Below are 122,766 nucleotides of genomic sequence, written 5' to 3' on the forward strand. Positions count from 1 at the left end.
CACTCTTCCAGGCATAACATATCCTTTATTCAGTTATAGAATTCTGTAGACACCTTGGTGCTCTGGCATTAGACTGGTGCCCGAGTGAACATTTTATCTCAGATGATAAAGCAGAACAAATATATTTGATTTTATCTATCCTCCAATTTCCATCTATGGGAGGACAGGGGCAAATCCAGAGCCTGCCCTCTGTAGGGGCACTCACACTAACACACACCCAGACAGTTGCACTAACACACAGTAAGCAGTAGCACACAGCAAGCACTAACACAAACAGAGACACTCACACAAACATACCCAGACACTTAGACTAACACTACTAGATACCAACTTACACATACTAAACTACCCAAAAGACACATGTTCACACGATAACATACCCAGACAAACATACTAACATACCCAAAAGACATGTTCACACACTAAAATACACACACTCACAAACATACCCAGACACACCCACACTTACATACCCAGACACTCACACTTACATACCCAGACAAGCACACATGTTCACACACTTACATATCAGAAAACATACTAACATACCCATACACACACACTTTCAGTAAAATACCCAGAAACACAGTTTCAGTAACATATCCAGACACAGACACTTATCTGGACACACAGCTTAACATATGGGGATAACTAACCTTAAATGGGTGGGTTTTTTGAATGGTATTCTCTAGGTATGTGCTGAATTCTTGCTTTGTTTTGTGTACTTATTGGTCATTATTATTCTAGCAGCAACCCAGGAATGTGAATGTTTATGCCTTTTAGGTTTTGTGCTCCCCGAGTTTGTATATTTTTGTGTTACATATTTGCAGGTTCTGACCAAATCTTGGAGTTGAGTGGGCCCTCCTGCCACACAGGTGCTTCATTAAAGGTGTCCAGAAAAGGTATGAAATTGCTTGAGAGTCTCTTTTGGGTTAAAATGCAGAGCAGTCCCATTGATTTATCTCCATCTCAAAATGTGTGCCACGACGTTACTATTTGAATAAAAATGTATAGTGTCTTAACATTTTTGAAAATCTATTACAAAATGGCGTCAAGAGTATATTCACATAAATGGCATTTTTACATAAAGATTTAACAAAGACATAAAAATTGATTTGTCTCAATGTTGAATAATGTATTCCTGAATAATATGTATTATTATTACAATATTTTACTACTGTTTAATAAATGATCAAATAAAGCCAGTGGGTGATGGTGGACTTATGGACCCTATTGTACATATAAAGTGATATTCTTTTTTTTAACTGGGTTTTATTTTGTAAATGTTAATATTATATTAGAAAATTATGTATATTCTTCACATAGCAATTGTATAATAAATTAAACAGATTCAGTACTGTGCACTTTAATTCACACATTTTTATGTACAACGCATTTTACACAAGGCTAGGAAGATATTTATGTGTTGTTGTTAAAGTAACCTTGGATTCACTTATATAGACATTTTTACCTGTATTTCAGCAAGGTGAAAATGCTGTAAGGATAAAATCTAAAATATTTTCTATGGTCTTCCATCTAAAATAACTTTTTCAGACTAATCCTATTTCCACAAAAGTTGCATCCTATCCACGACACTTGAGTTTGTCCTTCAAACTTTGTGGTTAATAAAAACATAAAATTCTCTTCTTCCTCTAAGATACATTAATAACATATATTGTATCAAAATTGAATAACAAAAAACCTGATGAATATCAAAACTAAACAATATTTTTTTGTTCAAAATTATGTTGCTTCTTTTCGTGCAAGAGTTTTTACTTTAAAGGGATACTTCCGCCATTGTATGCACTTTAATGCATATGATAGCTGCGTGGTCCCTTTAAATTGTCGTGGCGTTCCACCTTGTAAATGACCCCCAGCTGTTTGGCCACATGCATACGCTGAGGGAAATGCAAGTAGCCAATCAGCGGCAATAATAGTCAGACTGTGGAAGAGGAAGGAACTGCAGCAGCAGAGCTGCAGCTTCTGGGTCAGGGAAGCACTGTAACAATAGTTAAATATGCATTTGTCTATAGTAGGGAAGCCAGGGACATTAATCTGTCCCTCTAAGAATTGGGTAGGTACCTTTTACTTATATAGCTTTCTTTCTTTACTGCAACTTGTGGGTTAGGAGGTGGGTAGAAAGCATATGTAGGGAGCAAATAATCCCGTTGCCAATACTTGAAATTTTTCCTGCTGCAGAGCACTTCTGAAATGGAGTAGTTATTTTTTTCTTACAGCTTTAATAATAAGGAAAGTGTATTTAGATGTATTGGTCCAAGAGAAGGAGCTTTTAATTGACCTTTTATTGGGTGAACATAGAAATATATTTAGAGTCACATAAGCTTTTGGGACCTTAGAAGTCTCTTCTTGAAATGGCAAATTTATTGTATCTTTGTTGAGAAATGTATATTTTGCAAGGTTTCATCTGTTTTATACACTTTGCATGCTTCCTATTTTGAAATATTAGTGTTTCCAATTGTTACTGAGACAGTATGTGATTGAGAGGGTGCGTGACCATTTTCCTTTAGGGTGTGTGTGTTACTTTCAAATCTGATCCCGTTATGTTATTATACAAACTCATAATAAGCATATTTTAATAATTATGATATTCATGGAAATATTAATAATTTGGCAGATTTATTTACTATATGTATATATTTATATTACTTACTTATCCAATTTGTATTGATATAGTGGGTCCAGCTATGGTTGTTTTTATTGGTATATACATTTTTTATACCATATGAGCCCCATAAAATCCATAATGGGCTAAAAAAAAACTGATACCATTATTATTTTCAGATTATTGCACTTTAATTAGGTAGTAACATCTTAATTAGGCTAATTGGTGTTGGATGATAGGCAACAAAAGGGTTAGTCTTTCCATTTATTTAAACCTGTGTGCGATATCTCTTCGTTACCCTGAAGAAGTCAGGGACGCTGTAGTTTGGTCTGATCCCTGTAGTCGGAGCCCTCTGAAGACATTGCATTGAGGTAATAAACGCATTGTTACCACCGTGTGTCTGTGGTATTGTATTGCGTTCAGTAATTAACCCCTTCAGTCCCAGCGGTTTTTGGTACCGCAATTTTGCCATTTTTGTCGGCGATTATTCTCTTTTCCTGTGAATAGTGTATCCATGTAAACTATATATTGGGTTTTTTTTAAGGAGAGAGAGAGAACTTTCTTTTGATACCATAGCTAGATGATTAGCTAAAAATTTAGAATGAGAAATTTAGTAAAAACTATTTTTTTATAAATGTTCCCTCTGAATCCTCACAACATTAGGTAAAGTGATGGAAAATCACCTCCAAGTTTATCAATTCAGGTGTCCTGATTTCAGAAATACCTAATTTATATAGATTTTCCATACTTTCCCAGAACTTCCGTACTTTCACATAATATAAGGTGTACATTATTTGTAGAATTTTTTTGCTTATGGCTTAACGGGTTTGGGGGTTGTGAGGGGGGCAGGAGATTTATACTGGGTAGATCTTTTGTTAGGGCAATGGGATGTAAGGCTTTTTTTTATTATTATTATCTTTTTTTATCCCCACAGACTTGCATAGAGATCGCAGCATCTGTGCCTCATCGGAGGACAGGATATCCCCTTCCGGGTGATGTCAGCAGTGATGTGACCCGGAAGGGAATGCCCGATCGGTGTTTAAAAATATAACGGTTTTCTGGCTTCTGCTGTCAGGGGGAGTCAAGGCTGTCAAACAGCGTGATCTCCTGTGCAAGAAGGGTAGGACGTACCGGTATGTCCATAGGGGATTCTTGGGATGCATTTTTTGGACGTACCAGTACGTCCATATGGGATTGAAGGGATTAAAATTGATTTACTCTTGCATCCAGAGTTGTCTGTCGCTTATAGGACCTGGTGGTCCAATCTACACGTTTATACGCAGCTCAGTTTAAATGCAGATACCTGTCATTCTCGCAGCAGGATTTCTTTTTGTCTACTTGGCCATTTGTTTTTAGTATTACCTATACAACATGAAAGACATTGAGTGTAATCATCCCTTATAGTAAAACTTAACTTTAATCCTTAATATAAAAAAAAACAGTGTTTTGCACAAAATGCGTCAGAAATTTTTTGTCCAGTGTCATACAATGTAATTTTGCTTTTTTATATATAGGATTAAAAGTTATGTTTAACTATAATGGATGATTCCACTCACAGCCTTTCATGTGGTATAGGTAATACTAAAAACAAAAGGAATAAGAAGTGGCCAAGTAGAGAAAATGAAACCGCGCTGCGGGAGTGACAATAGAACACACACTCTATAAAGAAGAAAGTGGAAAAAAAACAAATAACAATCACCTGCGCAGAATGACACTTTTATGGCATAAAAAAGCCATAAAAACACATAAAAAGGCTAGAACATGCACTTACAAAAAATATACAGCTGGAAAAAAGGTAAATATCCACGGTGTACCCCAAAAAAAGCTGTAAATAAACAAAAATCAACACATAGTATGAAACTATAAAAAAACAATAACTGTAGTGAACGAGTAAATGGTTAAACTCATAAAATGAGCTTCATAGGTTGTTTGGAGCTGCGCATAAAAATGGTTTATGTTCATTATTACATAAATCTAATGATTTATATTGTCTCTCTTAAAAACACCATCATTTGTGTCATGGGGTCATGAGCCACAAACATAGAGCACCAATAAACAGTAATCCAGCATTCTTTCTAATTGTACTTGGCTAAAATGACAGAATTTCAATTTGATGAAAATATAAAAAAATGTAGTCTCTCCCCAATTTACTTTTACAAACAGGTAGAACAAACAGTCTCTATTGGCAGGTAGTAGTCCTCTTCGGCAGCCTGTGTCCAGTTCTCAATCTCTCTTCTCCGTACTTCATACAATTTAAGGTTTGCCAATTTAGCCAAAGTATGGTTAAATACAAAGACAAATCAATCACTATAATAATTGCTGCAAATGTGAATAGAGGTTCAGATCAAGCATTCTAGACTACAAAAGTTTATACTAAAATTCCAGACACAACTATATCCATCACATTGGCTCTAATTATCCAACAGGTCTGTTAACATCAATTAAAAACGCTCTTACATTTAAGATGAAAAGTAGACAATTTTAAGTGTTATTATGTTGAATATCGTTATTTTTTGCACTATAAATTCTTCTGCTCACAGTCTCCAAAGCTGCTCCCTTTCTTTTCAAATAATCCTCTTAATATGTTGGGAAATGAATGCAAAAATAAAGAATAATCTGCAGCAGACGTTGTTTGTTCATAGAGCAGAGCTGCCTGACCTCAGATTGACTTCACAGATACAGCCTACGGGATTCAAAAATGTTCTGGAAAACAGATGAAAATCTAGGCTATACCATGAAAAGCCATTTAGTTCCCGTGCACGTATTGCTGACAGATTTTTACATTGCCCCAAAAAAGAGAAGCGCAAGTATTTCAAGCTCTGCTTGATACGTTCGGAACAGTGTCAGGATTTTCATCCACATGCCTTTGATAATGTAAGATGCTAAATTAAAATATCAGCCGTTGCTTACCTAGGGGACCATCAGAAATAGATTTTAATTCATGTGTCAATGTAGTTTTTTGTGCCATATCAGGGTTGTTCAATGTTAAATACTATAAGAGGGTTCTATTTATCGACTCAAATAGTCCAATTGATTGTTTTATTAGTTCACGTTAGTGCACAGAAGTGAATATCAACCAAAATTTCTTACAAAATCATTTTTCGTATTAAATGATCTTGTCTGAGGATTTTCAATCAATGAATTTACTTGTAAAACCATCTACTTATTCCTTAGTGGAGAATATTTATCTAAAACATGTTTGTGGGTTATCACTACACAGGTCATAGTGGTAACACTACCAATAAAGCCCCCAGTACTATGTAGTGTAGCTGCTCTACATATCACTAAACCCGTCATCTGGTGTTTACCATGACTGCTTAGGCCTATAGCATCCATACAGATAATAGTAAAATAATAAATTACTCTTCCCCAATAAGACCCCAGACACAAATATGTTGGCATGGGCTCGGCCAAAGCTTTTTTGAACACATATTCACCGCCAGGCCAACTTGAGGACATTCAGTTGCGGATACCATATAGTCTTCTTAGGCGCTGGCAAGGTGACCACAAACCGCAGCTGTGGCTAAACAGAATATTAATCCATGTTAATCACCAGAGAAATTGAGGAATAAACCACTGCCAGCTGGCGACCATGTTACCACGTCAGGGAGATACACCCATCATATTCACCAAGAGCTTCAAACCAGTTGTATTGGCCACCACTGCCTTTGTTGCGGAAATACCAATATTAGTCTTCTTAGCAATCCATTCTTCAAAGTTCCAGATCTTCTTCTCCCTGCCTGATGCTGATTGAGAAGGAAGTAAGAAAGTGTCACCTCTGTTTATATACCTGGTTGATACAAAGTTGTAAACATGACCAATGAATGAGAGGGACAGAAAGCATTCCTGCATAGGCCAGCTGTCATATCTCCTTCCCCATTGGGTCAAGGGGGGGGCCAGGTGAGTAGAAGAAGCCAGATCTATGTTTATAGATATCTATATATCTAGTCCTGGTGGAAGACATTTATGTAGTTTTATATATATATATATATATATATATATATATATATATATATATATATATATATATATATATAATTTGGCAATTAAGTATCCCCAGCAAGAACTTTGCACAATAAAATATTTATTTCTAGAGAAGACTTGAGTATGTGGTACTTCACCTTTAAAACATTTTATACATATTGAAGGATACATAATTGGCGTTCATGTTTTAGAATGTCGTCTGTAGTTCTTGTGGTTAGGATCGACTGGGACAATAGGATAGAAGGTAACAAGTTTGGTCTTTAGGAAACTGAATTGTGATCGAGAGATCCTTCTAAGGCTAGGAGAAAATATTGGGCCAATCGCACTTTATTTGCAATAGAAAATATAAGTTATTTTCCTGAAATGTTCGTTTCTGAGCTTCTTGTTATTTAATTTACTCCGGAACTGGGTGTTATCTGTGCATCCGCGTACTATACCAGTAAGCAAATGTTTGCAATACATGTCACTTTCAAAGATATTACCCTGACAATCTACGCACCATAGTGAGAAAAGATAAGACGGAGGCATTACAGTTAAATGTCAAAATTGGGAGAATACTGTAATAGCCAAAGTCAACTATGTTCACTGCTGATCTGGTTTTTTTTGTTGTTGTTGTTGTTTTTGGTTTGTTTTTTCTGAGACATCAAAATTTTATTTACAAGTCACGTTAGATAAAACGGTCTGTGATTTTTGTAGACTTATTTAGAATTAACCAGTAATAAGGTGAAAACCTTATCTTTTACTGTTGTAAAAGGTATTTATGTTTAGCTGTGCATTATGTTTAGCTGTGCATTTTTCAAACAATGTATTCACTTTACTGCATGTTTGTCTGGAATCCCAAGAGCACATTTTTTCAGAAGTTGTAATCAAATGAGAATACCTGGTATTATCAAACCAAAAATGATTGCTCTCCTTGACTGTAGATTAAATATGGTAACCACATGCATTAGTGATGAGGTCTACACCAAGAGTCCATGGATTAATCTGGCCCATATGTTAAAAGCTCCCTCTAGAAACTTTAATGTACAATACTTCATCAGAGTAAAGTATAAAAGAAAAATGGAGGATCACAGTTAAATTTAAGTTAGAAGGCATGGGAGCCATACTTACCTTGCCCAATGTGAATACTGCAAAACAGTGCAGGTGTAGGCATATATCTTGTCTGATATATGGAGAAATCCAGTCCTTCCTGCATTAGGTCCTGCTTTAAGTTCCAGCAACTTACTTACATAGATTGCAGCGTGGCGTGATCAGCTGCTAAGCCATTCAGCAGTGTTTCCGTACTTTCCCCAGCAAAGTATCCTGCGGATAAGCACACACACACACGAGCAGTGGTGTATCTAGCACATCTGACACACAGGGCTGATTATTTCTTAACACCCACCACCTCTAGGCGGCGTTCACACTGTAATTCAATACACTTACACGTACATACACACACTCCCTCTTTCCTTTTCCTCCCCACTAACTCTAGGTTTACCCCTGACACTAGACTTGCGCATTCGTCTTCGGGCGAACATGAAAACGAGCACGAAGAGGCCGTTTTTTTGTTCGTTCCGAAGACACGCCGAAGAGAATACAGTGCCGGCAAAACGTAGGAGAAGACGAAGACTCACAACCACGAAGAATCGAAGATTCTTCGTGATCGTCTTCGTTTTTGCCGCGCAGCCGCCAAAATTTCAAACAGGAGTGAGCTGATCTCGTCTGTCCAATCAGCTCACTCTTGTGACGTCACGCTAAGGGTCTCGTCCAATGCCTGTGCTGCTGTATTTTGAATTCTGAAGGCGCCTTTATAAGACCAGAGCTTGCCTGAGAGATCCATTCATTTTTCGCTGTGACTGCTTTGGCAACACTGCTGTGCTGCATCCGAGCGTTACAGAGAGAGATTGTTCTGTTCTGTGTGAGACTGGTAAGCCTTAGCCTGCCATTTCTCACAGTGTACTTCATCCTCACTTCAGTGCTACTTAATATAATTAATAATAATAATTTGATTAATTTAATTTTTTTTATTTAATTTGTCATCAACTGTAGTGTAAGTGCTGTTGAGTTGACAGTGCACCCAGTGCCTCAGTGGCACTGGGGTGCCCTTGCCCTGGGCTGGCACTAGTGCCTATTGCCTGTCCTGCTTAAATAAATTAAATAGAATTTATAAATAATAATTTAATAGAATCTATAATTTAATAGTTCATTATTATATATATATATATTTGTCAGTCATATATATATATATATTCTATAGTATACTAGTGTAGAGTGTACTGTAGACATTCATCTACTAGTGTCTAATTTAAAATCAGTAATATTAATTAATATAATTAATAATTGAATTCATTATAAAATTATATATATATTTGTCAGTTATAGTTAGTAATAGTATACTAGTGTAGAGTGTACTGTAGACATTCAAGACATCTACTAGTGTCTAATCTAAAATCAGTAATATCAATAATTCTATAATTCTTTCTTGTCTTAATAGTTAATTAAATTAGCTATAAATAAAAGTAATAATATTAAATAATTACTACTAGCGTATAGTTCAGCTAATCTTATTAGTACTGGTGCTGCAGCTCTATAGTTTGTGCTTTGTTTTAGCAACAGCAAGAGACCAAGTCAATTTTTCTTAATTAATCTTTCATTTTATTTCATTTGTTTTGCTCACCTCAGTCCATCAGTGAAGTGAACTTGTTGGGCTAGTGAGTGCAGCCGCATAAGTGCTGTGTTTTTTTTTGATCAGCAAGCAGTGACGTTAACTGTTTTGCAAAGATTTAATCATTTATTTTACATTTTATTTAAATTTTATTAAAAGTACCCTTAGTGTTTTGCTCACCTCAGTCCATCAGTGAAGTGAACTTGTTGGGCTAGTGAGTGCAGCCAGCAGTGAAGCTAACTGTTTTGCTGTGACATTTTATTTTATTTCTAATTCTTTTCAAGAAAAATTGACTGTGACGAGCTGTACTAAGCAAAGCTTCAAGCTACTAGCTGTAGTACTAAAATAATTCTAATCTTCTTTAATCTTAATCTATAATATATTATAAATAATATATAACAATATAAATTCTAATTCATAATCTATAATATAAGTAATTCTAATTCTAAATTCTAATTCATAATCTATATTCTTCTATCTATAATACATAATATATAAGTAAATTATTTCTAATCTATTAATATTATATAACTTAATATTAATTAATAAATCATATACTGAATCTGATTTAACCTCACTTTAGCTTAGTGGGTTTGAGAGCGTCTGCCTAGAGGTAGACTTATAGTAAGGAAATATAGCTTTAGGCTAGCATAGTAGTAGGCTAAGCTCTTAGGCCCGTGTAAATTCAAATTAAAAATAAAATACTGCTAGTTATTAAATAGTTAATCTTGAGTTAATTTAAATAACTTTAGCACTTTGGCAGATTGCACACAGCACAGTGCAGTAGTGCATAGTTTTACTTTTTAAGCAGTAGCACTGAAGAGAACTTCCTCTAATTTTTTGTCTTTAATTCGTTTTTCCTTTTTTTTTATTTTTATTTATTTATTTATTTTTATAGTTTTTTAAACACTACACTACACTACACACACAACACAAAATTTGAAATGGATCCTCCTTTTGGGACTAAGGAGGGACAAGCTCCATCTACCACCGCCACCACCAGCACCACCACCAGCACCACCACCAGTTCTAAGATGCAGCCTTTGCGTCAGTCTAGTCGGCCAAGTAGGCCAAGCTCTCGCTTATCATTTGGGGAAGCATTGCTTGAAGGATCATCAAGTAAAGGAAAGGCACCAAAAGCAGGCAGTAGTAGTGCGGCTAGGCCCACAAGCTCTATGGTTTTTTACGGAAAGCCTAAAGCACCAGAAGCACGTTCAAAGTTAAAGGGTAGCACAAGTAGTACCAGCCCAGTGACTAAAAAGAAGTGCCTTTTGCCCCAAGCAGCATCTTCCCCATCCACCAGCAGCATGCAAGGTACCAAGCAGAGCCAAATTAGCAGCAAGACTCAGAGGGGTCCCAAACCAAAGCGATCTCATTCCTTTGTAGGGAAAACCACCACCACCACCACCCCCACCTCTACCGCCTCTACCACCACTAGTGCTGCGCCTACTGTTCCCACTGGTACCGCCACGCCATGTCCTCCTAGTACCTCTAGCAAGCCACCAAGTCCTTACAAAATTTTTGTAAAGACAGTTAGAGAGAGGGCTACACATAGTGGAACTCCACCTAGCGAGGTAGCAGAGGAGCCTGAGACTGAGAGGCCAAGTGCAGAGTCTATTCTTCCTGCTCGCACTACTACTAGTCACGAGTCTCACGACGATATCAGTCTTAGCTCCAGCCTAGCAGGAATTCCATTCGATCTGGCTAATGAAGAGCTAGACTATGAGCCAGAGGAAGTAGAGGAGATGAGTGGTCAGGAATCAGATTCCTCAGGGAGCAGTGTCCAAATGACTAGTGCACAATTTTCCCCTGAGCCTCCACCTTCTCCAGCATAGCTGGTGGCCGTGGAAAAACCCCAACAGCTTCTTCTTCTGAGCCAATAGCAGCAGCAGCAGCAGCAGCAGCAGCAACTAGTGCTGGCAGCCAGAGACCAAGGCAGGTTGGAGCATTGCATGTCCAGCCCACCCTGGAACAATTTGTGGCATTCCAATCCAAAAGGTCAATGCCCAAACAGCAGGCCAATAAAGTAACGCGACTGATTGGTCAGTTCATTGCTGTTGGAGGGGCATCCTTCTCTATGATCGAAGGGGAGCCTTTCAAACAATTGATGGCGGCTGTGGCTCCACAATATACAGTTCCGTCACGTTCCACTTTCAGCAGGAACATTGTCCCCTCATTGTATCGGTCCTGTGTTGCAGCAGTGAAAGAGGAGCTTTCCAAGGCTGCTGGTCAGTCTGTTCATTTCACTACAGATTTGTGGAGTGCACCTAGCGGCCAGCATGCCTTTCTTTCTTTGACAGCACACTGGTGGCAGCCCGGTGCGTCTAAGGAAGCTGCTGCAGCAGGCTACCGATCTTTCCTTCTCCATGCAGAAGTGATGGATGAAAAGCACACTTCCCAAAACATTCTGCATGCGATGAGGAAAATGTTTAGCCTTTGGGTGGGAGCAGAGGCGGGCACCAATGTTGAAGTTGGTTTTGTGGTAACTGACGGAGGTGCCAATATGGTGAAAGCGCTGCGAGATGGTCATATTGTTGGTGTGCGCTGTGCAGCCCACATCATCCATCTTGTAGTGAAGGCAGCAATGTCAGAAGGAACTAATGTGGCAGCAGTAGTTCTGTCCCGCTGCAGAAAGATCGCTGGGCACTTTCACCATAGTGTTAAGGCTAGCCAACTTTTGAGGGAAGAGCAAGAGAGGTCAGGTCTTCCCGTACACTGCCTACGTCAGGATGTCAGTACACGGTGGAACTCCACGTTAGACATGCTCGAGAGGATTTTGGAGCAGCAGAGGGCAATCCATAATCTTGCCTCAGAGCACAATATTGGGATTACCTCTCCATTGAATAGGGAGGATTGGACAGTGATCGCCCAGCTAGTGGCAGTCCTTAAACCATTCAGGGATGCCACAGAAAATTTAAGTTCAAACACTGCCAGTCTGGCCCAGGTAATCCCAGTGTTCTCCCATCTAGGCAGCAAGATGGATGTGTTCCTTGGAAACCGTGAGGCTGTTCAAGGTGGCACTCTACATCCTGACATAGCAGCCATAGTCAGGAAGCTGAAGGATCTGCTAAAAGTACACCTTCGCAAACGAATGGAAGAGAGTCCCGAAATGATGCTAGCGTGCCTTTGCGATCCAAGAATTAAGGGAAAGCTAGCTTTGAAATTTAATGTTCTCAGTAGCTACCGGGAGCAATTGGTCAACAAGGTGCGTCACTGGCAGCGTAAAATGGGAATGCTGTCCGAGGAGGGAGAGGTGCAGGAGGAGGAAGAGATGATGTGGTCTGCTACTCCTAGCAGCAGCATCAGCAGCAGTGCCACAAGCAGCACAACACAGCTGAGTGGAGCAGCTGCGTTTTGGGAAGAGGCACTTGGGAGTATAGTTGGACCATCTGACAGAGCTAGCAGCAGAAAGGAGAGTAGTGCTGCTGAAATGGTCAAACTTTACCTCTGTGAAGTTCCTTCTGCGCCTAATGTTGATCCTCTTAGCTACTGGGATGAAAAGAAGAGTGTGTGGCCTGCACTCTCATGGGTTGCGCAGCAGCTACTATCATGTCCGCCAACCACTGTTCAAAGTGAGCGCGTGTTTTCTATGACTGGAAACATACTGAGTCCACAGCGCTCATGCATGGCACCTCATCTGATGGAGCAGATTGCCTTCCTTAAATTCAATCTGCCCAAGTTGGGTTACCCAGCTCTTAGCTTGGAAAGTTAATTTTTTTTATCTGTAATGTTTAAGGTAGTTTCTCCCCCTGGTTGCACGTGTTTGCGGTGTGGCAACGTCTGCTACCTCCGCCGGTGTAGCCAATTTACGCTAGGGCCTAGTGTCTGAGTTCTGGAAGTCCGCTCCCAAACGCCATGGACTGACAGACTTTCATGCTTTGCCCTGGGGTGAAACAGGTGAGCGGGTCGTCAATTGCCCACTCATTCACCTTTTTCCTTTTCCAACGGTGCTGCTGGTGGTGGTGCCAGCATCTTTTGCCAGTTCGCTTCCTGGCTGAAATCATGCCTCAAATGTCCCTAATGGAGAGGGTAGTTTCTCCCCCTGGTTGCACTTGCTGCGGTGTGGCAATGCCTGCTACCTCCGCCGGTGTAGCCAATTTACGCTAGAGCCTAGTGTCTGAGTTCTGGAAGTCTGCTCCCAAACGCCAAGGACTGACAGTCTTTGGATGCTTTGCCCTGGGGTGAAACAGGTGAGCGGGTCGTCAATTGCCCACTCATTCGCCTTTTCCAATGCTGCTGCTGCTGCTGCTGCTGGTGGTGGTGCCAGCGTCTCTTCTCTGCCAGTTCGCTTCCTGGCTAGTGTCATGCCTTAAATGTCCCTAATGGTAAGGGCAGTTTCTCCCCCCTGGCTGCGTCTGTTTGCGGTGTGGCAACGCCTGCTACCTCCGCCGGAGTGGCCAGCTTACGCTAGGGCCTAGTGTCTGAGCTCTGGAAGTCTGCTGCCAAACGTCTAGGACTGACAGTGTTTGGATGCTTTGCTCTGGGGTGGAACAGGTGAGCGGGTCGCCAATTGCCCACTCATTCGCCTTACCCAATTCTGCTGCTGCTGCTGCTGCTGGTGGTGGTGCCAGCGTCTCTTCTCTGCCAGTTCGCTTCCTGGCTAGTGTCATGCCTTAAATGTCCCTAATGGTAAGGGCAGTTTCTCCCCCCTGGCTGCGTCTGTTTGCGGTGTGGCAACGCCTACTACCTCCGCCGGAGTGGCCAGCTTACGCTAGGGCCTAGTGTCTGAGCTCTGGAAGTCTGCTGCCAAACGTCTAGGACTGACAGTGTTTGGGTGCTTTCCCCTGGGGTGAAACAGGTGAGTGGGTCGCCAATTGCCCACTCATTCGCCTTTCCCAATTCTGCTGCTGCTGCTGCTGCTGCTGGTGGTGGTGCCAGCGTCTCTTCGATGCCAGTTCGCTTCCTGGCTAGTGTCATGCCTCAAATGTCCCTAATGGTAAGGGCAGTTTCTCCCCCCTGGCTGCCTCTGTCTGCGGTGTGGCAACGCCTGCTACCTCCGCCGGAGTGGCCAGCTTACGCTAGGGCCTTGTGTCTGAGCTCTGGAAGTCCGCTGCCAAACGTCTAGGACAGACAGTGTTTGGATGCTTTGCCCTGGGGTGAAACAGGTGAGTGGGTCGCCAATTGCCCACTCATTCACCTTTCCCATTTTTCAATGCTGCTGCTGGTGGTGGTGGTGCCAGCATCTCTTCTCTGCCAGTTCGCTTCCTGGCTAGAGTCATGCCCAAAATGTCCCTAGTGGTAAGGGCAGTTTCTCCCCTCTGGCTGCGTCTGTTTGCGGTGTGGCAACGCCTGCTACCTCCGCCGGAGTGGCCAGCTTACGCTAGGGCCTTGTGTCTGAGCTCTGGAAGTCCGCTGCCAAACGTGTAGGACTGACAGTGTTTGGATGCTTTGCTCTGGGGTGAAACAGGTGAGTGGGTCGCCAATTGCCCACTCATTCGCCTTTCCCATTTCCTTTTCCATTTCCATTTCATTATTTTCCTTCTGATACACAACCAACCAAACATAACACACACAATAACACAAATAACACAGTGACATAACACATAACACACATAACACATATAACACAGTGACAAGTGACAACACACATAACACACATAACACATACACGTACAATGCAAAAATCACAAGGACCTTTCCTCTTGTTATTTGTCCTGGCCTTCATTTCTACACTCACTAGCATTAACGCTATAACTCACACTTCATACTATAACATTTTTCCATCCACATACCTGCCAACAGACCCAACTTTTTCAGGGACAGTCCTGCTTTTTTCCAGTCCTGTCCCATCTAATTTAGCTAAACTAGGTATGCAAATACACGTTGGTAGTTATAGCTCGGTAGGTAGCACTAGTATAAACATTAAATAAATATAATAAAGTACTAAATAATAAATCTAACTTTAAAATACATTTAAATAAACCCCTAATTTTTTTTTAAAACCCATTAAAATGAAATTATTATTTAGACATAATACATCTTTAACCAAAGCAGTGCACTGCTACTAATCTTAAACATAACCGTACATTAACCCTAAGCTATTTTTTAGTTCTTGTCCAACATTTTTCCATCCGCATACCTGCCAACACACCCAAGATTTTGGTGGACAGTCCTGCTTTTTTCCAGTCCTGTCCAGTAAAAGTTGGGTTGTTGCAAAGTATGCCATTGTAAATAGGTAGCAAATGTTAGGCATGTATTACAAGTGGTCCAAAATCAATTTAAAAATGTAAAATAATCCCTATTTTTTTATTAAACATCTATGGATGTGTGATTGTGTATGATAAACGGAGGCCAAGTTCCTTGGAGCATTTGTCTCTAGGTCATTTTGTGTACAGTACACCTCAGTACGTGTGTGCAACTCTATTGGTCGTTTCGGCAGGGGGCTGGCCTGCCATCAACGAATGAAGTTCCTTCACGGCAGCTGCTGCTGCTCCGATGTGTTGTTAACCCCGTATTAACCCCTGCAAGGCAACCGGGAAGGAAACGAAGATTAAACGAGCACGAAGAATGTCCGCGAATATTCGCCCGAAGAGAAGACAGGAACGGGCGAATATTCGCGGAATACGAAGGTTTTTTCCCCCCCGAAGACGAGCACGAAGACGAACACGAAGAGCCCCCTGGTGCCCAAGTCTACCTGACACCATACACTGACACACACAAATGCTAACACTATATGCTCACACACACATACTATAAGACCATATACTTATAGACACACATTCTAACCCCATACACTTATATTAACTCACTCACTATATTAACCTCTTCCTTCCTCTCTCACTCCATTCTCCTCCTTTTCTTCTCCCTCTTATACCTTCTCTTCCTCCTCTCTTACACCCTCTCTTCCTCCTCTTACTTTCTCTCCCACCTTCGCTTCCTCTTCTTCACTCTCTCAGACCTTCTCCTCTTCTTTGCTAACAAGGATTAGTAATTATGCCATCACAGGTGATCCCCAATTGTAAAATCAATTCCACCATAGAAATGTAAAAAATAGACATGCATAGGCACATAAAATATTTATCTTTTTTTTTATTTAAAAAAAAGGGATTGATGAGCTTTTGTGGACTACACCATCACATGATGATGGTGAGCTATAAAGGTTATAGCCCTTGATGCACTAGATGTTGTTAAAATGTATATTTTCTATCTGTAAAAGGCATTGCCTGAATCTGTGCGAGGGATTGGAAGTGTATTTAAACCCCTATAATCTTCTACCCCCCAAGACATTACGTCATTCTGCCAGAGATCTGTGCAAATTGGTTTAAACGTCAATGACCATAGCTATCAGCTATCAGCATACAGAGGAAGCCATGAATCCTCTCGTACAGACACCATCGGTATTTATATTGGTTTTTGTAGGTCTGTGCTATCATGCTTCACTGTCTCCCACTACCTTCAGCCTAAATATCATATTATTATCGGCATCTTTCTTCAATGATTGCTCCCCAGGCAGCTCTTTTCTTTAACCCTGTCTGCTTCCTCCAGCTAGGCTACTAGCTACACTCAGCAGTTCATCAATCCTTGCCTACTGGGTTCTTGAGCTATGCAGATTTATCTCCTAGTAGTTTGGGCTTCAGACCTCTATCCCAGTTGTTATTTAGCCCCTCCAGCTTCCATGACTCTCTCTGAATTTTCTTAGTTGTCAAGATGTGAAATCATTAAATAATCATGTTAAAAATATTTATTTTCTTACTCCCTTCCACCTTAGCCTGTGTCTTCATCTATAGGCATATATACTGTTATAAATATGTTAATAGCACATTTATTTCCACAGTTCCTTACAGAACACTTATTTCCTTTCACTTTCTTCTCCAGTTTTTGCCAATTTGGAAATCTGCCCATCTTCCCTACCACATGCCAGTGACGATTATTTTCCTGTCCCAGGTCAGAGCATCTCCAAAACGGTTGCTCTTGTAGGGTGTTCCCGGTCTGCAGTGGTCAGTTCCTATCTAAATTGGTCCAAGGAAGGAAAATCTGTGAACCTGCGACAGGGTCGTGGGTGGACAAGGCTCATGCCAATATGGCCAATACCTCCCTCTCCCTTCAAAAAGTTAAGTTACATAGTTATATAGTTACATAGTCACATAGGCTGAAAAAAGACATGCGTCCATCAAGTTCAGCCTTTCCAAAGTGAATTAAAAAAAACCTTTTACAAAAAACCATGTATCTTCCTGCACACCACCAGCCCCAAGTGTTAGGAGGCTCTATTGCTTGGGACATGTTTCCAAAAGTACTCTTTTTGTGTTGTTGTATTTCTTTTTTAAAGTTTAAAAGGTGTTCTTTAGGACAATATTTACCTTCCCAAAAAACAATGTTCAGTGAATGTGGCTTTCTATTTGCTGGTGGTGCGAATGATAAATGCCTGCAAGCAAGAATCCCCGATTGGCTTACTTCTGTTTGACAAAACCAGTGGGGATGGTGGTCTGGGTCTCTTGGACATCAGCGGGCTGCTCATTTAATCCGAATTATAGAATAGCCCATTCCCCCAGAGAAACACTGGGTCTGCATGTAGGTCCCTAGCCATGTTTTACCTAAGCTCCCCAAGTCGTATAGGTATAGAATGAATAGTACCCAGCAAACTATCCCATTCATTATTAGGTTGTGAAATAACACGGTCCAGGGGGGCCTCCCTAACACCATTCACTTGCTCTCCTGTTCGCCGTTCAATTACGTCACTTTCAAATCCAACACTATATTGCTGCTATTAAGAACCATTAAGAGTACATGGAAAGAACTAACCCATTTTGAGACTCTGTGCATGGATTGCGACACCCCTCTTATACCCTATCACACATTTATTGTTTACTTGTCTCTGTAAATACTGATAAAGAACATTATTTCATCAAACTGTGAGAGAGGGACTCTAACATTACTGTCATTCAAGGTCAATGGCAAAACATTATGTTATTGACACAGAAATTCACAATTTCAAGCAAAGTACAAGAAAGTTCATATAAGTTGTTGGCCCGTTGGTACATGGCCCCCTCAGACATTCAGAGATTTGCAAGAGGGCAACAGGAGAATACCCCCACGTCTGGTGGAGCTGCCCATCAATCAGAGCATTCTGGGAAGAGATCATAAAAATGGTTAGTGCCCAGATCCAACCCCTGCTGCCATTCTACTCCTCGAACTCGCACTACTCTTCTCATAAATGTTTATAGGAAATCTATTACGAAAAAATAAATGCCCCTTATATGTGGATTGGCTGCATAGAGTGGAAGATAAGAGAGGAATGGAGGATCTGGACACAGATGGTACTATATCTGGCTAACCTACATAGGGAATCCTGGGCTAGGTGAGCCCTGGGAGGTTCCTACCAAACTCTCCCATTCACATATTCTGCCCTCTTCGGTATGTCTAGATCTGTCATAAATATACCTTATTTCGCTGGGTCCAGCTCCTCTATTTTCTCCCTCATGTATGGTTTGGTTTATCTTCTCCTTTTATCTCCATATGGTTGGGGATCGCTTGACTTGTACCCATTATTACTCTGTATCATGCTCTGGAGTTGAGTAATCTGCATTATGTTGTATTTAAGAACATTCTGAATGCTGTATGCTGCTCAGAAATATTCTAAACAACATTATTTTGGGCAAGAGTGCCACCTGTAACATTCTAAATGATATGTTTTTATTTCTGTGTTAATATGCAAAATGTAATAAACGCAAAGTATAAAAAAAAAAAAAAATACCAGCTGTCTGCACAGCACCTGCCACAATGGGTGAATGGGGTGTTTGCTCATGATCTGTGCATTTTGAGCTAAGTTCAGCTTTTGCCCTATATTTTGCCCTCAGCTATAAAATAATGTAGTAATAACTGCATGGAACTTTTAATTAGTATTGCTTACATATTATATATTGCTAAAATAGCCCTAAAAATAAACATTTCAGCTGTATCCACAGTTTCCATGGAAACCAAACCAGTATATACACTTTGATAATATATAAAGATTACGTAACCCACTGACTATAGAGAAAGCTTTATATGGTCATTGGAGAGAATGAATGAATGAATGAATAATAATTAATATTTAACATGCTTCTTTAAGCAGCCTATTTCACAACCTTTGCCACCTTTGCATGTTGCCTGTTTTCACAGGTGGTGCACATTTAAAAATAAGTGTGTATAGGGTACGATCATAACTCACATGGGACTAAATCTTACGATTTATATCGATGTTTGCCAATTAAACACAGAAATCAGCACAATCCTGAACAATGCCTTCACTGCTTGCATTTATAAGTCCACTACATCATTTATGAACAAGGGTATGCAAACAAGCATTTCAGTAAATGACCCATAGGCACCAAAGTGTGACAAGGGCAATTTATCAATCACTCTCCAAATGCTTACCATTAATGATCCACTACACACATACCCTCAATAACAAATCGGGACACGTGTGCTAGGGGAAGTGAGCGGATGCAAGGTATTGCCATTCACCTGCCTTACCCAAATAGACACCTGTGTTGGCCGTTGTGAACAGCACAGACCTTCAATGATTTTTCACCTCTCTGGGCTGGCCAGGGCCGATCAAATGAATTTCCCAACCAGCCCATGCCTCATACCGCCTGCAAAAGTGGGACGGTGGGGCAGCTGCTAGGGACATCAGGACAGTGCCCAAAAATTCAGCAAGCAAACACCTGCCTTGGTGTGGCAACCAAAAGCATGTTAAAGAACATGAATGTGATGGAATATGGCAACAGAGAAGAGAAACAAGTTCTTGCCATGTACCCGTCCCCTTATATTACTCCTGTATCCCATGACACTTCTTCCCAGATAGACTGGATCTCTCCATACAGTCATGCTACGTATCACCAAAGGGCTAACTCAATACTTGCGAATCACAAGCACTACACAAGGTGAATACAGCTCTGCGGTCTAAATATAATAGACTGTAGTTTATTTACATTAATATGGAATATATTTCAGACTAAAAATACATTGTAAAAAATTGCAATGCTTTAATAACCATGACTTGTTTAACTATCCATAGCCATCTGATGCAGCTCATTATGCCATAACTTAATTATCATTATTGACAGATAAAAACCCAGATGATTTTATCAAAATAAACCAACTCGGTAAGCAGTATTGAAGCAGTCTATTATTCCCTTGTTTTACAATCATTTTGTTGAATAAAAAAAAGCAAACAAGACATTTTCACAGAGGTGACATAGAGCATCTGTTGAAATGAATGGCACAGTTTAGTGACAGCTGATCACGGGATATTTTAAGAAAAGTACACGTTGTAATGATATCACTGGTCAAATGTCTTACTGTTGCCATGGTTGGCAACAAATGTAACAAATGTATGGGTTAAGAAAAGGACAAATTGGTCAACGTTATTGCTAATCATCATTTGGAGCAATCATGCCTAGCCACCCCCTGCGTCTTCATATGTTACCATGTGTCATACGCATGTTAACATATATGTGTCTAGCTGTGTTTGTGTGTATGCCTCGGTATGTTAGCATGTCTGTGTGTCTGGGTATATAAGTGTCTCTGCGCGTCTGTTAATGTGAGTGTCTTGGGTGTTTTAGTGTGAGCAGTCTGAGTGTGTATGAGTGTTGGGGTGTACGTGTGAGTGTCTGGGTGTTTTAGTGTGAGCAGTCTGAGTGTGTATGAGTGTTGGGGTGTACGTGTCTTGCTCTGGATCTGCCACTGAATTAGACCCTGAGCAGTCAAGACCACAGCTTCTAAGTCTTCTTAAATAGGTTCATTTGTTAGAAAAAGTAGTATACGTAGTATCTAATTAATAAACAGATGGTATTGAGACAATGGTTGTAGGTACTGTAGGCTCTGTATTCTTGACAAGATGGAGGAGAAAGAGATCTTGCCCTTATAAGCATGAGTTTTTACCCCTTTACATTAACGGGTTAAGGTGTAAGCTCTTACTATATATGGGCAATATGTGAATTTTAGGAATCCTATTGGACCAGTCATATGATACACTGGCATTCCACAGAGGACCCTCTAATAGCTACGTCATGTGATGGAGAACACATGTTCTTTGCACTCTGGTTGCATTCAGGCCTAATGCGTGTGTATAGGAAAGAATAAACGCACGAGAATGATTTCTTACATACCCCTAGAATACTCTTGTGAGCCACCTCTGGAACTGACTGATGGTGAGTATACTGTACAGGTTCTTTTGTAAGCAAATGGTGTGTTCAGGTAAAAGCTTCACCTGCAAGTTAAAGAGCCGGAGGAACAGTGGCAGATGTATAGACCGGATTCTGCTGAATCCCTCCTTGCACTGGGATCCAACATGTGTGTCCACAGCTATTACCACACATACCAAATTCATATACACGCACCACACTCTAGATAAATATATATATATATATATATATATATATATATATATATATATATATACCGTATTTTTCGCTCTATAAGACGCACCTGCTGATAAGACGCACCTAGATTTTAGAGGAGAAAAAAAAGGAAAAAATATTTTGAGCTAAAAAATGGGCTAAAATATTTATTACAATAACTGAATAAGCTATGAACACAGTAAGACACACACAGTAAGACACACACAGACACAGTAAGACACACACAGACACAGTGAGACAGTGAGACACACACACAGTAAGACACACACAGTAAGACCTCCCTCCCTAACCCCCCTTCTCAGTATCTCCCCTCTAACTCCCTAACCCCCCCTTCTCAGGATCTCCCCTCTAACTCCCTAACCCCCCCTTCTCAGGATCTCCCCTCTAACTCCCTAACCCCCCCTTCTCAGGATCTCCCCCCCCCGCCCCGGTCACTTACCTTAAACTCCTGTGTTGGAAGCGTGAGGCGTTTGTCTCGGGTGCCGGCGCTTCACTGCTGAGCGCCGGCGTCTGACGTCATATGCCGGCGCCCAGCGTAAAGCGCCGGCACCCGAGACAAACGCTTCCAACACAGGAGTTGAAGCGCTGAGGCAGGCGGCGGTGGCGGCCGCCGCCAGCAAAGGATTCCTGTATATCTGTCAGGCAGGGGGGCCCGAGAGTTGCCGAGCGGTTGTCTTCAGCAACCGCTCGGCACCCCTTGGGCCCCCCTGACTGGCAGAAATCCAGGACTCCTCTGCTGGCGGCCGCCGCCGCCTGCCTCAGTTGCGACCCCGGATTTATCGGCGTATAACACGCAGGTAGGGTTTAAGCTCCGGATTTTAGTTAAAAAAGTGCGTGTTATACGCCGATAAATACGGTATATCGTTGCCCCCCCCTCCCTGCCTGCCTGCCTGCATCTTTGCTCCATAAGACGCGGCTGATTTTTCATCCTACTTTGGGAGGAAAAAAACTGCGTCTTATGGAGCGAAAAATACGGTATATATATATATATATATATATATATATGTAACCCCTCAAGGGGTTTTAGTGATTGCTGCTGTGTCACTGACTCACCTGCAGTTCTTATGGAGTGACCAGCAGATGGCGAACTGCAAAGCACATGGGTGAGGTAAAAAGGGGCCATTGGAGTTGGGAGAGGGGAGTTGAGAGTTGTATGCCAGAGGTGAAGGACCCTTGCTGAGAGAGAGAAGGAGAGTGAGAGAGGCCTAGGACCAGAGGCCTGCTTGAAATCCATGCTCAGAGGAGAGTTGCAGCATCCTGGCAGAATCTTCCAGCAGACAGAGATACAGAGCTGTTTGCAGCAGAGTTGGCAGTGAAGAAGTTAAAGGCTGAACTGCCCTGATTGCAGGTGGTGGAGTGGTAAGCCTAAAACCTCTCCCCCTGTCTCCACAACAGGGCACCCTGAATTCAGCCACACACCAATAAAAGCTTTTGATCTCCAGTCCCACTGACATACTGAAGTTTCCAATACAATTCAACCCATACTGTGGAGTAAGTTACTCATGGGCCCCAACTGTGTTATGTGCACCAACTAAAGGTACCCAGCAGCCACTAGGGTGAAGATTAGGGTGGGCCGCAGTGATTTTTGTGGGTGGCTGAACCTTGTATTGTATATTTCATTTCTGTATATTTTATTATACTATATTTCATGTTTTTTCTGTTGCATTTATGCATAGTGTTTTGCTGTGCAATACAAAGTTAATTTTAAGTTAGCCCTGTGTCAGTTTTATTAATCACTCGGCTATGTTCCCAGCGGGAGCTCATATCCATACCCTGGATGCTCCGTTGGGTGGAGGCACTGCCACAGTTATGTATCCCAACTCCCAGGTAGCGGAGGCTCAGGATTGACCTGCAGAGCACAAAGAGGTAACTGGGATAAATGACCACAGAGATATTGGTGGGTCTACCCAAAAACCCGTTACATATATATATATATATCTCCGACCCATACTGGCCGTAAGTACAATTTGCAGTGCAATCTGCCAAGATCTACTGCTTCTGTCTTTTTTGATCTTTATGTTTTAGGTTTACTTACTGATGCGCAAGGGGAAAAAATGTCAGAAAATTGAGAAATGGCTCCACATCTTCTGAAATCACAAGATTTGAGAATAACTCAATCATTTAAGCTGTCTGAGTACAACTTCAATACCACAAACTCAATCTGTCTTAGGTTAGACAAATCTATTTTTGTCATTTCTGGTTTTTGTAAAGTTACCCTTTACTTTAGAATCTTAGGTGCTTATTTAAACACTTTGCAGCATATACACCTTTAAATACAAGTGCATGCTTTACATGTTTCACTTTATTTCACATGTAATTTGGTTATCTATCACATATGTAGTAATAGATTTATGAAACCAAGATGCCACATCAGGATGACCATGAGAAGACCTCTGGTCTTCAGGTGGACATGTGAGGTCCCAAAAGCTAATTTTTAATGTTCCATATTGCCTTGGACCAATATGGCTTTATCCATTTTCCTTACCACACTGAGTCTATATAGTTAGCTTCCAGTGTATTAAACGGACTACCCTGCTTATAATCAGAGTCTGCAAAATACCAGGTTAATTTTACAACAGATGTTTCAAATAAATTATTCAAGTGAAAACTACACCTTTTTATAACATTTGTGAATTTTCAGCATTGTGATTAGATAGAAGACAATTAACTATGATAATCCATTTTCCCCTTGTATGATTACAGGATGCCAGCTGATATATATTTTAAGGTATTGAGGGCACAGGTTAACCCGATGCATTATCTGTTAAATAGCTTTACTAATGTAAGTCATGGAATATGATCCATGAGGTGTGAAGTCCTATGTAAATATAAAAATATTGAATTTATGGTTCTTCCATCCTAATTATTGCTTTTGTGTAAAGACAAATTACTCTCTATTGCCATGGATAAGCTCAAAGCGCTGATGGCTAATCTCACCAATTGCGATCAGAAATGCAGGACTATGGACATCATTGGGGTCCACAACATACCATAGAGATTTCCGGGAGTATTTCTGGGCATGCTGTACTGGGAATAGTGCAAAATAATGAAAATATATTTTTAAGCTTTAAAAAAAATCTAAGATATATATATTACCCATTACTTTATCACTAGAGGTATAAAATTACACAAATATATTAAAATAAAAAAATATAGAGTACTACTTAAGTGAGTCCCTCTACTACAGCTATCTACACCTACTTAAGATGACTTATCTTACTTGCGTGTTTTAATACCAGGGTGGTTACATTAGCATAGCAATCAACAAAGTTAGAGAAGCCCTTTAAAGACGTAAATAGCCAATTTATGTTAAAAAGGAAGCTAATTGGCTCTTGAAGCTTAGTTTTTGTTTAATTTTAAATTAAATGCTAAAAATGTAATTTTGGAAAACCTTTTCACATTCACTTTTTTTTTTTTTTACTTTCCAGAGTTTAGACTCCAACAACTATTAGTAGTTTATATTGTAAAGAAAGCAAAATAAATCAAGGAACATAACTGTCTTTTTAAAACCTCAACAGCTTCGTGTTACTAAATTTTTAGAAACTGGACATCAATCTTCAGGACAGTGATGCTAGAAACCTGGAAGAAAACAACACAGAAAATTCGCAAAATGAATGGCAAATCTGATTTATCTTCCCCGCTTCTCCTTTGCTGTATACACTCCCAGATACTCTAGATCCCGGCAGGCATTTGAAACGTCAAGGCAAATCCAAAACTAGCTTTGTTCACAAACTCAAAGCATCTCGTGATAGAATCCATCAAGTTAAAACAGGCAACCAAAGTAACGAACATAATTCTTGTCTTAATGTCCGCTTATTCGGTTATGTGTCTCTATGCATAGGAATAGGTACGTGTGTATATATTTTATATATATATATATATATTATATATCTATTTAGCCCTAACAGATGTCCTTCTGTGTATTTACATTTTAATGAAGGGAAGGTACAATAGTTGCAGCTGGATAATAAGTATTTCAAAAGTCATACAAAGATTGGGGTCAGGCCCGGACTGGGACAAAAAATAGGCCCGGGCATTTAAGCCAGAGCAGCCCATTTTTATTTATTTATTAATTTATTTATTTATTGTTAAAGCCCACCCTTCATGTACCATCTTTGCATTTACTCACTCATTCATACAAATCATTAACACATTAATTAATGCAGTCTCACAAATCATTCAAGTAATTCATCCACACATTAATTCATTAATTGTCATACGCATTCACACAATTCATCCACACATTTATTCATTCATTCATTCTCATACGCATTCACACTACCCCTTCTCCCCATCTTATCTGCCCCTTCTATGTTCCCCCTTTTCACTATGTACCCCCTCTCCCCATTTCTCACTATCTAACCCCCCCACTGCCCCTTCTCACTGCACCCCCCTCCCTCACCCTACTTACCTTGTTGCCAGAGCAAGCAGCAACTGCGAACGGGCCCGCGGCAGGGCCGGATTGACTTAGGGGCTGATGGAGCTGCAGCTCCAGGCCTCTACCTTAAAATAGGCCCAGTCAGGACTTAAGCCCGCCGCAACTGCGACCGGGTCCGCCACTCTAAGGGGCCGGGAAGCCCCCACCAGGGGCGGCCTTAGGGGTCTGCGGCCGCACAGGGCTTAAATTAAAGTTAACAAAAACTTTATTTAACATGGAGGATGTTAAATAAAGTAAAAAAAAAAACCCCGGTGTTTTAACTTAAACCCTGTGCGGCCGCACACCCGTAAGGCCGGCCCTGGTGGGGGCTTTCCGGCCCCTTAGAGTGGCGGACACGGTCGCAGTTGCGGCAGGCTTAAGGGGCAGGTGCCCCTTATGCCCTGCGTTAATGCGACCGTAGAGGCCGCATAGGCCCAGTCAGTCCGGTCCTGACTGGGCCTATTTTAAGGTAGGAGCCTGGAGCTGCAGCTCCATCAGCCCCTGTGCCCGATGGCCAGTCTGGGGCTGATTGGGGTACAATAGGTGTGAATACACTGGGACAGAAGGTCCATGCTGTCTAAGTATACAAAGATATTGTATTTAAGGATATCTAGAATATAATTCATACATAAGGCCAGGGATTACGGTAATTTATGCTTGGAATTTATTTTAGGACTAACCCCGATCCAAGGCTGGTCTTCGACTTGGCTACCTCCATATTAGCGATTACAGGCAATCCTGAGGTTCTGCAAATTCCTGAGAGATTGGTGGTCTACTGATGCCGTGGCTCCACTGGATTTCTGAGGCTTCCAGAGATATTAAACCCTAAGAAAGTAAAGTTATAAACAATAAGGCAGACATCTTGTTTTAAACTAAACATATATTGTATCAGAGTATCCTTCATGCATTATTATAACAGCAATAACTAAACTATGCAAGAGAACAAATACAATTGTTAAGGTTGTTCACACACTGCAATAGCAGCACTTAGACAATATTTCCCACTTACACAGTCTGTCCTCTCAAAGCGTAACCTGTTCCCAATTGCAGAGAAGCAGTCTCCAGGAGAATGGCGATGCACTGTAGGGCAGCTTGTGCTGGTGTCTCGTCCAGGTGTTGAAACTTGCATCAGGTCTCACCACTTCTTCTAACAGATAGCTAACTTAGGTAGATGCTTAGGGTGCTGAACTGGTAAGGACAGCTACGGGATGTTAATTTCTAGTTTATTGAGGAAGTTCATCTAGGGCACTATAAACTTGAATGTAATGTCTGGGTGCCTATGGAGTGCAAATCCTGCCCTGATATGGGGGTCATCAGAAATTTTTCTAGTGGGGGACAAAATATTTATAATATAAACCCTCTTCAACAGATATGGCATCAGCACAGTAGGCCATCCTTGCCCATGATTTTCTGGGAGGTGGTTGGGGTGAGTGCTCCATTCTGCCATCTCCTGTTTCAAGAGATATGAAATATCATTATATAAGTTATGGTGGGTAAAAGGTGATGGAAACCCTTCCACTTAAATTTAAGGGGTAGTAGAAGTATTATTAAACACTCATCTACAGACACCAGACATCACAACCTCATGCTGACGAGTCCCATGAAGGACGAAACAGCTGTCCATGAGTGGTGATCTGGCTATTGTACCTCTTCCTGAGTTTTGTCTAAAGGCTGTCTTGTACAGCGAGCAATTACTTTCAAGGGATCCACGTATAAAGTGGATATAGAGGCAAAGGTGATAATTGTTAACCTTATTTGCATGTACCTACCCAGAATCCCTTGTGGTTGTGAAAGCACCATGAGATTTCTGAGGGAAAAGCAAGCCTTCTGGCTTGTCTGGTGTCTGTAGATGAGTGTTTAATAATACTTCTACTAAGAGATATGAACCAATTCGTTATCATCATTAATGTATTCACACATTTCAATGGAAAGTGCCCTGACATCAAAAAGGTACAGTCATAAACAAAAAAGCTTCATTTTTTTTAAGTTTTCTTTAATTCTTGCCTTCACTGTAGTGAAGTCCAAGCCTGATTATTATCATTGCAACAATCCAGTCAGACTATCACTAGGATTATATTTGATATAGAAGAAATTAGATAAATTATGCATCCAGCTATTGCTTTTACTACGTTAAACAGAATGGCTCCCGACAAGGTCCTCCAGGAGACACTGCGGTCTGGGATGGAGAGAGGGACTAAATTGGTCCTATCAGAGAACAGAGCACTAAGAATGACTTTAATCTTGATTTAATAGTGAATGCCATATCCTGATAGAGATATCTCAATAGATCTTGATGGAGATTTTGCACAAAGACATATACCGTATATATATGCAATCTAGAAACCAAAAACCTATGGCCAGAGTTCTATGATCCCATAATTCTTGCAGAGAAAAATATCTCTGATTTCTTTCACCCAGACCTTTATAATGCTTTGCTATGTCACAGCTAATTTAAGGTGTGGAGGGATTGAGTGATCTCAGAGCATGTCCTTCTGTACATCATGAAAAAAACAAAGAGCAATACTAGCCAGTCGCCAATCATGATTTAAAGCCCGTACTGGCGGGTAGAAACATTACAATATATTTCTAGGATTGGGCTTTGTCCTCCAAGGGATCAATAAGGCACTGATGTATTTTTGTGCATTCCAAGCAATGCTTTAGTATTTGCATGTAACTCAAGAATCCCGACTGTTTTCACCTTCCCCAAGGCTTAGCAAATAATGTTTCTGTTCACATCCATAAAATTGCTTCAGCTGTGCAGGGAAAGGCAAGAAATATTGGCTTTCTCATATCTTTTATCATTATAGCTATGACAAGCAGCCTTCTCTGTGATGCATTAGAAGAAGCACAGTCAATGTCTTCTCAGTAGTGATTAACGCTTAAGAAACAGTTGTACTGCTTAAGGCCTTGTTCCTACCGCATTTGGCCAGCACCTCATAGCCTTCTTATTTACCAGTGGGATAAATTTAAAATAAGATAATTATATCATAGTAAATAATTGTATCATTTCAGAAACTAATACAAAATTTTGATTGTACACCCCATAAGGTGCTAAATGTATACCAAATCAGAAAAATATTGACTCCTTCACATACACAGCGAGGTTGTAGGAGAATAAGTTACGATGCCTGTGAACCTATTCTGCAGGGATGATTAAACCAGTCCTGTCTAATGTATAGTTAATGTCTGATATGTCTTATAACCTTTGAACTAACCATTATACAGGGTCAGCTTAGACCTTCTTGCAGGAGAAGATCCTTCGAGTTCTTATAATGCATACGACAATGTACTGGCATAGTTATAGGACACTCCAGCTGTCATATGCACTTTAATGCATATGCTAGCTGAGCATGCCTTCTAAATCAACATTTTCCCCCAAACGCATGGAGGCATTAGTCAGAATCCCCTTTATGCATTTGCACTCCTTTCTTGCCATCTCCTTGGATGGAACGAGATGCGTTTGGACTTGCATGCAGTATACCGCCACCCAGCTCCAGTGCTAGATCATGTGGGATTTCCAGGGGGTCTAATTGAACAAAAAGTGCTTCTATTGATATCAGTGGTAGTATTTTGCTGCCAGTGATTAGCGGCTTCAAGCTGCCAAAACCGGTGTCAAATGTGGATAGTATAGTGTCACGAACAGGGTAAACAGGTCGGGTAGGAGCCCAGTCGCAGGCAGAATACTAGGATATAGTCTGTATTGAGGAAACTGGCAGGACAAATAAGTAAAGGTAATAAGTCTCTTGGCAGGAAGCCCACTGGCAGGGCACACGGCAGGAAGCCCACTGGAGGGGCACACGGCAGGAATATCCTAGTATTCTGCCTGTGGTGTATTTCTTTGAACCTGTCTGTACCATCCCACAGTTATTATGCATCATGGGGTACAGACAGAACCCCAAGTATCCCCTGCAGGAAACCCCCGATGTCAGCGGGAATGCCCCCAACATCAATGGAAACGCCCCCGGTGTCAGTGGGAACTCCCATTAACGTCAGCAGGACCGCCTACCGACATCACGGGACCGCCTGCTGACGTCACGGGACCGCCTGCTGACGTCAGTGTGCAGTCATGGCCGCGTCCTGCAAGGGAAGGCTCCTGGTAGCCGGAGCTCAGAAGTTCCCAGGTATGATCATCAGAATTACATACAATTGTCATATAAAAGCAAATTCTCCCCATTACCCCTATATGTAAATATACTGCATCAATGGAGAGTAACTAAAGAAGGTGGAGCATAAAGAACTACATCTTTTCTTGTGACAGATGACATAATTTAAAATACAATAATTGCAAAAAAATTATAAATTATAATAATATCCATCCCAAGAACCAGCAGATAATTTTTCTCATAGACACTGAAAAATTGCTCTATATTTCTTAATTCAAATTTTGACTGTTTCGGGGTTTTTAGTGAATTGGATTATATTTTTTTTCCGTATCTTGTAGGAATGCCAAGAGCTAAAGTAATTTTCGCATTATATAAACTATATTCCTTTTTAGAAATTTAAATATTTAATTAATTCCTGCCCCTAGGTTCCATTATTAAATAGATATAACAGGACACTCTTAAAGGAAAATGATTACGTGTATTTGTGAATATTACAAAATGTTTTTTTCGCATAGAAGCTGCTCGAATGTAGTTACGTTTCCAGAAATATTTGGCAACGTAGCTGTGAACTGAATCTTAGATATTTACACAAGCATCAAAGCACATACTGTAAGCCCCTGAAGTGTGGGGGATACCCAGTTTGGAACTCCTGAAGGCTTTTTCATAAACAGGTTGGCAATTTGAGGCTGACACTAATAGTATGTGCCGCTAATGGCATCTGTGTCTATTAGCAGACATCCAAAAGGTCTTTGTCATCATATAACAAATATACCCTAACCGCCCTCTTCATTCCCCTCATGACTTGCGTCTCTCTTCTGCCGTCATTCCCTCTTCTCACTCCCGTATTCAGGATTTTACCAGTGCTGAACCCCTTCAATGGAATCCCCTTCCTCGCTCCATCAGACTTTCTCCCTCATACATGACTTTCAGAAAACCCACCTTTTTCGAGAAGTGTACAAACCTTCCTCCTAACACTCATCAGCCATCATCATAATCAAGCCATCTGAACAACCAACAACCTCTACAACTCATCCCCATCCACGTCCTCTCCTACTATTTCACTTCCCCATCAACCACCGACTAAATTGTAAGCTCACATGGTCCTCTTCTCCTTTGTACCAGTTTATTATTTTGTGACTTTAAATTATCCCACTGATCTTAACAGTGCTACGGGACTTGCTGGTACTATATAAATAAATGTAATGTAACATTAATGCCATACCTAATGTACAGAATCAGAGCCTTGCATTCATTTAGTACATTATATAACTGAATTTTATAGATTCTATTTTATATATATATATATAGATCTAAAACAGCATACATACAAAGAGCGGGCCCCCAACACAGCTTCTGGGGAGGCTTTAACATTAAAATGCTGGTTAATTAAATGTCACTACCTTTTAAAGCCATGTGACTGCTAATGATGCATATCACTCATTGATAATGGTGGCACCAAAATACTTAAATCATTTGGTCCATCCAACCCAATATAGGGATCATTTGATATCTCCAATTGACTTTTCCAGTTTAACGCAGTAACTGTTTTCTAACACAGGAAGGTTAAAACACTACAAATACTTTGGTTACCAACACTTGGTTAGACCACTTTGTGCATAAGTAAACACTAACATAATTATAACAATGGCTACATGCCATAGATAATTTGTCCAAAACCTTGGATCCAATGGGGTTAAGGAGCTTTGGAGTCTTCTATTTAAAAAGCGGATCAATTAATGGATAGTAGTTTAACAATTAGTGACTAGTGCTACATTTTGCTACATGGGGCGTGGAACAAACTTTGAAACTCTAAAACACAACTTAAAAAGAAGCATGATTTAGAGGCAGTTTTAAGATGTATTTCTATGTGAGGGCATGCAACCTCAGTCTGGTCAGTCGAGTTAACCTTTAACTCCACTTCTTAGTAAGCAGACTCATTAGTGCCTCTGGGAAGCTAGGACTGAACAATGGTTATGGATTGTTTGTCTCACACTGTAACTAGGGCCAGATGCTGCTAGGTATGTAACAAAGATAGTATAAAGATGCTCTAGAGAAGCAGCAACTTTCCCTCTTCATAGTAAAAATCATGAGATAACCAGATATCAGGCTGTGGGGTTATAATTTTATATCGTGTAGTCACAGACTGTAAATTACCTGCTATTAGGATTATGAAAATACAGCACTGAGGGTTACCCATGAGATAGAGGGAATGAACATCTAACTCTTCTTTGAGTCATATATTTCAATACCCATAGACATATAAACTTGAATACATTATTGTTCTGTCTTTCCCTGGGTATCCGACACCATACCGTATCTTGCTTCCTCATCCAATTTTTGTGTGCGGACGGGTCACACGCATGAGTGGCACCCATGAGCACTAAATGCACTCATTACAGGTTCCGCAACACACGACAATACATGCATCAATGGAAGCGAACAATACAATATTTTGTTAATGTATTATGCATATACACAACAACACACCATTCGAAACACAGACGCACACAGCCGTTCAGCTCCCGACAGCTTGCTGAACCCAATGGGCATTCCTATGAAGTAGCACTAAGCAAGAGCATCAGTGCTTGGTTACTCCAGTGCCCCAGTGGTAGTTTCTGTCTATACAGTATCCTACCTATTATTTCTGGCTTGTTTACTGACGTCAATAATTGCTGCCTCCCTCGACCCATACCTGTCTAACGTTTATGACCGTGATCTGACTGTCTGAGCCCTATCTTGCCTCTTCCTTGTTACCACGTATCTGGCTATGGGCCCCCTGTGCTCACAATTCAGTCTGGGTTGTTATGTTCTCCATCAGACTGCACGGGTCAGCTGTGTCCTTCAAGGGGTTTTGGTTCCTGCATCAGTATCCAAATTCCCACAACACATTTCAATTGTTAAATTCGCTGTACATTCAAATTAGATCTTATTTCGCTGGTAGTATCCCTTTAAATCGGCACCGACAATTGAATATCTGAATTTATGAGACAGACTGGCAGCCTGATATAATTATCTTAATAATGAGGCTCATTTTGTCTGATCATTTAATTTGCAACCACAGGTGCATAGTACACTTTTGTAGAAATGTTGGTGGTGTATAATTTAGTTGTAAGTTTCTAGTTTTAATTGTTTTGAATGCTTAACGCAATTGTTGTATCTCATCATGAAAAGCATATTAATAGAATGGACTCCAAAAACCTCCTGGCCGGTCACCATGTCATCAAGTTTGTATCTACATCAAGTCGGACTGCAGAATGGAGTCATAACAGGATCGCTAGAACAGCCCGAGTTACATTTATTAATAAACTGTCCACATAGGGTTAAACACATCTTCTCGTTATTATATTCAGGTATCACAGGCTGTGATTTATCAGTAATTGAAACTAAGGGTTCCAGCTGCATTAACCTCTTAGAAACCAAGGTTGTTTTACGTGTTTTTTTTATACTTAAGCACCAAAGCATTTTTAGAGCTTATATTATTTTTTTCCCACTAACTTATTTAGTTTACCCTCACAAATTATATTTTTTTTCAGGCCATGTAGACTTGTGCATTTTGTTTGGTGGACATTTTTTATGTTGTTTTGCATTTAGTTGTTTTTTTCACTCTCACACTTACTCTCACACTCTCATTCACACACTCTCGCCCTCTCTCTCAGTAAGGGGAATAGGGGGAGAGACTGTCTAGGGAGTTCCACCCTTTCGATGTATGCAGATAGAGTAGCAGAGAAAGAGAGGTGCATAAACACTCTTCTTCCTTTACAAAACCATCTTCATTATTCTGGCCTTTAGAAGAACACAAGTATTTTATGTCTTTCATGAAGCACGGTAGAGGTCCCATATTTTAATTTATTTATTTATTTATTTCTTCCCCAAAAGCACTGCTTTTAGGAGAACAGGGGGACACAGAAGTTTTAGGTTTTTGGGCTACCTGGAACAAGAAATAAAACCCTGAGCACATAGATATCACATATATGTGTTATGTCAATATTATGCAGTCACAATTATACAATCTTAAGAGCCCAAAGTGGTTTCGCCAACAGATTCCTCAGCGCTGTTACAATCAGTAGAACAATTTCACATACAAAAAGACATACAATAACAAACTGGTGCAAAGGAGAAGAGGGCCCTGCTCTTGTGAGCTTACAATCTAGTCGATTGTTGAGGGGGAAGTGATACAATAGGAGAGGACTGCTTTAATGGGGTTGTGTTGATCTGGTTCCGATGATGTGTTGTAGCTGCTGTCTGCAGTGGTACTTGGTATGTCGTTTCCCTCCAGTTTAACTCCAATGTAACTCTTAAATATCCGCACACCTGATAAAGTACATGCGCAGATCACTGTACTACATTCTGCATATGCTCCATGCTTCGTTACGCAATATTCTGCATCTTTTCTACCTGAGAAGCAGGTTGACAGGACTCTGGTTTCAACATTATGCATTGACAAGTATGTGTCATAGAAACACTTGGGTCTTCTCAACCTATCAGATTCACCCTTTTTAAGATTCCTCAATTACATTAATTCAGATGAAAGCAAACAAAAACTCCTCTTAACCAATGACAGTTTTGTCCAGAAAGTGGAAAAAAGGACAGCGAGAATATTCCTGTAATCACACCCTGTGGAAGTTAAAACTTGTCAAATCCAGTCCAATCCTAAAAGCCTCAGTCCTGTTGGTTACCACATCCTTAGGCGGCGGATCCCAGAGCTTTACTACCCTTACTGCTAGAAGGTTTGTATAGTAGTCAGCAGTAGCTTTTCATGTCTACAAGAAGATACATAGGTACCTGAAATAATGCAGGTATTTTTTGTGATGATGTCCTCTGGATGGTGAGCTTCCAAATATGACATCATATCATGATATCACAGCCCCCTGCTACTCCACAACATGTAGGAATGCAAAAGAGTTGAAGGATACTCAAATTTAACTACCATGTTGGATGTTCTTGCAGGAAAGAGTCTCAGAAGAATTAAGAGTTGATGATGGAGAATATGATATGACTATTAGCCTTTCTTTATTCCATAAAATGCAGTTTACCTTGACAACACAATTGTTTATATTTTTCAAAGGACTGATAAATCATTCGATAATATTATAAATAATAGAATCTGAATAATATAAATAATAAAAATATATAGCAAGCATATATTTGGTTTTCACTCAGATGCCTCCCTCAGGATTCCACATTTAAGCTGTAATCGCACAAATGGGATCATAAAGGAAATAAAAAAGAGGTATCCAATTGCATTAAGAGATAACCAATGGCAGAGATTAATAATACTAATAAGCATAGTGTATACCCATAGACCATGAAATATATAAAGAATATCAATGCTATATATTCCATAGCAATTCAGTAGATAAAGGTATAGTAATGTGGAGTATTAGTATTTTCTACAAGAGGGTAGAATATATCCAAATAAAAAGGTTGTATTTGGGAAACATGCCGAATGATGTTAGATGTGTCTTTTTGAACACACAGACTGTGAAAGCACACAGGAATCATTTGATAAGGTTCAATTATACTTGTGATGCCTACAGTGTGTTCATCATTCAGGCAAAATGTAATAAATTAGGGATGAAATAATTCACTGAAATGGAAAAGAACAAGGGACATGTCCCTAATGGTAGCTAATATTATAGGTTCACCACCTTCAAACAAGCAGAATAAAAGAGGAATGATTCATCTGATTAAATCTATGCTTTACATGCTTTATCATCAATTAAATAAACGTTAGGGCATTTGGAGCACAGCTATGTACAGAATATCAAGGGACAGCAGCCCATTGTTCCAGGTTTTCCATTCCGGGACAACTGCCTATATTTTGATTTAATTGTTGAAAATAAAGTAAGCCCTCTTTTTCTATTGCCTATGGCTGGCAAAGGATGCAGAGTGGGAATTGCCCCCTGCATTGTTCTGATTTGAAGGGTTTCAGCCACTACCTGAAATATATGTGTGTTTTACTTGTATTTCTGCATATAGACACTGGGGGTTCAAGTGTAAGCAGGACCCTAGGCAGAATGTTCATGTCCACTGGCACCTTACTGGCTCCTTTATAGATCGTCTGTGATATTCTTCTTGGGGATTGTGCTTGGAAAAGGTCCATGTGGTCCACTGAATGTACAGGGTGGGGAAATATTGCAGATACACAGGAGGGATTTGGCTGAATCCCTCCATGCATTTGGAAGTAAAATGATAATTTTAAAAGGACACTCATATCAAATGCATATGATGGCTGGAGCATCCCCCTAAACGTCTTACACTCATCTGTCCACAAAACTCTGGATTCAGCAAACTTTATCTCACGTTTCACATTTCCCAACAAAATTGCAGCACAAGGGGAGAGTACAAAAAAAACAAAAAAAAAAAAAACCATGAAAAAACATGAAATGGATCTTGGTCATTAGGCCTTTTGGAGTACTGCTTTCCACACTTCACCAGCAAATACTTCTGAGCAGGTTAACCTGGTAAAACTCTATCCATCGTTCTTAGTCACCTGTATCAGCAACTTTTTGTGGCTGGAAAACGTGGCCTCTTTAATCCTTGAACCTAATCCCCCTGGTCCAGGTGCCAAAATGAGAACTGGACTGGGTACCAAACCTACTCATGTTATTACCGTACATACATAAACATGACATAGGATATATTATTTAAACCAGACACCATGAATTTCTTTACCAGTTATAATCCATTCTTTCTGCATATTATCTTCATATAGATGTGACATATATTGCCTCTTTCTTGGAAATACTTCTTATCATTATGAACTACAGGGACCTAAACAGGTCAGGATTTTTGGATAAAGCACTTCCAGCACAGACAGAGCTACCAAAAAAGTTGAAAATGATTATATAAAAAAAAAAAAATACCCGGTCTATAACATAAATCAGAATAGAACAATGACAGAAAATGCTGTCACAGCTTACGTCTTTGTGAACAATTTGTCCTCAACTTCATGAGAAGTAACCGTGTTCAGTGCAGTTGGCGTGTGAGATATGGCATATACATAAATACAATGTCACAGTCTTTAACCCTATAGAAAAGTTAACCGAGTCTCAATGCCAGATAGTACAAAGACCTCAGAGAACTGCAAGTATCTATAAGCCATCCTTACACTGCTCTACATACACAGAAACCAGAAGGCTGTAAGGTTTGTTCTACTTAGTAAAACCGCCGTCACGTGCTTGCTTTAGAGGCATGTCTGTGAGGGACGTGCGTTGCTTTTAGGAAGCCAAGCTGGGATTTCAACAGTTTTATACCTCATGTACCAGATGGTCTGTTCTCAAATTAATTTGTTCTCAGGGTTTATTGATTTCTGCAGTCTCAAACCCATAATTTCACACTCCAGCAAGGTCATCTCTCCTACTTTTGGTTCTTGTGATAAAATGCATACTGTGTAAAATCAAACCAAATGCGCATTTCAACTAAGTAGCAATGAATATCCACTTGTAACAGATTTCCTTGGGTAAAATGAGCAGAGATATAGAGAATGGATTTTCACCTATAAATAAATATGCATCTTATCCTTTCCGTACCTATTACAAGACGTCAAAGGGTATTGGATTGGCTGGATCTTCTGTTCATTAATGACTTGTTTTTCACTCACTAGTGGTCCGATTTAAAAGGCTACTTAGTTACATTAGTTAGAAAAAACATGTAAATCTACCAAATTCAAGCTTTCCAAGAATTCCCAAAATACATTGATTGAGATGAAGGCACAAATAAATAACATGTTCAACACTTGCCAAATGACCTTGGTGACATTATGGACAGTTTAGATCCATTTTAAATTACTAGGTTTCTCCCTTAACGCTTTTACTTAGAAGTTTTCCACAATAAGTTCAGTCTAACTTTTGTATAAGTGCTCAGGTGTAAAACTCAAGTGAAGGTCCCCAAAATCAAAATCCTACCTTATCTGTCTTCTTCTTCCTCCTTTTATGCGCAAATGATCCCAACTCTGCTTTCCCCAAATCTACCTGCTCCAGTCTTCTTATAAGAAACTAAACAACTCCAATGTCTCCAACCTCAAACGTGTTTACTGTAGACCACTATGCATTTCCTTGTGCCTATACTTAAGCCACATCGGCAGATTTGGAGAGGGATATGGTATCCCTCTTCCTCTGCTGCTTCCAAACAGTCATCCCTCATCATCTCTTTTGGTTGGTCTTTCACAGTGGATCATCTTCCCAACACTATATACTCGCTATATATATTCAGGCCCCGTTCCTATACTACAACACCAGCCACATTTTGCTTCCAGTTGAGTCTGTGGCTGGACCAAGCAGCTGAGCATTGAGGTGAAATATATTACCCAACATTCTAGAACATACAATCTACTATATACAATCATTCCACATTATAAACCCGACCATATAAATTAAGATTTTCCTACTATTTACAATACTTTTTATTTACCTAGTCTTCAAACACTTCAAATGATGCTATATAAATAAACAATTGATAATTCTCTTGATCGTTATAAAGATCATGTTTATTCCTTAAGATAAAATCCTATAATTCTGTAAAATAGCAAGACCTTGGGTAAAGAGTACCAGAAAAGAAATCAGAGAGGGTCAGACGTGGTCTTACATCGGGTCATTTAGTTTAATGGTCATAATAAACAAATATAATAACATATTTCATATTTCAAGTCTGTAGACACCAGTAAATTGTTTGGTAGAGACATCACTTTCACACAAGCAAGCACACAAATTACAACAATATGTTATATTTGAGTGCTCTTGGAACTCTGTTAATAACAAGCCTTCCATCATAACTTAGAGAAGCAAAGAGCCAGGGGTCGGCAGAGGACCATTCCACTGCATACACACTGTCTTCGTGTTCTTCATAGGTGGCGATTATACTGTCCTGAAGAGGCTCTTTTGTTCTAAAAGAATGGGGAGGGAAAACAATTAACTGGGGAAACAATGTCATTTATTTATCAGACACTGTAATTGTTAGAAAGGAACACAAATAACAGGCACAGTGAAAGACTTTGATAAAATGTCTAGTGGTCATAGATCATCCCAAAACCACCACCCTTGTGTCTGGATGTCAATAATTACATTTGCTGTTGGTATAAATATGTCATGGCAATGCTATCCAATGGTCTATGACAATGGTAAGTATGCCGTGCATTGCAACTAACTTTTTTCTCTTAAACAGAGCTAGTCCAGCTTGTAAGTAAGGGAGGTGTACAAGACTGAGCCAGCCACAAACGAAGAAAGAATATCTTGGATGGTCCTGTATAAAGCACATTTGGCCAGGGACGGCTCTTTCTAATACATAGTGAATTCAAGGAACCCAAACATCTCATGCCAACTCACACTTTAGTGAATAAACCTAATCGCTGATTCCGAAGTATGATTATCCCCCGTAACAGCTAGTGCCTTGCTACAACCCTTATGATTCAAAGCTACAATATCTCTAGGTTGGCTAGACAGAAAATACTACCCCAATTCCCGATCTATAATACTTCCATTATGAAATAAACAAATTCACATAATGATATGGCACAGCTCCCACCGTTGATCTCTGAATTCTGGTTAAATGCACGTTTAATATGGCATGAAATAGTTTCCAGTAGAAATATTTGCAACATTCAAACAAACATTCTGAAATTTTAGAATAGTGATACACAAGCAGCAATGTGTATGATTCCAATCCTGGAGGCCTGATATGTGCCATCCCACGTAATGCCATATGCTGGCAGGTCAATTAATAAATCTCATGTTTCAGCCTAACATACACGCTGAAATATTTAGGCTTCCTGCCCACACAGGTAATCTAAATCTGAAACTCACACCTGCCACAAGGGATGTCAGATTCCTTTCTGATTAACACGGTTTCAAAAGCAGTGTTGCCAACACAGCCAACTTGCTATATCGCTCCCATGTATAACATAGTGACCCCTGCTGTGTGTCTGCTACACAACCATAGCGACCCCTGCTGTGTGTCCGCTACACAACCCCTCAGTGGGTTCCATCACAGTGAGTATTAGACACCAGCACGTCCGATATTAACGTATGCTGATGTGTTTCCAGGTTACAAAAAAGGTGATCTGATGCCCTCCACTGCAATGGAAAACATGGGCTGTACGCCCCCAAAAAGCCCTCTATACATTAGACTGGTGGTAAGTATATTGTTCATGCATTTGGAATGGAAACCAAGTGAAAATTTAAAGAGATCATGTGGCTATCATATGCATTAAAGTTCACGTGAAGACTGAAGTGTCCCTTAGTGCTGGAATGTAACATGGGATGAAAAACGGCCAATTCATAAAACGTGAGTAGAAAAAAGGGAACTATAGAGAAATTATGAAAACAGTTTTGTGTTTTTTAAAACCCAGAGCATAAACATACTTCTCCTCCTGTTGGCCTTCCTCTTGATCACTCAAATCTTCATCATCGACCAGGTGCCCGAATGGTTCAGAGGAAATAGATACCATGTTGGAAAGGATAACTCTGCTGTCACTGCTTCCGGTCAGGACCAACTGGTCATGGGAATGGTTGTATCGGACACTCCACACCCTGAAATATTAGATGGAATAATTTCCATATTTATTATTCCATCATTATTGGCAATCAAAGACTTAGCAGCTAGATAATGAGCAATATGGTCAAATGTCAAACATGTAAGGATTACAGCTAAATGTGTCACCAGATTGGGCAGTCCAAGAAGGTGATAATTCATCTACCACCATGTCTCAAGACTACGGCTCTATGAACTGTGTGAGCACACTAATACTATCTAATACTAAGAACAGATATTTCAATAATATCTTAACAAGTCACTGCATTGCTACACACAAATATACAGAACCTTTCCATGGAAATTGTTAATTTCACAAATTGAACACATGAGAATGAAAGAAAAAGTTTTAAAAGGTAGAGCAGTAATGTTATGTTGTACCTGGAGAGGTAGAAACTACCTACAGGGTTCATCCAAAACATAGTAGCCAATAAATCCTCCATTTGAGTTTAGTGAACAGGGCTTTTCTGTGCAGTATAATGGGAAAGTCTTTGAAGTACCAGGAGTATGCCAAAGAAGAGAAGAGGCTACTAACTATTATTAAAGGACAATCCCAACTGGGCTTTCCTACAAGAACCCCGGAGCAACCTCAGACTGGCCCTGCATAATGCATTGGTATATCAGGAAGTTGAAACATTCGAAAGACTCCGAGAATATTAAATATTCCCCTATGTATTTTTAGCATGCAAACTATGTCATTACATAAACCAACTGCATTGAGGTCCCGCGGCGTGGCTAGAGCCATGTGATATCTGGGATGCGGTCAATATATTTAATAATAATGATAATATAATAACATGTGGATAACTTATGTTATAAAGTGCAAATTTCTCCTGTTTATGTTGACTTGTTACCTGCTTCAACAGCGGGCATATGATTTGGGAGTGTAGTTGACTCCATGCTTTGTAATGAATTCTACACAAAGAAGCTGACATTTCTCTCTAAGGGCACATGGAAGAGTTTAGCAGGATAGTGCATGCAGTCATCAAGCACGGTACAAGATGGCAGCCCAGAGTCACTTGGACTTATTTAAAATAATCATAAAGAACCAATGCCAATCTTCAAATGGTCAAGTAAACTGTATTTTCACTACAATCAGTATCTATTATAATATAACATACATACAAAGTGCTGTATGATACCTGTGTACATATTACATATAGATTGCTGCGTGTTAAATTGTGACATTTCCATGGCAACCGCAGACTACATTTGACATCCATTTTAACTTTGAAAGCACAATATTTCAACTGCTCGTGTCTGCGGTATGACACACTGAACTAAAGACAAAACTACATGCGATGCTATTTTATGCTTAAAATAAACAACTTATTGTGTGAAAACGGTTCCAATGATTTATAGCCAATTCAATATGGATGCATATTGGCCAAGGGTCTCATATGTTGCGAGGGCAATTGTGGCCCTTCAACAATCGCCATGCATTGATATGCATTAGTCTTAATTTATCAAATTGATGTTTCTCACCCCAGGACCCAATAGACTACATCTTTCTGTTAAGATTATATTTAAAACCCAACAATAAGAGTCACAGGAGAAGGTTCTGCTAGAAATTCTAAGCTCTGTATATATGTGCCTATACAAATCTGCAGATAAGGTGAAAATCAATATGGCTGTACTGGTCCAAGTTGAGTTGGAGTCTCCAGTCTTGTAATCGGTAATGTTACCGATTATTGATCCAACACAGAAAAAGTAGAGTTACAAAGTCACTTTCCGTAAGATAAAAGATACGTAAGAGGTCCCAAGAGGTTATTCTTCCATCAAACTCCAACTGGCAAAGGCACCCAACATGATTACACAAAGACATATACAGAAACATTTATTGGTACCAAACTGTTGTGCCTTTGAGGTTGGCCTTTACTAGACTGGTAGCAAAAGCCATGGTCTTGTAGCAATGTTTCCAAATATTTTATGTTGGCACTAAGCCTTTCATGTCTTTTGTATATTGATTCCATGGCGTTGTTCCCTTCTCTCCAGCTCTTACATTTTTAAAGGGTATAAATTCTTAAACTGTATTGTGCTTGTGGCGGAAACAGGGCTAAGTAAAGTCCAAAAGCTGGTCACACTATGGATTCGTGACGAGGAATTCTACGGGTCACGTCTGAAAGCACTACTGACCTGGTTGTATATTTGGTATGACAAAAAAACTGAGGAGATATGTAGGAAACGACATCAAACTTCAAAGTCTGAATGTGCTAAAATAGCTTCTACATATTGAATATTTTTGAAATCCAAAATGTTTGAGGACGCAATTGTCTTTTTCTTTTTTAATTAGAACACAAAACACACAAAGCAAATCTCTGATGAGTAAAGAAATCTCTCCATATTGTGCATTACATTTTCATATGCAGTTATATGCGGAATTAAAAAACAAAGTTCATTATTTTATATATATATAAAATTACCTTGTTTAATTCCTACACAGATCTCGAGCGCACTAATTTGGAAGGTCTATGCCAAACTGGAATAAACGGAGCAGCCTATTTTATTTTTACAGGACCGGAAAGAATATTTACGGATTTCACTTTTCAGCTAAGACACAGAGTACTTCCGTTAAGATGCCCGGTGCATTCCTACTTAGCGCACTACCTGTAATAGTCTGGTTATTTCTATATGATGTGCTTTCAGTCAGGGGAACCGCTATCTGCAATTTCCCCTTCAGATGAAAAGCCTTAACTCTCTCTCTCCATAATAACAGAGAAAGGTATATCTAATTTACAGAAGAGGTATCATCAAAATGACTCTCACGCAAGATAACAGGGTGATTAATGTAAGAATTAAAAAAATAAAAAATTAGAAATTTTTTTTCCATTTTTTAATTATTCGGCTCTCCATGTGTGGTTTGTTCCAACAAGCTGATCAGCCTAAATTTAGTTCATTTGAAACTGCTTTTTTTCGATATACTTCCTGCTACACCGATACTACCAAAGAGGTCTCACTGCTTACCCTGAAAATTAATTGAAACGCTGCTTTTAATTTTTTAAATAGTGGAATTCAACTACCCCTATATGTGACAAAGCCTAAGTAAACAAGGTTCCTTGAATGAACCTATAAAAAGCTAATGCACCTTAACCTTTAATAGGAGCGAATGTGTTCTCCATATTTAACGCATCTACTGAAATGTACGCTGTACACACAGAGTATACCAAGGGCCACTTCTGGTCTTAACTGTAAACCTCTCTTCCCCCCTCTGTAAAAATGGTAAGCCACATCAAGGCTGTCACACGTATGTTTCATGGACATATGAATGTATTCCTCAGAGCGATTGTGTTCTCGGTCTTTTGTTTGCTTAGACACATACATGTTCAGTTCATCTTCCTCCATCTGTTCTGAGCAGCATGATGTAAATGTAACAGCTTGCTTTGCATGCGCTCTGAATAAACACAATCAAACATAAGGCAGTGAATCCTACCAATGCGAGTGCTCCTCTAGCGTCTTCACCGGCTCGTGAACATTCCTGGTATCCCAGAACTTCACTTTGCAGTCATCCCCGCAACTGGCCAAGTAGTACTGTTTGTTGGGGTTGAAGTCTAGGTCTCGAACCAGCTGTCCATGAGCATTCTCTATGCAGTATATCTGCCTGGAAATGAACAGAAAGCATCATTTAGAGGGTCCTGTGCCACCTCATGCCACCTCTCTCCTTCGTGTCAGAGCACAGTATTAGGACACTTGAAGAAAATGTAATTCATGTATTATGTTGTCTTGATATTGTGTCTTTATGTATACTAACTCTACTATTTTATCGTATGCTTGTCTGCTGCCATTTTTAGATTTTTTTAACGCATTAACATCCCCTCCAACATCATAGTGCTGCAACTAATAACCGGTGGCACATACTAATTAGAGGAGATCTAGAAGTAGTTTTCTTAAAACATTAGACCTACTGAGTTATGGAACCGGTAACTTGGGTGCATTAAGAGCTACACAAAGAGAAGGAAAGATATGCTATGTATTTTAGATACTAAAGAGGACATAATAGCAGGTGTCAGAATACCAGATGGGATATGTGGGGACGTCTCATCAGGTCATGGCGCTACTATCATATAGGAAAATTAGGAAGATATTCACGTTCTGCCTCTAAACTGACATCCTAACCTCATGACTGAAGTCTAAAGAAAATCTGTTCTCATCCAGTCACGGTTTCTGGTGTTCCATCCACCTTGATGAAGAAGAAAGTATTGAACAGAGGACACAGTGTTCTAACTTCAAACCCATATCTCACAAACAATGGCGGTTATAGTGTGAGTAAATAGTGTTTTCCATTGCTGTATTACCGTATTTGCTCGATTATAAGACAAGGTTTTTTTTCCCTCGTCTTATAAATCGGGGTCGTCTTATAATCAGACCTCAAATAGGTCTGACTATGAGACGACTAAGATCCAGATCCCCCGCAGCTGCAGGGGACCTGGATCCTCCTGCCCCCCCCCTCACTTACCGGTACTTCTGAGTCCCCGGTGTGTAGCTGGGGCAGCGTGTAGATGTCCATGCGATTCGCGTAGACAACTTCCACTGCAGCAGGAAGGAGGTGTGGCTAGCAGCGGGGGTTGTCTGCGTCCATCGCTGCTAGCCACACCTCCTTCCGGCTGCAGCGTAAGATCTACACGCTGCCCCGGCTACATGACAGGGAAGTCAGAAGCACCAGTAAGTTTTGGGGGGCGGGGGAGTGTTAAATGGGGGGCATAAGGCATTTCTGGAGGCAGAGTGCTCTGTGAAATGCCTTTTCACCCCCTTAATACCACTCTGCCTCCAGAAATGCCTTTTTAACCCTCTATACGCCACTCTGCCTCCTGAATGCCTTAAACCTCCCTATATGCCACTCTTCCCCATAATATGCCTTTTAACCCTCTAAAGTGGCATATAGGGGTATAAGGCATTTCTGGAGGCATAGTGGCACATAGGTGGTCAAAAGGCATATCATGGGGCACAGTGGCATATAGGGTTAAAAGGAATATCATGGGGCACAGTGGCATTTAGAGGGTTAAAAGGCATATCATGGGGCACAGTGGCATATAGGGTTAAAAGGAATATCATGGGGCACAGTGGCATTTAGAGGGTTAAAAGGCATATCATGGGGCACAGTGGCATATAGGAGGTATAAGGCATTTCTGGAGCAGATGTACATAACTGGGGGGCAGTTTGGAAAATAGAAGGAAATAAAACCAAAATATTTTTCTCAATCATAGCTTTTATAAAAAAAAATAGTTTAGATTAATTAACATTTACTGGTAAAACTTTTTTCCTATAGGGTCGTCTTATATTCTGGCTTTTTTTCCTAAATTAATATTCAGATTTGGGGGGGTCTTATAATCGAGCAAATACGGTATTTATCACACGTGTGTCTATTCAGTACAGAAAACCTATGAGTGACTTCTGCATGGATCACCTCCAAAACTGCCATCAGGTTGCAGGTTGCTTTCATATTTGTTTGGAAGATTGATGATGATTTTACACCTGATGTATCTTGTGTTTTTATTTGCATTTTAAAGAAGTGAATCACCTTTTTAACCCCTTGCTGTGCCTATCATATATATATATATATATATATATATATATATATATATATATATATCAAATGTAGTGGGGGGTTTTTGGGGAACATCCATTAAATTATTATTATTCAGATCACATTATGTTGTATATTTAAAATTTTATGTTACTCGTTGACCATTAATGGAGGAAAATAATATAGCAGCATTTCTTGGAGCTGTATCAATGAATTAACAGCCAAAGGACCTGGTCAATGAAGACATGGGGATTTGGGGAGCAGACAAAACAGCTCGGTAAATCTTACTGATCAAGTGTTAGGTTGATTTTAACAGATACCTTCAAAATCCACCTTATGTGCACGCTGTGGCAGCAGCCTGTTCTCTGCATGATCATTCTTCCTTACTAAGTTATCCCTCCCCTATTGCGAAGTTGGATTCATGGATTCCATTGGAGTCAATGGATTCTTCATGGACTTCAATGCATTTTATTACACAATTACTTTTGTGGTTCATGCCAATTCGGCATCACTTAAGAGAAATCATTCATTATATTCTATAGCAATATGTTTAGCCACACAGAAACAATACAGGGCATTTTAAAAGCTTTTTCAGTCTCTACAGCAACAACCCCTCAGAGTCTCTCCTTTCGAGTCACGTGACACATGTTCCCAGAAAAATCTGAACTGCGCAGAATTTGACTTGATGAAAGAATTATTTCTGAGAAGGGTTTGGGCCTCCAATAGCACTAACCTGACTAACATTCACAGAACGGTCCTATAATCAACGATACGACTGCACAGAAAATGCTATATTAAACCATGGAAAACCCTTCCCTTACAGCGATTCAATGAGATTTGCAGCGTGTACGACCACCTAAAATGGGTACATTTTTGCCCGTACAGTTAAGACAATTACATCTTTCCTCCACTAGAACCGACTAAATATAATGGATGATCTACTTAAAACACAGCATTGAAACTAATCTTGGCCCTTACGCTGTACATAACCGTGAATGGGCCACGTGGTCAGAGCGATAATGGTCCATATATTTGTTAATAAATATGCAACACATTTCTGAAAGAACAAAGGTGTGCATAAAGCTACCCAAAAGAATTAAGTAAAACGCGCAATCCAAAAGGGCAATTTACCGCCACTATGTATCTGTACACGCATTAGAAGCAAGGGACATACAGATAACGAAGAATAGAAAAGACTCCTGAATTGTGTTCGCAATGTAAGATGGCAGGTTACTCGTAGATTTTATCTCCTGGAAAAATGATAAAGTGTGATTAAAGAATATTTGCTCTGGCAATGAAATTCATTCGCTGAGATTTCATATGCTGATGGTCTTAAGTCATAAGAAATTTCACTGTGAGATGCCTTTATACCCAAGATAGTTACATCATATGTTAACACGTTAACTCTTTATGCAAGCAATGAGACCCAGAGATAGTCAATGACATCATAATGGTCAGATGATGACATGAACATACCAGGGATATATTTACTTATTCATTATATTTACCTATTTATTAGTTCATTTAGACATTTGCACTCTCAAATAACCCAATCGATGCCAAAACAATAATTGACGGCCTTGTATGGGATTTTTTAGATGGTCTCTATCTAGCTGCTGTAAAATGACAAAATAGCATACTTAGAATTCCAAGGATATAGCGTCCGTTCTAGATTCTGCTGGCATCTCTTCTACAATATACACAGCATTTGCTTTGGGATTACTCACACAAATGTCATTTCTTTATTCGGTCTACCAGAAGTAATAAACTAATCAATAATTGAACATATAAATAAATACCTTGGTTTATTGAAGAAAAGAAAAAAAGGACTTTATGCTTTCCTCTCTATTTCAGTTGGCTTCTGCAGAAGCAAGGGGGGGGGGGGATATTAAAAGCTCATTTATCCATCGATAATATATAACCGATCCCTTATTATTCTATTACCTTGCTGCTTAAAACAATTGGAAAAACATCTACATCCGGACGCTGATCGATCGAAGCATAATGCAAGATTATAGGTGAAAGCAGGACATACGAAGCTGAATGTAAAATTCACCCCTCCTGTTAAGGCAACAGACGCTATAGCAGAGAGATCTGTCTTCTCAGTTTAGTGATAAATTACTGTGTGCTGAGGGGATAATCGGTATCTTAAAAAAGCTTGCACAGACCTCAGTTGTCATGGAAACGGATGTGTATAACATCACTCCATGGCTTATCAAAATCACAACTTGGACTAAAAAAAAGAAATGCTCTTATTAAGCACACTACGAATCTTATCTTATGATTGCGTACAAACACAATCATAATTTACAGAAATTACAGCATGTTAGGTAAAAACATGATAAAACCCATTAGGTAAAATTAAAATAGGATTAAAAAAAATATAGATCACTCGGCAAGCTTCTAATGAAACTCATTATTTTAGTAGATATAAAAAAAAAATACATTTTGATTTACTATCCTAAGACAATTTGACAAACAAGGGCTCCGTTTTGGAGAAGAGTTCTAGTAAAGTTTTAAGTGTCCTCTGCGTCAGGGTTATCGATGTGATATCTGTCGGCTCCCCAATGCCTGGTGTTGCAACTTTCAGCCCGGCTTCCTGAGGCTCCCGAGGAAGTCAAGGTGGACGCTCCGAAGAAACATTTTGGGTTATGGGGTATTACCCTGGTGTAGACGCAAATCCTGAGGATCCTGCAACTCCAACTGTAAACAAATGTCCTTCGACAAAAGTCGGGCGGATGGACTGGTTCCCATAGAACCGGAAGACAGATTAGAGCTGTTTGTCCTATCTTTCCTGATGTAGAGACTCGGACCTTAATGAACTTTATGCCTATCCCCTGCGTGTTTAAATTCCCTCACTGTATTAACTTCATTTCCGCTGGCAGGCTCTTCCTCTACAGTAAAGCAAAACTTCCTTACATTTCACACCTTTGAAATAAATAATCTTTCTTAAAAGTACAAATCACCCAACAGTCTCTTGTGTCATCCCCATACAAAAGTTGAAGGAACATCCTACCCGTCTGTGATTCAATCATACAGCTGCATATCTGCCAGTGGAAGCACAAATGTCTTATTTCACACCAGATTTTAAACAAACTACACCGTTTCCATCTTTATTATTTTTCTATTTGTGTTTTTTTTTTTTTTTTTTTTCCAAACTGAGTTCTTGCTTTTATCGGCGGCGTGGTCTTCTAATTCCGATTCCAACTGGATTTCAACAGTAAAAATGGAACCAAAACAAATGGTGTCCCTTTAAAAGCAAAGGGTTTCACTCCGTTTCTTATTAAATTAAATGCTGCTCCTTCAGGCGTTACAGAAAAAGGAACAAATCAAATCAATTATTTGGAAATCAAAGTGTTAAATTAAACACATTTCCTTGAGGCACAATTGGAATAGCAAAAAATCGAATCATAAAGAAAAGGCCACGTATGATTGCAATAATTTTAAGTCTGGGGTTTTAGGCTCCTGAATGACAATTTTATGTCTCAATTATCGGGGAAGGGATGGATTCATTACCTCATACTTCTTATGTCCCAGCCTCGGATGGAGGTGTCGTTGGCTGTGGCAACCTGTGTACAGTTGTGATGAGGGCTCCATCGCCCACAGGTAAATCTCAGCTGCCCTTTGCCCTCCAAAGCCGTGGAACTCGAGAGCTGACGGGGGAAACACAAAAGGAAATGTAGCATGAGAGATAAATAGGACTCCAGGCAGAGCCATCACAGGAGCAGCCGCCAACAAGGGCTCCGGCCCTCAAACAGTTAAAAGAGCATTTTTTGTGTTGTGCTTTTAGTGAAAGATTAACTCTCAAATAACACAGATAATTAAAGAAGCATCCTTATTCATGAGTAATGACTTAGTCATATCCTGTAAAGAGGCGAAGAAGGTGCCTCGATCGCTGCTCATACGGACTGCGGTGATGGCCACGGTCACGGCAGAACGCCTAATGGAGCTGTTCCATCTATAATGCTGAACTTAACATTTAAAAACATAATTTTCCATTTTATTTTATATATATAAATCAAATATATACAGTGCATACATATATATCCTATTTCTTGTATTATTATTGGACATGAAGGGAAATGATATGTCTAAGTTGGAGAATGTGCCTGTATTAATGATAAGTGAGCAAAATGTCGACACACAAGAAGCAGGATTTTCACTACTATCTTATAGTAGAAGTAAATGCATTATATTTCTTTTCACCGAAATTGCAATCTGGATATCTTTTGGACCCCAATAAAAGTTCTGTTCTGAGATGCGGTTTGCAGAGACTCTCAAGGAAAAGAATAAACTCAGCCAAAATAACCAAGTCCCCCCCGATTGTGAACACAAATCTCATGTGGCAGATAACCCATGCATGCGCACATCACGGCAGACGCACTTGGGTAATGATTTCACAAGGATGAAATGTTCTTGAAGAATTTCTGCGATCTACTAGGGACAAATATGCTTTCCTTCAAAATCCAGCACGTGTAGCAGGGCATATCAGACTTTTTTTCTTCTCCCTACCGGTACGTAGCGTTTCAGCCAAAACCTTTCTATACGGTACACTGATGATTTGCAGCCTTGCCATTAATAATACAAAGCAGCATTGCAACCTGCCATTAGGAAGAAGAATTGCCATGGCTCATCAAGTAAATTGACATAATGTGACATTACTTTAAATGGGACTTAGCTTCCAGTGCATTCATTGTGCCTTAATGAAATGCAACTTGTATTTGACTTTACCCATCCCCTTGATTACGACATGCCTGGGTTAAAAATGTGGCCAGGGTTAGGCAGAATAAAGAGCTGGCAGAGAGCGTGGTGGGAGATGGCACCTAGACACAGAAAAGGTGAATGGTACATCGCGCCGGGATCTGTAACTTGCTCATCTGGCTGCTAAACAGCTCTGATAGCCAAACCCACGGTGATAATGCAGTGTCCTGGGTCAACTCTCAAGCAGATAGAAAAATACGGTAGTAGTAATAAAAATCTATTATGATCTATCTATCGATAAGATTATTCTCAGTAGATTGAGCGCTTCTACAGGCAGGAATCAAACAGGTTCCTCCTGCACTGTGTTCACTGCCGAGTCGGCGCCTGCCCAGCTAGTGAAATTGTTGAAGTCAGCTCTGACCTTTAATCACCTAAAGTGGGGCGGCTGACAAGAGGAGTATGCGGCAACCCTAATCTCCTCTGATTTAAAGATTCAAAGGTGTTACCTGAGGCTTTTTCTTGAATTTTACTTGCAATTCCACAAACAGCCACCAGCTGTTACCAGTCTACAGTAACAAGAAGTTTAGGCAGCATTAACACATTCTGGGATCCTTTTGTGCTCCTTTTACAAGCTTTTGCTCTCTTTTTCCCCAAAATGCGTCTTGGACAGGTCTGGATAGTGGACACTGAGTGTGTTGGCTGGCAAATATGTCTTAGGCTCATTTATCACCGGGTGCCCTGGGCTGAATGCTACCTATCTAGTGACTAGCAGGCTACAAACTAGGAGTAAAACGCGCTGCCACATTGGTTTAGGTAGCTTCATCAGAGTTTAATTCCCACCTACTGTACAATGTTAGATGATGTTAAAAGGGACTCAAGTGTGGTCAATGTGGGGAAGAACAGAAGAATTTAGTGGCACAAAAAATGCTCTAACTCATGGGTGGTAGACGGTAGGGAGATCTAGTCTAATATCATTTATGTCAAATAAATAATATGTTTGAACACAAAAGATCAGGGATTTCCCATGTAATTGTGTAAAGATTTTTTTCAATTCAAAGGCAGCAGTGATATGTAATATTTTATAGTTTCTTGATCCAGGGAGAAATCCAATTGCCTTCTGGAGTCAAGAGGGAATTTTTCCCCCTGATAGCAGAATTTGAAGTAGCTTAGTTAGGGTTTTTGCCTTCTTTTGGATCATGAATAGGAAGGTAAGGTAGAAGGGATGAACTTGATGGAATTAGTACATAAGGTTGAAAAAAGACCTATGTAACTATGTGACAGTGGGTTTGATCGAGCAATTTATCTTGAGAGGTAATCTGAAGAAAACAGCAAGGAAAGAGAAAGGTGGGGTAGATACAAGGTATGATGGAAAAGAGAAAGTGTGGAATGAGTAAGATGATGTCTGTGACGGAAGCCTCCATCACTGGGACCACTGGAGAGGCCTGACTGCCAGCCTCCTCCCTATTGACTATGGGCCCTGGGTCTGTAAAGACTTCGGTGGCTACCCCCAGCAGTATCATCTCATCACTGGCTGAGGGGATTATCTCCAGCAGACAGCCAGAATCTGCCACCAGGGAGTGACCACCATTCTTTCAGTTTAATGTTGTATAAATCAGTCTCTCCCCCACCCCACTGTATTGTTAATCCCGTTACTGCCCCTGTTGTCTCTGGGAGGCAGATTAAGGGGGCGGTTTGTGTCCCAATATCTTGTTTTATGTTAATGTGTGTTTTGCTGGATATATCCAGCCCTGTGTGTCCAAAATAAATCAATCAGTCTTCGTTTGGTTTTACCCTACACTGAGTCTCGGCTAGTGACTGGGGAACCGGGGAAAGTGTGTTGTCCCAGGCTAATCGAGCACAAGACAGTGGAGGTAGTCGGTCGGACTAGCCAGCTCCGTGACATTGGTGGCAAGCGGTGGGATTTCTTCTTAGTCTGAGGGACACTTACTTTCTACCAGGATTGACCGACAGGACGGCAGACTTCGGTCGCCTTGACGAGGACATGGATGTGGTATCAGAATTCCAGGGGCTGCTGCGGATCATCCTCTCCTGCAACACCACTGCCCTGCCAACAGAACAATACCAGAATCTGAGGCAACTGGTTCGACGGTCACTATGGCAGAGGGCTGTTATATGCCGGGGTCAGTGTATTCCAAGCTCCGAAAAAAAGATTAGAGACCAGCGGGAACTACGGATGTCATTCCTGGGACAGCAACCCCAGGAGCAATGGGTCTCCGAATTGGACAAGCTGGTCCAACAGGAGGTAGAGCTGGAAGGTCACTATAGGGCTCTGCAGTGGTATACAGAACAAGCATTTTGGGGAACTGCGAAAGAATGTTCTCCACAGGTATATGACTTTGGTGGCCCACGATTATTATGGCATAGTCTTCAGGAGGATCCGGACTTCAGAAGTACAGCGGAGTGGTGGATTGAGGACATCCGGGATTTCAAGGAGTGGGACCTCCCAGATGCACTAGGACTTAAAGGTGATTTAGACTTTTAAATTACACAGGAGTGGGAACTGGAGAAGGCGTATAAAAAACTGTTTGACCGTGTTCAACAGAATGCCCCAGTGTCCAGTGATTTTGTGGATGTGATTGAGTGGTTATCTGAGGATGTTGACCCAGGCGGGGTGGATGGGACTGCGGTCTCCACCCCTGAGTCACAGGGATACTGGGCAGCTAATCGAGATCCGAGACCAGAGCTATGTGACTTTACACCACAACCGGATCCAGAGATTGTGGATCTAATTGATTTTACATCTGAGGATGTTGGTCCGGGAGGGCTTGCAATTGGCTTTCCTTCCCAGGGAAAGGAAGGAAGTTTTCTGGGGATAGTGGATGGGACTGCGGTCTCCACTAGCACCCACCCAGCTGAATAGCTGGCAACAGGGCAGAGCGCTGCTGGCTTCTGCCCCACACCTTCAATGGCTACAGGGATACAGGAAGATGCGGCAGCCGGCCCATCTCCCCAGGGCAGCTCACATGTCCGGGAGCGGAGGAACCGGTCCTCCCTCCCCAGCGGCAGGCCGACCCAGAAGATTCCCTAACCCCAGCTGAAGCGCTGGCAGCCGGACAGAGCATCGCTGGCCTCTGCCCAGCACCTACCAAAGCTGCAGGAATTCAGGGAGATACAGCGGCCGACCCGCCTCCCCAGCAGAGGCAGGGAGGTGGAACAGCCCGTCCATCTCCCCAGCGGCAGAACCTAATTCCGGGACCGGATCAACCTGACCTCCCTCCTCAACGGCAGCAGGAGCACCAGGGAGGGGATGCAGGAGGCATCCCTCCCCAGCGGTACCCGGGAGATGGCGCAGCTGGCCCATCTCCCCAGCAGCAGCAGGAGCACCAATTTTGGGAGGGCATTGATGGGCCAAATAAACTGACTGACTATGGAGTCAACCCGTTTGGGGTCACATCCTGTGTCAGTCCAATTCGAAGGGGGGAGAATTGTAACGGAACCCTCCATCACTGGGACCACTGGAGAGGCCTGACTGCCAGCCTCCTCCCTATTGACTATGGGCCCTGGGTCTGTAAAGACTTCTGTGGCTACCCCCAGCAGTATCATCTCATCACTGTCTGAGGGGATTATCTCCAGCAGACAGCCAGGATCTGCCACCAGGGAGTGACCATCATTCTTTCAGTTTAATGTTGTATAAATCAGTCTCTCCCCTCCCCCCATTGTATTGTTAATCCCGTTACTGCCCCTGTCATCTCTGGGAGGCATATTAAGGAGGCGGTTTGTGTCCCAATATCTTGTTTTATGTTAATGTGTGTTTTGCTGGATATATCCAGCCCTGTGTGTCCAAAATAAATCAGTCTTCGTTTGGTTTTACCCTACACTGAGTCTCGGCTAGTGACTGGGGAACCGGGGAAAGTGTGTTGTCCCAGGCTAAGGGAGCACAAGACAGCGGAAGTAGTCGGTCGGACTAGCCAGCTCCGTGACAATGTCTACACAGGAGGCCATAAATAGAAAAAAAGACGGTTGAGTGATGGTATGAAAAGGTTAAAATAGGCTGTGCTGGAGAAGGACTTGTATAAGATGTTTAAGAGAAGGTGGAAAGAGTAAGTTGGGGAGAGGAGGGATAGAAAAGAGAAGATGTATCCTCGAGAACCGCATGGATAGAGTAGGATGGGGCGAGAAAATAAGGGAATGTTTAGAGGGTACAGAAAAAACAGAATGGAGAAAAAGGCATATTTTCATAAGAGCCAAAAAAGAAAGCTTTACGCTGGATAGGACTTAAAATGTCTAAACTAATAAATAAGTAAGCTGTATATAATTTGTTCCTGCAGTCTAGTATAGGTTTTACCAAGTTCAATTGCCAACATTTCACTCTTAATGTTCTCTATTCTCACTGTTTATAACTGTTATGCACTTAAGGTTCAGGCAACCTTTAAGCTGCAAACATACCCTCACGAGGGTTCTCTTTTAATTTAATATAATGTGCTTTATAAGCAACACTGCATGGTGTTATGCTATGCTGCAACAAACACCTTGAAGGCAAATTCTACACTTGGAGCATTCTTGACTATTGAACTTTCTAAGGCCTGAGGTGGAACATTATGTCATCAGATCACAGACATTGTGCAAGTATAACAAAGTAATTCACAATGGACAATATCCTGTATGGCAGGGGTGTCCAAGTTTTTTCTGCAGTGGGCCGCTTCATCAGAATTGTATACGTGCGAGGGCCACACTCATTTTTCACTGTGAGAAAATATGGCCTTTAATAATTTATGCAGATTAAAATAAAGTAAGTGACACAAAACCTTTACTTTTCCTCTCATTGAATTCTGGGCCTAGAAAGTTTTGTGACTACAAATTCAGAATTCTGGATAAGTAAAAATAAAATAGTTCTATTTATTCTAGGGATATACCAAAATGAAAATTCTGGACCAAAACCGAAAATTCACCCCCCACCTTTAAAAATAATAAAAAATCCCACACTTCTAATAAAAGTAAATTACACACCAAAATTGCACAAAAAATTTAATAATGTTGTTATTGTATTTTTTGTCCAATTTTGGTGTGTTAACCACACTTTTATTAAAAGTAACACACCACAATTGGACAAAAAAAATCAACAATATGACTAGGCATGATAGGAGTGTGATTGCTAACTGCAATCACACTGCTATAATACCCAGGCAACCCGTAAATACTGGAACCTAGGCATGATGGGACTGTGGTTGCGGTTAGCAATCACACTCCTATCATCCCAAGCCAGCCAGTACATGCTGGTACAGGGTGGCTGTAAGTGCAGACCCCATACTGCTGGCAGCATCAATACACAAGGGGGCAGCTAGCCAGGTTTCAGCATATACTGGCTGACTTGGCATGATAGGAGTGTGATTGCTAACAGCAATCACAGTCCAATCATGCCTAGGTTCCAGCACTTACACATCCATGCTATCACACACACAAATTCATTCATTCACATATTCATTCCCTCAATCACGCATACTCATTCAAACACCCTCCCCACCCCCTTACCTGCACTGTATCCCTCGATGCCGCTCACAGACTTCAGCAGGGGGCGTGGCCTCCCTCTGCCTTCTCTTGTACTGCACAGAGGAGCCAGGACTGGAGCAGAGTCATGTGATTGGTTCCGTTTCCTCTGTGCAGTACAATAGACCCTCCCACAGGGCTCTTGTGATCCTGGCTGCTGATCTCACGCAGGCCGCACCTGGCGGTCCCGCGGGCCGCATGTTGGACGCCCCTGCTGTATGGTAACAGAAATGGTAACCTAATACACAGGGATCAGTATCATGTAGCCATATAGTTGCAGCTAACCACACACCCCATGATGCTTGCAAGAGGGGTGTTGGAGTCTGATGGAGCAGCAGAGGATGTCCGTTTCACCAAATGGAGTCCCAACCATTAAAAGGACCTGTCACTGAGAATAACATGTCCAAAAGTGCGTAGTTGTGTTTTGGGCTTGAAAATAGATTGGAGGAAAATCAGTACAGGAGGGAAGCTTATTTCAAAGGAGGAGAAATGTTAGAACAAGAGGCCATAACCTAAAACTAGAGGGCTAAAGCTTTAGATGTCATATAAGGAAGTTTTACTTTACCAAGATGGTGATAAATAGAACAGCCTCCCATCAGAAGTTGTTGTGGCTGGTGCAGTGAGGGACTTTAAACATGCATGGGATAGACAAAGTTATTCTGAATCCAATACAAAAACAATATGAGATGCTCACGAAGAACAGCTGCTTCATAGCCTCTCCTCTCGCTTGGGAGCTAGGGTGACCACATGTCCCGGATTGCCCGGGAATTTAAGTCCCAGGTAATGTCCCGGAATTAAAATGCCGTCATTTTTTTTTTTGATGCGGAGGAGAGGGGGCGCCAAGCAGTCGCTCATGAAGTTTTTAGCAACCAATGCCCGCCTCTCAGTGTCCTCCGTGAGGCCTTTAGCTCGGTTGTGGTGCTGGCATGTCATGCTGAGCGCCGGAATATGACATCTTATTCCGGTGCTCAGCAGTGAAGCAGCGAGTGCCGCGGCAGAGCAGGGAGACAGAGGTTCTGCGCTCCCACCGCATCTACCAGGGGGTAGATAGTACGAAGGGAGGGAGAGGGGGTAGAAAGCGAGAAAGGGGGGAAAAGGGGTAGATAGTGAGAAAGGGGGGAGAGGTAGATAGCGAGAAAGAGAGTAAGAATATTGAAATAAATACAAAGTGTGAATAAGTGAGAGAATGAATGAGTGTGTGGAAGAATTGTGTGAATGAGTGAGAATTAATGTGTGGATGAATTGTGTGAATGAGAGAGTATGAATTAATGTGTGGATGAATTGTCTGAATGAGGGAGAGAATTAATGAATTTGTGAGAATGAATTATGTGAATGAAAGTGGAAAGGCAAAGATGGCACAAGCAGTGTGTTTATGGGACAAAGATGGCATATGACAGGCTGTTTGAGACAAGGTTGACTCATACTGGGCTGTTTGGGGACAAAGATGGCAAGTCTTATGTGTGTTATATGGGTGCTGGTCAGGTTCTATGTGGGCAGTGTGGATGCCAGGGCTGGCTTTGGGGTGTGCAAGCTGTGATCTATGCCTGTAATTTAGGGGGGTTATCTATACCTTTAATGCTGAGTTTTGTGAATTCCAATTGATCTATACCTGCAAAGCTGGGTTTGGGCGTTATTCTGTTGATCCATATCTGCTATATGTTTCCATACATTTGTTGTGTATAACTGCAAACACAGTGTTTGTATGTCTTATTCAGTTGATCAATACCTGCAGTGCTGTTTCCATGGGTTGTTTATTTTATCTATACATGTGATTTCCAGCTGATCTATATCTGCAATGCTATGTTTCCGTACATTATTATTGTATACCTCCAAATATAAGGTTTGTATGTCCTGTTCAGTTGATCTATATATATAAGTGCTGTTTTATGTGTTGTTTATTTGATCTATACCTATTTTTTGGCACGGGGGCGGATGGAGTGATTGCATGCTAGGGAGTGTGGCCCAAGGAAATGCTCGCGTAGGGTCCAATTTTTTTCAATATAAAATGTATAGGCAGCAGGATGTAATATTTATATATATTGGCAACAGGGGCTAATATTTTTATATATTTACAGCAGGGGCTAATAATAATAATAATATATATCAGCAGCAGGGGCTTATATTAATCTATATTGGCAGCAGGGTCTAATAATATATATGTATCAGCAGCAGGGACTAATATTAAAGAAACTGCCAGTTATTTTGAAATAACTGTCATAGTCTTTACTTAAAAGAGATAAGTACATATTATGTAGTTAAAAATGCATGTCTAACATATACATATATATATATATACACACATACACATTTTAAACCCTTGGTCCCAATAGGGTGATCACAATGGCAGAAATAAAATGTGGTCACCCTATTGGGAGCATCTAAAATTTTAGCTCTCTTGTGCCATTACAGAGAAAAAAAAAATCTACATATTAGTCTGATCCCACCCAAAAGCACAGTCCAGAACGGAAACAAAAGGCAGATTTCCTCTGGTACCAAGAGCCCCAGACGGATGTTTCTGCCTTCATTGGCCTTGTCAGCAGGGATCCCTCTAGGCACAAAAGAGCAAGGAGGTCTACGTCTGGACTCACCTTTACACTTGGGGTGAACCCCAAGAGATCCCCAAAGGGTGAAATGCCATCCAAAAAAAGAATATAAGATGCTCACCAAGAACAGACAGCTGCTTCATAGGCTGTCCTACGGTGTATCCCTGCTTGGAAGCATCTCAAATGTTAGAGAAAAAATCTCCATCTACATATCAGTCTGGATCTAAGTAAAAGACTGATTAAGGTCCGAATCCTCCTAAATGTGCCACATGGTTCTTATCTGCCGTCAAATTCTATGTTTCTATCTTAAAAAAGGCTGCTTATAATGTCCTGCTGTGTAATGTCAAGGTTTTCTGAAGATGACAGGTCAGCTTTAAGTAATGTCCAATGCACTGAAAAAGATATGCAGCTGGAGTTCATTTGACATTACCACAAATTATTACACAAAGTAGTCATATATTCAAGTTTTAAATATGTCTACATGACACCTTTTTGTCTTCACAAGTGGGGTAGAGCAGATCCTTTTCAGAAAATAAAATTATTATGGAGTTATTAATAGGAGATTTGGCTGTAGGTCTAAACAGAAAGGGCTGTGACTATTGCTGCTGTTATTATTTACGAAAAGAAATATAAATGAACGGATTAATAACACGATTTTAACTATAGTAAGTGTGTGTAAACAGCGAGCATTAATCACAGTGTGATGTCACACATTGATTCATTTATTTATTGATCTATAAACATTGTAGGAGACAGGACCCCTATAGACCTGGTCTATGATTGAGTTATTATTCCTTATAGTCTCTGTGGTCTTCTACAATGTTTAAGGATCAATATTGCTATTTGCACAGCATACCGAGACTCATGTGCATCTTTTACTGGAAACTGAAAGAGGGAAGCACACAACCCTTCTTTCTGCCAACAAACTGAACATGAATTCAGTTGTCGGGGCTGTCGGCCATCATGTTTAAAAGCAACCTTCCATAGCTAAAAAACCCATTCAGCTTGGTCTTCAGCAATACAAACCTTGCTGTCTGCATACCCCGTACAAGGGATGCAGACTTAACCCACAACAGGACCCTCACGTCCTGCCTTAACTCCTTCAGTTCCAGGGGTTTTTGGTACCGCAAAGCCCGGAGCAGTTTTGCCATTTTTGCGCTATGTCGGTTCAGCGATTATTCTCTTTTCCTGTGAATAGGGGATAGCCTGTCCTCCGATGACCTTCCAGGTGACGTCAGCAGTGACACGACCCTGAAGGGAATGCCCGATCACGCAATTAAAAATGGAACAGTTTTCCAGCATTCGTGCCGGAAGATGTTACATGAGATCGGGCAGATGAAAGCCAGCAATGCTGACTTCTGCTGACAGGGGGAGTCCAGGCTGTCAAGCTGACAGCCTGATCTCCCGCGTAGCGGCACGGTTGTGTCCCTGCTGATGCAAGAAGGGCAGGACGTAACGGTACGTCCATAGGGGATTGCTGGGATGCGTACTGAAGGGGTTAAAGCCACCAATGTCTTTATTAAGTGACAAGATATGACATTAGAAGGACGTACTATGGAGACTACATCGTATGACCTGGGTCAGTACATACTGTTCTCGTGCAACTGATAAATAGTATTTTAAAGCACTAGTTAAAAAATGAGCGAAACAGTTAAAAATACATAAAACATGATCATTTCTTCTTACCACTGACTTTGTTGAGCTTTCTTGTAAATCCCATATCATAAGGTAGTTGTCAGCCAGGGAAAGCAGTTTTTTCCCATCTCCCAGTGGTTCCCAGGTAACGCTACAGTATAAAAATAGATATGCAGGTTATCACATACGTCTTATTTTTTTTAATTGAATTTTTTTTATTGATCATTGTCTGTTCATAATGCTAGGATAGTTTCTTCTGACAGTAGTCTGTATAATCATTGGTGAAGACCCTTTGTGGTGGCTTCGCAAGTCAGTGTAGAAAGCAAATTCCAGGGCCCGGTAATTTCTAGCTACACCCCTGGTTATAACGTGGCTTCTTTAGTAGCCAATTGTTAGACACCAGGTTTGGTAGAGGAAACCCTGGGAAGCCCTGACATAAACCAGATACTGATCTTAATTACTTTGCTGGGAACTGCAAATAACCTGAAATAATAAAATGTGCATTGTCCTCCAAATGAAGATGCCAGCATGGCCCAAATCTACTTTAGTAAATCATACGTGGTTATCACATGGGGAGCCAAAGTTTTAGTGAACAGATTCAGGTTTTGGCGTATATTGGCCTGGGCCGCCTGCATATCGGGTGACATGTCCAAAAGGCAGCAAAAATCAGAGGCAGGTCGCTCTGTTGGACGATTAGCCTCTCCAGTGCTTTGCTGTCCAACGGGCCATTGAGCCAGCCCATTTACACTATGGAGGTGTTGTGTTCATTTGCTGTTGGCTTGCCAAAAGGTCCTGATTACCAGCTAACCCTACTGGGTACACCTGGCTATTTTTGTTAGTTAAATTGGTCAATACCTAAGGTCATCACCCTTTGGTTGTCATCGCATGCTATTCCAAACAAAACTACCATACAAACATTTTGTGATATATGACATTATGAAAGGATTAGACCTAACAATGCATAAAGTAATACATTCTGCAGCTCTAAATTATAGCTTCAATTAAAGGGTGCTCCGAGTCTCATGCTCTATGCATATACTGCAAACATTTAACAATACATACTAACTCCCTATAACCAATTTGTTATTTTAGTCTCATGGTTGTATATAAAATGTGCTGCCCATCTTTTTGGCCCTCAGGTGTTATATTTCAATGGAAACAATACAATCCGGTTAGTCATTATAGAAGAAGAGCAGTTATATATCATAGGTATAGGACAACAGATATAGAAAGCCCCAGGCGAGAGCATGGAGCAAGAGGGGCGCATGACTGAGGGTACGGCAGGCAGCCCTCTCCCCCTCCCTTTTTCCTGTTTTGCAGAAAATCTGCTGAGTCATGTCTCGGGGGCTGTCAGTCAATGCTTGATTGACGGCCTTGAGCTGACAATGATAGGTGTGCATCATCCTTGTGTCTTAGGGGTGGGGGTCACTATATATATGGGAGGCCACCCCGTTTAGGTCACTTTTCCAATTGACCTGGAAAGCTTTCCCTCCCTCCCACCCCTCTTTTTTTGTTCCTTTGCGGTTGGTTATCAAGCTGGCATAGAGCAAGGGTTAACCACCTTTTGGTGTGGTCTGACTCGTGGTGCACAGGCCCCCGGCCTAAGTGCAGGACACTCCTTGGGCTTGTGCCTTGGTAAATCCAGCCGTGACAATGGCTGCCGTGCAGGGGACGCCGGTGGTCTCTAAGTTTTGTACAGTTTTACGCCTGTGCTAGCCGGGTCGGTAGTTTACAGTTATGTAAGTCGTTGATTTAGGGTTACAATTTGTAGCCTTTAGATTTTGTTTACAATTGTTATATTTAACCCCTTCAATCCCATATAGACGTACCGGGACGTCCAAAAAACGCCCACAAAGAAACCCCTATGGACGTCCCGGTACGTCCAGCCCATTTGACAGCCTGGACTCCCCCCTGGCAGCAGAAGCCGGCATCGCCGGCTTTCTGCTGCCCGATCTCCCGTAACAGCTTCCAGCATGAAAGCCGTTAAGCTGTTACGGTTGAAAGTGCGCAGTTGCAAACGCGCGATCGGGCATTCCCTTCCGGGTTACGTCACTGCTGACGTAACCCGGAAGGTCATCAGAGGACAGGATATCCCCTGCGGGGAAATCCTGCCCTCCGATGAGGCACAGAGACGCTGCGATCTCTATGCAGGTCTGTGAGGACCTGCATAGAGATCACAGTGTGATCGGTGCAGGGGGATCATGGGGAGGGGAGTGAGAAACCATCTCTCTCACTCCCCCTCCTGTCCTGAAAGAGAAATGCAGGGGGGGGGGGGAAAGTTAATTCATTTAAAAAATAATATTAAATAAATCATTAAAATAATAATATATATAATACAAAAAAAAAATATAATGTGAGCTGTGATGTCCATAGGAGGACCTCTAACCATTTCTGTGTAAAAATAATATATAAAAAATAAAAAAAAGTTAAAAAAAATAAAATAAAAAATATATAAAAAAAAAAATAAAAAAATGATTAAAAAAAACCTTACTTCCCATTGCCCTAGCATAACATCTAGCCAGTATAACCCTTCTGCCCCCGTTCACAACCCCCAAACCCGTTAAGCCATAGGCATAAAAATTATACAAAATTGTACACCTTATAGTATGCTCCCTGGTGCTGGGAAAGTCTGGAAAATCTATATAAATTAGGTATTTCTGAAATCAGGACACCTGAATTGATAAACTTTGAGGGGATTTTCCATCACTTTACCTAATTTTGTGAGGATTCAGAGGGAAAATGTAAAAAAAAAAATTCGTTTAATTTTCTAATCTTCGCTAGTTTTTACTAAATTTCTCATTCTAAATTTTCAGCTAATCATCCAACTATGGTATCAAACAAAAGCTCTATCTCTCCTTGAAAAAACAATATATAGTTTATATGGGTACACTATTCACAGGAAAAGAGAATCATCGCTAAACTGACATACCCCAAAAATGGCAAAATTGCTCTGGGCTTTGGAGGTACCAAAAACCCCTGGGATTGAAGGGGTTAAGGCTTGCATATTATGTATTATGTTTATATTGTGTTTTCAAATAATGTTCATTTTACTATAAATAAAGTTATTTATACCTGTGTCACGGTGTGGAAGGTGTAAAGCGGACTGCACCGTGGCCTAATTTTTCCATAGTTGACTTATAATAAAACATTATATTATTTACTTGGTGTTGGTGTATTCATTTGGGGGGAAAAAGAGGGCGACGCGTTGACGCTACCTCAGTCAAGATGTCTTAGCCCAAGGGGGAATTGTGTCTTTAGTCAAAATTGTTTACTTTCTATATGGGCCAATAAAAGGTAAGTTTCATAAGCGTTCAGGATCTCAGAGGTCTCTTCCTCAGATGGAACACTTCGATATTACTATGCTAACTTCATCTCATCTCCATTGTATTCACTGTGTGTTTCTTGTACAGTTCTGTAGAAATTGCAGGCTGTCTGAGTTCAGGAAGATAATAATGTAATGTTCACTGAAATGTTGTTAAAGTATTAGCTTTTGGCTGGGCATACAAGCTTCTGCTGTGTACTCAGCACTTGCGTAGACCGATGTGAAATGTGGCAGGCAATACTAAATAAAGAGGAATTATGTTTTAAAGAATGTATCGGGCTCAAGTTTTTCCATATTCGCCATTTGTATTTGTTCTAGCTATGTTAGCTTAGCCTAATCTACTAGACATGCATACTGATAATACTGCCTGTGCGAAGCAATAGAATTTCTCAGTCTTAATTACTCGGCATGACACCATGAGTAACGACAGTCTATGGAGGAACCGACTGCCCTAAAGAACCAGCTTAGGGACAGTCACCCAAAATATCACTTGACCGACCGTAATGGCAGCTCCCATCCCAGGTGTGCAGATAGAGGAGGTTTATTGAAAGAAAAGGAGATAAAACCAGGTTTTTGTCAATGCCGATCTACATTACTCTATACAGCTCTATATATATATATGATACTCATGAAGAATGTTTTTTCTTTTTCATGGGATAATGCCAAAGGAAGGAATCCAAGTCTAGGTGATGACAGATGGACTGAGCAGGGAAAAGAGAATTGTAAATATTAATAACCTGTTTGCTGCTTTTTTTCCCTTTAACTTTTCTCTTTAAATTATACATTTATTTTCTAAGGTATGCTTTCAAACAGCGCAAAGGAGTTTGGCTCCTTTACAAGGTTTATCACCCAACTGAATTAAAAGAAAAAGACAACAGTGCACTTGATCTAAATCCATAGGATGTAGTTGGCCAATAAAAAGACGACTTAATGAGAAGGTGTGAGGCTTCTAATCCTTTGCTGAAGCAGGATTGTTTGTTGGCTGAGATTAAACCATTGTGGCCAACATTATATCTTTCTTATAGTAGGGCTCGATAAAATCGCTAATAATCGATAATGAAAATCGTTGCCAACGAATTTCATCATCAATTAGTTGAATCCATTTTATCAAATATAAAGATGAGGGTTTTTCAGAGCAAATGCACTGAAAAATACCCCTCGTTTTATAACCCAACCTCAAACAGAGGTCGGACTATAACACTAAAATCCAGATCCCCCGCAGCACTGCAGGGGACCCGGATCCTTCTCTCTGACAGCCGGCGGGCGTCTGTGCGATGCGTGCAGAAAACCTCCACTACTGACCTCCACTTCCGCCGGGGCTTCTATGATCGAGCACCAGCGTGACGCGACCTTCCGGCGCTCCACCATAGAAGCCCTGGCGGAATTATCGGCCAGCGCAGCGGAGGTTGTCTGCGCGTATCGCGCAAAGTTCGTAGCGCTGCAGGGGACACCCTCCTCTCTGCCAGCCGATGGACGTCTGTGGGATGCGCGCAGACCTCCTCCGCTACTGCCGGCACTTCCACTGGGGCTTCTATAGCACCGGTGTCACATAACCTTTCGGTGCTCAGTCATAGAAGCTCCAGCGAAAGTGCCAGCCAGCAGCAGAGGTTTATCTACACACATCGCACAGACGTTCACCGGCTGCCCTTACTAGACACCAAGGAAACTGGAGCATGGGGGGTAAGTCTGGGGGGGTGGCATATCAGGGGGAACAGTGGCATATCTAGGGGTATAAGGCATATCTGGGGGCAGAATGGCATATTTGTGGGGGGGCAGAGTGGCATATCTGCGATATAAGGCATAACAGATGGCACTATGGCATATGGGGGTTTAAGGCATATCTGGGGATATAGGGCATTTCTGGGAGGCAGTGTTGTAAGCCTGGGCTCAAATGTGCATAACTAGGAAATAAAAACAAAAAGGAATCTGGAGCATGGGGGGTAAGTCGGGGGGGGCAAATCAGGGGGCACAGTGGCATATCTGGGAGTATAAGGCACATCTGGGGGGGGGCAGAGAGGCACATCTGGGGGGGCAAGTAATATCTGGGAGGCAGTGTGGCAAGCCTGGGCTCAAATGTGCATAACTGGAAAATAAAAACAAGAACTGCATTATTCTCAAAGTTTTTTTTATTCTGCTGTTTGTTTTTAGCATCCTGTTTGTTTATTAAATTATTTTAAATACGTATTGGCTCGGATATAGGCCGCACACAAATATAGGCCGCACCCTAAAAGTTAGGTGCTTTTTTAAAGAAAAAAAAGTTTCTGCCCCCCCTGAGATATGCTGCCACTCTATCCACCCGAGATATGCTGCCACTCTACCCCCCCCCCCCAAGATATGCTGCCACTCTGTCCCCAAGATGTCCCCCCCACCAGACTTACCGGTGCAGACTCCACGGGGTCTTGCGGGGGACATATTCAACGGAAGTATTCAACACTTCCGCCGTGGGAAGATGTGCTTTAAAAATCTCCCTTGCCTGGACTCCCCCCGTGGGAATTCCCGGCAAGGGAAAGCACATCATGTAGACCTGCCGGCAGTGGAGGTTGTTTATGCTCGCATCGCCGCTGCTGGTGAACGTCTGCGCGATGCGCATAGACAATCTCCCGTGCCGGTACCCCCCCCCATGGGAAGTGCTGGCAGGGGAGGCTGTCTGAGCGTATCAGAGAATACGATGCAGGTCCCCTGCACCGCTGCGGGGGATCTGTATCCTAATCCTGCTGCCTGCCCGGCACCCGGAACTGCATGTCCCCGGGCGTCGGGCGCTACACCCCGAATATAGGCCGCACCCCCACTTTAAAGACTTAAAGTGGGGGGGAAAAGTGCGGCCTATATTCGGGCCAATACGGTAAATGAAAAATGTACATTAATTTTTTTATCCGATTAATCGAAAAAATAACCAATCGATTATGAAAATAATTTTTAGTTGCAGCCCTATCTTATAGAAATACATATACTTATATATACACACACACACACACACATATACATACATACACACACCGTTCAGCCAAAAAAAATTTGACCACTGACAGTTGGACTGAATAACACTGATAATCTTGCTAACATGGCACCTGTCAGCGGGGGGATATATTAGGCGACAAGTGAACATTTTGTCCTCATAGTTGATGTGTTAGAAGCAGGAAAAATGGGCAAGCGTAAGGATCTGAGCGACTTTGACAAGGGTCAAATTGTGATGGCTAGACAACTGGGTCAGTGCATCTCCAAAACTGCAGCTCGTGTGGGGTGTTCAAGGTCTGCAGTGCTCAGTACCTATCAAAAGTGTTTCAAGGAAGGTAAAGCAGTGAACCGGCGATCAAGGGCGAAGGCTCACTGACGCAAGTAGAGAGCAAAGGCTGGCCCATGTGGGCAAATCCAACAGACAAGCTACTGTAGCTCAGGTTGCTAAAAATGTAGGTTCTGATAGAAAGGTTTCAGAACACACAGTGCACCAAAGTTTGTTGCAGCTGGGGACCAGTCAGGGTGCCAATGCTGACCCCTATCCACTGCCGAAAGTGCCAACAATGGGCACAAGAGCATAAGAACTGGACCACGGAGCAATAGAGGAAGAAGGTAGCCTGGTCTGATGAATCACATTTTCTTTTTACATGAATGAAATGATGGATGGCCGGGTGCATATCTATTGCTTACCTGGAGAACACATGGCACCAGGATACATCCATGGAGGCCGCACCTCACATATTACAAGACTTAAAGGATCTGCTGCTTACGTCCTGGTGCCCGATACCACAGCACAACTTCAGAGGTCTAGTGGAGCCCAGCACCTTGTAGAAAGTATGCCATAAAGAATGAAGGCAGTTCTTACAGCAAAAGGGGGTCAAACCCGGTACTAGCGAGGTGTATAATAAAATGGCCAGTGAGTATGTGTGTGTGTGTATATATATATATATATACACACACACATATACATACATACACACACACACATATATGCATTTGTAACAATATATATAAAAAAGTGTGTGTGACTGTTCTTGATAGATGTTCATTCCTGCCAAAGGTAATAATCTATTCTGGAGAGAAACAAGGTTAATGAGAAGAGATGTGAAGAACAGCCCTGGGAAATATCACAGTGCTTTGATTGCAGAGATATAGATCGTGCTACTGGCTAGCATTAAATAGTTAAAATAAATCATATGACATTGGAAAGGTCTCTGTCTGATGTACAGACTCAGACCTTAATCAGTCCACGTCTTAGATTCATGGATTGCTTTATGTCTACCCCATGCATGTTTAAATCCCCTCACTGTATCAGCCTCTACCACTTCTGCTGGGAAGCTGTTCTTGTACGTTAACCCTAGATGCCTTTTTTTTTTACATTCTAAGCATACAAAGAGATCTATAATAAAATAGATTTGTTTAAATTCTCCTGACAAAATGCTTCTTCAACAGTCATGTTTGCACACCAGGGATTTGTACCTTGTTCTGGGCTATTAACAAGTGGAATATCTGTATCTAATGCTTTGGTGCAGTCGGGTATAAAAATATATATGATTTCTGAATACAAAACGACCATGGGAAGCAGAGTCATAAAATATTCCAATGAGACGGGAGAATGCCATGATGGAGTTGTTTAGCTGGCGGAAAGAACCACTTTGTAATAACAGAAAACCAGATGCAGTCTGAGCGTTCCTCAGCAGAAGCGTTACTTTACTACCCGAACTTGAGGTTCATCTTTTATTCATTCATTCATTCATTCACTGGTTCAAGCGGATCTGTCCCCAACAAATTAGAGGTCGGCAAGGTGCACTTCCCTTAACCCTTTTAGTGCCAGGGGTCCAGACACATCCTTCCATATGGGAGGCTGGGATACTTTTCATGGTTTGGTAAGATATTTAGGCAACAACCGTATAAACAGCTTACAACTGTTACAACCCATGCAGTCTGCTCATTTGCCCGGATATAAAGATCTTAGTCAGTCCTTGGTCTTGTCTTAGATTCAGGGTAGTCATATGTCTATCTGATGCATGTTTAAATACTCCTCATTAGCCTCTGTCAACTCTGCTGGGAGGTTGTTCCATTTACCTTCCACATCTTAGCACCTGACCCCATGGTTTTATAATATGACCTCTAGTTCTAGTATTTCTCCTATTTTGTATCAACACTATTTTCGTATCAACACAAGCTTATCAGCTAAGTTTTTAATAAAAAAAATAATATTTCAATGTTTGGTGTTATTTTTTTATATCATTTGGGAAGTTTGAAAGGTGAGGGAGGCACAAGTAGCCTCAGTTACTTATCCCTGGCTATTAGGAGAGGTCAGACATTTTTTCCTGCATGCTGGTAAGCAGATCGAACAACAGATCAGCTGCCAGCTTCCTGACACTTTTACTTTTTGCACTAGTTGTCATGGTAACAAGCAGCTATATTAGTCTGCCTGATTCCTCTCATGTCCTCCTCTCTGGCTTGTCACTAAAGTAAAAACAAATTTTGGGGATTAGACTGTTCCTATTAAGATGAGTCTATGAAATGTAGTTAACCATGCAAGACTGCTCCAGTAAGCGCTCAGGAGCTGATCGGCTGTCCCGGAGAAAATATATCTCAGGCCCATTTTGTCGGGCACTGAAAAGGCACATTTCATCTGCCTTGCCACCAGTGGGATACGTGTGCACCTGGAAGCAGCCATTATTTATTATGATTAATGGACACCTACCACAAAACATTACTCATGCGTTGACTTTATGGTCATACCTGGGTGCTCTCCAGGTTGGGTGGCATGTGACAGGATTACCAGGCACTCAGTAGCCTTAAGGCTCCAGGTGAGGGTGAGCAGTGTTTGGTTTTACAGATTCCCTGCCCACAGCTCACTAGCTCTATTCAATCATTCAGGGGTATTAGTTAGCCCCAGGCACCGTTAGCAGGACCTCCAAGATCGGAGCCTGTCCCCTACCACCCCTGATAAAGAGCAACAGGTGAGGGAACGCTCCATTGCTGGGATGTTGTGTGTTCTCTATGGTGTGCCTTGTTTTGGAACCTTACTCACAAACTTTTAAGATCATCTTTGTTTAGGGGACACAATCCCACATCTTCGTTTGGCAATGTTTTTTGGGAATGTCCAGCTATATAGAGAATGTTTATCGGAATGGTATTGTAGACATCAAATTCTATGACTATGGAACAGCAATGGATTATGACCAGGCAAGAAAGCGTGGGGACTCCAGCTGGCGTCCAGTCCTGGGCACTTCAGGTGATGTCAACAAGTCATGAACGGTTACAGAAAAAAAACATTCATAATTATTCACTTTAATGGTGTAACCATACTAGGGTCTCCATATACATTAGTTCATCATTATACAGGAGTATGATTAGGGTTAGCTATCTGCTGACAGATTTCATTACGTCTGAATGACCACTCATGGAACTTTGAAGAGGTGAAGCTGACATGCTCTTGATATCTTCTACGTGGACACGGCGTGCAGATCACGTACAGGCATAGTAATAGTTACTGCAATACACATAAAATATCAGTATTACCCTCAGTACTGTATAACCGCATACTCGGAAACCAGGTTGTCAATCACAGCCCTGCTTTATGAATTCATTCAACGCCAGGCACTACAGGGGAGAATGGTGATGAGCAGAGAAATGATTGACATTTCTGCATCGGAAACATTGCTTCCAATAACCAAATTATTCTGCTGCTTGAAATAGCGGAACTACTAACTGGTTTCTACCTATCTATAGATTGGTCTGTCCAGAGACTTAGACAGGTCTCTCTGTGGAGGTAAATAGACATAGGACTCCAGTGTATGTTTTGCATACATTCATTATGACATAATTACATATATTATATTTCCATATAGCCATTATAAAAACTATTGAAATAGGTTACAAGGCATCATACTAAATCATAACTATTAAATCCAGCCAATGTGTGCACTGATCTTTGCCGTGTGTTTTATTCTCTCTCAAAAAGGACATTTCTAAGTCACCCCAAAGTTTTGAACGGTAGTGTATTGTACGAAAACAATTTGAGCTTACAAAATATATTGTATGTGTGTGTGTGTATATATATATATATATATATATATATATATATATACATATACATATATACACACACTCACTCTCTCTCTCTCTCGACACTTTATCAGGTATACCTTGCTAGTACTGGGTTGGACCCCCTTTTGCCTTCTGAACTGCCTTCATTCCTGTGTGTGTATTATATTATATATAATAGATAGCAACAATAATAATACTAATTAGCCTTTTATTTGATTGTCTAGTTGACAGTGGCTCCCACCCAAACGATCTCATAACATGGAACATTTCCCTTTTCCTCCTAGAATGTCGATGGACATATTTCCAGTCGCCTAGCAAGGTTTGTAGCCAGCCAGGGCAATGCGTTTGTCTGTAAAGCACTGCAGCAGGAAAGCACTCTTGTGGAAAGACGTGAGCGCCCTGGATGGCTAATTCTCTCTGACTGATTTATAATTTGCCAAAGATGATGTGACCTTTAAAACCCGCCAGGCTGTTCTCGCTGCTGCTGTTTCCCGGTGAAAATGCGGCTGCGGCTGCGGCTGTACACAGGATTTCCACTGAGTGCTTTTTCTCTCTAATTTATCTTCCTGTAAAGGATTTTAGTGCCTGCTGTCTCTCCCCGGCTTGCTGCGCTTAGCCCATGCGTATAACCAGAGAACACAGCTTCATCCTTCTTCTGTCTTTAACAGCATGAGCTTCACGACACTTCACAGTGAGAAAAACAGTACTGATGTAGTGTCTAATTTTACTTTGGGTACTTACAGACAGATTATAAATGTGATATTCCCCAGCCTTATATAGGTCATCGCAAACTATAGCTGCCTTCTTACGCTTGGTGGGTGAAGAAGTAGCTTTCAAAATATAAGCTAGATTTCATTACGTATGAATCAGACTCCTTTTTCATTAAGACATTGAGATTTTTATTAATATTGGGTTTTAATATCTGGAGTTTCTTGAAGCTAAGATTCTGAAAGTAGTCTTGTTCCGACCATGAAGAATAACCTCAATATTTTAGGTATTCGAGGCACCTGAACGTAATGTTTTATTACTTTAGGGTAAAGCCAGTGTACAGTAAACCTAAAGAATAATGTGTCCGTTTATAGGGAGCCGCACAGGGACAGGGGTATAGATGGGAAGACAGGTGTGTTGAGATGTCAAGTAGATCTTTACATCAGCATTTAATACTGAGATACTATACAGTATACAATGGCATAGAAACATAAAAATAAAAAAAAAAAAACGCTTACAAACACAACAGGGATTATGAAGAGGAAAAAAAAGCCTCCTTGCCTGAAGCAAACATGCATTTTACATGTATTTTGCAAATGCTCTGAAAAATAACCATCGTCTTATAATCAGACCTTAAACAGAGGTCTGACTACAAGATTAAGATCCAGATCCCTCGCAGCGCTGCAGGGGACCTGGATCCTCCTCTCTGGCAGCCGATGTGCACAGACCTCCGCTGCTGGCGGCACTTCTGCCGGAGATTCTATTCCGGTGCTCTGTCAGAAGTATTTTGAAAAATGTGCTAAAACATAGCACATTTTTGATAACAAACAATGGTTGGGACAAAAAGGAATTTCCAGAATAAGGTCAAGACTGCAATAAAATCAAGGACTTTTAGAAACGCTCTAAAACATGCCTTAGGAAATCGAACAATGGTTGGGACAAAAGGCAAACCGGGAATATAGTGAAGACTGCTACATATTTGGGCAAGTAGGCAGAAAGGAACCACAAGATAAATCTGGAATCCGCAACATAGGAAATTATAGGAAGTATAGAAAATACAGCTAACACCAAACGACACATAACAAAGTCATATAGTGTTAAATGAGTTAAGTGTATGTTTCACTACACAAAAGGACCACATCTCCACCAATCAAACTGAATCACTTGGCTTGGGGTTTGATTGCATTAAAACTGGTATGAGACAACAGTTGTAATAATTACAGCTCTAGAACCTGCTCAGTCAATTTCTACGAGTAAAAAACAAACATTTATTTGTATTCCTTTTTCTTCTTCTGAATCCTTTGCTTAAATCCTCTGTTTAAACCTTCACTAGTTTCACGTCCCTTCTACCAATTTTGTATCCAGATAGTATTATGATCGCATTTTTACTTAGGTTATTTTTTTTTAAAGGCGGGTCATAAAACCTGCCTTAGACCTAGTCCTATTCAAGTATCCACCTTTTGAGAGAATTGAAACTTAGCCACGCTAAATCTAATTTATTCCCATGTTGGGTTGTAAAATGTTTCCTTAAATCTTTTATCCACCTCCCTTGGAAGCCCTACCAAAAATAAAAACTTAGTATTGCAGAATGGTTTCAATACATAACTACCCATCCTACCCGATTTTCTATAGCAAGGGACCTTGCTACATCAATCACCCTATTATATCGCCATAAACAGCCATCAATTTAATTTTTTAAGTGTTAAGTCATATAGAAACTGGACGTGACTATAGAAAAATGGTTAACACACAAGCTAAAGTAAGTGCCACTGGCTTTTAAGTCCTTATTCTTATTACATACTTTGTGTTTTTCTGCAGATGCCAGAAAGTCAAGGTTTCAAGGTGTCAACTGAGCAGGTTATTCCATAAACACAGGGAAGAAAGGGAACAAGTGACCCCATCTGTACTTTTCTCACTAATGTGTTTTTACGCTAATGGTAGAGCTTATTTAAGAGAAACAGAACAGATCAAATCTAGAAGAAATTACAGAAGCACAGCTAGGAGGGAAAAAGAAAGATGAGGACAATTTCTTCTTATTATATTTCTACCCAATCCTACTTATGAAATATAAAAGTACACGGGCAGGAAATGTTAAAATGGCAACGGAAAGATACTTTTAATTAAAAAATAATGTCTGATTATGAAGGAGTTAAACAATTAGTTTCTTGTCATGAATCTAAACCTGAAAATCCTAAACACATAGGAGAATATTTGACAGCTTGCTAGTAGTCAAAATATGATAATTTGGATTCATAATAATAAAAAAAATGTTAAAAACAGCCTCTTGTGTTTCACTAATTAACCACTAATTAATATTTTATTTATACTATTCGCAGTGGTATTTCTAACTAGAAGGGCCGTCTTTGCATTGTCTTTAAGGCACTGTGAGAATGTGGTATCATGTACAGAATTCAAAGCCTCATTATACAAGAGAGGGAAGAAGGAAGCGTTCTCTAACGGAATATAATTATTATCAATGAAGAGCATCTTCACACGGCTTCACCATGTAAGAAGAATAATGCAGCGTATGACATGAAGAAGGCTGCAAATAGTGGTCAAAATGTTGTCCATTATTGGTTATACATCCCCAGATACACAGATAAAAAGTCGTAATACTCCTTATTGTTCTAAATATATTATAATTTCAGGAGAATGGAGGCAGTTGAATTTGTTGAGGTATATCAAGGGGTGTAAGAAGGTGAATTTGCATACTAGGGAACCTCTCAGGCTTCCCCTTCGGGGAGGTATGGCTGTAATGATGGGACAGGAATATCCCAGGTACAACTGCGGAGGGGCAAAAAGTGGGAGAACCCGTGCAGAAGACAATTGCTGCCCTAACTATGTATTGATACTAACTTGGAGCCCAAGGGAAGCAGTGCCCTGGATAAAACACGCCAAGTTTCCAGGAATGTGAATTAAAAAATGGTGGCAAAGAGGGAATGTGAGAACGATGGAGGACGTAAGACTATGTAGAAAAACATTTAACCAGACAATGGTGGTAGGAAAATAAGATTTTGGTGAGAAGATAGTGTATATTTATGTGTCTTATTTTAGCATGACATTTTTTATTTATGTAATGTAAATATAATTTACTGTTTATTTAATGTTGTTTAGTGTAAAAGATCGGTGGAGAGCAGACTAATGGCCCAGATATGTTATACGGCACGGGTCTTATTGCCACTTTAATAATCACTCAGGTGTCCTCTTAAGCCACAATATTTATGGATGCTGAAAGTTAAATGTCCAATCAGGAATCCCACTGCACTACAGTGTGCCCAAGCAGGGCCGGCCCGACAATGGAGCCGAGTGGGGCAACCGCTCCAGGCGGCACTTTTGAAGGGGCGGCACTTCACCACCCCAAGCCCCTCTCTCTCTCTCCTCTGCGGTGAATCTCCCTGTTCGGTCTCGGTGCCGGCTTGTAATGCTGAGTGCCGGAAGATTTCCGGCGCTCAACATTACAAGCCGGCACCCAGACTGAACAGGGAGACTCGTTGCAGGACTGCTGAAATGTAAGTACAAGGGGGGGCGGCATTTTAAAATTCGCCCCAGGCGGCATTTTGCCTTGGGCTGGCCCTGTGCCCAAGACATCCATAGAGTGAAACCGGTATCTGGATTAAGCAATCCTCACATTAACATCGTATACATTAAAACAGTTAAGCGTACAGCTACACAAAACTGCTAAACATGACAGAATCGTGTATTTTTAAAAGCACAATCACAGCAGGGTGTATTAGGGGCAGGGAACCAGCATTACAGCATTACTTTTACACTGTTGAGTTTGGTTTTGGATGAGAGTAGGGGCTTTTTTTTCTTGAAACCCTTCCAAACTTGTGGTGATGTAGATGAAATCATATTGTAGCTTTGAAGACTTTTTGTGGGTATGTTTTGAAGAAAAGATCAATGTGTTAAACAATAAGCCTTCTTTGCTCATATTTACCAAGGCTGCCAATATTAGTGGAGGGCACTGTATATATATGTGGGATGTATAAAAACGCTACAAGAAAACAACCTCGCAGGAACCATTTAATCACTTCTGCCTTATGTATTTGTGGCAGCTTTTACAGAACAACGCCTTTTAAGTTGAATGAGAAACTCAGGCTATTAGCAAGTGCCCTGTCGGCTCTCATGGAGGAGATTCAAGTAACCTGTGACACTGGTGATCAGCACACTCTACCGGGACTGCCTCAGATTTGCAGGCAAAATAAGGACACACACCAGTATTCCCCGTGATACACTTTCACTCCTTTGAGCTTCAAGGTGCTCATAGATTCAATAATGATAGCAATTCCACCGAAGAAGTCATGGTTTCCCGTGAAAGGACCATGTTTAATAAAAATAACAAATAGTCACGTGCAAATTGAACAAATTATAAAAGGGTATATTCAATAAGGAGTTAGATTGTTGGAATTTTACACTACAAAAGAGCCAATGTTTACTGGTTTCTCCTTCAAGAAGCTCTTAGCTGGGAACGTACCCCAACCTGTTAAAATACTTTTAAGAAAACTAATTGATTTACTCAAGCATTATACAGGACCAGCCAAGCTTTTCTTGTAGGAAAAGTACACTAGGCTTGACCCTTCATGATGCATAATGACGCAGGTTAGTTGAAATAGCAATGCTCCTGAAAACTCCCACTTCAATGAATAAACCTCAAAGAGAGAGAGGAAAAGAGCTTCCAAACTCCACATGAAAGAAGGCAGACAGTCCAAGACTGTGCACCTCGCAGAGTTTGTAAAATAATGTGCTAGGAATCCAAAAGTAGCTTAGCTTGTATTCTGTATTTGCACATCTCTGTCTAGAATCATGAAGGGGCATTAGAAACTATACGCATTTTAAATTCAGAGGAGGATCATGTGACAGACAGCAGCCTATATCACCTGCATATGTATGGAGAACATATGTGTAATTGATAGTTAAATCTCAGGCACAACAATTACCCCTTTTATACCGGACTACGTAAAAGCATGGCCGCCAGCAAAGCCCCCTCCATTGGGGTCCCCTCAGTCTCAGCATGCTGACTGGGATATGAAGTCAGTTCCCGGCAGCTTAGACACAGGCATGAGGGAGAAGGAGAACAGACCTGTCACCAGCTGATGGACCACAAGGGATGAGCCTCCACAAGTAGGAAAGACAGGAGTGGGACCTAAATGTGTGAGGCTTGGAGCGAGTTTGTATATGTGAGTGGGTACATGTAAATACAGTGTAAATTTGCTGTTCCCTTAAAAATAACTCAACACCCAGCCATTGATGTCTAAACCTTGGCAACAAAAGCGAGTACACCCCTAAGTGGAAGTGTCTAAATTGGGCCCAAAGTGTCAATATTTTGTGTGGCCATTATTTTCCAGCACTGCCTTAACCATCTTGGGCATGGAGTTCACTAGAGCTTCACAGGTTGCCACTGGTGTCCTTCAGTCTACATTGGGTATTACAGTCATTGGGCTTGAAATTGGTTTATGTATGTATGTATGTATGTATGTATGTATGTATGTATGTATGTATATATATATATATATATATATATATATATATATATATATATATATATATATATATAGTTAAAAAGCCTACAGTAACTGAAATGTTTTATATACTGCGGGCTTTGTATCCTGTTCATTTATCTGGTTTACGATTAACACCTATCCATTGTATATCATCTTCCAACTAAATTGCAAATTCCAAGTATAGCGGTCTACAAAGCTTGCAAATTGAGAACATCTCTGTGCCCTAACTAGCTGGAGATCAGAAAGTCATTATAAATGAGGGTTTGTGTTATTCTTTCAAACAAAATGCAAGCGGGGTAAAACATAATTACCTACTCTGCATGCGCAGAATAAATAAATAAATAAAAAAAATAACATTAATGTGGACTCACATTTCCTATAATAAGCAGAGGGGTTAATGTCTCATTTAATCTCTTCCCAACCGAGACGTTTACAACTTTAAACGGATATACACTCTAATACACACAAAGTATTTCCTCCTTACTGCAAATCACGACAGGAGAAGGAAACCTCTCATGAAGATAAAGGGCTAGCGCTAAAAATTAAGAGGACCCAGAAACTGAAGTGTCTGAAGGTGATATAAAAAATGCAGTGGTTAAAAGTTTTGTATTTCCTTCAGGTTTTTTTTACTGTACATGTGAGCTTAATATATTGTAAGCTAGGAAGAGGATGGCCTGCTTCTCCATCTGTATCAGTCGCAATGTGTGTTAATTTTGATGTCAAATTGTATATTGTCAGTTTTAATGTAGTTAATTGTCCCCTCTAATGTAATAGCGCTATGGAATCTGTTGGAGCTCATTCAGTCAAGCTTTACAACACGGTCATACCTTGTTGGGCCAACTCTTCTTCAGATGACATCAAATATTGGTTCCACTTGAAGAAGACGCCTCTGAGATCTTAAAGCTTACACAACTCTAAATCTTTCTACATACTGGACCAATAAAAAGCCTCCCATTTGTGCTTCTCAGGGAGTATACAGAGGTCAAAAACACAAAGGTCATCCCTGAGGCTAAACACAATGAAAAAGCCAGCCGATATAAAATGACATTTATATTACATATATTATTATTTATATGTACCAACAGAGTCCGTAGCGCTTCACTTTCAGAGTCAGTAGGATAAACTTAAAATCACAAACAATAACAAACTGTTTACAAAAGGAGAAGAGGATCCTGTTCTTGTGAGCTTGCAATCTAGTCGAGGGGGAAACAAAACCGTAGGACTGCTTGGATGAGGATGAGTTGGTTGAGTCAGGATGAGCTGTTGAGGTTTTTGGTTGTTCAGATGGCTTAGACAGTATGCTGGCTGAGTGTTATGAGGAAAGTTTGTTCTCGAAAGAGTTGAGTTTTCAGAGAGCTTTTGAAATGTGCATACAAGGTAGAAAATCTGACAAAAATCTGAAAAGGTAACTCCAGAGAAGGGGTACAGCACGGGTGAAATCCTGGAGGTAATGATGTTAGAAGAGAGACCAAGGTCATGAGAGGAATGAAAAGTGCGGTTAGGGTTGCATTTGGATAGAAGGGTAGAAATATAAAGGGGGAGATAGTTGTTAGGGGCTCTGTAGGTCAGGGTCTGTGTCAGGAGGTTTGAATTTGATAGAGGGTATGGGGAGCCAGTGGAGCAATTGGCACAGAGAAGCTATGAGTAACGGTGACAGAGAAAGATTAAAGATTAGGAAGTAATGTTGAGAACGTATTGGAGCGTTGAAAGACCGAAGAGCGGGAGACCAGTTAGTAGAGAGTTGCAATAATGCAGACGGGATATTACAAGCAAATTTGGTCTGTGGCTTGGATAGTGGAGTTGTCAACAGTGATAGAGATGTCAGGAATTGTAAACAGAGCAGATGGCGGGATAACCATAAGCTCAGTCTTGGAGATGTTGAGCTTCAGGTAATACAACGCCATCCACGATGCAACTCCAGAAAGACAGATGGCGAGGCGAGTTAGAAAAGATGGTGAAAAGTCAGGAAAGGAGATTAGGGTGTCATCTCCCATCTGCATATTGGAAACCAAAGGTTTAAGTTATAAACCTTTATAAGTTGTATAAGTTGTCCAACTGAAGAGGTATAGAACCCATGGGGTTCTGTAGAAACAGAGTCTGAGCTTTCAGCCTCCAGGTCAGCTGTAGTATTGAGATAAAGCTAAGCTAATCCTGCAAGCATACAATTAGACAGATGGCTACCAACAACAACAAAATTTCCCTTTGTTATAGTTTCCTTACCACCGTTTACTGCCACGATTCTTACGGACATGAAAATATACAAAACAAACTTTGGTGTGATTTCTTTTCTCAGACCAGTGACTTTAAAGTATGAAATACTAAATTATCCCAAAAACGGTTGGTACCACAGACCATCCTTAGAGTTTAGAAGTAATGTACAAGAAACCCTTGGATCAGCACATGGCAAGATTGCTGTTTAGATAAATAATATCTAATGAGGGAGATCAACAACTGAGTACAGACAGCTTCCTAAAGAACTACTTCCAAAACCAGTGATGTATTCAGCACCTAATAGGAAATGGGCAATAGCAGGAGTACTGAGTACGACTAATATAGGAGCAATTAGTATTCTGTTGTGTCTAATAGACACGAGTAACTTCTAATAGCCATTTAAATGCTGGGCAGTTATTATTAGATCGCGCCAGACAATTACGTGTCTGCCAGACATAGCTGGGAACAGGCAGCAAAAATGCAGTAATCACACCTTTCTACGTTGGTGTGTTCAGAGTGGTGTCCACTGAATTAGATTATGACCATAGCAGGAGTTCATTTAAGTGCGAGGGCCATGATCTATTCGCTCTATTGGAGCTTCTTGTTTGTTATATCTCCTGTGTTCTAAATTTGATAGAATACATTTGGGAGTGTCAAAAATGTGACAAGTTTAAGATATGGTCAAATGTTCCATTACTACAAAAGTTGGATCCCTGCTTGCATTTCCATCTCTCCCTCTGGTTTGAGGTTGTCTAACTTGATGAGACATGATATTGTAACAAAACTGCGCTGTGAGACTTCACATGTTAATCTCTTAAAAGTTTATCCATAGGATTTGGAAACACTTGAGTTCTATGAGTCTGGTTGATGTACTTGTTTATTGCGAGATGGACACAAATATCTAAGTCACTCCAAGACCGAAGGCTGTGGAAAAACGTGTTTATGTCCTGTTCATGTAGAATTCATTTATGGATACCTTTGGTCTTATCTCATAAGAGATTTATTGAGCTACTCAGCAACTCTGTTCTATCCAGAAAGATGGACACATCAAGATGGACAAATATCTTTGGTCTACTGTTCAATCTGTATCTCTAAACCAAGACAAACTGTTACAGGACAATTCTAAAGACTGTAATAAACAGACCTACATTTAAACAGATAGGATTCTCGGACCAGAAATTATGTTTTTTTAGGATCTTAAAGGGAAAGCCTCACAGAAGAATGGTTTCATTCATTTTGCATAAAATACAATGCTGTATACAGAATATTATGTTAATGGTGGAAAAAAATGTGTTATTTCATTTGGCTCTAACAAACTGGAAGCTGCCACTGCTGTCAGTCTTGTTATATTCTGCATAATGGCTTTTCCTGCTCAAACACCACACAGATTCCATGAAATCAAAGCTAATGAAATCATGTTTATCCAATTAAATCCTTTCCTTCAGACGTTCATTATTAAAAGTGTTAGGCTGTGTGATTAAGACTGAGTCATTCTATTTTGTAAGGCAGTACGATAAGGAATCATGTTGTGTGTCTAGTAGATTAGCCCAAGATAAGCTTTAAAGAAATTGACTAAGCTGTCTGAAAACTCCCCCCCCCCCAAAAATCAAGAAGCACAATGATTTAGAAAATGTATTTTAAATCTGATACATCTAGACAACAAATGGTAGTAGTATTCCAAAATACTGTAGGAGATCCAAGATGTGCTTGTGCCCAACTTGTTTAGGGTGAGAAGCCTAAAAAAAAAACATCATTGTCAGGCCCCATCCAGGCCGCAGAGCTGCATATCTCTGTCTTGCTACAGCTTCCCTGTTTTGCTACAATCCACTCCTGGATTTCCTTATGCTTTGTACGGTGCTTCTGATTCCTTGATTTCAGTTCTGCTCTTTGCTTCAGCTCTGTTTCCCACCCGTTATGTTTGATTCAGTCTGCAGTCTACAGGTATGTCTCTCTGATATGTGTTTCTTTTCAATGTTCAGTTTATTAGTACTTCCGTAGGCAGGGTTTAGCGTTAGGACCCACCAAAAATTGGAGTACTTTGGCGTAGTGGTGGGCTAAGCATACTATGGCCATAAGATGTGACTAAATCTCCAATTGTTATCATATAGTCTTAGGCTAGTCCTGTATTTATGCATGTAGCCTGATCCCTGTAACCTGTATTCCTCATTCTGCAACCTGTTTCTACTCCTCTAGCTCTGTCCTGCCTTTTCTATTCTTAGCTCCAGATATCTGTACTGCATACCTCCCGTTGCTATTTCACGGTCCAGGTATGCGGCCACACAACCCTGATGGCCCAACACACAGGGAAGTGTGGTCACTCTGCATTTGTTTGTGTCTCCGCTCTTGCACGCCGACTCCTGCAACTCCGGGCACTCTGGGTCATTACAGTCGTCTGTATGGACCCAGTACGTGACAACCATTGCTACTTTAGATATAGAAACTACAGCCATTAATGAGAAAATACTTTGATGCTGCTTCCAATCTGTCAGGTTAGTTGTGTGGTTGAGACGTAAGATGGTTAGAACTGTTATCACCTTAAGGAGCACCATCAGTTTATGGGTTGCTCATGATTTGTTTTCTGTATAGTAAATCCTGCAAGCCATTTTTTCAGTCTCTACACCGGCATTCAGTATAAGCATTTGTAGGTCATTAAACTCTAGGTAACGCCACATGTGAGTTGAGTCACTTATGCTTCTCGATCCAGTTATGCAGAAACTGACCAGTCGCATTAACGGTGGATTCTAGGATTCATTTCTGCGTTGAATGACACACTTACATTGGCCACTCTCTTTTGGTCAGCGACAGAGGTAATATTTCATTGGTAGCTCTGCTAACTTAAATTGAAAACCAATAGTATGGATTTAAAATGATGTACTGTGTTGTTCGCGTGCAAGATACACATTCTTGGGAAATGCCACAACTATAAATTTGTATTTCGGTTCTGCACACATAGGCAGCAATGTGTTTGCTTCTGAAATCTTGTAGTTCAGCTCCAGAACTGCTAAGCATAATGTATGCAGTGATTAGAAGCTGGCAAACAGGTGATAAGAGACTCCACAAAGATAATGAGAGGCTTCTAATCTCAGAACAACTGTCTGCTTTAGAATTTGTGGGAAAATGATTAAAGTTCAGCAAGAAGGTCCGACGGTTAAAGGAACAGTCTAGCCCCCAAATCTGTTTAGTTTTTTCATGTATGCTGAAGTCTATTTAGCATGGACTCCGAAAGCATTCTACTGCATGCAAATTGGAATGTACATTCTTTTGTTATTGGCGTTAGAAACTGCAACTTATATTTCAAGTATATGCCCACTTCTTGCACATGCTCAGTAGTAGTCCCACCGAAGCCTTTGAACTAGCAGCCAAGTGCATGTTACCACAAAACATCAGTGTTCATGTAACATACATGTGACTGTCTCTCCCATTCTGCTAAGCATTTAATAGAAGCATACTGAAGTATGCTATCACTTTCATTATAGGTAGCTTGGGGAGGAGTTAAATTAGACAAAAGTCTAATTTCTAGCTATAATAACTGAAGATCCAACCAATTTCCATGCAGCAAAATATAGCGGAGAGCATGGACTTCAAAAATGCATCCTACATGAAGTTTGAGGTAGTGTGACAGGATAAACACGTAAGAATCCCTATGTCACCCTTTGACATCTTCGCCAGGTGCTATAGTGCAGGGACACAAACAATACAGTATCATTCAAATGTCTTTAGTAAAAACAAGGTATCATATACCGTATTGGCTCGAATATAGGCCTATATTCGAGTCAATACGGTATATGCGGCCTATATTCGGGGTCTAGCGCCCGACGCCCGGGACATGCAGTCCCAGGCGCCGGGCAGGCAGCGGGGTTAGGATACAGATCCCCCGCAGCGGTGCAGGGGACCTGTATCCTACTCTCTGATACGCTCAGACAGCCTCCCCTGCCAGCACTTTCCACGGGGGGGGTGCTGGCACGGGAGGTTGTCTAAGCGCATCGTGCGGACGGTCACCGGCTGCGGAGGTTGTTTACCCGCATCGCCGCAGCCGGTGACCGTCCGCACGATGCGTTTTACCTCTGCCCCCAAGACTTACCAGAGCAGAGTCCCGGGTGTCTTGCGGGGCCGGCGGGGAACATCTACGCAATACGCGTATACAACTTCCGGTGCAGGCACATCCGCTGAGTGCCGGGACCGGAAGTTGTATACGCGTATTGCGTAGATGTCCCCCGCCGGCCCCGCAAGACAACCGGGAGTCTGCTCTGGTAAGTCGGGGGGGGGGGCAGAGTGGCAGCATATCTCGGGGGGGGGGAAGGACAGTGGCAGCATATCTCCGGGGGGGGGGGGGGAGGCAGAGTGGCAGCATGTTTTTTTGGTGCTTTTTTAAAGAAAAAAAATTTCTTTAAAAAAAGCACCAAACTTTTAGGGTGCGGCCTATATACGGGGGCGGCCTATATCCGAGCCAATACGGTATATCTTCTGCCCTAGAGCCTGTCTCACACTTCAGCCCTAGCGAGAACAGTGGGTAGGTGGTCATTGTTAGCTCTGCTCTGCGCTCTGTCTTCTGTGCTTACTTCTTCAGGACGGCAAATCGCCATACTGGGAACCCTCTTCCCTGGAAAGCTATTTTATGAGCAGCTAGCTGCATGATGGTCTCCATCATAACCTGGCCAAGATCATTAATATATTCATAGTCCAAGCCTCCACTTGGGTCAAGCAGTCCAACCTGCCGCACACAACAACCAGAGCGCTCCCTCTTTTATGTGAAGTGGCTTTGTGTAGAGATGGGGATAGCATCAGACAGACATTATTGGGAGAGAACTGGATGGAATTAGGCATGGAAGAAAGAAGAATCTGACCTGGAGAATCAGCTCTTCACAGGTATGCCTATTTGGTAGCGCTGACATTCTACCTTTTTGGTTTAATATAAGAATTTGTTTATGCATTTCTAAACACATATATAAAAAGACAGCTGTATTATGTACGTAAATATATAGAAACCCCCATTTGTCTATCTACTTTATAATAACAAAACATACCATCGGAATTAAAATCTCACATGCTTCCTAACTAAACTGCGATCTGTGCGGTTGCGCATAAAATATGCAGAACCCTACCAGGCCATATTGCCATGGGCCGCGTTGTCAAGGTGACAGAGAAGCTCCAGGGATTGGGCGTTGCTTGATGAATCGTCAGGGGATTCATGGCTGCCCGACTGCAACTCCTTCGGTATCCTCCACACAGCAGCACATGTCATGACTTTACTGTCTGAAACTAAGCAACAAAGGAAAAAATTGTCAACAGATCAGTGAATGTAGAACACATCTGAAATGATGGCGCGTTGGTATTTTTTATTTATATATATTTTTTTGTTTTAAATAAGCAGCAGAATGCAGGAAGGAGATAGAAGCGAGAGTCTGAAGTTGGCAATCAGTCCTCTGCAGAACTTGTAATTAGCATATGTTTAACCCAATTTCTCCATGTTCTGAAGCCAGTGTTCATGTCTTGATGAAATTTTAATTCTTTTGGGAAGAAAAAAAAGAAAAAAAAAAAAAAGAAACAGAATCCCCTTAAACCATCTCTCTCTTTTTTGTTATGAAAATTTTGGAAGAAACAAATTTGCCTCGTGTCAAAGAAAACATAGTTATTAAAGAAATATGACCCTATATATATGAAAATGGACCCCAACTCTAATTTGACTAACAGAGGCAACTCAATCCATCACACATAAAAAAACATGATATATTGATGAGCCTAAGGGTAAGGGTCTTCGTTTCCTTTTTGTGTTGGTAAATTAAAGTTTATTGTTTTGTTTTTTGAACATGAGAAAAGAAAAAAAACAAAGGAAAAGGGAGACAGGAAAACAAATCAAACAAAGCCATCAAGTATCGGTATAAGGAAAGGAGACATACATTTCTCCATAATACCAAGAATGCAATATAAACTCATACCTATCATCCAACTGAATTAGTATCATTGATGTGGGGATAGGATTATGAAAAGATGAGGGAAAAAATTAGGTGGTATTGTAATGGTGGGGTAAGGAAATTGGGGGGGTTTACAGCCTACATCCAACTCCCCAATTGGGCCAAGAGCAGAAGGGTCTGTGGGCTAGACACAAGGGTCTTCATTTCCAACTGCTTTGTCTCGGTTATATTATTGAGGGGTGAAGGGTAGATTCAGTCGTTTTCAGACTACTGCTCCCCAAAGGGTCATCGCTTGGGTAAAAGACAATGAATCCCAAGGTGTTTACAAAATTCTGTGTAAATTGGCAATATGATAAAAAAAACTAAACAATAAGAATGTTTACTAAGAAAAGATGCAGAGGTAAACTTGTTAAACATTTTAACTTCTATAATGAGATTTGATTGAAAGAAGAAAAAAAAAAAAGAGAGACCTACATCTAATGAGAAAGACATACAGACACAAGCAGACATTTAGACTCACTCAGAAACATAGTATTTGACGGCAGATAAGAACCGTTCGTCCCATCTTGTCTGCACATTTTTCCAGTCTCAGGTCTTAATCTGCCCTTGGTCTTGTCTTAATTTTAGGATGGCTTTATGCTTATCCCATGCATGTTTAAAATTTCCCACGCTGTATTACCCTCTTTTACTTATGCAGGAAGGCTGTTCCGTTTATCTACCTCCTTCTTAGTAAAGTAAAAATTCCTTACATTACATCTAAACCTCTAGTTTTAGATCACAACTTTTTGTTCTTTTAGAAAACTTGAAGCATTTGCACTGAAATAAAGTATACGGTCAAAGATCCTATAATCCCCACTTCAAATGTAAAAACTAGCCAATTCTAACAGATCATTTGCAAAAATAAATAAATCAGTACAATAAACAGTGAACGACAATATAAGTAACCTTACCCTCGCTACCGTCACAGATGAACTGCAACCAAGCTCGTTCTATATGCTCGACACCCTGTCTTTTCACAGTGGGCCAAGTTTATTATTGCTGAAGTTCGAATTTTGCTACAAGCGCACATTTAAGAAGTTCTGTATGAACGGGGTTCTCATAACCTTAATTGGCTTTCTATACTGTTACTGGCCTCATTGGCCATTATTGCTAATTTAACTGGTTCTATATTGCACACTTATTTTACCTCTCACTGATTCTGTCAGCATAAAAATGAGCACAAGTCCCAACTACTAAATTAAAAGGCAGCGTTCCACCAATGGGAAAAATCAGGGCAGAGATTATATGTCCCATTGGCTGCGCAAATTTTAACCTGTCAGTAAAATCTCTAGCACAGCAGCATCAGCAGGCGTTGCAACCCTCGTCTGTCACCGCCAATACACCAGCAGAGCTAGCGGAGGATATCTTCACTATTGTATTTGTTGTAAAAGTCTGCCTCTAGAACAGGGCCCCCTGCAGCCAATAGGATAAAAGCATTTGAAGATCCTAGTTCCAATTGGTGGCTCGCATTTCGGTAAGCCGGACGGCTTTCCCTTCACCTTCTCATTTAGTCGATATACTGCACCAAAATTACTCAGAAATGTAACTTTTAGTTTTTTTCTTCAGAACTATTAAAAAAGCCTTTTGCTCTAATACCGGTCCTCATGGAAACCTTGACTTCTTGTTATTTAACCCATTCAATACTAAGGGTTTTAAGTACCCTAAATACCAGATTTTTGGGCCATATTTTTAAATAAATGTTGGTTTAATCAAGATTCTCACACACACTAGGCATCCTTTTTAGTATGCCTTTCTTTTGAAACCATAGAAACACTCAAAACGTTAGCACTCCCAATGATAATATGGAAAGATAAAATGTTTTTTTCAATTTTACTTCAAGTTCCCCTGATCACAGTAATAATCTTCATTCATCCCTTACATATTACCATATAGTGTATTTTGTTTAATGCGGTTTAAGGGGTTTTGGAGGTAGAGAAGCATTGTGTTTTTATGTTTTTATAATTTTTTAGCGCTAGGTCAAATGGATGTCCTTTTGGAAATCTCTTTTGGATCTCTGTGATGTTTGTTTTCCTTTTTAACTTTATTTAGGACTTTTACCCCACTTCTTGAAAGACAGAGAAACACTGCTTCTTACTCTATTCACTCAGAACTCCCCAGCATTGACGATGAGGGGAATGCACGGATCTCGCAATCAGGCATTCATGTCATAACGGTGTACCACTGCTCACACTGAGACCCATCACACTTGATCAGTCAGCAGGGAGTTAGTGGTGCTGGCTATCGAGTCCAGGCCTGACGTGTCGTGAAGCGGCAGGGAGATGTCTGGCTGGATGTTGTGGATGAAGACCAAATATTCTTTAATACTTTCCTGGAGCACTTTTAACTGCAAGTTCACACTGACCAGGGCATATCTGAAAGCAATGCCCCCTGGAGGCCGAGTACCAGACTGAGTCAAGTTCAACTCATGTATGCCATGAGCCACGTGCTAAATAGGCTAGGCTTACAACATTAAAAGTAAAGGAAGTGTGTAACTTCTCTGTCACTAAGAAGGGCTACAGTGGATATAAAAAGTCTACATACCCCTGTTAAAATGCCAGGTTCTTGTGATGTGAAAGGTCCACTATAAATGTGACCTATAATGTGAACAATTCAATTGAAAAACAAACTGAAATCTTTGAGGGCAACAACAAAAGAAAACTCACAATAACCTGGTTGCATAAGTGTGCACACCCTTTTGATTTTATTACAACAATCAGTCTTTTTGTGTAGAAGTCTATTAGCATGGCACAGCTTCTTTGCAATAGCGCTCCAAATCTGTCAGGTTGCGAGAACATCTCCTATGCACAGTCCTCTTCAAATCACCCCACAGACGTTCTATTGGATTCAGGTCTGGGCTCTGGCTAGGCCATTCCAAAATGTTAATCTTCTCCTGGTGAAGCCATGCTTTTGTGGATTTGGATGTGTTCTTTGGGTTGTTGTACTGAAAGGTGAACTTCCTAACGGAGGCCTGAAGGTTTTGTGACAAAATTGCCTGGTATTTGGAACTGTTCTTAATTCCATTCACCCTGACTAAGGCCCCAGTTCCAGCTGAAGAAAAACAGCCCCAAAGCATGATGCTGCCACCACCATGCTTCACTGTGGGTATGGTGTTCTGTGGGTGATGTGCAGTGTTGTTTTTGCATCAAACATACCTTTTGGAATTATGGCCAAAAAGTTCAACCTTGGTTTCATCAAACCATAACACACTTTCCCACCTGCTTTTGAGGGACTTGATGTTTGTTTTTGCAAACTTCAGCTGGATGTTTTTATTTGTAAGAAAAGGCTTATGTCTTGCCACCCTACCCCATAGCCCATTCACATGAAGAATACGTGTTGTCACATGTAGCACATGTAGCACACAGCCAGTTCTTGCCAGAAATTCCTGTAGTTCCTTTAATGTTGCAGTAGGACTCTTGTAAGCCACCCTGACCAGTTTTCTTCTCATCTTTTCATCAATTTTGGAGGGACGTCCAGTTCTTGGTAATGTCACTGTTGCGCCATATTGTCTCCATTTGATGATGACTGTCTTCACCGTGTTCCATGGTATATCTAATGCTTTGGAAATTATTTCGTACCCTTCTCCTGACTGATATCTTTCAACAATGAGATCCCTCTGATGCTTTGGAAGCTTTCTGCAGACCATAGCTTTTGCTCTGAGATGCAACTAAGCAAATGTCAGGTAAATCCTATTAGAACAGCTGAACTTTATTTGTGATTAATCAGAGTCATTTTAAAGGAGGGCAGGTGTGTAATGACTATTTAACATGAGTTTGAATGTCATTGGTTAATTCTGAACACAGCCACAGCCCCAGTTATAAGAGGGGTGCACACTTTTGCAACCAGGTTATTGGGAGGTTTTATTTTATCTCCCACTCAAAGATTTCAGCTTGTTCTGCAATTCAATTGCTCATGTTATAGGTCACATTAAAAGGTGGAAAAAGTTCTGACATGATTTATCTTTGTCTTAATCTTTAACATCACAAGAACCTGGCATTTTAACAGGGGTGTGTAGACTTTTTATATCCACTGTATCTGCAGACACAGAAAAGGCAGGGGGGGTTTAATTTTTATCTTACATTTCAAGAAATAATAAAAAAAAAATGGCCAAAATGACTCCTCTAACTAATAAAGAGACATCTTTATATCATGCTTATTGCTTTGTTGACAATAAACTAAACACACACTTATGCCTAAAGCATTTAAAAAAGAGGTTCTGAAGAGTTCTGAAATCACGTAGAAAGAGAATGCTGCATACAAATGGTAATTCTTGGAAAATACAGGGGTGCGAGATTCAGGCACAAGCATAGGATTTGCTCTTTTGGGAAATAGTGATAAGTGTGTGGACCCAGCCATCCATCAGCTACAACTGAAGAATTCAAGAATGTCCCATTACTGTGCAGAGAAGTAAATAAAGGCAACAATTAACTCTACAAACAGGTTAGATCCAGGAGCATAACATGGCCTTAGGGGACCCTTTGAAGCTGGAAAATAACCATGGCTGCTAACGGCTTCTGGAGTTATTACCAAGGATGCACAAGGTGCTTCTTATATCACATCACTAAATTAGAGGTCTGACTACAAGACTAAGATCCAGCTCCCCTGCAGCGCTGCAGGGGACCCGGATCCTCCTCTCTGGCAGCCGGTGGCCGTCTGTGCTATGCGCGCAGACAACCTCAGCTGGTGCCGACACTTCCGCTGGGGCTTCTATGATGGAGTGCCGGCATCACATGACCTTCCGGGGCTCATTCATAGAAGCCTCGGCTGAAGTGCCAGCGGCAGCAGTGGAGGTTGCCGGCCGCCCGTCTAGACACCAAGGAATCTGAAGCATGGGGGACAAGTCTAGGGAAGCACTGGTAAGTCGGGGGTGGGTAAGAGTGGCATATGGGGGGATATAAGGGCTTTCTGGAGGCAGAGTGGCATACAGGGGGTTGAAAATGAATATTAGGGAGGCAGAGTGGCATATAGGGGGTTAAAAGGAATAGCAGGGAGGCAGAGTGGCATATAGGGGTGTATAAGGCATATCTCAGGGGCAGAGTGGTATATAGGGGTGCTAAAAGGCTTATCTGGGAGGCAGAGTGGCATATAGGAGGGTATACAGCATATCTAGGGCAGAGTGGCATATAAGGGGGTATACGGCATATCTGGGGGGCAGATATGCATAACTTGGGGACAGGTTGGCAAATATATAGAAAATAACAAAAATGCATTTTTCTCAAAGTTCTTATTAAATATGAAAAAATAGTTTACATGTGAATCAATATTTACTAGTAAAACTTATTTTCTATAGGGTAGTCTTATCTTCAGGCGTTTTTTCCTAAATTACTATTCAAATTTTGGGGAGGTCATCTTATAATCAGGGTCGTCTTCTAATCGAGCAAATACAGTAGTTAAGCCTCTAGTTTGGGATTATGACCTCTTGTCCTAGCATCCCTCCTCCTTTTAATTAGAGCTATCAAATTCTCTGTTTTGTTTCCAAAGAAGGACACCGTGAATGTCAGGAACCAATATTTCGCTGCCTGAACCATGGCTTTTTTAATACCTGTGGTGTTTACATCTGCAACCACTAGTGGCCACCCTCCACCCTCTGGAGCACTCAGAACTCAGGTGTGCCTTGTTACCTGGGTTGAGCCCTAGACTACATCCAGCTGGGCCTTGTTACCTGGATTACCCTGCCTTTATGAACCTGCCCTGCCCTTCAGTCAGGGCCTTTGTATTGAAGTCTATGGACCTTCCTGCTGTGGCTCTGCACCTGTACTGTTCCTGGTTCCCTGCTATTGTGTCCTTCCAAGTGGACTCCCTGCTATTGTGTCCTTCCAAGTGGACTCCCTGCTATTGTGTCCTTCCAAGTGGACTCCCTGCTATTGTGTCCTTCCAAGTGGACTCCCTGCTATTGTGTCCTTCCAAGTGGACTCCCTGCTATTGTGTCCTTCCAAGTGGACTCCCTGCTATTGTGTCCTTCCAAGTGGACTCCCTGCTTTGTGTCCTTCCAAGCGGGCTGTGTGCCTTTCGTACCCTTCCAAGCGGGCTGTGTGCCTTTCGTACCCTTCCAAGCGGGCTGTGTGCCTTTCGTGCCCTTCCAAGCGGGCTGTGTGCCTTTCGTGCCCTTCCAAGCGGGCTCTCTGTCTGTTGTGCCCTTCCAAGCGGGCTCTCTGTCTGTCGTGCCCTTCCAAGCGGGCTGTGTGCCTTTCGTGCCCTTCCAAGCGGGCTCTCTGTCTGTTGCGCCCTTCCAAGCGGGCTCTCTGTCTGTTGCGCCCTTCCAAGCGGGCTCCCTGCCAAAAGACTTATTACCTGTATTTTATTTTGCCATACGTCCGGTTACTTGCTTAGACTATATTACCCTTATTTGCTGGCCCTGTTATATACCTGAAATACACTGCATTACCTGGATTTCTGTTTGTGGTGTCTTTGTTTGCATAATCATGCACCGTGGGTTACATACTGAACCCCAAGTATCCCCTGCGCATGGGCTCCTACCCGACCTGATCACCCGAGTCCTGACAGAATACAAAGGCCATTACAAGGAGTCAGCGGGGTTACTTTCAGTCATCAAAATGATAGGAGAATGCTTGCTTGAACTGTGCAAATCATTAATGCAAATCTGGGACTCCAACTCCAATCACTCTCATGAAGACCATTCACCTACACCTGCTACATCACCTGAGAAATCCAACAAGCCTGTTACCAGTGTTAAAAAGGAATCTCCTAGGAAATCTAGGAAACGTGAACCCCTTACCACAACCGAATTACAACAAAGGCGTGATGAGGAATCTTGCTTTTACTGTGGCAAAAAGGGACACTGGATCACCCAATGTCCTCTGAAACCTCCTAAACCCTCTGTACCGATTGAGCAGTCTACGTCACAACCACAGAGCTCTGCTAAAAGGGGAAGTAGCTTTATTCCCCAGGATAGTGAACCCATGGAGTATATACCAACCCTGGTGATTCCTGGTGCTTCTCAAACTCCGGTGGATGTCCAGCTGAAGCCTGATGATTGTTCTGTGATGGAATGCAGCGTCTGTGATCCTACAGTCTGTGGCAGTGTGGGTTGCTCCCATATGGATGAACTTCCTATTGCTTTCTGTTCAGCCGTGATTGCAACTCCTATCACTGCTACCTCAGCAAAGTGTGATACACCAGAGACTACCATAGCCCCTAGTATCACCTCTGGACTGATAGCAAAGATACATGACCCTATTCCATCTCTGAGGAAGAAGGGGCCTTCCATCAATGCTTCCCATACCAAGCCTGCTTCTCCCGTTTTGACCCAGTGCAGTTCTGGTACTACCCCCCTGCTCCCAGTAGTGCCCTGGGTACAGGGCAGCTATGTGACCCCTGGTACATGGAAAGAGAAAGCACTGAATCATACCTTCTCATCAACTTCTTCAGCATCCAGTCCTAATTTGACCTACGATTGCACCACAGATAACCTTTCCTTTGATTGTGTTATTACCTCTAATGGCAATATAATCAGAAAGGAAGACCTGGAGATCTGTGAACAAGCTTTACCGAAAAAGAAGAAGAAGAAGAAGAAATCACGTTAAGTACACCCTTCTGCTCAGTTTATTAAAGGTGTACAGATTTTGTTCAGTCTGTTCGCGTTCAGTGACCGCTCCTTGGGGAGGGGGTACTGTCAGGAACCAATATTTCGCTGCCTGAACCATGGCTTTTTTAATACCTGTGGTGTTTACATCTGCAACCACTAGTGGCCACCCTCCACCCTCTGGAGCACTCAGAACTCAGGTGTGCCTTGTTACCTGGGTTGAGCCCTAGACTACATCCAGCTGGGCCTTGTTACCTGGATTACCCTGCCTTTATGAACCTGCCCTGCCCTTCAGTCAGGGCCTTTGTATTGAAGTCTATGGACCTTCCTGCTGTGGCTCTGCACCTGTACTGTTCCTGGTTCCCTGCTATTGTGTCCTTCCAAGTGGACTCCCTGCTATTGTGTCCTTCCAAGTGGACTCCCTGCTATTGTGTCCTTCCAAGTGGACTCCCTGCTATTGTGTCCTTCCAAGTGGACTCCCTGCTATTGTGTCCTTCCAAGTGGACTCCCTGCTATTGTGTCCTTCCAAGTGGACTCCCTGCTATTGTGTCCTTCCAAGTGGACTCCCTGCTATTGTGTCCTTCCAAGTGGACTCCCTGCTTTGTGTCCTTCCAAGCGGGCTGTGTGCCTTTCGTACCCTTCCAAGCGGGCTGTGTGCCTTTCGTACCCTTCCAAGCGGGCTGTGTGCCTTTCGTGCCCTTCCAAGCGGGCTGTGTGCCTTTCGTGCCCTTCCAAGCGGGCTCTCTGTCTGTTGTGCCCTTCCAAGCGGGCTCTCTGTCTGTCGTGCCCTTCCAAGCGGGCTGTGTGCCTTTCGTGCCCTTCCAAGCGGGCTCTCTGTCTGTTGCGCCCTTCCAAGCGGGCTCTCTGTCTGTTGCGCCCTTCCAAGCGGGCTCCCTGCCAAAAGACTTATTACCTGTATTTTATTTTGCCATACGTCCGGTTACTTGCTTAGACTATATTACCCTTATTTGCTGGCCCTGTTATATACCTGAAATACACTGCATTACCTGGATTTCTGTTTGTGGTGTCTTTGTTTGCATAATCATGCACCGTGGGTTACATACTGAACCCCAAGTATCCCCTGCGCATGGGCTCCTACCCGACCTGATCACCCGAGTCCTGACAGTGAAACTTAAATCATCTTAGCAGATGCAGAGGTGTGTGCGGAGACATTAACCCTTCATGAAAGGGAAGAACCTGCAATGCGCCGAGAGGGTTAAAGATTTTGTGTCGGAAATTCTGCATAAGGAATCAGTGGGATAACAGGTCTGGATTCTGATTACAGCTGTGTGGGGACTCGTTAGCAAGCATTACAACTCACAGCTGTTCAATCATCCGCCTTTTGTTCCTTACATCTCCTCATGCTGTGTAACCCTGCGACTGCCAGAGACGCAGCTTGGCTGCATACATTTGCTGTGATTTTGAGCTCTCACAGTGTTCATAGGCAGGGTTGGGGAAGAGGAGAGGAAAGGGGGGGTGCAAGGGGAAAATCCGCCAGCTAAGCAATTTCCTATCAATGCCGTCTAATCTTATCCACATTTCGCCAGTGAGGGGTTGATGACAGGGCTATGTCTCGAAAAGCAAAGTTTGGGTTTCCAGAGAGCCAAACCGTTGAATTCCAAGCTAAGGAGGAACACTTATTTTTCCTGTTATGTACCTGTAGGATTATTGTTTGAAAATCAGATAATCAGGTTAGAACGTGGAGTTCTCTAGAGTGCAACAAGAGGCATTTTCAAACCTTCCGTCTGCTGGAAAATACAAGGTCTGTAAGCTGTGTTATCCTATACTGCCAGCATATATAAAGACACACATACAGTATTTAGATGTAAAGCTATGTATATGGCAGTGCAAACAATTGTAGGATTAAGTCCTGCGTGTAGCAAGCCAATGCATACCTGCTGATCGCATGAATCTACATTTCTAGCCAACACATATGCATGTATTTTGGCCACCACAGTGTATAGATCAAATTTCATCACCCAAATGTGGGCACATCTCTGCAAGGCTCACACTACACACCAGCATATTGTGTATCACCCAAGGCTTATGACAGCCCACACAGCACAATTAATTGGCGGAGAACCCTCTAATTACACACAGATACAAGTTTACAACTCGGATACCTGAAGAGTGTATTGAACTGATGGGCATAAAACCGTGAATGTGGCCTTCAGCCTGCGACCCACTTGCTGCTGCCAGTGTTCTCATGACCGAACGTTCACATATTACAGGTTTGCCAAAACGCACTGGTCCCATTTTTTATCTGAGCCAATTTTGTAACTAAATGTTCTCACCAATGTTTAGCAACTAGTTGTGCTCGTAGCCAAAGCAAATGTGGTCTATACTCGCTGTCCGCATTTACAGAATATTAAGTGCATCTTTAAGAAATGAGGTGCAAGAATACTGCATGCCTCTTCCATTCACTGTGTGGACACAGGATTTGAATTGAAGAAGCCAAGAACACAATGCTCTGAGCATTCGGTGTCACCTCATCTGTGATTGTTTCGTGATCCTTTAATGCCCTCCACACCTTATTCCCTACACGTGTCTAGAACTGCTAATAGAAAGTGTGTTTTTTGTTCTAAACACAAAGAGACAGCAGATGACCGGGTGTGCTCCCTTTGCAGTCTGTTCCAGATGAATGTGAAATTACGTGGTGTGGAGAACCTGTTCTACTGTAACATGTATTGAATGGTGGATGGAGCAGATATTTTCGCAGCACGATAGCTGGCTATTAAAGGCGGTTCTCGAAGCACTTGAGACAAGGTCACGGGAGAAGAGGTGATAATTTATGGTTTCCTTGCTTATCGATCCTACAGAGAAGAGCCTAAATCTAGGTGTCTTTAATCCCCGCACCGACTGTACAGCGGCTGCTTCAAAAAAGATGAAAGGATTTGGATGCTGAAAAACAAAGACGAATCTCGCTAAAATATGTCTGAACTGGCTTTTTGTTTTGTGGTCGGATACGATCCCCGTCCGTAACCTTGAAACTCCACTTGCAATTCTTCCTATATCACGCTGCCTGTTGACATCTACACTGGAGCAGGAGGCAGTGGTGGGCACTCTTTGATCTGCAAGGGCAGTGCATGGCCAGTTGTCTATGGTTAATCTGTTGCCCTGGGAACGACAAGTGAAGTGTATACTTCCTGATACGGCACGGGAGACACTTCTGCGCCATCGCCACACGGTATCGCGCTGTGCAGAGCTGAAGTGCCAGAGCGGCTATAGCTGCAGCACAGCTGGTGCCCATTAATGCTCCCTATGTGATGGGAACAAGCAGCCAGCTTTAAAAAAGCTCATTCTTTCCCATTGACAAACCAAGGGGCTTATTATTCCACCACTCCCCCTCCCCGCTTGCACCCCCTCTTCCTAATGAGCAGCACGCACCACGCTTGGCGGATCGAAATAGCAAAATGCTAAAGGATTTCATGATTGCTTGATTTCTCTCATCAGCAAAACAGAACAATCACTAAAACGGCTGTGGAGAATTTATAGCAAGTGGGTGTGTATGCGGCTAGGGTTTTAATGTGGGGGGCTGCTTATTTATGCATTGCACGAATTGCCCCCTTATCTTTTCCCAGCCCTGGTCTGCCAAGAGGCTCATTACTTCTGCGTGCGTGTGTGCACGCAACTGGAGAAGGTACAGAGACACCTCTGCATGAAGTGCTGAATTATTTTTTAGCACTTCCCCCATGCTATGAAGAATAAGTATGGAACGAAACGCCTACAGTATTCAAAAAGAGCCAGCGGACTGGAAACTGTGACATGGAAAGGAAATAACCCTTTTAGTAACCTAGAAACTAAAAGCTGAATGCAGAATGAAAATGTGCTACAGCGTTCACTTATTAGGATAGGACTGTACGACATACCTTGCCCCTTATACCGTTTAAATTACCATTCTACACAGAAGAGCCTAAATCTAGGTGGCTTTAATCCCCATGGAAGACTGGGTAATAATGCATGCCGATTTAGGTCACTCAATCCAGGGAACTGCTTTCTTAACCAATTCTTATTTAAAAATATTTCTTTATATACATACATACATATACATGGACTTCACTATATGACCAAAAGTGACACCTGACTATCACACCTATATAAGCTTGTTGGAGATCCCATTAGAAAACCATTAAATATGGAGTTGTCCCCTCCCTTTGTGCCTACGATAGCCACAACTATTCCATGAATAGCTTTCCACAAGATTTATCAAGTTTATCGTTGAACATATGGATAAGTATCTTGAGACTTCAGAAAGCAAATGGCCGATCTCTGTATTTAAAAACAAAAATCGCATAAAAAAAAAAATAATAAACCTTTTATCAATTTATGTTCAATGAACTTGAAACAATACAAAGCGACATGGATTACTAACCCCGATTGCAATCCTAAAAATAAGGGTTGCCCTTTCATGAATCAATAACTATTAGATCTGCTGATGAATTTGAAGCAACATGTTTTGGGAAAGAATTCCAATTTTTCCCAACTGAAATTCTAACGTTATCATTTACATAAGTAGATAAAAAATATACTAGCTACGGTCATAGTGGATAAATTCATAGTAGATGAATATCACAAGGTATCATTTGGTAACTAAAAACGCCCATAATCCTTCATAATAAGGCTTCATAATAGTGAAGGAAATAAGAAATTGCATAGAACCCTTCCCTTTGCAGTGATACCCTGTTCCATTTAAGATGTCCTTTGTTCTCAAGCCAAATTTCCTCCATTCCCGCTATTGACTTTGTAGATGAACCTTTTGTGCAGCTCATTATATCAAATGCTTTTCAGAAATCGAGTTAAATTGTGTCCACAGGTTTCCCTTTGTCTATAGGCTTGACAATAAGTTCAAAAATCTCCAGCAGATACGTTACTCGTGATCTCCTTTTTTCCCCCCCATACATTTAGACTTGGTACGTTTCTGAATGTTTCAGAGATTTGTTCTCTGTCAAGATTTATCCTTCCGTCCCCACACCCTGTACTTTGCCCCGTTGTTTGGCAGTCAGGGAAAGAGTGTGATATTTCAAGTGTCTAAAACTTCTAAAGGCATGAAATTCAATGAACCGGGATGCAATTTGATAAAAGAAGCATGTAGGAGACTTGCGGCTCACGCACTTCATTATGAGATATAACGACCAACCCAGACAAGTTTCTCTGCAAAAAATGCTGGAATGGCCCTGCAACATGCAACATTTCTTGAACCTCATTTCATGGACTTAACTGAGCATTATGTAGGAGCAGCCAAGGTCTTCTAATGGGGATGGCCTCCCAATTAACTGGCAGAACAAGGCATGGGTGGCCACTCTCTCCTCTACAAGAGATGTTTTGGAATGCTTTCCGGCAGAACGACGACATTTCAGGTGTGTGTGGCTCGCCACATAAAATATTAAATGTGCCCCATTTATATCCCAGGAGGTAAGAAGGATCATTAAAGGATTTATTCAGACCAGGGCTGGCCCTAGAACGGGTATCCAATGTTTAACCAGATATCAACAGACATAACCATTTGTTCCAACTTCTGGAGCAGTCTGCATTTACTCTCAAACTAGGGGTTAAATTGGAAATTTTAAATCCCCCCCCCCCCCCGACCATGCCTTGCATACAATCCAGTTTTAGACCTAAGCGTTCTTAGGTCTATAACCCTTGTGGATTTAAGCTAGGATTCTAGGATTTTGCTAATTTAGGTCTGGTTTAAGATCAAATCATGGAATTTACATCAACCACTGATGTAAGGCTTCCCATGTGTCCAAGTGACACATGATAAATATTAAGAGTGTAATAAAGAGGTTGGTGTAAATGAGTGATACACTTTGACATACATCTTACCTTTTTGCCTTTGCTTTCATTAATAAATCGGAGTTATAGGATCCTTTCTCTGTATTCTTTTTTATTAGATTTAAGATTAGAAGAAGAACTTTGTAATTAACCATTAACAACTCCGGGTTACACGGGTAATATGTAGTTTTCCAATACTTCTGACAGTCAAGAAATGTATATTTGTCTGTTTTAGAAGAATCCATCAAAACTACTCACATTGAAAAAAAAAGATCTGCAAAGGTGCCACGTGCACGACAGAATAGTGCCACTGATGAAACTGCCGCGATTTTGTGTTATTTGCAACAGAGGGACAGGTTTATTCTGTAATCCACTGCAGACTAGTTAAAGTGAAACCTTTTTATCTCGGTGACTTCCATAATGAAAGACCATCCCTGGGGAGCATCTCTCGCGAGAAAGGTCCGACTTTTTGTGTATTTAAATTGGTTTGCAAATCTCACTGATGACGTTCTGCATGTTGGGCTGTCTCAGGAGAAACCGCGTAGGGTTGGCCTTATGAAAATATAGTAAGGATTCCCTGATCATTTGCTCATTTTCTAGGTCTCGGTGAGCATAGACTCGGATTTTTTTCTTTCAAAAAAGAGAAACAAATATAAAAATAGGGCAAAACATAGAATAAGACGGCACATGAGGGCAGTAGGGAGCAGGATTGATTTCTACCCCTATGTGACACACATGCTGCCACCTATAGGCATCTGCTTGTTAATTTTTTAGGGACAAGTTACAGATTTCTTAAAATGAAAAACTACTATATAGACTTGTGCATTGGTTTTCGTACAAACTTTATTTTTAAGTAAAATTTTATGTTCATATGAACCAACGAAAACAAGGGCGACCTTCGACGAAATTTATAAAAATGAATTGCAAAAGTGACAAAAATTATTTTGGATTCATCGCCACGTGTAGCTGCTATTACAAGCCATTTTGGCTTGTAATGGGTCTTTTGCAAATTCAAGTTAAAGGGCAATTTGTGAGATGAACTGTTGCTTGTAGTCTTAGTTTATTTCGATCACTTGCTATAATCATTTGTTGGTATTTATTCCACCTGTTTGATTTTATTTTTAGAAATTGCTTACACCAGGTAGTATGGTATTTTGCCAATACTTCTCGATCAAGAAGGTCAATGTTTTTTTGTCTGTTCTACAAGAATCCATGAAAACTACTTCCAGTCATACAAAGCAAAAAATACAATGAGAGAGCGGTTTAGGGTTTAACACGATAAGGCAGAGGCTCTTGATGGTACTTTTCAGCATCCGTAGAAATTCAGAGATCTGTATACGGCTCCAGGTTTCAGGCTTTGTCTAGGTTTCATTGTTCTAATTTTTCTAACTACTCTGTTTCGGAATGATCTACAGTCCTTTTGGCATTTCACCTTCCTTCGCTGAATAATTTATCCTAGTCAGTGGGATATTAAATCCAGCTTGCTTCACGAATACAGAGGTGAAATATTCTTTCAGGCTGTTGGCAAAATTGACCTCATCTATCACAAAATTTCCTATGCACTTCACTAGAGCATCTCAGTTCTTGTCTGTCTGAATTGTACATGCTCATTCTTTCCTATTCAGTTATTAATTCTTGTGTGAACCAGTAACGAGCATGGTTGGAACTTGAACAGCATTATAAAGAAGGAAGTACCAGCCACGGAAAAGATACATATTAATCTGATATGTATCCCGAGTAACCTACAGGGCTGTGAAAGTCTAATTATGACCACATGCTGTCAAACTGGATGAGGTACAATTGGCAGTCAAAAGGAACAGACTTTCTTATATGACCAAACTCCAAATAAGTAAAAGCTCAAGTTGGTCAATTGTTTTCTACAAAGGGATTTTCTAAAGGAAAAAATGGTTAAAGAGGCAGTAAGAATTATTGTAAGCCTTTCTATAAATACGTAAGGAAAACCATTGTAAAAATAGCATTTTTTCTGTAGTTCCATTTCTTAGCCTATAACTGTCATTATCGTCATCATCAACAAACTCTGAGCTACAAAGATGGTAAATGGATCACAGTTTCTGGATAACCTAACTGAATAGTGATTTTAGCAATTTCAATAATTTTGATTATGCCACCTGTGCTCAAACGGGAATATCAGATCAGTTTGTAGCCCTGGAGCTTCTTAAAACTAAGAAAATGAATGACATCAACTTCATTGTTCGTTCAAGCTCTTTAGTATCTGCATTTTTTTTTTTTTGCAAACTGCACACAAGACTCTGACATTATTGATTATTTACAACTATTCAGTTCCTCTGTAAAGCTATTACTAGGGAAGTCTATAGGTTAAAACATAATAAGCAGCAATACGGCAGCTCTCACATACAGCACAGCAGAAAATAAGTAATTCATATAAAAATCTAGTCTGTTGATGATTGGACTTTGGAGCCTCAGAATCCTTTCCATTGAGAGCAATGTTCTGCCCCCTGTACTGCGGTACTTGGTCTACGTGTAGTCAGGTTGGCTACAGCTCAGTCATCGCCAACAACGTTTTCTAATTCATGTAGGACTTTAAAATGGACAGAGTAAACCACTCAGTAATGTACAAAGACCATTCCAAGTGCAGTAAAGGAGTGCTTGACCTCCAAAGGACAGAGCTTTTTTTTTAAAAAAAAAAAATTGTACTCATTTAGTGTTTCATTATTTGTATCATAATTTACTATAAATATTGTCGGGTTGTTTGGAAGAGAAAAGGCCACATGCGTAATTCAGTTTTTGTTTATTTTTTGTTTGTTTTTGTTTTTTAACATGTGGTCATCTTGCTCCCTTGTGTTATTTGGGACATCTTTGAAGAACTCCAATTCCATTTACCCCATCAAATCATATATTTTTGAAAACTATATATACAATATCAGGCAGCTGGTCATAATGTTATGGAGGATCGGTGTAATCCATGCATTTACTGACACAGTGCTATAATGTGTACACGTTATATACACACTGAGTGGAGTCAATCGCTACGCAAGAGGATAGAGTATCTTTACCGTGAAAGATTCCAGAATAATCAACTCCTCCAGTTTATGATTGTGATGGAACTCTCCATCACTGGGGCCACATGGTGTACTAATATGTTGTATAAGCCAGCCCCCCCCCTCCAGTTCCACCACTACAGGGTTGGGACCCTATTGTATTGTTAACCCCTTTACTGACCCTGTTGTCTCTGGAAGGCAGATTAAGGGGATGGGTTGTATCCCAATATCTTGAGTTATGTTAATGTGTGCTTTGCTGGCTATATCCAGCCGTGTGTGAAAAATAAAGCAGTCTTCATTTTGTTTATACCCTACACTGAGTATCGGCTAGTGACTGGGAAACCGGGGAAAGAATTGTGTTGTCCCAGGCTAAGGGAGCACAAGTCAGCGGAGACCAAGGCCTGTACTCTCTCTTCAAATTGTGCAAGTAGAACTATCACTCTACATAGACAGGCACTTGGTCCCAGTTCTTCTCTCACACCTGCCTTAGTGTACCTCTGATAGTGGCTGAGAGCCCTATGAGGCCTAGCGTCGCCTACCATGTGTTGGTCTCTGTTATGACCCTCCACATGGCACCACCTCCAAGGCATGCCCTTTTATTTTTAACTAAAAATGATTTAGGGAAACTGTTTCCATTCTGGCGTCCCAGGCTACAGTACCTATGTACCCAGAAACGAATTTCCATGTTTTATGAAAAATTTTTTATTTCTGATCGCTTACGGTAGACTTTTCCCCTGTAGAGACGTCGGTGTTACTCACTTTTATTGTAGCAGGTCGCAAGCACATTCCTGTCGGCCGGGTTAGCACTGATCTGCCAGATTTCCCCCGCATGGTGAAGCAGGACGTTTTTATTAATGATATTGTTCTCATCATCAAAATCTATAACGTGAATCTAGGAAGAAAAAAATTGTTTTTTTTTTTTCTTTATTGTCCAAACTATATAATATATAAATAAAATGTGATTTCTAAGAGTTTTATCATGGTAGACACAGTCACATATACATGTAACACAGATTAATAAAAAAAAGTGGAACAATGTATTAATAATGTGTACAGGTTTAATTTCTAGATCACTATTGATCACCACTCACCTGGTTATCATATCTCAGAGACTGTGTCCCCACCAAAAAACGGATGGTGTCAGTTTCTGCAGTCTGAGCAGTTAGTGCACGAGCCTAGAACAAGGAAAGCATTATAATAAGTGAACAGGGGGTTACAAAGGACACAACAGTTGGCTTTTCCAAAAAACACATTTATCTATAAAATTTAATTTTTCCCTTTGTATTTTGTTTATTATTTATCCTACACTAGAATATTGTATATTCAAAATCTTAATCACCATCTATACATCCATTGACTGCTATCCAAACTACAGCTAAAAACACAGGTTATCAAAATGTGAAATGATTAATGCATGGGCCCTCAGCAGCTAGCCTTAGTGTCCTATTGGGCAACTGCATTCAATCGATGAGAGAAGATGAGTAGAGGTCCATCACCCCCCTTGTTGCATGCGTCTTCAAACGTGCATCATAGAATCATATTTCTTCTGTTCTTCCCCTAGTCTGTCAGAAGTATACACGCCAATCCCTGCTGAACAGGTTAAATTTTCTTAGTGGAAACACAGATTGGTGCGATCCTGGTGATCTATCAACACCTATTATTGAAGACTGCAGTTGTTTCATTATCGTGTTCTAGCCCTGTATAATCAATAATGATCATTGTGCTCGACTGAACATGGGAAGTAATCACCTTCTCAATGCTGGTCTGTTCTAGATGGATAGGACATCTTGAAGCTTAAACCTACCGTGGGGCAAATCGGTTCACACAGGCTGACCAGACACATTTTATAAAAAAAAAAAATAAGCAGTCTTTCTCCATGTTTTGATCTCTGTATATTTACAAATCAAATATCTTTAAGTCTGCTTAAAGTTATACCCACATTGTGTTAAAAATAATAAGGCATTGACACATACATTAAATATTTAATGTAACTCCTTCCACCATCAAGTTTAGCATGCAAATAACAGAATAGCACACGAAAATCAAATACATCTGCGCTGAAATTACTTTATTTTATGGGTTTACGACAAGCAGCTTGGATGCCTGGTGAAAACCAAAGGAAACATTAATTGTAAGCGTCTTCATTTTATCTAAATTTAATATTAGGAGAGGAAACAAAATGAAGATGCTTACAACAATATCTAAATGTAATATTAGCAGAGAAGCATCTTGACCTCTAATATATAAAGCATGCTTTTTAAGATAGTAGAGCCAATTTCTTATCGAAGAAAAAAAAAAAGATCTTATTTTCTCTTAATTGGCACTGTTTGTTATTAACACACATATATATATATATATATATATATATATATATATATATATATTTTAGGTTTAATTTTGCTCATACAGTTAAGATGGCCTTAAAAATAAATGTAATTGTAACATAGCTATGTTAAGATAATATAATAATATTTTAAATAAAAATGTTTGCATGGCAAGATACGGCCTTAAATATCATACATATCGGAAGCATTCTGGACCACATGAATAGGTTACGTTTAATAATAATATTGAATAAAAGATACCCCAGTCGTCACATGCACTTTACGTTTTCGTGGAGTTTCTTGTGCCCCTTTCCTCGCTCCTCGGTTATTTTGCGCGGAGGAGATGTTCGGCCACATGATATACTTCCCACTACAGAGGCGGCTCAGAGAACACTATGCACATGCGCAGCAAGCTCTCCCACTGATTTCAATGAGAGCACTTTCCTGCCACTGATTGGTTGGCTGCAACTTCTGGGTCAGGTAAGTGTTTTAATATATTCTTTAAAAATGGGGGGAAAAAAATACTCAGAGTACTTTAGTACTTTTCTTTAATGAGTGTTGACTTTCTTTCCTGGGTGATAAAATAAAAAGTATAAATATATACGTATATGTATAGCTGCTGTAGATCTAGCCTAATAGAAAGAAAGAAGGGGGGAAAAAAAAAAACAAAAAAAAAAAAAAACATGCATGCAGCTGATGAGCCCAAGAGACTTAAAGAACGGGAAGAAAAAAAAAAAAAACAGAAAAAAATTGCAGACAGTCTCTTAGCACTGGTTGTCAAAGCCTCACACTCTTTTTTCACCCTCCCACTCCTCATACATCAGCCTCTGATCACGAAAACAAAAGCTGTCTGAACCCTACTGAGACACGTAAGTGGTATCAGACTTGAAGCTTTGGGAGCAGCCTGCAATCCTACAGCACAGTGCAAGGCTGTGCGTCAAATACATGACACACTAAAAGGAAAGGCTGGCGGAGTATTAACATGCAAAGCCAGCTGCCACGCGCACACATACACTCACGCACACATACACTCATACATACACGCTGCTGCAATGTGCAGACTAAAACGCTACACTGCGGATTGGAAAAAGCCAGGCTCACATTTCCCTTTCAGCCCGCAAAAATGGCTACTAAGAAATAAAGTACACTTTACTGCGAGCCTCACCAAGCCCCAGGTCACTGCGGCGAATAGGCATGGCACCTAGGATTTCATCTCCAGAAAAGAACCGTTAGGAGTCTGTAGCCACAACGTGGCCGATTCCATTAAATGATCTGAAAGTGGTTACTGTGTCATTATTGTGTTGCAGATTTCGGCAAGTGATGGCAAACCTACTGAATCATGATGAAGAACAAAGGCGCGGTCATCGGCTTTGGTAGGCAAGTAATGGAATATCGTTCCTTAATTGTAAGCGGATGGCCCAAAAGTCACATCGCAGTGAAAGGTGGGTTGTCGAGAATCAGAATTTTTCACCAATTGTGAATGCGCACCAGAACACATTGTTCTCGGAACCCCTGGCAAGTGCTTAATTTCCATCCTTTAGTAGCGTAGGCGCTCCTGCGTTTTGTGGCTGGTTCTGAAGTGCTCTGGAGATGTGTCGAGCCCCAGTGACCTTCTCTTCTCTTACAGCTTAATGCACCAGCCCATGCAGCTCACAAGGCAATGTCAAAAGTTCTATACCCATCCCCCACCATCTTGATCTGAATTGGTCCCCCAAGAGTGTCATCTACTCCCCAATTTTATTTTTTAATACATTTAAGGAAGACACTTTCACACTAAAGATGATGTCATCAATGTTGCAGACGCGTTTGAAGACCAAAGCTTGAATTTCTATTCCACTGGGGCAGTTTGTTGAATAAAACATATTTTGTTTTGTTTTCAATAGATCGCTATTTTATATTTTAGGCTAAAAACATTTCAACAAATCCTTGTAACTGCTACTTTTTGGTTCTTAAGCTTCAGGAAAAATACAGCCATAAGGAGGGAGAAGTGTAAATAGGCGATGGGGAGAATGGAAAGCAACCTCCAGCACTATAAAGTTCTACAGACAGATGCTAGCAAAGAGGAAAGTGCTTGCCAACAAAATTATGAAAGTCAAATATATGTTTACTCTTATTACATAGTAAGTGTACTGTGTAGTGTTATAGTGTCCTCAAAGGTGTGATCTGACCAAGTTGAAAACACCTTTAAAAAAAATAAATAAATAAACAAACCCTGGAAGACTATGACTTTCCTTGCCGTTTTATGACCAGGCACTATAAACATTGCCTTATTCTGCAGGAACCAATCTTTTAAACGATTGGTTCGCTGCAAGCAAGTGTACCTCCCAAACGTAAAATGTTTGCAATTAAATTGTCAGATAATTATACCAAAAATGTTAATTCTACTGAAAGGGTTAAGTGATGCTCTTCAGTGCCCCCTGTGAGGCAGAAGAGATCTTCCTTCCACTGCTGCAGGAATGGCACATCTTCCCCCTATACACAGGGCAACCACTAGAGGGCGCCATTGACACAGCTCTGCCCCTTTCATCACATAACTCTATGAGTGCTGGAACTGCCCTCCACCAGGGGCTCATGGCACATAAGGGGAGGGATTTTTTCCTCCTCGAATCTAGGGCAGCACCCTTAATAAATATAAATAAAGGCACCTTTTTAAACTCGAGTGGCAAGAGAAAACGGCAGCTTATTGGAAACCACCGTTCTAGATTATACCATGAGTTATCTTTCGCAAACAGCTCCTGCTTTTCTTTAAAATACAGAGTGCATGAAGGACGGAATTTGAAAATTTTATTTATTTATCAGACCATAACCTGGTGCAGAATAACCATGAACAGCCCCCCCCCCAAAAATAAATTTTATGGGAATACCAACAATCTTCCTTATTATAGTTTATTTGTTGACAGTACCTAAACGCTAAATTCCCGTGGCTTCCCAAGACTTGAAGGTGAGCGCGCCCTCAACATGTACTAGAAGCAGCTGGATTCAAATTCAGACACTAGGGGAAACTGCACTGCCAATGGCGCTAACGAGCACTGCCAATGGCACTGGAGGTGGGCACTAACGAGCACCGCCAATGGCGCTGGAGGGGGGGGGCGCAAACGAGCACTGCCAATGGCGCTGGAGGGGGGGTGCAAACGAGCACTGCCAATGGCACTGGAGGTGGGCACTAACGAGCACCGCCAATGGCGGTGGAGGGGGGGCGCAAACAAGCACTGCCAATGGCGCTGGAGGGGGGGCGCAAACGAGCACTGCCAATGGCGCTGGAGGGGGGGTGCAAACGAGCACTGCCAATGGCGCTGGAGGGGGGGTGCAAACGAGCACTGCCAATGGCGCTGGGGGGGGTGCAAACGAGCACTGCCAATGGCGCTGGAGGGGGAGGCGTAAACGAGCACTGCAAATTGTTGCCGGAGGGGGAGGCGCAAACGAGCACTGCAAAATGGCGCTGGAAGGGGAGGCCCAAACGAGCACTGCCAAATGGCGCTGGAGGAGGGGGGGCTTGAGCGAGCACTTCCAGCTAATTGACAGGTATATCGACAAGCAGCGTTTTATACATGATACACTGAAATCCCAATTAAACACTAATTTTAAAAAAACAACTAATCTCTAATATATTCTATATACGAATAGGATATTTTAAGGAAAACTCCTCACTTATAAGAGTACTGAGGAAGGCATTTAAAAAAAAAAAAAACCACAGAAAAAAAAGAGTTCATCAGAAAATTGCTCAAGTATGAGTTATTTTTAATCGGTGACACAGACTGCACACCAAGGTATATAATTTTCTAGAAGTAGGTGTGCAATGCATTTAGGTTCCTGTCTGATTAAACACCTTACACGGCAGAAAAATGGAACAAATAGTTTACAGATTACAAAGATTGTCCGTCAACTTCGTGACTGCATAGCCCAAGTTTTCCTTGAGGATTTGTAGGATTACATATTGTGTGGCGACCCCAATAGAGCATCAAAGGGATTTAAACTGAAACTGAGGAACACAACACATATGTTGACTTTTTTGTATTTAGATTTATAAATCGCTAAAAGTCTACAATTTGAGTAATTTGTATAAAAACCAAAAGGATACTTAAAAATTTCCCTCTTGAGCATTATTTACAAGAGAATTACTCTCTTGTAGTAACACAAAAACTGAGCCGGTGATACACCTCTCCAATATTTAAACGGTTTTGAAAGATAGGATCTAGGATACAGCCAGGATACTACTTATCTAAAATCCAATCGTCTTCTATTAAAAAAAAAACCCCAAAACACAGTACTAATCTCTTAAAGCGATATAAGTTTGTAGATACAAATCATGAAGTTTGTATGGGCTTAGGATGCGGGGAGGACAAATCCACCCAGGACTTTTTCTGAACGGTCCACAATTGTGCCCCTGTGAACAAACGCAAGGTTCACGAAGACATGGTGTGACGAGTTTGGTGTGGAGGTACTTAAGTTGCCTGCACACAGCCCTGACCTTAGCCCCACTGAAAACAAACTTGACCAAGAAGCTAATTGTTATTTTTGCTGTACAGTAATCCCCTATGAAATCACTGATGACATCGCCAACGGATTTTACCGTGTCCCGTTTTATTTCTAGTTCTCTCCAGTAAAAGGGAGATGGTTCATCTGATTCTGTCTTGAAACCCTAATGACATCACTCGTAATGTATACATTACACTGAGATCATACGAGACAAAGAGGCGTCCAGGCCATTGGTAGATATGGTATCCATCTGCTAGTGCATTTAATAATATGTGCCATTTGTTGTAAAAGGGGTTAAAGCAGAACACAGAAAGTTGTGTATAAACACAATAATTATTACCCCAACGAATAGAAAGAGATAATTTGCCATGTTATCCAATCAATGGATGAAGTCATACAATTTAATCACGCACTGACCGGTTCCTCTTCTAAAACCAAGACAATCATGACCGCAGGCACTTAGCTAGTACACTTCATCAACAAGTGTTTGCACTACAGAATAAAAGAGAAACTGAACCGGTTTCCGTGTTGGGGACAGACTCGGTCACAAAACCTTTTGTAACGGTTGATTAGGTTTATGATGGATACAGAATAACGGATAAGTACCTGCAGAGATGATTTGGGTATAATTTGCATTCCACATCGTGATTAGTATCTGCTTTGCGAAGTAACAGCACAACAACGGACATTAGTCTACGCTAGCCTCTAACCCGCGATACAGTCCTGGTGTAATTACGTGATATAAGGGCTCTCATACCCCCATTACCGAAAAATGATCCAATGCCCTCGTACTTAATGATGCCGTAACTTTAAAACTCCGTACACAAGAAACCTCAACAATGTTTGAGGATAAAGGGAAGCAAAACAAAATCGGATGTAATCTGTAAAATAAATAAATTTTAAAAAGTAATAAGGACAATAAAAAGTGCCGTTTCGGTCGATAACGCTAAGAACAGTTTGAGAAACCAACGGTATACTTTTGTATGGTAGAGAGTCCATGCAAGGGGTATTCATATAGTTGTTTTTTTTAAAAAAATAATTCCCCTTTTTTAAAGTTACAAAGTTCCATTGGGTGTGTAGTGTAGAAAATATTATTTAATAAAAAAAAAAAATACACTGGTTTTTGGTGATCCACAAGTATATAGAGAATTACGTTAAAATATGTGCACCTTCAGGTTTATCAGTTAAATATTTAGAAATGTCAGAGGGTCTTCAGCAGATCGGGTGTCCTCGTAAATGGCGAGCAGCACTACAATACATTGTGCCTTTTTTCCCAGGATCTGGTAAAGTAGCTGGAAATGGCTGATTTTTAGTGGAATATCTTCATAGGCGTGCCTTTTATCACACCGATCACTCATGTATTCCAATGACATGTTGTGTTCACTTACCCAAGCTTAAAAGCCGATTTATCATTAGAAAAACCCTCTTACAATTGTTACACAGCTAGAAATGCCCCCCCCCCCGTAAAAAGGCTAAGTGACCCCAAAGCTTTGAACGGTACCGCAGGTTTCCTGTTTGATTTGTTTATCGGCACTTTGCATCATTGGGGTGTAGGCAGCACTATTACACACATTATTAGTGCATTTTTTAGATTATTTGTCTAGCATTTTCTACTATTTTTACTTTATTGCTTGGTTATTATGCGTTCTACCGATTTAGTGATGCACGCGCTCAAGAGAGATGCACACGTGCTAAAAGAGGTTTCTCCAACCAACTGTCTCACGGCATCGTAATCTTTCTTTCCGTCATTTCATATCCCGTCAAAATAAAAATGCTAGGCCTGTTTACATGAGAACTTTCAGTACATACGGCACGCGAGTCAAAGGAGTTTTTAGGTCGATACAATATCTCAACCTTAAACTGCTGCAATCTTCATCTTCAATGATGCTTACCTAGAGACGAGCCCGTCTCTAAGCCTGTAAGTAAATGCTAAAAAAAATGGACAGTTTAACGTCACAGGGAGCAATTCGAAATTATGACGCATATAAGACAACCGAGCACTTTAATATACATCATTTTTTTTTTTAAAGAAAAGTACTTCCCTTAGGTAGAAGCTGCAGCTCTTGAGAATGCCTCCTCCATGGTCATTACAAATCCCATTAGCCTGTCCCCTTATTTCATGGAATCCTTTTTATATTCCTGACCTTTTTGCAAAAAAAAAAAAAAAAAAGTGTTTGCCGGAGCAGCCCCCCCCTTCTAATACCCCCTATAGAAAAAGCTAAAAAAAAAACAAACAAAGAACTGAGAAATCGCTCCCCCTATTAAGACTGCGAGGTTTGTTTAAGTGAGATAGATAGAGATATATATATATATATATATATATATATATAGATAGATAGATAGATAGATAGATAGATAGATAGATAGATAGATAGATAGATAGAAAAATTATTTGAATGTGAAACTCAGCCCTTGCATTACTTTGTATAAGAAGCACGTACGGCATAATTTAAGTGGCCCTGCTTTAAACGGACGGAAAGTTTTCTACAGCTTCACTGAATAATGATGCGGTAGGCGGTCGGGGAGATCGGCTCATGCAATTTATTTCATCATTGGGACAATTTGGGAAGAAGAGTTTTACTGGAGTAGAGAGGAAAAAAAGATAAAAAAAAGATGATTTAAACGTGAACATCAAAGAAACAGGCCAAGGGGACATATTGATAAAAAAAAGGGGGGGGGGACAAAACAAAAAACAAAAAAAAAAAAAAAAGGTACAGGGAACAACTTGGCTTCTTTACAGCATCATCTCCGAAGCACATCCAGATAACGTTGTGTATCAAAGTATTTTACAACAGTCCTGGTTATGGGACGGATAGAATTACACCCTCGGAGTTATGGAATTAATCTCATAGGTTAAAAAAAAAAAAAGAAGACACTAATAAAACACCTGAAATTATTTAGATTTCCCCCCATGAATCCAGACAGAATAATTGCTTAGAAAGCAGCAGATCCGCAATGTGATATACGGAGACCCTGAACAAGCACGTCTCGTGATCCGGAGTTAATTAGCAGCGTTAAAGCGCCGGGAGAGCGGCACGAGGAACGCCGTGCGAACCAGGTCTCTTGCATTGTGTGCCAGACAGAAATGTACGCGCTACCGCTTCACGAAGAGTCTGAAGATTTAACCCCCAGGAAGCCGACAGGGAGTCCCGTTAAAAAAAAAAAAAAAAGTGGTCTGATGGGTCTTTGTGTGAAAGAATTGCAAAAGGGACAGTTTACTGTACCCGGCAGCTCTACAGAAGAAGACTGCATACTAAAGTGCTCCGAGTGCTGTAACAAACAAACACTGCAGCTACCCTCATCATGAGCGGTCTGACGATAACAGCCACTGGCCACTGTGACCAGTCAGAGGCAGAAGAATGTTTCCACTGAAATCAATGAAAGTGCATTCTGTGGCTGCACATGGGGGTTTCAACGGACCCCTGCACCAGTTTATGCTGAGCTGGGGGGGGGGGGGGATTCTTATTAATCCTCACATGCATTTGAAAAAGGGACACAATGAAAATCTCTGGATGACAGATAATGAAGATTAGGGCTGCAACAATTAATCGATAGTTGAATCGATTTGCTCAAATATACCCCTTGTTTTATAATCCGTCCTCAAATAGAAATCGGACTATAAGACTAAGATCCAGATCCACTGCAGCGCTGCAGGGACCCGGATCCTCCTCTCTGGCAGCCGGTAGATCTGCGCGATGCATGTAGGCAGCCTCCGCTGCTGCCCGGCACTTCCTCTGGGGCTTCTATGAAGGAGCGCTGGCGTGACATGACCTTCCGTGCACTGCGGTATTTATAGAGCGAGGTCAGAAGCTCTAAAGTTCTAATCATTTTTCTTTATTATTGAATTTTTTTTATTTTTTTGGGGACTTTTTATTCAACAAAAAAAGAAACAGTCCCAAAAATAAATAAATAATCAAACTCTGTCATTAAACCAAAAATCTTATGATAGGAACGAGCTCTTCCATAAGGGCTGATATGCAGCAGAATGTCTACACGTCCAGCTGAATCCGTTATATGAAGCAGCAGAATCACGCCGTGGGTCATCCGCAGCATCGCGATGGCCACGGAATTCATACGTTTGCTTAGGAACTCAAGGACGAGGCTAGATTTATATCGCGCTGCGATGTGTCTGCAACATTCACAGCTTTCATGGTGTTATTTTTAACACATCATCCCTGGAAGTCCTGGCGAAGAAGGCTTCGTGTTGATAAAGATCCTACCTGACATTCGAGACGTGACATTCCAACTCTTCTGTGGCCCCGTGGAAGCTGCAGACCCCCGGGGCCACATCATGTTTCGCCCTGCGGGCACAGTAGTTCGGGGCCGGCTCGCAGCGCAGGTACTCCAGATATAAAACGGGTTGTTTTACATCATGCCGTCCGTGTTCAGACGCACAAGGGGGATGTTGAGTGAGTTCTGCTTGGCTTTTGCAGTTGCATTTAGCTTGGACACACAAGCGAATCCTGAGCTGGGGCGAATCTCCTAAGTGACATCTCTAAGTGAGGAGTTACAAGCAAAGAAGGAGAGTATATTCATTACTATTGCAAGGGGGAGCACTGTGTTTGTTTGTGTTGTGTTCAGTGTAAAGTTTTGTTGAAAAAAGCAAAATAAAAAAGGGTAAGGGCTATTTCAGGTGTGTTGCTAATTAAGTAACCTTCTCTGTGAGTTCTGCTTGGCTTTTGCAGTTGCATTTAGCTTGGACACACAAGCGAATCCTGAGCTGGGGCGAATCTCCTAAGTGACATCTCTAAGTGAGGAGTTACAAGCAAAGAAGGAGTTAAAAAGCAAGAAGGAGGGTAAAGTATAAATCCTTGTGATTGCATATAATATATTTATATATATATTGCACCTTACTGTCTGTTTTTGCCAGTTATTGGAGCTATCCCCATTGCCAAGATGTCCTCCATGTTTGACAATGCGGTCAGGTGTACATCTTGCTCAATGTATGCAATCCTTGAGCAGCGCTTCGAGGGTGCATATTGCTGTGCGAGATGTGTGCGGGTTGCTCATTTGGAAGCACAAATCCTGAGTCTAGAGGAGCAACTGGCAACACTGAGATCTATTGACAACTTGGAGAGGAGTCTGCTGCTCACTGAGCAAGCTCTCTCGCAGGTAGAGGTGGGGGAGGATAGTGGGATGGAGGTACAAGGCAGCTAGCTGGGTTACAGTTAGAAGGCGGGGTAGGGGGAAAAGCGCCAGGGAGGCTAGTCCTGATCTAGCACACCCCAACAAGTTTGCCCGGTTGGCAGATGAGGGGGATGTTAGTTCAGAGTTAGCAGTACTGCAGCAAGTCACTGCCTCTGACCACCAGAGGGGTGTCTGCTCCAGTAAGGAGGGAAGGAGGAGCGCAGGGCAGACCAGACAGGTGCTGGTAGTGGGGGACTCAATTATTAGGGGGACAGACAGGGCGATCTGTCACAAAGACCGGGATCGCCGAACAGTGTGTTGTCTGCCTGGCGCTCGAGTTCGGCACATCGCGGATCGGGTTGACAGATTACTGGGAGGGGCTGGAGAAGACCCAGCAGTCATGGTGCACATTGGCACCAATGACAAAGTGAGAGGGAGGCGGAGTGTCCTTAAAAATGATTTCAGGGACTTAGGTAGCAAGCTTAAGGCAAGGACCTCCAAGGTAGTATTTTCTGAAATATTACCTGTACCACGTGCCACACCAGAGAGGCAGCGGGAGATTAGGGAGCTAAACAAGTGGCTCAGAAGCTGGTGTAGGAAGGAGGGGTTTGGGTTCATGGAGAACTGGGCCGACTTCTCTGTCGGATACAGGCTCTACGGTAGGGACGGGCTGCACCTCAATGGGGAGGGTGCAGCTGTGCTTGGGGAGAAGATGGTCAGAAGGGTGGAGGAGTGTTTAAACTAGGGAAAGGGGGGGAGGGAAACTACAATATAGAAGGGGAAGATAGTGTAGATAGAGAGCTGGGGCTTATAAATGTACCTGGGGGTGGAGCAGAGGGAGGGGTTATAATAGTTAATAGGGATAGGCTTCATAGGGAAAAAAACCATACACCTCTAAATTGTATGCTTACTAATGCCAGAAGTCTGACCAATAAAACTGACGAACTGGAGTTAATAATGTCTGAAGAAAATTATGACATAGTGGGTATAACAGAGACATGGTTGGATGATAGCTATGACTGGGCGGTTAACATACAGGGGTATAGTCTATTCAGGAAGGATCGGAAAAAACGAAAAGGGGGAGGAGTTTGCCTTTATGTAAAGTCCAGCCTAAAGGCCACGCTGCGGGAGAATATATGTGAGGGAAATGATAATGTGGAGTCATTATGGGTAGAAATATATGGAAAGAAAAATAATAAAATACTGATCGGGGTTTGCTATAAGCCACCAAATATAATGGAAGCAGCAGAAGATCAATTATTAAAGCAAATAAACAAGGCAGCTAATCACAATGAGGTGGTTATTATGGGGGACTTTAACTATCCCGACATAAACTGGGAAACCGAGACCTGTGAATCTCATAAAGGAAACCGGTTTCTGACTATAAGTAAGGATAATTATCTGTCCCAAATGGTACAGGACCCGACCAGAGGGGGCGCCCTACTGGACTTAATATTAACCAACAGACCTGACAGAGTAACTAATGTGCAGGTCAGGGGACATCTAGGAAATAGTGATCACAATATGATACATTATAACTTGTCCTTCAATAAGGGAACTCTTAGAGGAGCCACAAGAACTATGCACTTTAGGAGGGCAAAGTTTGATCAACTAAGAGAAGCCCTTAACACTGTAAATTGGGAAAATGTCCTCAAAAACAAGAGTACAGACGCTCAATGGGAGATTTTTAAGAATATCTTAAATTCTCACTGTGAAAGGTACATACCGTATGGGAATAAAAGAGTCAGGAACAAGAGAAAACCAATGTGGATAAATAAAAATGTAAAGGGGGCAATAAATGGCAAAAAAAAGGCATTTAAGCTACTAAAACAGGAAGGCAGTGAGGAAGCACTAAAAAGCTATCGGGAAAAAAATAAAATATGTAAAAATCAGATAAAAGCAGCAAAATTGGAGACAGAAAGACTCATTGCCAAAGAGAGTAAAACAAACCCCAAAATGTTCTTTAACTATATAAATAGTAAAAAGGTTAACAATGAAAGCGTTGGCCCCTTAAAAAGTAATGAGGGAGAAGTTATAGACGGGGATCAGGAAAAAGCTAATCTATTAAATATATTCTTCTCTGCTGTATTCACAGAGGAAAATGAAATGCCAGGTAATATACAGCAGGATGAGATAAATGCCCCAGTACATGTCGCCTGTCTAACGCAGGAAGAAGTGCAGTGCCGCCTAAAAAAAATCAAAATAGACAAATCACCAGGTCCAGATGGCATTCACCCCCGCGTTCTAAGGGAGTTAAGTAATGTAATAGACAGACCCCTATTTCTAATATTCAAGGACTCTATAGTGACAGGGTCTGTTCCCCAGGACTGGCGCATAGCAAATGTTGTGCCAATATTCAAAAAGGGGACAAAAAGTGACCCGGGGAATTATAGGCCTGTTAGTTTAACTTCTGTTGTGTGTAAACTGTTTGAGGGTTTCCTAAGAGATGCTATTTTGGAGTATCTCAATGAAAATAAGTGTATGACTCCATATCAGCATGGGTTTACAAGGGATCGGTCCTGTCAAACTAACCTGATCAGCTTTTATGAGGAGGTGAGCTCAAGACTGGATCGGGGTGAATCGCTGGATGTCGTATATCTTGATTTTTCCAAAGCATTTGATACGGTGCCACATAAAAGGCTCGTACATAAAATGAGAATGCTTGGGCTGGGGGAGAATGTGTGTATGTGGGTAAGTAACTGGCTCAGTGATAGGAAACAGAGGGTGGTTATTAATGGTACATACTCTGAGTGGGTGACTGTTGCTAGTGGGGTACCACAGGGGTCAGTTTTGGGTCCTATTCTTTTTAATATATTTATTAATGACCTTGTAGAGGGATTGCATAGTAAAGTATCAATCTTTGCAGACGATACTAAGCTCTGTAACGTGGTTAACACAATAGAGGACAGCGCACGATTACAAATGGATCTGCATAGGTTGGAGGCTTGGGCTGGGATGTGGCAGATGAGGTTCAACACAGATAAATGTAAGGTTATGCACATGGGGAAGAAAAATCCAGGCTGGGAATATGTATTAAATGGGAAAACACTGGGGACGACTGACATGGAAAAGGACTTAGGAGTTTTAGTTAACAGTAAACTTACCTGTAGCGACCAGTGTCAGGCAGCTGCTGCTAAGGCAAATAAAATCATGGGGTGCATCAAAAGGGGCATAGATGCCCACGACAAGGAAATAATTCTACCCCTGTACAAGTCACTAGTCAGACCACACATGGAATACTGTGTACAGTACTGGGCACCAGTGTACAAGAAAGATATAGTGGAGCTGGAGAGGGTTCAAAGACGGGCAACCAGAGTAATAAGGGGAATGGGAGGACTACAGTACCCAGAAAGATTATCAGAATTGGGGTTATTTAGTTTGGAAAAAAGACGGCTTAGGGGGGACTTAATAACTATGTATAAATATATAAGGGGACAGTACAGAGATCACTCCCAGGACCTATTTATACCCAGGACTGTATCTATAACAAGGGGACATCCTCTACGGCTGGAGGAAAGAAGGTTTCTACACCAGCACAGACGGGGGTTCTTTACAGTAAGAGCGGTGAGATTATGGAACTCTCTGCCAGAGGAAGTGGTGATGGTAAACTCAATAAAAGAGTTCAAAAGGAGCCTGGACGTGTTTCTTGAAAGCAATAATATTACAAGTTATGGATATTAGATTAATAGGGACAGAACGTTGATCCAGGGATTTATTCTGATTGCCATATTTGGAGTCGGGAAGGAATTTTCCCCCTGGTATGGGGCAATTGGCATCTGCTTCATAAGGGTTTTTTGCCTTCCTCTGGATCAACACAGTAGGGACACAATATGTATATAGGTTGAACTTGATGGACTTTGGTCTTTTTTCAACCTTATGAACTATGTTACTATGTTACTATGTTTAACAGAACGATCTGATTGCCATTTACTGCAATCAAGAAGAAAACGTTTGTAACCTTTTGAAACAAAACTGCCCGTTGTCAGAATGGAGGGTTTTTTGTTTTTTTTTTATTATTTGGTTGTTTCACCGATAGAGGTGCAGGGAGAATGTCCGGTCATGTATATTTTACTTCTCTTAGAACACGCCTTACTTTATATCACACGATTATACCTTCTGCTACGTGTCATTTAACCATAGCCTCATTTACCCAACTCGAAGACCCTGCTGGTAAAAAAAAATAAATCACAGCCACAATTAACAGATATGGCCGTGAATCCCCCCCCCCCCTTTGTAACCAGAGCTTAATTGCGATCTATTTTCTGCCCTGGGAACTCTTTTCTTTTGTTGCTACTCGTTCACGTATTTTCCTTTATTCAAGTGTAACTAGCGCCGTTATTGTTCATGTATTAGCCCAGAGCCAGCACTGCTGATCGGAGAGAACCCAGGATAACATTAACCGTTTACTGGCAGGGAAATGTCCCAACCGCTACAAAAACCATACGACGTACCATTACCACGTCTGGGCTTTGCCTGGAGATTCCAGGTGAAGCGTCTCTTCTCCGGGTCACCATGGAGAAATTCAACCACGGCCAGTTTTCCTATCCCCGTACCCAACGTACCCGCATCCCGATAAGGGAGGGCTACTGGTATTTGGAGCCTGGATGTTCCCCATGTAGGACTGTTACATCCTCATCCAGACATCATAATATATCTTATGGTTGCCAACAAGTTAAAAGCAGGCTGACTGGTTCCTTTCACCTAGAACACAAGGCTGGGATCCAGACAGACAAGTATGAGAACAATAATAATATAGTCAGTTTGATAGGTTCAGGCACCAGGAAGGCATATAATTTGATACAAAACAAAGCAAGAATCCAGGGCATACCCAGTGAACACAATCCAAAAAACACCCACCTAAACACTAGCGAGTCCGTCACACTATCTGGCCATATACTGCTTACCCCACCACTACCCCAAGGTTGGCTAGTCCTATCTAATTATTTATGGCTATATTACTTACCAATCATCTGAATCATGAGCTGAATCAACAGGACTGTTCTGGATTTTAACCCCAAAGAGACTCTCAAGCAATTTAAAGCCATTTATGAAGCACCTGAGTGCCAGGAGGGGCTTCTCAACGCCAAGGTTTGGTCAGAACCTGCAAATATGCGCAACACAAAAAAATATACAACAAAAAAAAAAAAAAAAGGAGGAGCGCATAACCTAAAAAGGCACAGAAATTCAGATTTCTGGGTTGCTGCTAGAACAATAATCACCGATAAGTACACAAAACAAAGCTAAGGCTGTGCATATTTGGAGCCGTAGCCAGCAGGATTCCAGGGCTGTATTAGAAACCTTTCTGCCCGGCAGGATATATTTTTATAAAAATGACCGATTAAAAGAGCTGTCTGGTTTAATGTTGTTATCAGCAAGCACATCATTGTGTGAACAGGCATTCGTTCCCCGTTTGATTATTATGTTATAGACCCCAAAGTTTGCTACTCTTTCTATTTATTTGAGTTGGGAAAAGGTACTGTCCCTCAGAGAACACAACCCAACAAAAGGGATTAATAGGGTCAGGTGTTTGAAGACTAAACAATTCAGCCTCGATTGGCCAAGGCCTGCCCAACACAAAGCCAACATTGGTCCTAGTCATCAAATTAAGAAGGTTTGCGACAGTAGTGAATCTTCCAGCAGTGGCATGCCTACCAATATCTCTCCGAGGAGGGCGTGAAACCGTACAGGAGGTCACAAATGACCATAGAAGGGAATCCAAGGGGCCGTATGCCTCTTTCACCTCAACTAAGGTCAATGCTAATGACTCTACTATTACAAAGGCAGAAGATAAACATGGGAACCCTTGCAAAGGAGCAAGGTGTAAACCATGCTAAGAAACAAATGCTCATCATCTAGAGTCTTTCTGAAAGGACATGGATGCTCCTCAGAGATCTAGAACAATGTTCTACGAACAGATGAGACAAAGATGGGACTTTTTGGGCTATATGGGTCCCCATTATGCATTCTCTCAGAAGAACCTCATACCTATGGTCAAGTATAGTGATGGCAGTGTCATGGTTTGGGACAAAGGAACCGTTACTTCTGCTGATTATTACGGAACGGTACAGGGGATCGACAGATCGTCCATCAGCTGAAGCTCAAGCACCATGCAGCAACATAACCAGCATCATTGAAGATTAATAAATGGAAAGTTTGGGAAGTCCAGACTTAAACACTATTCGATTTTGTGCCAGGATCTGAAAGGAGCGGTTCATGCTTGGAGAAACTCTGGAACGTCGCTGCGTTAAATTCACAGAGATGGAGTGCGTCAAAACAGCCGTACAGCTGAATAAAACATCGACCAATAAGTATGCACAGCTTTGGAGAACAGATATTGCACAGGACCAGGTACTTTTTCACATGGCCACTGTGTGTTCCTAAATACATTTATTTAATAGAGCAATTTATACACACACACTATATATATATATTTTTTTATAATTTTATAACTTATATTCTTGTACCCCTTTTATCTAATATAAGGTGTTGGTTGAGGCTCTAATAGTCTTCATTTTCCAAAAAATACATAGGAAAAGAGATTTTTCACACAACGGTACCTATTGAAACTATAAAATGTTCTATAGATTAGTAGACCCACGTTGGATATTACCCCATGTAACAGGCAATCACGTCAAACCTTTAGTACGGACTCGTTTATGGTGCAAAACCTTCTAATAATGGTCCTTCTAATAAACTATTACTTGCCAAGAAAGTAAAGAAAATCTATATTAAGGCACCTGTATTCAAGTAATGATTCCAACGGCAACATACTAGTGGGAGAAGGGAGAAAAACTATCATGACCAGACGTCCCCAAGCTGCCTGATTGAGACTTCTGTCTGTGGTTATCATTTGGCCCCAGAAATATTTACCGAACTCATCTTACACATACAAATATATTATAGTTTTTTTTTTGTTTTTTTTTTAATTTAACTTAATTTTCTTTATTATTTTATATAACTCGGGGGAGAGAGGATGTGATAGAAACAGTTAAATACATTCAATGATTTAACAAAGCGCAGGAGGAGAAACATTAGAACAAGGAGGTGATAGTCTAAAACTGGAGGTTCAGAGGTGTAGATGCAATGTAAGAACATTTTACTTTACTGAGCGGGTGGTAGATAACTGGAACAGCCTCCCAGTAGACATGGCAAAGGGACAAGGATAACGCCATCCTGAATCGACCAAGGACAGAAGAAATTAGCAGTCTAGATGGACCGAATGGTTTTCACCCGCCATCACATTGTATGTTTCTATGGGTATTCCCAAAAATACTTTTATCGTCATTATCATATTTAATAAGAATTTGGCAAAAAAAACCACAATTACTTTCCATAATGCCTGCGACACAGGAATACATCACCATTACACATTGCCTCTGTATTTTACTTACTGTCTAGTCAGCTAGAACCCCTAAGACCCAGTTCCAAACCCTGACAGTTGGCATCCAACAATCCCCTGCACAAAACGATCACTTGAGACACACCGGGCGGTAACGTGGAGGCATATTATCTAGTTCTAATTTATGACCTCTTATACGTTTTTGTCACTATACAAATCACATCTGCATCCGGTTAGGTGACATCACACATGATGTCACGTATCCTGATTTGGACAACACACACCTGAAATTCCAGCCCGTAGATAACTGGCGCGTCGTCTTCCATAACACCCGTTTATCAATTGCACCACCAACCTCTTCTGTTTAGCTGCACTTGCTGGCTAATTCTGATGCATGGCAGCGCCCGTAGTTACCTGTCTTCCTGGTACGTATGATATACTGTTTAAATAAAGTTGATTGATAAAAAAAATGTTTGCGCATGCGTTTACTACGTGAACGCTCTGCCTAAGGATCCGTTCCATGTTAAGAAAATGGGACGCCTTTAACTCCGTCACTCAGGGAAGCCACTGCGCTTGCGTAGGGCTAAAAGATGCTTCCGGGAAACACTGCGCCTGCGCAGTAGATACCGGCAGCAGCTGTCCGTGGCTTGGAGGGGTAGAAGAGCGCAGGATAGCAGGTGAGCAGCAACATCTGGTTCCGGTTGTACCTGTGCGATAACCCACCGTTCCTTCCGTCTAGGTGAGCAGCCACCGTAACTCAACGCCCAAACCTTGGGGCCATGTTAGTGCTACCTTTATGCAGGGCAGTGATAAGTCATGTACTGTGTAGCCATGGCCCCTTACATATCCCCGCAATGCTGATATCCGCTAATGGCAAGTAATAAAACTGGACCCTTAAGCAGTAAAGCAGCGAATAAAGGAATGACAGACTGTCGAAGAGCTCCAGGGTATTGGATTAAATGTGTAAGAATTCCCCACGCCATCGAGTGCACGTAATTCCACACGGCTGTGTATAAAACATCTGATCATTTAAAAAAAATACAAGAAATATAACCTGATAACAAATTAAATCAATCCACACAACTTGATTTATTAGTCTCCCCAACATGCCTTGTAATTATGCACCACATCACGTAATCCCACTGACATCCCACTAAATGCTTTCTACCCTTGTTTTGGATTAAAACAATCATTTAAACCACTCTTAGAAGAACGTATTTCACAATCTCAGACATGTCAGACATGGTGTTTGAGCAGTGTGGATACCGGTTGTCAGACATGGTGTTTGAGCAGTGTGGATACCGGTTGTCAGACATGGTGTTTGAGCAGTGTGGATACCGGTTGTCAGACATGGTGTTTGAGCAGTGTGGATACCGGTTGTCAGACATGGTGTTTGAGCAGTGTGGATACCGGTTGTCAGACATGGTGTTTGAGCAGTGAGGATACCGGTTGTCAGACATGGTGTTTGAGCAGTGAGGATACCGGTTGTTATACATGTTGTTGGAGCAGTGTGGATATCGGTTGTCAGACACTGTGTTGAAGCAGTGTGCAGACCGGTTGTCAGACACGGCGTTGGAGCATTGTGGATACCAGTTTTCAGACACGGTATTGGAGCGGTGGGGATAACGGTAGTCAGACACGGTGTTTGAGCAGTGAGGATACTGGTTATTATACATGGTGTTGGAGCAGTGGGGATACCGGTTGTCAGACACGGCGCCTGTTAAATCCAAACTGCGTGAGTGAGGAACCCATCGTGTGTTGCGTCAGATTACCATCAGTAATGCCCTCGTTCTGGGTGTCCTTCACTAGATTATGGCGTTTAGGTGCTCTTTTAAATTTGGGAATAAAGTCTTTATAAAACACAGTTTTTTTTCTAAAGAGTTAAGAAAAAAAAATAAAAAATCTGAAGTC

The 122,766-nt window shown here is 41.3% G+C and overlaps 1 protein-coding gene across 1 annotated transcript; it reads right to left on the reverse strand.

Moving 5' to 3' along the window:
• Positions 1-38,824: 38,824 nt before the first annotated feature.
• On the reverse strand, positions 38,825-104,270 carry LOC149278238 (EARP-interacting protein homolog). The gene is made up of 9 exons (XM_089502175.1): positions 104,175-104,270; positions 102,681-102,764; positions 102,349-102,481; positions 84,409-84,565; positions 60,599-60,698; positions 49,680-49,816; positions 44,073-44,240; positions 40,474-40,641; positions 38,825-38,999 (listed from the first exon to the last, which is right to left on the reverse strand). Exons 1-9 carry the CDS (start codon positions 104,268-104,270, stop codon positions 38,825-38,827), a joined length of 1,218 nt encoding a protein of 405 aa, XP_089358301.1.
• Between the last annotated feature and the right edge of the window lie 18,496 nt (positions 104,271-122,766).

The sequence above is a fragment of the Sceloporus occidentalis genome, unplaced genomic scaffold (assembly GCF_023333645.1).
Source record: "Sceloporus occidentalis isolate IW3139 unplaced genomic scaffold, rSceOcc1.0.p SCAF_197, whole genome shotgun sequence".
NCBI lineage: Eukaryota > Metazoa > Chordata > Lepidosauria > Squamata > Phrynosomatidae > Sceloporus > Sceloporus occidentalis.

Bases quoted from the DNA above. Each gene is read 5' to 3' on its own strand.
- LOC149278238 (XM_089502175.1), bottom strand. From the start codon at position 104,270: ATGTGGCCGAACATCTCCTCCGCGCAAAATAACCGAGGAGCGAGGAAA. The intron at 49,817-60,598 runs GTAAGAAGAAAT...TTCCCCCGTCAG, and splicing joins AAAGCTCAACAAAGTCAGTG to CTCTCGAGTTCCACGGCTTT. The intron at 44,241-49,679 runs GTAATGAATCCA...GTTCATTTCCAG, and splicing joins TGGGACATAAGAAGTATGAG to GCAGATATACTGCATAGAGA.